Here is a 119,440-nt window from a genome sequence, read left to right as displayed (position 1 = left end):
AACGAAAATGCAATGGCAATCATGATCTCAACTGAAGATGAAGAGAAGACCAACGACTCAATCTCATATAAGGCAAAGTTGTTCAATGTATTTGTTGAAGACGTGTATGATAATCTCAAAAGAAGTTCAGGAATATGTGGGATAATGGTCTCGTTATCCCACTTGATGATAGATAAATAATGGGATCAATGGGCACAACCATAGAAAAAGACATTGATTGTCAATTTTTCGGGGAAGAAAATTATTTGCGGCGAAACTGGTCTAAAATTGATATTATCAATAATATATGACATGGTAGATAGTTTCATTTCCATTCACTTCACAGAGGAGGAAGACTACAATCATTCAATTCTTGTGGAGGATAAGGTTCCATTACTTAAGAGAGCAGGTAAGCAATGGTAACCTGGCTCTAATGCATTGCTGTGACAGGACAAGTGTTTGAAAAATTGAGAAGTGAAATGAGAATTGAGACAGTGGACAACATGAATTAAGGGGGAGGGTTGAATCTAAGTTGATTCTAGTGGTTAATTCATATTGTGATGAGATTGCTCGGTGTGCAAGCAATTAAGAGAAAGTGTAACTAATTGCTTATGTGGCAAGTTAGTTAGTGAATTTGTTAGAATAACTAACTAGAGTCAGTTAGAGTTTGTTTTCTTAGGTTGTTAGAGTTGGTTTGTTGGTTATTAGTTTGTTAGGGCCTAAGAGAATCACCAATTTGATGTGGTGATCTAGTATAAAGTGTTTGGCTCAATTTGTGTGTAATCAACTCTTTTCCCCCTATGTGGATGAGTAAAATTGATCTCTCTTTTCCCTAATAATCATCATCTTCTTCAATCCTTTCAATTACACAAAAGCTTTTCATTCTTTCCATTCAAACTCCATTGTTGCTGCAAGAACAGTAGATCCTGCATTTGTGCTCATAGGCCAGGCCTAGTGACAGTGCAGCGCGCGCGTGTGTTCTTGCCAGCTTAAGCAAGCCTGTGCAGGCCAAAGTGATTTGTGCTAAGTTTCAGCTGCGCCAACAGAAAAATTATCAAAGAGGTGTGGGTCTTGCCCATCATGCATCAAGTGCGCGGGCATTGTAATCTTGCGCCGCATCATATTTGATATGGCTATCATAGTCTCTGTTGGGTCCACTTCTAGAAGCTTCTCAACAATTTTCACGTATGCATTCTCATGTTGCTTCTCGTCTGCAGCAATGGTTCCACATATGCGCGCTAGTACAAAATCACCACTCTTTTTAGCTAACCGAGCCATGTTGCCGTGTGACACAAATGTGGCTCGCTCTTGAAAAGATGTGTATACAAAGCCCATGTATGGGTTGTTTTCAGTACCCACATCCTACACTACGAACAATCATTTAGTTAATTTAAAGCATATACGGAGTACATATGGGTCGTTAAAACTATTTATTTTCACTCATTAAAAAAAAAAACTATTTATTTTTCTCGAGAAGTCAATTTTATTAATAACCTTAATCTCATGATTATTGGTAAACCTTGTCGCCACTTTCTATGATGGAGTGAAATGTAAAATATGTGTTAAATTTACTAAAGTATCATTGATAATATGTAACATTAAATATTTTCGAATTAAACGAATGGTATAATAAGAATTATAACATTAAATAATTCAACATAAATGATATATGGTGACCAAAATTTGAAGTTCTTTTTTTGCGTATAATAGGTGATGGAATGTAATATATTACCTGGCCAGCTCCAATCAAATAATGGATGGTCTTCTCGATTATGTGCATATCAACTCGACCAGAGAGATAGAGATAAGTTTTGAGTAAATCACCATGTCTATTTTCTTCAGCAGTCCAAGAGTGTGACCATATAACCCATGGTGTGAGACTTGAACCACTCTCGTCCCCAACCCCATCCAACTTGTTTATCCATGTTTGGTATGTAGGCAATGCTTCCTCGGTGATCATATCACCGACCAAAACTACGAGGTAATCGTCTGGAAGTTCAACTGTTCGATCCCTTAAGGCCTTCACTTGATTGATGAACTCATCCGACGGAAGTGATGAATCTGGCAACAAGTCATGCGGCTGCCAACATTCCTCCACAGGTTTGGCTAGTGGCAACACATTTTGTGATACCCAACTCTCTAATGACTTGAAAATTTCTTTTTTTTCAGGAGCCATTGAGTGTGTCTTTTGAACTTTTTGTACTGTTTTTGATGGGGTCTTTATACGGCATTGTGGTGGAGTCAACGTGTGTGGTCCTGCTAATTGGGTGCACATTGCCATCAACATTGTTTGATATTATTCCCCTGTTTCTTAGAGACAACATTTGTGGAAACAAGCTACGTTTATATATATACACACAAGTACAACAAATACTACATCAACAAATATGTGCAAGTTGCTTCATAAAAGTGTAACAATATACTAATTAATGTAATTTAATTCAAAGGAAAAAAATTAATGTAAGTGAGATGCTATATTGAGTACTTGATCAAAAAAAAAAATTGAGTACTTAAATAAATTTTTTATCTTTAAAGATATAGCAAATTTTGATTTTGCTCCTTAAAAATAAAAATTGGAGATTTTTTACCTCAATTTTTTTTGTCCATAGCAACTACACATAATTTTGATGTTCTCTTGACATTTTTTTAACATAATATAGACATACTGCTGTTTGATACTCTCTCCGGTCCTTTTTATAAGGAACACTTTGAAAAAATCACACAGACTAATGAAGCACATTTAACATAGTTATTTTCATTTAATACTCTTATAAATTTAAATTTATTCCATGTATATCCTTATTTAATTACTCTTTATTCAACTAACTTACTTATTTTTAAATTCTCTCTCATAATAAATAAGGGCATAAGTGAAATTGAACATTTAAAACATTTGAAAATTGGTCAAAGTTTCTTATAAAAAGGACCAAATTTTTTGCCCTAAGTGTTCCTTATAAAAAGGACCGGAGGGAGTATAATAGATGGATATAACATAAACAGATATTTTCTTTAAAGATCATAATCATACTGATTGTACAAAAATTCTTAAATTGTCCCAAAGCACAAATTTAGACGACATGGTAGCGATGACAATGGGTGCCCATGAGTGCGGGTTTGATACTACCCAAACTCACACCCGTATATTCGGGTGTCACCCAAACCCAAACCCAAACTCAAATGTTGTTCGGGTGGGAAAATGAAACTCACACCTACATCCGCTGGGTTTGGGTTTTTTTCACCCAAACCTGAAACCCGTAACAAGAACACGCACAATTGATTAGCTGCTCAAACCTGACCCGAACTAAATTTTATAAAATGCAAAATGTAGCATATTAAATTATCATTTGTTTTAAATGTATATAAAATGTTTTAATAATGCAGAGTTGTGATATTAATAAAGGATATACACCAAACAAAAAATGCAAAGGCAATCATGATCTCAACTGAAGACAGAAATAAACCAATAGTTATGCATGATGATATCTCATGTCACTATTTTCTATTTTTTTACGTACTCCCTCCGTCCCAATTTGATTGATACAGTTGACTGTTGTGCACTATTTACACATGTTGCTTTGACCTTATTTTTAAACTAATAAACAAAAAAAAAATATTAGCATGTAAGATGTTGTTTGATTCGTCTCGATGAGTATTTTCAAAATATCAAATTTTCATAATTTTTAATATTATATAATAAAAAATATATCAATCGTCAAAGTTATGCATCGGCATGCGTAAAATAGTCAACTATGTCAATCAAATTGGGACAGAAGGAGTAACTATTTTCTAGTTGAAATTATAGAGTCTGTTATTATAGAAATTGTCTCACTTTTTCTGAGTTAATTTCTTCTTCTCTATTGTGAATGATATATGAAGTTCTAGTATACAGAACAATATTGTTATTATAAACTGTCTCCCTCTCTCTTAAAAATTTTATTATCTCACTTTTTTCTTCTCTATTGTAAATGATATTGTAAGGTGATTCTCATTAACATAACATTCAAAGGTGTGCCTCTCATATAGGCAAATACAAGCAAGAATTCAATTGAGCCTGATTGCTTGTACAACAAGTAACAAAGTCAGCCCAATTGACTTAATCCAAAATAAGGTAAATCCTAATAGATATGTGATTTTGGGATTGCAAAGTGTTGGCCAGGTAAGAGAGAGATAAATAGTTACTCTCCCCGGTCCTTATTATAAGAAAAAATTTATATTTTAGATTCATAGAATATTAGATGTATCTGATCTATATTCTGGACCAGATAAATCTAACTTTCTATAAATCTAAAAAGTAAACTTCTTCTTATGACAAGGACCGGAGGAAGTATTTAATAGTACAAACAATTGATAAGACTAACACTCTCACAAGTGTTATTTACGAAATAATTTTGGATCACAACACACATTAAGAGGAGGCCATAAAATTGTCAACAAAAAAAGAGAAGGCCATAAAACTCACAAGGACACCTCTTTATTGAAGATCCAAGTGAATTTATGGCTCATCTTGTTTACTCGCTCATCAACACGTTCTTGCAGTCTCCTTATTCTAGGTGCAAGTCCACACACGAACTCTTGTGCACGTTGTCCCTCGCTTGTCAAACCCTCGAGCTTCTCCAATTTCCATTGTCCAATCAAAAAATCCAAAATATCAGCATAATCCTTGCTTGTGTACACGCCAATACGTTGTGCAACTGCAGAAAAATGGTCGAAGAGGTGTGGGTCTTGCCCATCATGCATCAAGTGTGCGGGCATTCTAATCCCGCGCCGCATCATATTTGCTATGGCCATCATGGCCTCTGTCCGGTCCACTTCTAAAAGCTTCTCTACAATCCTGACATATGCATTCTCGTGGCGCTTCTCATCTGCAGCAATGGTTCCACATATGCGCGCAAGTATCATATCACCACTCTCTTTCGCCAACCGAGCTACGTTGCTGTGTGACACAAATGTGGCTCGCTCTTGAAATGATGTGTACACGAAGCCCATGTATGGGTTGTTTTCGGTACCCAAATCCTACACCACCAACAATCAATAAACTCAATTATATCAATACCATCAAGCTCATGATTATTAGTAAACCACATGAAAAAATATATCATTAAAAAAATTGTGTAAGTATAAAATTTGTGTGCACATGACGTGTGACATTGAGACATATACTACCATGCCGGCTCCAATCAAATAATGAATGGTCTTTTCAATCATTTGCATATCAACTCGACCAGAGAGATATAGATAAGTTTTGAGTAAATCTCCATGTCTATTTTCTTCAGCAGTCCAAGAGCGTGACCATATAGCCCATGGTGTGAGACTTGAACCACTCTCGTCCCCAACTCCATCTAACTTGTTTATCCATGTCTGGTACGTAGGCAATGCTTCTTCCGTGATCATGTCACCCACCAAAACTACGAGGTAATCGTCTGGAAGTTCAGCCGTTCGATCCCTTAAAGCCTTAACTTGATCGGTGAACTCACCTGCGGACAATGATGAATCTGGCAACAAGTCATGTGGCTGCCAACATTTCTCCACAGGTTTGGCTAGTGGCAACACATTTTGTGATACCCAACTCTCTAATGACTTGAAAATTTCTTTTTTTTCAGGAGCCATTGAGTGTGTCTTTTGAACTTTTTGTACTGTTTTTGATGGGGGCTTTATACGGCATTGTGGTGGAGTCAACGTGTGTGGTCCTGCTAATTGGGTGCACATTGCCATCAACATTGTTTGATATTATTCCTCTGTTTCTTAGAGACAACATTTGTGGAAACAAGCGACGTTTATATATATACACACAAGTACAACAAATACTATACCATCAACAAATATGTGCAAGTTGCTTCATAAAAGTGTGTAACAATACTAATTAATGTAATTTAATTCAAAGGAAAAAAATTAATGTAAGTGAGATGCTATATTGAGTACTTGATAAAAAAAAAAATTGAGTACTTAAATAAATTTTTGATCTTTAAAGATATAGCAAATTTTGATTTTACTCCTTAAAAATAAAAATTGGAGATTTTTTACCTCAATTTTTTTTGTCCCTAGCAACTAGACATAATTTTCACATGTTCTCTTGACATTTTTTTAACATAATATGGACATACTTATGTTTGATATAATAGATGGATATAACATAAACACATATTTTCTTTTTCTTGATCAACATAAACACATCTTGAATATAAAATGAATATCACTTTAATATTAACATCAATATAAATTAGTTACTATGGACAAAAAGCAAAACAAAAAATTTATGCGGACGGAAAAAAAAGGAAAAATGTGAAAAAGTTAATATTGAGAAATAAAAGAGCCAAATGTTTTTTATTGTCTTTGTTAAAAAATAATATGAAAGGTTCAATCTAAAGTGGCTAAGCTTTGGAAAAAATATAAAAATGTATAATAAAATGGGTAAATAGGGTTACCCCTGCAAAATAGGAGAATTTTGCATTACCCCTGTAAAATAAAAAGTTGTGATTCCCCCCTCGTAATATTAAGATTCTTTGTTTTACCCCCCTGAATTGATAACATGGATTTGGAATCTTAATTTTGCTGACATGACAACCATACGTGGTTTTTTTTTTACACATGGCTTTTTTTTACTATTTTTATTTATTTAATTTTTATTTTGCCACATATTGAGCTATGTCATTTAAAAAAAATAAAAAATAAAAAACAAAAAAGAGGAAAAACAAACGGCAAGAAACATCAACAATCTTCACCACTCTCATGGGAAGAACAAACAACAACAACAAACTTCATCTTCAATCTTAAATTTTATCTCATCAATTCAATCTCAAACCCATAAATCCAAAACCATAAAAAACTCATAAGTTTCTCAAAACATAAAATCTCACAGTTCATTCTCCACCACCAGCCACCACCATCGTCGTCGTCCATCTCTCTTTCCCACAAATTGCATCTCTCTTCCTTGAGGCATCACTCTCAATTTTGTTGTTTGTTGATTTTTCAAAAAATTAAAATTAAATCAGAATTAATGATGTTTGGAGAACATGTGTTGTTGTTATTTTTCTTGAACTTGTAATTGCTAACCCAACCCATATCCTTCACATCAAAGGAATGAACACGTGTAGAGACCATGAAGGAGGGATGAAGGAGTTGATTATGTTAGGGTTGTTGTTGGTGGTGGTGGTTATGGAGGAGGTGGAGGAAGAGTTTGAATTGGAGGAATTGTGGGGATGATGATTTTTTTTTTTCGATTTAGGGATTTGAGATGAAAGTTGTTTCCTGAGATTTGATATGAAGGTTGTTTTTGAAAAAAAAAATTGTGGGATTTGAGATGAAGATTTTTTTATTTTTTATTTTAAATAACAATGATTTGGAATCATTATAATAATAAAAATAAATAAAAATTCTAAGAAAATCCACATATGCATGCCACATCATAAAAAAAAAGATTCCATGTCTAGTTGGCGAATTAGGGGGGTAATTGAATGAATCTTTATATTACAAGGGGGTAATCACAAAAAAAAAAATTTGCAGGGATAATGCAAAATTCACCCATTTTGCAGGGGGGTAAAACCCTATTTACCCTAATAAAATTGATGAGTTTTCTTTAAAAAAATGCTAGAAGAGAGATTTTTTTTAAGTAACTAAAAGGTATTTTGTTATTACTTATTATAATATGAATATGAATATTTTGTATGCTAATTTACATCAATGACTATTTTTTATGTTATTAATCTTTATTTATTTTTATTAAAGAGTTTCATTTCTAATATATATCCAAATAATCGGAACCGGCCCTGACAAAAACCTCTTACTTTTAATTAGTTATATTTTTATGGATCAAAAGCGTATTTAAACCTAAACTTCATACTTTTTTCATATTTTGTTTTGGATATAATTCATTTTTTTCATTATAAAAATGAATTTATTTGAATTTATTATTTGACAATTTATTTGAATTTTATTAAAAAAACATAACCATGTTTAATTATTTACATTATTTTCCTGAAATTTATTTGATACTATGTTTACACTTTGTTTCGGTGAAAAATACTTATATATATGGTTACAAGTATTTTGTCATTCTATTTTATCACATTCACATAAAAATATACTATAATTTAATTATTCAAAAAATATATATTATGTAATTATCTCCCCTTTCTACCTTTTATCAAATATGTGTGTGTTCAAATAAAATGGTTAACTTTAACCTATAAATTTGATCTAGTAGTGAGGAGTTGAATAAGATACAATAATGTCTTATGTTCGATCATCATCGGCTCGGCTCTCTAATAAAACTCGTGGTTGATATTTTTATAATGAATTGTTTTCAACCTATATATTTATCTTTATTGATTATTCCGTACAATCGTAGCTACCACATGAATGTCTTCACCAATGTTGCTGCATGACTCGTAGCTATTTTGGTTTATTTTTGTTTTTGTTTACAGCTATTTTTGGTTTAAAGCCATATACGCCAAAGACATGGGTATTACTTTAAGTCCTTATATTGTGTTGATCCAAAATATAAAGGAGTTGCACTCTCAAACATATTTTTTTTTTATCAAAAAAGAATAGATATGCAGATTATTTTGCTAAATTTGAAGTCTTTTCAGATGTCGAACTCTTAACTCATGCTTCTCTTCCGAAAAGCGTTCACGATCTTCTTAAGAATGACGCAATGAGGAAAAAAAACTAAATGTCTTTAACATATTCAGTAATTGTACGCATAAGCTGTTAGAATATTGATTGCCAAACTGTTACCATATTGAATTTGGCGGTTGGACCTTGAATGCAATAGACTGAAGTATTCAATACATGCAGTACATCTTTTCTAGCGGACCTGTCTAACCAAATCAAAATTTGGGTAAACCACCAACAACGCTTGTCTTTCTAGATTAACGACCAAAAATACTTCCATCATAGTCTTTTCTTTCGATACGTCTTGTGTTAAGGTGATTACTCTGTTGATAATTTAATATATCTAATTTTTACTTGTTCAAAAAATATATATATCTCGAGGTTTATCTCTGACGTGAATATGTAACAATGTTAAATCTTTTATAGGCCTGAGCATCGGTCGGGTTCGGGCCGAAAATTATCAAATTGATAAAAAGCGCAATCATTTAATTTGGAGTCAATTTCGACCGTCTATATCTTTGGTTTGTTCGGGTGTCGGGTCATTCTTGTGGCGGGCAGAACATGTCGGTTATTATTGGTTAAATTGAAATTTTATTTACATCTAAAACTCCATTATACAAAAATTCCTCATTTTTAAATAGTTCAATACCTTGTACACAATGCAACAATGGATAGAAGAACTAAATGAATAAACAAAAAAGCTAGGATGTATTTACTTTGTTATAAATCTGTAGATCTAAAGACAATAATAAATCAAGAAGAGACGTATAAATTAAAATAGATCTAGAATATATTATATCAAAAGATGGATAAAAACAACAAAGCGAAGAGCATATGAGATTGAAAGAGTGATAGAAGGAAAAAAAATTAATTTGAATCTTAATGGTTGTTCGGTCAATTTAGGTTACAAAGAGATAAAATTTTAGAGACTCGCACCCGTCAGTATGCAACCGTTCATACCTGATTTTTCGCAATTGTTGACCCGAGACTCGATCCGCATCCGACCGAATGCTTCGATGAATTGTCGATTATATCAGTTTCGAGTCGGATTGCGAGTCTATACCGAGTCCTAATCTTTTAGCGAGAGTTTACTGCCCATTTGAATTCTGCAAGACTTGATAGATTAGTATTTGAAGTTTTGCGCAAAGAATATGTAGTGTATGCCAAAAAAAAAAAAATCGGATAAACCAATAGTTAAAAAATGGGTTCACTTTTCACCGATACATATTTTCACAAGTTATATACTTTTCATAATTGATGTGAAATGTATCACATATTGCGATATATTAAAGGAAGATATCCGAAGACATGTTGGGGGTGGGAAAAAATTCTCCCAAAATATAGTTATTTGTGAAGAACTAGAACAATTAACTAGGAACTATTGATTTAGAAGAAAAAATAAACTAGCCACTATATGTATATTTGGTTTTATTTGGAAGAAGTCAAAGTTAATTCTAAATGTATGAAATTGATTTTAACATATTCTACATTGTCGTTCAATGAAGAAGTCATAGGTTTATATGAAAAGAAAATAGAGAACGCATAGCCAGTATAAACTAATTTTACATTGTTGTTCAATGAAAATCAAGTGACAAGTATGTGAAAGCTATTAAAAAAAAAAGGCTACTGAATAGGCTTTTACGTTGATATGATGAGTTTTTTTTATTGAATGTCGGTGTAAAACTAGTTTACACTTATAATACCGCATCATTAATCACTTTACAAGTCATTTTTAATCACTTGTTTATGATAATGATTGTTTAACAATTATTTATTACAATAGAGATAACAATTCATTTTTATGGTAAACTCTTCATTACAACACATTTACATGCACTTTAAGCTGGAATAATCTGGAAGTAGTATTTTAATCAACTAACAAGTTCAATTTATTATTACTAGAAAATATTTTTCTAAAGATGTTGGAGCAACTCATATGCTCTCTTTTTTTGTCACAACAAATTACATTCTCTTCAGGAGTGTATAACCTAATTACTCATATTAGACCAGTAATGACTTATGCTTGTTCAATTACATATAGACAGTTAATAATACAAACACTAACTAACATAACATAACATAATGCCGAGCTTGGTAACGCTTGCTTGTGACCTAAGTTGGGAGCATTAAAGTGTTGGAAAAGTATAATGTGTGCCAAAAACATAACATAACATAATATGTTACTAGTTTTGATGTTAACTTGCTTCATCTTTTTGTAGCAAATATGAGAAGAGAATTTCATTCCACATATCAGGAACACCAGGTAAACACCAATGACTGCAATCAGGTATAGATGGATTGTCGCTCCAAGTCCCTACATGGCCGTCACTCCTATAAGCATCCATCGGTGTCACGTTCAGAACCGTCACAGGAACACTCATATTTTTGACAACTCTATTGATCATATCCGAAACCGGGCTTCGGTCTTTGCCATTTGTTTTCTTCCAAGGCCTTTTAGTCACTTTGCAAGTATTATGGTTATGTCCACTGGCATAAAAAGATAAACATCTTAAGTTTTATCATCAAATTCGATAGCTCAATTTGGTTCATGTTTAGTATGGTTATGTCCACTGGCACAAAAAGATAAACATCTTAAGTCTTATCACCAAATTCGATAGCAATATTTGATTCATGTTTAGTCGTTGTTTCATCTAGAAAGTTACAAAACCAAATGATATGGTTACAACTTAAAACCAACTCTACTCACCTCCAGTGTGATGATTCGAAAGTACGGAAGAAAACTGTCGTCCTGTTTGTGTTAATTTTTTTCTCTACCCAAGATGACCAGGTGAGCAAAGTTGTTTTGAAAGCTGAATTAATTGGCAATCCAAGCTTCACTGAGTTACCAACCTGAAAATACCAGCCCCTGTCTGATAATCAAGTTAGCAATTGGCGGCAAATGGTTGATAATTTTCATAAAAAAATTAATACTAGCCTGCATGAGAATTATATTACATTGTATGTCCACACACATAAGCAAAATTCATAACTGATGATTGATGAATATGCAAAAATAAAAATGAAAAATCACTTCAGTCCGAGTATTATGCAACGGCTTAGCGATTGTCATGTAAATTCACTTCAGATTTATTTTTACACAAGACTGATGTGACAAATACAAGGAAAAACTAACTTACATCGAGGCTTGAGCATGTTATATTGTGTATTGTAAAAGGAAAATTGGCGTAGAGCCGTAGACTATGTCCAAATCGAGAAAGTATCAATTCTCAGCAAAATCTATTTGGGATCATACTAGTGAAAGTAACTAAGCACATTCAGATTTATTTTTATTATCAGAACATTGAAAAGGAGTGTAAGATGAAGCACATTCAAATTTGTGCAACCCATCAGCCCTTTTAACATGACTGACCATGCACATAAGAAAATCTTCAACATAATTCACGAATTTAGTTTCATCTTTAGCCCTCAATCCCGAGAGAACGCAAGGAAATTCAAAAAGAATGATTTCTAAGTTCTAACTGACGGCACAACCCCAAACGTGACAATTAAGGACCTGTTTGGATTGGCTTATTTTAGCTTATCTATTGGTATAAGTTTTGTGACATTGTTTTGGAGAACTTATGAAAACAACTTATGACAATTTTCACAAGTTTACTTCAGCTTATTTCATTAGTTCTCATATACATCTTATGAAAACAGCTTGTAGCATATATAAAAACAATATATCTTTATTTCATCTTATGCTATAAAAATAGCTTATGCAAGCTTATACATAAGAGCTTATCATGATAAGCGCTTATGCTATAAGCTGCAAAATAAGTCGTTTATCCAAACAGGCCCCAAGTCCAAAAGAAACATGTAAACAAAGTATGCTGAGGAGTAAATCAAATTTTAGATTTGTAAAATAAATAAAACAAGATTAGACCATTAAAATGTATATCTAATATCTACATACATAAAAAAAAAATGCATTTCTATTTGTAGAACTAGCTTACTTACATATCGAAAAGCTTACTCCGTGTCCACCAGTGACCTGAATTGAATATAAGAACATCAGAATCAATCCATTCATGGCTAATATCATCAATCTTGTCCAATCTCAGTGTTGTCTTAACCCTTTTCGGCACAAATTTAGGCACCGGACCAGGCTTCACCAAAAAAACAGAACGATAAAAATCAATTCTAACATCAAAAGTACTAAACCTCACACCTAGAAACCTAATCTGTTTGGTAATCTTATTGCCTTTGACTTCATAAACACTCTTCTTATTCTCAACTCCTGTCATTAGCATACATATCAAAGACTCCCATTGAGTCCTACTCAATGAATCACCAACAAAAACAACTCTTTTCCCACGAAGTTGTTCGAGTATTCTACGCGCATCAAACCTTGGAATATCACAATCATTAGGCTTCCATCTCCATTTTGTATAACCTATATCTTTTCGCCCATTCGCAAAACAATTAAAACCTTTTTCTGCGAATGGACATTGAGAAGCATCATATAAAGGGTAACTATAATTATTATAACTATCATCTTGAATCCACCTTCCATCAAACACATTGCATGCATCCCTAGAAACATAGCTCTGAACTTGTAATTGAGAACTATTAGTTTCACCATTAATCTCATCATAACTCTTAATCACTGAATTAGGAGATGAAAATGCATATGAATAAACCAATGAAAGGACTAATGTGAAAGATATCAAAGACCCAGTTGTGAGTAACACATTGAAAGAAACTAAGATCCAAGCATTGCAATTACCCTTCATAATTTTGTGAAGAAAACCAAAAACTCTTGTGAATAAAGTAGTGAACTTTCTGAATGAAATCCAAAAACTGAACAAACCCATTAAGTGCATTAAATGCATAACCAACCAAGTTTCACATAAATCCATTGTGTAAAAGTATGGTGGAACTTGGAAGGAAGCTATAAGCTATATGTTGTCATAATCATAGTTATGGAAATGCAAAATTGGAAGATTAGAGTTTTATGAAGTGAGAGTTTCTTCTTTTAGTTAATGAAAATGAAGCTAAAGATTGAACATTGCACGAGATGGTGGTTGTGATTTGTGAAGAAGGTGGTTGAGTTAGCATGAAAAGGTAAGGTGAGGGTAATGTGGTCATTAGACACACTCAATATTTTATTATTTTTATTTTTACTTTCACTATCAGTTTAATCTGGTTTGTGGGTCAGTTCTTGCATTAAGTGGTTCCGACCCTCTTCCGATCGTAGTTGCGGAGATTGAACGATGGTCTTTCTTGTTCAGCACAATTTGTCAATATTTTATTTTTTGTCTCGGTTAAAGTGCAAGTCTTATTAAAATTCGCACATACAACCGTAAGATCTTATGAAGGTGGCATTACTTTTCGATAAATTGTGTTTTTTTTTATTTATAATGACATGAGAATCGAACTCATGACCTATAGCACATTATTTAAATCTCTCACCACTAAATCAACGTGGTTTACTAGAAAAGAAGACTGGCTTTAAAGTTAAGAGAGAGAGACACGGAGCAGGAGAAGTGGATGGTGCTTAAAATGAGTCGGTGGATTGATGGGTGGTGCTGTTGAGGAAGGGAACCCAATGTTACACGATAACTAAAATTAGTGGGTGGGTGCGTTTGGAATACGATTGGAGTTATACACTACTAGACGTTACAATAACTAAATATTGCGGGTGCGTTTTATTTGCTAAAAAATAGGTGATTGGACATGACAACTTTTGTTATATGCTATTTGATTTGAAACAGGTTATAAAACAAGATTTTGGAGAATGTTAACATGTACATATATGGCACATGTTAAGGTAATAAAAATAAAAATAATGCTTTAGAATTTGTACATTTTAACTTTTCAAGCATTAAATGTCTTGTATCATTAAATGTTAAATTTCTATATTAAGATATCTTATCATGTGCCCTATATGCAGAGCGGACCTGTTCAAGGCATGGTGTGGCTCACCGGCCCAAGCCCATATTTTTTTTTTAAATAAATAAATTATTTTATAAATTATTTCAAATTATTCTTTATACATATTCATACAAATATTATTGTAAATATCAGTTTAGAGTTTATTATTGATAATTGTAAGTCTCTCGTACACATATTAGTTTAAGTATTAATGAAAATATATGTAGTATATTGGGTAAAATTAGCAGTTGAACTATCATATAATGACATAAAAAATATATGTTTAATTAATATTTAATTTTTTCAAGTAAGATAATATAGGTAAAATTGGAATGAAAATTAATAAGTTTTAAGCTAATTGATAAGCTAGTATAATTTTGGATTCTATATTTTTTGGTTCAAGGTAGTATTTTGTGAAGCATCAAACAATAATGATATCCATGAATTTTTTGAATATAAATTTTGTGATTTTTTGGATATGGTTTGTTGGTTTCGTTTTTTGAATAGAAATTCTCTAGTTTGTTTATTTGTTGTTGTTCTTTTTTGGATATAGATGTTCTATTAGTAGTAATCTCATATATTGTTTGTTGTTTAACTAAGCTATCAAAATAATTTTTTTTTCCATCAGTGCCTAAACTTTTTAGCCCCACTAATAATTTATGTCTGGGTCCGCCTCTGCCTATATGCACACGTTAATAAGACCCTAAGATTTTTTTGTCCTTCACTGAACCACGGGACAACTTTTTGTCCACAATACAACTATAAAAAATACGAAAATACTCATTTTATTTTCGAATATAAAAATGTTATTGTCTTATATCTCTCCGGTACAGTTTTGTCATGTCTTGTATTATCTTGTTCTGTATTGTATTGTTCTGTCCAGTCCTTACTGTTTTACAAATCAAACGCACCTAATTTTTTTATTGGTATGTATCTTCCGTTGGTTAATTAACGTCTACTCATCTATGCTTCTTATGATATGCTTCTTATACACTAGTAGACGATACAATAACTACACATAACACATTTATGCTTCTTATTGTTACTAGCGGGCCAGGCAGTTCCGCGCCTGCCTGTGTCTAACTTATATACCCAAAAAAAAGATACGCCTTATGTTATGGTGAGTTTGTTAATAAAAGATTTTTGTTGCTACTAAAAAAAAAGCAAGGGTAATGTTGGTATTATGAAAATTCTACCCCAAAACTCATGTATTCTTTTTATATATTATAGTATAGAATAGCTATAGATGAAAAAACCATAAAAAAAAGAAGAGAGGAAGTTAAGGGCAATTATGGAATAATTAAAAAACCAAAAAGGAAGTTAAGGGCAAAATGGACCCAAAAAAATCCAGCCCAAACTCCCTTATCCCCTTTATATATTGTTATAGATGTACGCATTTTGCTTCTTAGATATTGCTAGTAACTAGTAAGTCAATTATAAATTTGTGGTTTTATCATAACTTAAGTTTTGAACAATTATCCATCCTATACACTTTCCGCCACTGCAACGATGTGGCCTCCTCCACAGCCTAATTACCAGTCGAATAATATTGCTGCATTATTATTGCCCAACTACCTCCTTGTGTCGTGGGTAGAGCTGTCAACATGGGCTAGCCCGAATGGGCCAGCCCGCCAAGCCCGATTTTTTCCCGGGCTCGGGCCTTGAAAATGCTAGCCCGAATTATTTCCGGGTGTTTTAGCCCGGCCCGACAAAGCCCGATTAAAATATGGGCTAGCCGGAATGGGTTGCGGGCGGCCCGCAAGCCCGAAAAAATTAAAATTAAAAATAAAATATAAATATAAATAATTTGTTTCGGATGATTTGAAATTAGTTTATAATATAAATTATAAAATACCGTCCGCTACTTATGTAGCAGGAGTAAAAATAGGGCACGCGAGAAAGTCGTAGGTAGCGGATGAGTAATAATATGACGCGCGAGAAACTCGTAAGTAGCGGATGCGTAAAAATAGGGCACGAGAAACTCGTATGTAGTGGATGAGTAAAAATAGGGCGCGCGAGAAACTCGTACATAGTGGATGAATAAAAATAGGGCGCGCGAGAAACTCGTAGTAGCGGATGAGTAAAAATAGGGCGCGCGAGAAAGTCCTAGGTAGCGGATGAGTAAAAATATGACGTGCGAGAAACTCGTAAGTAGCGGATCCGTAAAAATAGGGCGCGAGAAACTCGTAGGTAGTGGATGAGTAAAAATAGGGCGCGCGAGAAACTCGTAGATAGGGGATGAGTAAAAATACGGCGCGCGCGAATTATATAATATTTATAGCGGATGAGTAAAAAATAGGACGCGCGAGAATTATTAATGTTATTTATATAGTTGAGTTTGAGCACTAAAATAGTTGAGTTTGAGTACTAAAAGTAAAAAAAAAAAATAAAAAAAGATAAACCGGGCCGCCCGAAAGCCCGACTACCCGTACCGGGCCGGGCTCGGGCACTAATTTTGGTAGCCCGTTTTTTATCCGGGTTTTTTAGCCCGGCCCGACGAAGCCCGAAGCCCGAACGGGCCGGCCCAAAATTGGCCGGGCCGCCGGTTTTGACAACTCTTTGTTTCTCACACCTAGAGCTATTAAAAATTGGTTGGGCCGCCGCATTAGCCCGCAATTTTGGATGGGTTAGGCCTCAACAATTGGGCCTTTTTTGCCCTAGCCCATATGGAAATTGGACTGGGCTAGTCCATTGGAAAATTGAAATGGAAGCCATTTGAGAACAAAGAACATAATGTGCTTCCTAAGAGCAAACAGTGCAATGAATCATAAATAGACTCAAAGAATGAAAAATTGGAATCATTTACTTTCCAACTTCCCTTTATAAATTTGTTTTTCATATAATTTGCTGATTGGCCTAAAAGGAAACAAACACTCAATAGTTTTTTTGTGCTCCATTTTTAGACTATAAAATCTTCACATGCATGATGCATCTAATAAGAACCAATTTGACTATAGAATTAGCTATTTCCATATGTCATATATAATTGGCAGAATCAATCATCCCATTTATTTCATCAATAATAGTACAAAATATGATTCATCCTCCAATTGAAGGGGTAGTAGTGTTTGGTAGTCTCCTATTACCCACAAAGGAACTAAACAAATGTAAGGCTCTAGAAGGTTGTGCATATGGTACCATATGACCTGCTCCTCTTACAGTGGCAAAAGTCAACAAATTTCCATACTCAGTTACCCAACCTCCAACCTACATATATACATTAATTTGGAAAAATAGAGTCAATAAAATTGCAAAAATAAAAAATAAAAAATAAAAAATCCATAATCAAATCAATTTTCAATATGTAAAAAATGGTTTATTAAAAAAAAAAAAATTACCTGGCCATTGTGAAACCAAACTCTATATGGGTCGGTGATCTTAAATTTCAGGTCATGAGCTAACTCGCGAATGAGTGTTCGAGTACCTAATAATGGTACAACTGAATCTTGGTCTCCACTATCATAATAATTTAACATAAATATGATTAGCTTATTATAAAAGAATTGTATAAGTTATTAAAAAAAAAAAGTATAAAATAAATTATAGCAAATTAGTTTCATTAGTTAAAATCAATTACCTGTAAATCAATACCGGAATATGGTTTTGAACTATTCGTTTAAGAATTGGAAGCATATCAATGTTAGGATCCGTTTCGCTATAATTTAAAACACTGCAATGAAAGAAAAAAAAATGCATATGAGATATTTGCTCATCAATAATCAACATTAAAAAATGACATGTTTACTATGACTATACTAGTCAATATTTCATATAAGATTGTTTATAAAAATAATGATAAAATAAATTAAGAAAATCAACTAGCTAGCAATATTAATTTTTTAGAGAAAATTAGCAATATATAATAAGATTGCCTATATTTATAAATTCTATAAGAACTATACTCTTGTTTACAAAATTTAACTTCTTTTTTTTCCAATACTAATTATATCAAAGTATGTATTAATATAGTTTATACTTACTTACTGCACATGGACCATGGATATGGAAGTTTGGTACGATTGGCATGGAGAGCCTTTTGAACCTCTGGGGAGTTAAGGTAGAAATCACTTTCATAACCCATACAAACATCTACACTTAAACTAATTTTAGTAGCCTACATTAATGAAATAATTAAATTAATTAATTACTAAAAATATCATAACTAGAATCAATTAATGAGAAGCAAAAGTTACCATTTTTCTCAATAGGATTTCTTGTAGAGCTATGGCCGGATAACAAACATCGAGAATCACATCGTAGTTGTCTACATAGTCGCTCACAATTTTATTAGTCTCGTTTAGGGCTTTGTTGCACGATTTGGATACATTATGAGAACCTGAATCGGTAAAACCATTGAAATTGCAATCGTTCTTAATGGTACGGCCAATTTCATCAGAAATCATTCCGTGTGACCAGAAGTATTCATATGTTGCTTGTGTATCACGACCCATATTCAAAAGTGGATTTCCAATCTAACAAAGCCAAAGGAAAAATAAGATTAATTTAATTAACTTTAGTCACTTCTTAATTACATAATCAATAAGTCATTAAATATAATCGATCAATCCAAACGTGACATAAATACATTAAATTAAAGGAAAATGTTAAACAGTGCCCCCGGGGCACTAGTTAAGGATACAAATATATAAGTTTTATCTCGTAAATTGTGCATTCAATGTTTTAATGATGTGAAAAGTTATTCCCTCTCATCATTAACTTTATCATTTGTTTCCTTTTTTAGTATGCTTAACTAGTGTCCCAGGGGCACTGTTTAGCGAGTTCAGGTATGCTCCATTGCCTTATTCTCCATTGCCTTTCCATTACCTTGCTCAGATCGTGACACATGGATAAAAATCAATCAATGATTCAGATTAGATTGGAATATCAATTCTTTTTTTTTTTTTTGATAAATCAATTATTCTTCTTCCTTGTCACAATAACCCATCTACTTTTCTCTCAGAATTTTTGTCTTCTCCGTCAACTTTCAATCTCTCCGTCGTATCTCCATCTCTCTATCATAGTGTCTCTCACTCACCGTCGCCGACAAGACATCTTCCTTCCTCACCGCCGCACCGCCGCGCCACCGCCGTGTCTCCCTGCCACTTTCCCCCTTTTCAATTTCGGTTAAAGATGGTTTGATTGAAATTGAAGATTATCACTGAAACTGAAGACTGTTTTGGTTGAAATTGAAGATTGTTTGGTTGTAATTAATTTTAGAGTATAATTTTAAGTTGTAATCTTCCCCTTTTGTTTATGTTGAATCTTCCCCTTCATTTTTTATTTTGTTTTATCAAAGCATGACTGCCTTATCGGTCCTCTTCTTATTCTTATTGTTTTGATGTATTGGTAGAACATCTACCTTGTTGCGACAAACTTGTTGTTATAAGGAATAGTGACTAAGAATTTTGTGTTCTGTTATGTTACAAGATTGAGATGATGAGTTGTTTACTGATAAGTACCAGTGATAAAGAAAATATGTACATAATTTTCACATCAAAGTTGTAATCTTTTCTTTCCTTTTTCTTTTTCTTACATTTTAAATCTGGACCATTGATTAGTTTTTATTCACGTGTCACGATCTGAGTAAGGTAATGGAAAGCAATGGAGGATAAGGCAATGGAGCATACCTGAACTCCTGTTTAGCATGACCCTAAATTAAATATGGCATGTGAATGAGATCTTACGGCGAGTCCTTTTATATTGAACTTGAAATTGGTTGAATGAGCATTATAATCAAGAATTGCATTGGCTAACTGAGGAATGTAGTGTCCTGATTAACATTAAAAACATATACTAGTATATAAGAAACAAAAATTGATCGATCATGAGAATAAAAAAATAAAGAGCACGAAAATATGTAGATAAAATATGCAAAAAAAAAAAAAAAATCATTTTTTATGAATTGAATATTTTGTAACGATAAATTATTAAAATTGGACCTGCATAGCTTTCTCCGGTAAGAAACAACTTCCTTGATTTGTATGAAGGAAACTTCTCATACCATTTCAGGAAGAACAAAAGCATATCATTGGCTGCCAAAAACAAATTAAAGAATTATATATGTTGATCCCTAATTATAAAACTAAATAACATAAAAAAAATGAATAGATATTAATAAATACACAAATTTAGTTTAATTGTACCTGTGTTGGTATCACCAGTGTTGTAATCAGAAGTTGTGTTTGAATATGACCAACCAACTCCAGCAGGAGACTCCACAAAGAGGAGATTGGAAGCTATAAAAAGAGTTTACACAGACAAAATGTATATATGTTAGGAATAAATGTACATCCAAATTGTTCTTCGATCTAGTATTAAAACAAAAAATTCAGTAATTTTATCGGTGACCTTTGAATCAAGATTAGACGATGCATATATCAAGTTAATATGGTGCTACATGAATGCAAGATTTTGGTGATGGCAAACAATCCTAAGTCATAGTCATATACATATACCTCTATTCCATGACTTTGAATTTCTTCGTACACCACGTCCATCACCAGTAGGATAAAACGGACCCAGTTCAGTAAAAGCGCCTCCTCCAAGTGAGGAGCATCCCGGACCTAAAAATTAAACCATGTTACTTTTTTTTTTAACCATTAAACCATCATTATAGTACAATTTATTAATAATCCTTGTAAGATGACTTGAATTTGATGTAGGTGTTATAACAAATAAAACAATCTGTACCCAAAAAAAAAAAAACAAAAAATCTCTACATATTAAAAGATTGTTTGTTTTGTATAAGGTACTTCCTCCAATCTTAAACATAAGAGAAAATTAAGTTATTAAAAATTGATGTACCGATTCTAAATTTTAACTAAATAGATCGACTTTCATCGACAAATTTTTTTTTTTTTAATTTAGACATCAGACAGTATGTTTGGTCTACATGTTGTCAACCAAACAAGATTTTCTACCAACAAAGACAATAACACAACCTGAATTGGTGACAACATGGTAATGAAGAGTGTGAATGAAAATTGAGTACATTTCATAATCATCCATAATCAAGATCAAAATGAAATGATATATTACAACAATAATATAAAATTGTTATTACCTCCATTGAGCCAAAGTGTGAGAGGCTTTTTGTGAGGGTCATGTTCAGCCTCAACAAAATAGTAAAAGAGACTCCTCCCATGTTTTACATCAATATCAACATAGCCAGCATATTGCTTGAATTCAACCTTAGGTTGGCCAGGTAGTCTTACAACTAGATCCTCAATTGGGTACCCTTCAACCCCTAACAAGGTCACTACAATCAACAACACCCCAACAAACCAACACTTTTTCATTCTAATAATTCCCATTCTTTCACAAGAAACACACCCTCTATCCAATCCCTGAGAAGTGAGAACTCACCGTATTAAAACCATTAAGTATTAATAGAGCATATAATATATTCTCCCGGTCTTATAGATAAAAAACATTTCACTTTTTAGATTTATTATGGAACTGATGTATCTAGACAATAATATAGTCTAAATACATAAATTTTACAATGAATCTAAAAAGTAAAATGTTTCTTATAGAAATTAATATTACGTCAGTGTAATTTTTTTTTTTTGCATGAACGTCCAATAGAAATTAATTATTCATCCACATCATACGATAAAAATGGGATATAGTTGAGTGATTTGGCAGAATATATATATATGATTGATATTTGACCGTGTAAAAATATTTTATATTGGCGATGTGCGTTCCATTTTCTCTTAATTAATTTATAGTATAATATATATATAATAATAAAAATTAATACTAGCAACCGAATAAGTTAAATAATTAATGGAAAGATATATTCTATATTTAAATGTGAAATCGAAATCGCTTATTTTAGAAAAAAAAATACTCACTTTAGAAAATTCCATTTTCCTTCAGAAAAGGGAACATGTATTTTTTCTTCATAAAACAAATAAACATTATTGATTATGATAAGGTATATTTAAGAGAAAGAAAAAATATAGGCACGTGAATCTTGATTTTTTTTTTTTTTTTTGATACAAAAGGGGCCAAAGCCCAAAAGAAAAGAAACTACAGAGAGATGACTCTAGAGGTAGTTATCCCCATAACATCAGCTAACAACAATGAGCTCAGACTCACAGGACATTCCAACAAAAAAAGGTAAATTCCAACCTCAAAATCTGAATTTAGCAGAGCCCTCAAATGCATGAATGGATGGAATAAGTATGCAAATAAAAAAATAAAAATAAAAATTCGTAAAAAACGTTAAATAAGTTTTTCTCTAAAAAAAAGACTTTTGTTCCTAAAATATTATCAATTTTTTTGTCTTATTAAAATAATATGTACGTTTTCATCCCTAAAAAAAATCTGCATTGTATCGTTTGGCCTTTTTTTTTTTCTTTTTAGAATTAAGAAAATAACAACTTTTAAATTTTTTTTCTTAAAGTAAGATTTACCAAACAACTTTAATTTTAGTTTGAAAGCTATTATTTCTAACTTTATGATTAAAATAGTTTTTACACCTATAAAAGTTAGGTCAAACGGTACTTTAGTCCTACTTTTTTTTTTCAAAAATATTTAACTATCTTTAAATTTTTTAATAATTTGTTTTAAAATATTATAAAAAGTTTATAGGTTTAATACCACTTTTACCCCTACCTTTTGGACGAATTTTGTTTTTCCTGTATTTTTTGTTTTGAATTCCACTCTTGTAATTTGAAGACTCCTTAATTTTAATCGTCTGTAGGACTTGGTGGCATTTTAAGAGGCCCGGAAAAACCAAAATTTGCCCAAATAGTAAGGGACATAAGTGCTATTAACCCTTTATTTTAGTTAATATATTATAAAAAAGACTAAATTGGACAATTGGTCCCTTAAATTATTATTAGTTTTATATTGATCTCTTAACTAATTAACGTTACATATTGTTCCCTTAACGAATTAATGTTACAAATTGATCCCTTAAGTTTAATTATGTTTGTCATATTGGTCCTTAACGTTAGTTTTTCTCAAAAAACATTAACTTTATCTCTAATCTAAGAAAGGTGTCTGAACTCATAATCATATTTCTTAGCATGTCTAACAATATTACTCATAAGTAAATCATTTATGCGTGCATATAGCGAATAACATAAAGTAAAGTTAACATTTTTTTGAGAAAAACTAAAAAATGACAAACAAAATTAAAGTTAAAAGATCAATTTAATTATAACGTTAATTAGTTAAGAGAGCACTATGAAACTAATAAATAAGTTAAAGTACATTCAATTTAACCTTTAAAAAATGGAAAATGCTAAACAGTGCCCCCGGGGCATTGTTTAAGAAACCAAATATAATAATATCACATTGAAGTTTGTGCAATCAACGTCTCGAAAGTGTAAACAGTATTATTTTTAATTTTAAAATTTTCTTTTTTGATTTCCTTAATCAGTGCCCCGGGGGCACCGGTTAGCATGACCCTTAAAAAATTATTGAGTAAGATATTAAAAAAAAAATAGCAAATCATTAGAAACTGCTGACACGTGCAAGGCGTACCACTTGTACAGTCAGATGATACAAAAGACTAAAAATAAGGAATCTTTAAATTAAGGGGTTGAAATTGCAAAAAATAATTTAACAGGAGAAAAAACTGAAAATCGTCTAAATGGTAGGGGACAATAGAGCTATATATTAACCGGAAGTTTAATTACAAAAGTTTAAAAAATAATTAATTGAGATAAATTAAATATGAATTATTAGAAACGATAAAAGTAGCAAAAATTGTGACATGCATGGAAATCTAATTGAGTTTTTTTTTAGAAATCTTTTATAATATTTTAAACATCTCTACAAAATAATTATTCAAAAATATACATTAACTTAACAATAAGAACTAAAATTTCTTGCATAAATTTTGTAAGACGAAAACATGTCACGTTTTTATGAAGATTAAAAACAAAATTTTTTAATTTTTTAAGATTGAAAAACTTATTCAACCCAAAAAAATAAATAAATAATGTAGTTAGTCGTGCTGGGATCGGATTTGGGAGAGTTTGCAATGTAACTTTCCAAAGAAAATAGTATCCTTGTTCAATTTTGAAATTCTCGTGTATTATTAGGTGATCAGCAGAGAAACATGTTTGGATTGGAGTCCGGAAATTTTACAGTGGGTCAGACAACCCTCAAAATCTCAGTTTGACTGTTGAAATTTTTTTCAACTGTATTTATATATTGTCTATAAAAGTATAATTCCAAAAAATCTCATAATATTTAATTTGCAAGAAGAAAAAATCTACTAATAATCTAAGTCAATTAAACTCTTCTAAAATATTTCTGTTTTCAGTTTTTTTTCTTTTTTAAATCTGTAACAAAAATCACATGCAGTACTTTTAAAAGTTATTTATTTTTAAAAAAGTGACTTTTTATTGAAAAAGTTGTAAACCTCTAATTATTACGCCCTCCGTTTCAAATTACTTGACGTTTTAGAAAATTTTATTTTTTTTCAAACTACTTGTCGTTTTGATAACTTAAGGTTATATTTTGTCTATTATACCCTCATGTAAATTACAAATATTTAGAAATATTTATTGAAACCGAAAAAGATTTAATATATATTTCAAAAACTATTTTTTTTACATAACATATTAATTTTTTTTTGGTACATAACTGATAACATATTAAGTTTATTGGAAAGAGAAAGTGTGTGCAAAAAAAAATTTGGTAAATTAAAATAAGGGTATAATAGAAAAATAAGGTGCAAAAATACACTTTCTTAATTTCTTATTTTTTTCTAAAGGGTCAAATAATTTGAAACGGAGTATTATTTTTTTTTTCTTCATCTTTTATAATAATCCAAGCACAACATGGTCACATAACATAACAATGTTAACAAACCAACACTAACGATCATCGCAACATGTAATACCCAAACTGCAACATTCCCCAACAAATATAACTAATTAACTAGTGACATTACTCTTTAATTAATTAATTAATTAATACATTAAAAAAAACAGAAAATTCAAAAACAAATACATAAAAACTAACGACAATGTAATGGATTTGTCCACTGTTGATTTAATTTATAATATATAAAAAGTGTTACATGTGTTTTATTTACGAGAAATTTTTTTACATGTTGTTAGTACATTCCTCGTAAAGTTCTTGTTTATTTTTGTTTTTCTGACAACAAACTTTTGTTTGTTTTTGTTACGTTACGTTGGCAGAATCGCCTAGTCTTCTACCGACGGTTAAGACTAGAAAACTTTGGATTTTTGGTGCTATGTCATTGTCTCTTCTTCTACCTGTTTTAGACAAATAAAATAACTTATATGCTAGATAAAAAATGACAGTATGTAGAGTATTTTTTTGAGGAATTTGGGGGAACTCGCTCCACCACCAAGCCAAATCACAACTCTGATATCACTTGTTGGAGAGTTCGAGCGAGCTTGGAAGAAACAATAGGACCAATAATCTAAGGCTATGTTTGGATTGGTGATATGCAATGGAATGGAATGGAATGCAATGGAATGAATCTATGTTCCATTGTTTGAGTTACTTAAAATATGATGGAATGGAATGGAATAGGATGGAATAGATTCCATCACATTCCATCACTTACTCACAAATTTGTTCCCCTCCAATTTGGGAGGAATAGGATGGAATGATGTATTACTTAATTTTTAATTGATTAAAATACTATCTTATTCCTTCTTTTTATTCTCTTATCGGCAACATCTTCATTTACAAGTCTCACGTGTCTCATGTCTGTTCAAATTAATTTTCAGCAAGTGATTTTTCATTCCATGTTTTTTCTATTTGTTTTTTCTTTCTTCTCTTTTTCTCGCAAAAGTGTTATTCATATTCTAAAGTTAAAAGTTGTGCCTACCCATAGACACACACAACAACAACATATAGCAGATTATAACAATTGCATAAAATCACACACAACAATTGCAGCGATTGAAACAATCTACCTGATAAAACCCAATTATTATAAATAGTTGAGTATTAATTAAAATAAAGTAGAACATGTTGAATTTTACTTCGTTTTATAAAAATAGGGGTAAAATTGGAACCAAAAAATTTCATTCCGCTCCGCTCCATTCTAAAATCCCAAACAATGGAATGAAAACTGTGTTCCATTCCGCTCCATTCCATTATATTTCATTCCGCTCCATTCCATTTCGTACCATCAATCCAAACAGAACCTAAGGGTCCGTTTGGTGCGCAGGGTAAGGCGACAAGATATGATAAAACTATCGTATCCGGTTTAAATTCCTTTGTTTGGTGCACCAAGAGAAAAAGATAAATATAACCTATTACTAACCCTATCTCATTACTCCTCTATTATTTTAATCCTTATTTTATCACAAGCCAATTTGCCACCAATACTGCCTCTCTATTAACTTCATTCCCGTCCAATCTCTGCAACCTTCTCGTCCTCTCCCTACTTCTGTTTTCAATTTTTGTGTATCTACCTTTCAATTCCCCCCTAATTTCTGTACTTGTGTTCCCAAATTGAAAAGGCTAAATTTTGTGATTCTGTTTATAATTGTTGATTGAAAAGGCTAAATTGATGTTGTTTGAAAAATGGGTATCCTGTTTACGTTGATAGTTAAAGTGATTTATACACAAAAAAAAAAATCTAAACCTCCATTAGAATAGTACTGGAGCTGCTTTCAAAATGCAGGTGGATAAGCACGTCATTTACATGGCCTTTTTTTCCATTTCAATTTTAGTATTATCAATTAATTTTTTATTATTTTTTTTCATTAGGCTTAATTAGTAAAATGGTCCCTTAAAGACATTTTTGGTTTCAGATTGGTCCCTTGAAGAAAAAAAGGTTCAAATAGGTCCCTTAAAGAAAAAAAAGTCCGAATAGGTCCCTTAAAGACATCTCCGTTAATCAGTTTGGTCCCTAAAAAGAGGTCTAAATAGGACCAAACTGATTAACGGAGATGTCTTTAAGGGACCTATTCGGACTTTTTTTCTTTAAGGGACCTATTTGGACCTTTTTTTCTTTAAGGGACCAATCTAAAACCAAAAATGTCTTTAAGGGACCATTTTACTAATTAAGTCTTTTCATTACCTATTAGTATATTTTTAATGTGATTTAAAAATATGAAAATTTAATTTTAAAAAATTATATGTATTTATTTCAAAAGGATTTATCATTTAAATATAGTAATTTATATTTTATTATGTTAATATTATGTGTGCACCAAACACATTAAAGCATAAAACAATCCTATCATGTTTACTAGGGGTGTACGTGGGCCGGATTATGTTGGGTTTGACCAAAACCAAAACCCGAACCACATAAGGTACTCCGGATTGAGTTTAGTAAAATAACCAACTGTTATAACATTGGGCCGGGTTGGGTAAACCCACTAATTTTCGGGTTGGGTTCGGGAGTGGGTTACCCGAATTTTTTTTCTATTTTTTTATATTAAAAATATAAATGTCGAATCAACATATTTTTTCATAAAAATAACTCAATCATTGTATTTTATTGTTTTTTTTTTTTGAAAAATAGTGTAATTTTTTTCACTATAAAAAATAATCACATATTTTTTGTGTATACCCACTAATTTACGGGTTGGATAATGCGTTATCCAAATGATTTTTTTTCTTCCCTTTTTTAAATATCAAATGACTAAACGAAGAATCATCATATTTGTTTATGAAAATTATTCAATATTCTTATTTATTTTTAAAAAATAGTGCGATAAGTATCATATTTGTTTATAAAAATTATTCAATCTTTTTATTTTCTTAAAAAATAGTATAACTTATTTTCAATATAAAAATATTTAATGATAAATGGCAAAATCTTTAGTATTTTCATAAAAATATTTCAAAAAACATAGCACTAGTGGGTTAGTGCGTTTTTTGGGTTGGGTCCGGTTTTTAGAGCTGTCAAAGGGGCCGGCCCGGTCCGGCCTGGCCCAACTTGCAGGGGCCCGGTCAAATAAATGGGTTGGCCCAATGCGGCCCGTTAACTTCATGGTCCGACCCGCTTAGCCCAGCCCGATAAGCAAAAGCCTAAATGGCCCGATGGGCAGGGCCACTAATTTTCATAGTATTTTTTTTTTAAAAAAAAAAAAACATATTCTACTAAATTTATGTTATATTTCTCAACTAAATCTTCAAGAAGGTAATTCGTATCCCTATATTTTCTCACATAATCTCCCAAACAACAATATCTTCCTCTTTATCCTCATCAAACAAACAAACAAATCTTTAACAAATAATCTCATTCCAATCCAATAAGTTTTTGTCATATTATTATTATTACTACAAAAAAAAATTCCAAATTTTATATCTTTCATTCATCCATTGTAATTTAAGTAAAAACAAAAATATAGAAAGAATATAAAATAAATACAATAAAAAGATGATAGGCTTAAAATAACAATATTCCAAATTTTATATCCTTCATTGTAATTGCACAAAAAAATTAAAAAAATATAAAAAGATGATTTGCTTAAAAATAGGAATAAAACAGATTATAGATAGGAACAAAACACAAATAATAACAATAAAACAACAAAAATAATATAAAAAAATTATATATGAATTTATGCATAAAAATAGGACCAAAATATAACAATAAAAAGATTATAATTTTTTTTTAATTCTTTAAGGGGTTGGCCAAAAGCCTGTGGGCCGGCCCATGACGGCCCATGAAAAAGTCTGACCCGATAAGGTCCGGCCCGATAAGGCCCGACCCCCTTTTTATGAAGCCCGGCCCGTGTAAAAGGATAGGGTTAATGGGCCGGCCCGATAGCCCTGCCCTTTTTTACAGCTCTACCGGTTTTACTCGAAACCCAAACTTTTTTATGGGTTTTTCACTTTTGAAATTCATATTCACTCACTTGTCCGACCCAACCCAAACATTGTTTATTATCTTATGTGCACCAAACACATGACATGATATGTGCTTATTCTGTCACTATCATATCTTATCCTTATCCAGCTTCTTATCATATATTATCTTTATCCTATCATACGCACCAAATGAGCCGTAAGATTACAAGAGAGACACCGCATCTCAACCAAAATAAAATATTTAACGGTAACACTCGTTAAATGATTAATACACTTTGGTTCTTAAAGTTTAATTTATTGAGTTCCAAAAATAAAAAAGTTTGGGTGGTCTTATAAATTATAAATGTTAGTCTCTTTAGCAACATATTAATTTAAAGTGTCCAAATTAAAACCATAAATACAATGAATACCACTTTAGCATTTTCCTTCAAATAAATAAAAATTATTTTCTTAATAAAACATAATATTATTATTATGATAAGGTATATTTATTGAACATATTTGATTAATGGGAAAGAAAAGGAGTCTAATTTCCTCCTCCACCAACATGTAGCTTTCAAGATCCATTCTTAAAGATTTAAAATGGTACGTTAAAGAAATGATCAAAGATAGTAGTCTGAATACCTTGAACTCCTTCAACCTGTTCACCATTCACATCAAGAATAAATGATCAAAATTCGCATTAGTGATCTGATTTAGCATATAGGCCTTACGTATTTTTAATTTTTTTATATATATTTAAGATCTGAGACTTGGTTATTTTATGTTTATTTTTAGATTTTAAACTTACGTATTTATTTTTTTATAGGCCTTACGTATTTTTATGGTTATTTAGCATATAGGCCCTATTTTATGTTTATTTTATGTTAATTTAAATTAATTTTATCTTTACCCAAAAATAACTCCAAATACCAAAAAGAACTCTTCCATCAAATTTTTTTTAAAAAAATCCAAGACTTTCTCCCTTCCACAACCACACTAGTTTGGGAACAAGTTTCGCATCTTATTTTCAACACACAATCAAACTATTAAGGGATTCCATATGATATGGTTTTTTGTGTTTTTGTATTGCGGAATTTGGTGAGATATAAATTTAGGGAGAAAACTCTCCTCAAATATAGGGTTATATGAAGAATACTAAAGTTCTTATTTTATTCATTATGCTTATGGCTCTATATATAGAGCTACATAAAAACAAATCATATATTTTTAAAACAAAATTAATCCTATAATAAATTCTAAACAAATCTTAAATATTCTAAATAGAAATATAAATCATAAAACCTAATATTATCATATTTTAAATATAAATCTAAATAATATTTAAATCTAAGATCTTCAGAAGATATTTAGGCATATTATTCTCAACACTCCTCCTTGACTGAATATCTTTTGTGCGTATCCAATCTGAGCTTCTTGAAAAATTATTCTTCTTGTTTTGATTCTTCTTCTTATCGCAAGCTTTAGCATCTTTGCGCCTTGTGGACTTCATGGTAGAAACATTGCATTTGTTATGACTTTTAGGTGATTTTTCACAAGCATATTTATTCTCCTCCTTAACTTAAAATTTCTTCAAAATACCTGAATCTTCGCGATCTTCTTTGAATTTAAGTTCTTTTTTCTCTTCAATAATATGATCATTCTTCATTAAATCTAAAACAAATCTTTTGCCTTTAATCTGAGATGTGATCACTTCCTTATTGTTTTGATCCTTAATCACACAACTTTTATGTTCAAATATCACTTTATAATTTTTCTCCAACAACTGAGCAACACTTAAAAGATTCTGATTAATTTCAGGAACATATAAAACATTGGAAATTTGTTTCATACCTGCATGAGTTTTAATTGAAATTGTTCCAATGCCTTCTACTGCAATTTGTTCTCCATTCCCAATTCTGACTTTGGAAATAGAAGTTTTATTGAGCTCTTTGAAAAGATCTCGATCATAAGTCATATGGTTTGTGCAACCACTGTCAATGAGCCATTCTTTTGACGGTTTGTTGGTTGTAAAACCTGAGATCGCAAGTAGTAGTTCATGGTCTTCTTCATATTGTTCATGAGCAATGTTAACATCTCCTTGTTGTTGTTGTGATGTGCATACCTTCATCATATGACCTAATTTACCACATTTTTCACATTTTGCATCAGGCCTCCACCAACAATTCATTGGTGAGTGATTATCCTTTTTGCAATGAGGACATGATTTGTGTTGGTATTTCTTTCCAAAACCTTTTGCTAGACATATACCATCTATAGTTCTTTCTTCCCTCATAAGTCTTCTTTGTTCTTGTGCCTGCAATGCATGTAACACTTCTGGCAGAGTGATTTTACTCAAATCTTTTGTGTTCTCCAAGGCGGCTATAGAGGCTTCATATCTTTCAGGTACCGTTACAAGGAATTTTTCCACAATTCTGGAATCAGAAAATTGAGTGCCTAGTAATCGTACCTTATTAGCAATACCCAATAATTTATCAGCGTATGTCTTGATTGTTTCATCCTCCTTCATTCTTTGCAACTCGAACTCTCTCAATAAATTCATAACTTGCATGCTTCGAATCCTTTCATCTCCTTTATATTCTTCTTTTAGGTAATCCCAAATTTCTTTTGGTGTTTTGAGAGTCATGATTTTAATAAAGACGGTTTGTGAGACACTTGCAAACAAACAGGTCTTTGCCTTTGCCCTCTTGGTTTTTCTTTCTTTATGAGTTTTCATCTGTTCTGCTGTGGGATCTTTTGGTAACGAAGAAACATCGTAATCATCCTCCACAGTTTCCGATAGATCTAGAGCATCTAAGAATGCCTCCATTCCCACCGCCCAAAGATCATAGTCTTCTCCATCAAAGATCGGAGGAGCAACCTTTGAAAAATCCATCTTCACATGTCCTTATGAACGTTGGCTCGGATGCCACTGATATGGTTTTTTGTGTTTTTGTATTGCGGAATTTGGTGAGATATAAATTTAGGGAGAAAACTCTCCTCAAATATAGGGTTATATGAAGAATACTAAAATTCTTGTTTTATTCATTATGCTTATGGCTCTATATATAGAACTACATAAAAACAAATCATATATTTTTAAAACAAAACTAATCCTATAATAAATTCTAAACAAATCTTAAATATTCTAAATAGAAATATAAATCATAAAACCTAATATTATCATATTTTAAATATAAATCTAAATAATATTTAAATCTAAGATCTTCAGAAGATATTTAGGCATATTATTCTCAACACCATATACATTGCATTGAGCTGAATGCAAAGGTAAAACTCTAAAATCTTCCTCATTTTATTTCTTACTCTTTTTTTTTCAAAAATCTTCCTCATTTTATTTCTTACTCTTTTTTTTTCATTCACATCAAAAACATGTATTGGAGAGGTTCGCAAGTTAACTTGCGAGCAAGATAACATATAAACCATACTAATATTGTGTCTGTTATGATTTTTATTTTTGAATTGTTCCAGTCATGGTTGGTTGATGCAAAACTCAAAGAAAGAATCTAAGATTGATGTGAAGCAAAACAAAGAACCTAAGGTTGTGGATCCCAGGGGAAGGGACATAAAAGCATTTGTCATGTTTGAGTGACAAAGAGATGGTGAATATAGCATGTACATCAACAAGAAATGTGAAGAAATCGCAACCTTGAAATGTAGTTGTCTGTTTATATTGAGGTATTATCTGTAACTGCTCGGATTTTAAATAATGAAATTATTTAGAAAAAAACTTAATTTACAAAATAATTAAAATAAAATAGGTTTCTCAACGGACTATAAATAAAAGTTTTAAACTTTTTCGAAAATGAAATAAAGGGGTATATTAAGGGTGTTACATTATCTTTTGAGCGGTATTATGTGGAGTCTTATTATCATAAATGGAGAACACAATCACGATGTGACTCAAATATTTCAAGGTTATAACACGCACATATGTTTAAATCAGAGAAAGTCATAAGTATGCGGAGAGACTTAAATACAAAAAAAAAAAACCATCTACTATCAAACATATTTATAATGCATCGAACACGAAAATAAAATCTACTGCTTTTGATGTAGAACCTTACTCTTGTCATCCTACCAGTTACTCGCGTGCTCTATGCATTTCTCATTTTATCATTCCGCTACTTAAGTAGCGAATGTTATAAACAAGATTTTTTTTATAAATATCATCCTCTACTTACATCCTCTACTTAAGTAGAAGAAGTTATAAAGGTATGGTGTTTTTAAGGTATACCTTAAGTAATGGATGGAGTAAGGTGGCAAAAGTAAATATGTGGTGGGCTTCGCCCATTGTATTCCCTCCAAAAAATAAATTAGTGATAATTTTCATATCTCAAACTTTTATTCTTTCTGAAAAATAAAAACTGGATTAATGGATTTGATTAAAGCATCATCAAGCTTGCAACCATGGCGAATTCCTTCATCACCGCCACTTCTCACCATTTCTAGGTCTAGAAATTCTTTCTATGCCCCTCTTCGCTCTACAATCAAATTCTCTTCTCAATTTTGCACCTTTCCATATACTTCGATAAAGCCCCTTGGTATAATTCTCCATAGCAAGAAGAAAAATTCTGATTCAGAACCCATTGTAGAACCCACCATTGTCCAAGAAGTATCAGCAGATGAAGAAGAAGAAGAAGTTGATGATGATGATGAAGAATTTGAATACGGTAAGTTGAACTGCTATGAGTCTCAGTTTTTTTTTTTTTTTTTTTACTTCTTAAACTTTGAATTGAAGTTGTTGTTTTCACAGAGACAGAAATTGATGAGGAATTCGAAAATGATAGTGACGCTGGCGGCGAGTATTTTGACGAGGAAGAGGGTTATGAGGAGGAGGAAGAGGATAGTGTGCCCTATGTAAGTTTTTTATTTGGACTTGTATTGTAGGGGCTATTTATTATATTTATATAGTTTAGGGATTAAATTGAGAATAGCAATAGTTGAGGGACTAAATTGATGGTTTATTTGTGGAAAAATTCAATTTTGTTGAGGAATGTGAGTTTGGTTGATTTTTGAAGGCAGGTGATGGTGGTGGAGGTGGTGGAATCGCACTCGCCGGAACATGGTGGGATAAGAAAGCATTAGCTATTGCTAAAGAGGTTACTTTGTCTTTTGATGGTGACTTGCAAATTTATGCTTTTAAAACTTTGGTTAATTCCACTATTCGAGTGCGCATTGAGAAGCTTTCCAACAAGTAAGACATCATCACTGCAATAGTGTGAAAATATTGTTTGTTATTATTATGAGTTGGATAGATGATGTTTTGAGAAAATGTTAGTAGTATTTTATTGTACGAAAAATTTATTAAAGACAGATATATTGTTTTAGGGGGGAACCTTGTTGCTTATGCTGTTTTAATCAAATTTGATCAGATTGAGCGGCAAGCAAACATGGGCTACATCGCTCATTTAACTCACCGCATGTGTTGCTATGTCTCTCAGTTTGTGAAATGTTTACATGATATAGACAGTTGAACTCTTTAAATACTCAGCCAGGTTTAGTTTCATTAATTTTATTATTTGATGATCATTAGGAATAAATGAATATCCATTCTGAACGGTTTCGGATGAATCTTTATTATCAAGTGTAAGTTTGAATTTGTATGACTGGATATCGTAGGCAGGATATAATGTGTGTGTGACATGTGGTGAAATATTTATACTAACGAGGAGGAACTAATGTTGTTTAGAGGTTTATCTATCTTTTAGGTAATTTGCTCATGTTCATGTTTAATTTAAGGATTGTTTCCTTCTGTGATGTTAAATAGCAGCTATAGTGCTATTGCATAGCAGAATTTGAACTAATCGCTATTGTTATGCGATTCGCTTTTAGTACAAAATATCGTGAAGTACTGCCTATAGCGGCACTATAGCATTGTTACATAGCGGCATTTGAACAAACCTCTATTTTCCGCGATCCGCAATTGACAACATTGGTTTCCTTCATTCATGTACTCATATACTAAGATAGGGTGTAAGGCTAACTTTCTAACTTTGGAATGGGACCATTTGATCCTAAGGTGGGGTTTTGTTGCAATTTTATATGTAAAGTAGGTGCGTTAGAAAAAAGATGAAGTTTAATTCAGTTTATCAGTATATGGTATTCTAAACCCATGTAAGTTCTGTTGAGCTTATGGAAAGAAACTTAGTAGTCCTCCTGTGGCACCTTCCCTCCTGAAGAATAAAAAGTCCTGAGATTTCTAAAGTTATATCACTGGTTCTGAAATGCTGCGTTGGATTGGTGCCTGATTTATCACAGGTTCTGAGTGCAATACTTTTTTGTGACCCTCAAAAGGAATTTTTTGCCTTATAGATAATATCTTATAGATAAAAACAATAAATGCTTTCATGCGTTGCTCAATGAATGAATTTCAGGCATGTAGCAACAGAGTTACTCATCAAGGATCGATAATCTGCATTGTTTTGTGTTCCTCTAATGCAATTAATTCATTTTTGCATAAATTGCTGCTGAACTGAACTTGCTATTACATACATTTTTTTTTTTACAGTAGCTATTACATACATTGGATGTATGCTTAATTTATGAATTCTGATTTCCATGCACAATAGATCTGGCTCCCCCACCATGGAAGACATTGAAGCCTTTTCTAAAACATACAGAGCAAAATTGGATGAAGCGGAACTTGCCAAATTCGTTCCTGAGAATTTAAATTTGGAGGTACCATTTCAAGTATCTTACTGCATTTTGTCTTATGTTGGAGGTAGAGATATAATCCGTGATTATCACAATGAACAGTATTCGAGAGTGCAAATCCTTGAAGTACTCTTTCGTCCAATTGGTTTCACTTTTGGCTTATCCAAATTCCAAGGAAGCTTTTGATAATGTTTTTAAATTTTAGAGCAAATAAATGAACCATATGATTTCAGGGGTCCAAGGTTATTGATAAAGATATCCCTCTTGATTTTGAAAAACAATGTTGATCGATTGAAATTAGGATTTATATTGTTCAATATTGTTTCTATTAGCTTTTATACCTTAGATATGTACCTTCAGGTCTCTTCTCCAGGTGTTGAAAGAATAGTTCGGATTCCAGATGATCTAGATCGATTCAAGGAGAGAGCTATGTATGTGAAATATGTCATTGATGATGATTCAAATAATCCATCTGCAGAAGGTGATGGTGTCTTCAAGCTTGAATCCTTCGACGTGGAAACAAAATATTGCACCTGGAGTTTAGCAGACGTAAGATTCAACAGAGAGAAAGCAGGGAAAGGAAGACAGTTGAATAAAAAGCAAAGAGAATGGCGTTTAAGTACTCCCTTTCATTCATTACTTTTTGTACGATTGCATTCCGATGCTTAAATAATTTATTTTCCTTGACAGTTAAATCTCCATCTTCATTTATGTATGTGTCTGCATATGTACTTTCAGGTATGGATCTCCATTTTGTTTGTTATTTTGTTAATATATATAACTAATTTTATGGATTTAGAGCTTCGATTGTCAATTGCTTCTGTAGCAGCTGCTATTAGCGGCAGAGCAGTGCTGTTTTTATGCTTTCTTCTATATAATACAACTCGCACATACGATATGCTGCCACTATTATTCGTCATAGACTTACTATTATTTCTTCACCTTTTGTGTTCAACGGATTCTCCGACAAAGATTGATCACAAATAAAGGTGATAGATACATTCATACTTCACAATTATGAAAAACTACTTAAACTAGCCATGAAGGGATTCTTTTTGTGGAGATTGAGTTCAAGCATGAAGATATTCCATTCATGAAATTACTGCATTGATTTATTAAAAGGACAATTTGCAGACATGTTTTGAATTGGGTCTGAGGAGAAAGTTTTCCAAAGAGAAGTTTGGGACAAGAATCATACCCTCCATCCAAAAATTTCAACCTTAGATGGTACATCATTTAACCACAATCATTGTAGAGCCAAAACAATTTCGGTCTCACTAACTGAAGGAATGAATAAGTTGAACACACCGAAAACAAGCCCGCCAATTCCCTGAATCCATTTTCGTCTATCTTATGTCCCCCTGACCAACTGAACATCGACTAGCAACTTTGTTAATGTTTCAGCCTCAACTTCCGCTGTTGCCAGCAACGCATCAATCCACTCCACCTGCCAATGCCACTCTCCATCTTGCCAATAACCCATGTTTGCCATTACACCTTGTCGTAAAATCTCAATTAGTATAGAAATTGTTAACTACAAATAAATAAAACCATGTTAATCTTAAATGTAATTACTCCCTCTAGTCTTATTATAAAAATAAAAAAACTTTTTAGGTTCATTAAACAACTGATGTATTTGATCTATATCATAGACTAAATATATCAGTTATTCAGTGAATATAAAAAACTATTTTTTATTTCTCATTATAGAAACTGAAAGAAGTATCATTATTAGATTTTTAATTTTTTATAAAGGACAATTTACGTGTGTATATGAATTGAAATGAAGCCTTATTCAAAATTTGTGGGTTTGTTATTTATTACTTCTTCCGATTAATTTTATAAGAAATAAATTATTTTTTAGATTCATAAAATAATTTACGTATTTCACCTATAATATAGATTAGATACATCAGTTATTCAATCAACTTAAAAAGTCAATTGTTTTTTATAAAAATATCTGAAGATAGTATCTTATAGAATTTTTTTTTTTTGGGTCAAACAATAGTTGTTTTCTATTACCAAATATACAATATTAATACTTATTTAAATTCCATTAATGTAAACAGTAAATATTAAATGAGATTGATAATTTTCTCTTGCATAAAATGTGTCTCCCCTGATTTAAATGGCTTCTCAATGAATGGATATGAAGTGTGTTTATTGTGAGGGAATTGAAGTTATTAGAATGGAAAAGTGTTGGTTTTTTGGGGTGTTGATTGTGGTAGGCTATGGTTGCTTCCTAAGGGACATTGTTGGGGTAGAAGGGTACCCAATTGAGGATTTGATTATGAAGTTGCCAGGTCAACCTAAGGTTGAATTCAGTCAATATGCAGGTTATGTTGATATTGATGTAAAACATGGGAGGAGTCTCTTCTACTATTTTGTTGAGGCTGACCAATACCCTCACAAAAAGCCCCTCACACTTTGGCTCAATGGAGGTAATAATTGATTTTTTATTATTATTATTATTTTATTATTATTATTATTATTATTATTTATTATTATTATTATTATTATTATTATTATTATTATTATTATTATTATTATTATTATTATTATTATTATTATTATTATTATTATTATTATTATTATTATTATTATTATTATTATTATTATTATTATTATTATTATTATTATTATTATTATTATTATTATTATTATTATTATTATTATTATTATTATTATTATTATTATTATTATTATTATTATTATTATTATTATTATTATTATTATTATTATTATTATTATTATTATTATTTATTATTATTATTATTATTATTATTATTATTATTATTATTATTATTATTATTATTATTATTATTATTATTATTATTATTATTATTATTATTATTATTATTATTATTATTATTATTATTATTATTATTATTATTATTATTATTATTATTATTATTATTATTATTATTATTATTATTATTATTATTATTATTATTATTATTATTATTATTATTATTATTATTATTATTATTATTATTATTATTATTATTATTATTATTATTATTATTATTATTATTATTATTATTATTATTATTATTATTATTATTATTATTATTATTATTATTATTATTATTATTATTATTATTATTATTATTATTATTATTATTATTATTATTATTATTATTATTATTATTATTATTATTATTATTATTATTATTATTATTATTATTATTATTATTATTATTATTATTATTATTATTATTATTATTATTATTATTATTATTATTATTATTATTATTATTATTATTATTATTATTATTATTATTATTATTATTATTATTATTATTATTATTATTATTATTATTATTATTATTATTATTATTATGGGTGCTTATGCATTGGACTCAATTTCTATTAACACTTTTCAATACCTTTGTTGTGGTTTATGACTGGTGGCTGCTAAAGCAAGGGTTTTAGTCCTCCCGCAAATATGTTTTAACCTCTATTATTTCATTTGGTTCCTATTATAAAAAAAAAAAACTTTATATTTTGGATATATTGAATAACTACATCATTTATTCAATATGAATCTAAAATGCGAGTCTTGTTTTTCTTATAATAAGAATTATAATGAGTATATAAGAGTATTATTTATATCGATATATCAGTATCTTATTTATTTTAGTTGATAGACACATCACATTATATATGCAGAATTATATAATTTGAACCCAAAATTATTCACTTATTCACTTCAGAAAGATGAATTTTTAACTTCTAAACCACAAAATATATAAGTGTGTCATTGTCTCAAACCTAAGCATTACAGTAAACTTTAGTCATTTTACGAGCATGTGCATGAGTTTAGAGCTATACCCCTTTTATATTAATGTTAATTTCCACAATTTTATAAAGCAACAACATACATAAAATCACTACAACATTTTTGCTTTTAGACAACCATTCAAAATTGTAGCCTAAACCATGAAAATTGTTGTCTAAAAGTATAGGGGACAGTTTTCACCTGTTTTATAAACGAGCGTTACCTATTATCTAAGGTTACAGTTTTTTCGCGTTTTGGGCACACTTTTTAAAACTGTCGCCTATGTTATCGAGAAAAGGGAACAGTTATTCAGAAAACTTTAGGGAACAGTTATTCTGCGTTGCCAAATTTATTTACTGTCTATAATTGTTGCCTAAAGATTAATCAAAGGGAACAATTTTCAAACGTCCCCATTATGTATTGGCAACATTTTTTAGCCATAAGTTATAGGCAACAATTTTTAAATTTACATTTGTAATATATTAGACAATAATTTTGAAAAGATTTTAACCAAATTTAATATCCAAATCATATATTTCAAATAAAAATGAGGCAAATATATGAACTCCTTCATTCAAATATATGTAGTATTACAAAATTGCATAACAGAGTACCTCCTTTCTATGGGTACTAAAAAGTAGCAACATGAACTATTACTATAAAACACATAAAGTCATGGTTACTTCTCCCATGACTACTTATATACAAATTAAGACAATATCTCAAAACCAATACAACTAAAATTGGACACTTTTGGTGTAAATTGTAAATTTCTTTTCATTGCCCCCACTATCTTGGTTGCATAATCATATGAAGAACCACCTATAACATGCCTTTTGCTACTTTTCAATGTTCTTGATCAATTCCAACATTTCTTTGATCGTAATCCCTTTTGATCGTATTGCTCCAATGCAGAACCTGCTACACCAAATTAATCAAATAGTTGAACAAAAATTGAACTAGAATCTCACTAGTTATGCTAACAACAGACCCTATATACACTAGAATGCATATTGCCATTACAAAATTAGAGTATCACTATCCTCTATAATGTAAATGTACCAAATTACATCTAGCCATTTCATTGAAAATTCAATTTCATATCTGAACTATCTCTTAGGAATATGAGAATAAGTGATGGTTCCTTTTACAAACTCGTTTGCTTCTTTATTTCTCACAACTTAACAAGATATCCAATACACTTCAGAAGTTTTGTCTCAGTATAAATAACCATGCAGCTCAACAACAAGACTACAACAACTCTTAAATATAAACAACAATACCTGGACTTCCTCTAGATGGTAGAGGGCTGTAAAACCAAACACAGTGGTGTCTACATAGTTAATTGAATAATTAAATTAAACAAAAGAAGAGCTAAAATCAAACAATTAGATAGGCTTACATAATTTAAGGTCAGATACACAGGTTAGAAATAACTTAAAAAGTGTAGACAATATGAAATTAGTAGTAGAAAATTGAATTGCAAATAACTCACAATCAGACAAGTTAAGTTTCTAGTCAAAATCACTGTGTTAAGAGTAAATTGCTTCCTGCACCACAATTTTCAATTGCTTAGTAAGGATCGAATTTGTCTGCATATTCTAAGAAAATGAATTTAAATATAAGCACATAATTATAATTATTTGCCACTTAAACATGTGTACCTTTACCTACTTGGAGTTGAGAATTAATGAATGTTAACTTGATTTTGGCAACTATGCCCCTTTCTTGCTAAAAGTAAATGCCAAGTTCTCTAATGTTCACCTACACCAAAGTAGTTTGTTTTAAGGCATGTTTCAGTTAATTCCTTCTTCTCACTTAGTTGTACTGCATTATTCATCTACACCAAATGTTAAGATTTCATACAATTGATTATCAATTTCAATTTCACATTCAATATCAATTTCAATAACAATGAAAGGGGCATAACAAGTAATTTGGCATTTCAATATCAATTTCACATTCAATATTATCCTCATTATTGTGAAGAATGCAACCACTACCTATATTGTACATATCAAAAACTTCACCTCTCAGTTCCATTTATGAAAATAAGTCCCCCCCATCATTGGTTTATATTTCTTAGTGCATTACCAACATCATTGCATCATCATTTTTCATGAGGTTTTAGTCAAGATGAATTGGTTCATTCATACTCCAAGCATGAGTTTTCACTCAACGTGAATTGTTTATCTCATTCATAAAACCATTATCCTCTACATACTAAGTATTAACTAGTAATTAGTATCTACTATTTAGTAATCACTATATTTCACAAAAACCAGCAAACCCAAAATCAAAATCAAGAAAGTATAAACAATTATCAAAAACCTATACACACCAAAAACCAACAAAGTGCCATTCAAATATGACCAAATCTTGTTAGGCATGAAATTGAACAGAATATGAAAAACATGCAAATAATAATCAGAAAAATTAACATCAAACTTCTAACTGAGCCAAGAACAGAGAAATTTAATTTGGGATGAAAGAGAATGTCAGGGTTTTGGCAAAATTTAGGGAAACCCCAATCTAAGTTGAAGTTGATAAAGAGACTCACGATATAACAAGTTGATGTTGTTCAACACTGTGCAAAATACCTGCATAATAGTGAGTTAAGACATTACAGTGCTTCCTCCTGCATAATAGCGGGATGTTCAACCACAATCTCATAACTAAACATCACAAAAAATTCATCCACAGCAACAATAACAAACAAACCCAGAAAAAAAAACAAAGAAAATAAGAATAAACAAACCCAAACTCCTTCGACAAATCCATATCTGCATTCTACTAATTCCTTCTCAGTGTTCAAGCTTAAGCTAAAGCATACCGATCAAAACCCTTATCGTAGCCACCAACTCCGCTAGCTAATCTCTGAAACTATGACGCCACTGAGATAGGGTATCCAAATTGAAGCCATTAATTTTGGTCAAATAAAAAATACGAGAAATACGATAAAGAGGAATGTATCAGAAACCCTATAAATATAGGGATTGAATGGTGTGAGAGAATAGATTGGAAACCCTAAAAATCTAGGGATTGAGCGGTGAGAGAGAATTTATAAAGCTACAGATTGGGGAGGATTTAGGTGGATTTTCGATTGTGTGGTATTTGAAGAGATATCTTTTCTGAAACTTGGAGACGGAGGAGAAGGAAGCCACACGGTGGGGTTTAACTCTCAAACTTGTTTGTGTATGGATGGGATGAGATTAGTCTTTTTTACAGGAAAAAAAAATAAAGTAATATAATTGTTAAATGCTGAATATTAAAAGCAATTGTTGATAAATGTTGCTTTTTGTCAAAAATAATGTAACAAATTAAAACTGTCCCCACAAATATCTATAGGCACAGTTATTAACCATTGCAAAAGAAATATTAGAGTAACAGTCTGAAAGTGTTCCCTCTTCGATTTCAGGGAACAATTATCTAGCGCTGCCTAAAGAGAACTGGCAACAGTCATAACATGTTAGCTAAGCCACTTTTAGGTAACAGTTTATACGAGTTGCATAAAAAAGTGTTGCTAAAGACAACAAATGTTGTAGTGAATACAGTTCACTTCTAATAAATCATTCAAATCATCTTAGAAGAATAGTAAATAAATTGTCCTTTCATTGTACCAAAATAAAAAATAAAAAAATTGTCCTTTCATATAGAGAAATTAAAGTAACCTGCAGGTTAATCTTTCAGGTCCAGGATGTTCCTCAATTGGAGGAGGTGCCTTCACTGAATTGGGTCCGTTTTATTCTACCGGCGATGGACGTGGTTTACAAAGAAATTCAAATTCTTGGAATAAAGGTGTTTACAAGTACATTTTTTTTTATATTGGAGAATAATTCGAGTGGACATTGATTCCTAATATATATATATTTTGTTCACTACTTTCATTAGTTTCTAATCTCCTCTTTGTGGAGTCTCCTATCGGAGTTGGTTGGTCATACTCAAATATAACTTCTGATTATAATAACTATGATGACGCTTCCACAGGTATTTAATTAAATTGTGTGATCAAATTAATTTATGTAGCTTTTATCTATGCAAAAGAAAAAAGTTATATATTTTGTGTGTTATACATGCAATTTGTTTGTTTTTACTAGGCATGAAAATAGTTCATTATTTTGTTTTTGGCAGCCAATGATATGCTCTTGTTCATGTTGAAATGGTACGAGAAATTTCCTTCATACAAATCAAGAAACTTGTTTCTTACTGGAGAAAGTTACGCAGGTTCAACAAAATTATAAATCAAATCTCTATTTTGATAACTAATTAGCAAATATTCTATTTAGCTAACCAAGTTTAGTTGTATATCATAAAATTTCATATATATTCTTTACGTAGGCACACAAAACTTATGCTACGTTTACAAAATAACCAACTCATTTTGTCTATACATTAACTTTTTATTGAAGTATTTTATTTTTTTATTAATTTAGGACATTTCATTCCTCAGTTAGCCAATATTCTTCTTGATTATAATTCTCATTCCACTACTCTCAAATTCAATATAAAAGGAGTCGCGGTAAGATCTTATTCATGTGATATCTTTTATTAAGTTACTCACTTTTTTTTTATAAATTAAGAGCATCTAGATATCAAGGTAGAAAAAGACATCCAACTATGTTGGCACCCCTATCCCTCCCCGTCCTCCACCTATAACTCATATTATTATTAAAAAGAAGGAAAATAAGATAATTACAAGGGGGACTAGACGTTACCCTAAAGAACTTAATGTAGAACAAAGAAGCATACCCAACTAAAGGCAAATGCACTGACCATTAGCACGGAACAGTCCAAGTACCCACTACTCCTTGCAACAAGCAGCAAGTGATGATCGCTTTTTCAAGCTAAACAGTCTGAAATCATGGAATGATACGAATATCGATTTGCCACAGTTAAATTGACCATAAGTAAAGATATCGATTTGCCACGGTTTTGGCGTGGCTAAAATAATCTCCCTCTTCTTTCTATTTTTACTCTCACTATCCAGAATTTCATCTTCAACGACCAACACCACCAAATTTCCATAACCTTCACTCTCCACTCTCAATTTGGCCGTCACTATAAATATGTTACCACGCCTTAAATTGTTGTGGCAAATGTCTAGTTTGGCCGTGGCTACCTTTAGCAACGCCCGCATAAGCCACCCTTAAGGTTTACCTGGCAAAAACATTTAGCTACGGTTAATGCTATGTTTAGCTACGATTTTGACCGTGTCTAAGAGTGGTTTTTTATAGTGTCATAACTATATATGTGTGCCATTTTTGGACTGATCATGTATATTTGAAAACTTATTGATTATTTAATTAAGAATTTTAGAAAGTTAATTAAACTAATCTTACTTTTTCCTTGGCTTTGTTAGATTGGGAACCCACTTCTAAAATTGGATCGTGATACACAAGCAATATATGAATATTTTTGGTCACATGGAATGATTTCAGATGAAATTGGCCTCTCCATTATGAATTGCAATTATGATAACTTAACTAAATCATGCAAAGATGCTATGATTGATGCTCAAGATATTGTGGGTGACTATATAGATAGCTATGATGTGATTCTTGATGTTTGTTATCCATCCATAGCTGAGCAAGAACTAAGATTGAAAAAAATGGTACTTTTTTGTCTCTCTTTGGTGATGATGGTATTTTAAATTTTAGATAATTAATTTTGTGATTTTATTATTGCAGGCTACTAAAATAAGTTTGAGTGTAGATGTTTGTATGGATTCTGAAATACATTTTTACCTCAATCTTCCGGAGGTTCAAAAAGCTCTTCATGCTAACCGTACTAATCTGTCATACCCATGGTCCATGTGCAGCGAGTAAGTATAGATTAATTATAGGCAAAATTACACTACATGTTCTTTATCTTATTTTTTTGTAACACTTTGGTCCTTTATCTTTTTTTTATAACATTTTGGTCCTTTATCTTTTATTTATAACACTTTAGTCCTTTATTTTTTTACTTGTAACATTTTAATCCTTTTTTTTGTAACAGTTTGATCCTTTATTTTTTTTTATTTGTAAAACTTTGGTCATTTATTTTTTATAAATAAATAAGATAAGGATCAAAATGTTACAAAAAAAAAAAGATAAAGGACCAAATTGTTACAAAAAAAAAGATAAAGGACCAAAGTGTTACAAAAAATAAGATAAAGACCTGTAGTGTAATTTTGCCTTAATTATAATACATGAATGAATACATAGATATACTGTAATTAATTATAAAACTCGTGTAAATTAACGATATTATTTGAATAAAGTTTATAAATACCGTAAATTGTCGTCTTACATGTTAATTTTGTAATTTCTTTTTTATAAATTAAAAGTATCTAAATATTAAGGTATGAATAGATATTTTAAAACTTAGAAATTTTGTGAATATATATTTTATTTTTTTGTGAAATTGAGTTAACACCAGTTGAATCTTTTAAAACTTACTTGGAATCTTCATTACTTTTGTCACAATAAACATTTTTCATTAATGATCAAATGTCTAATCTTAACTTTTTCTTTGTTGCAGTGTTTTGGATTACAACAATGCAGATCATGATATTAATATGCTTCCGGTTCTCAAACGTATAGTTCAAAACCATATTCCAGTATGGGTTTATAGGTAATTAGTTCTATAGTGAAAACTCATTCTGGACTTTTGGTGAAAACTTTGAGACCCAATTGGATCCCTAAGCAAAATAAAAATAACTTTTAGTCTGTGAGAATAAAAATTCAAAACAACTTGGTCCCTACAAGAAGTACCATCAGGTATAATTAAGCCCCTAAAAATAACTAAATAGGGATAATTTAGTTCATTGTGGTAATTAAAAAGATACTATTTGGTTATATATTATATAAATGACATATTTTTCAATAAATCATTTATTTATTTATTTTCATCGTTAACATTTGAACAAAGTTATTCTGGCAAATATTATGAAGTTATACATTTTTGTAGTAATAAGCTAATTATAATTATTATTATTATGATAGCGGAGATCAAGATTCAGTTGTGCCATTACTAGGTTCTCGAACACTCATTCGTGAACTAGCTATTGATCTTAAGTTCAATATTACAGATCCATATAGAGTTTGGTTCCACAAAGGCCAGGTGTGTGTATTAATTACTTAAAGCATTTCTAATAAGAGTATTTAAGAGAGTTTCATAGACTAATGATACGGTGTCTTATTTTTTTATCTTTGAAGTTCCATGACGTGACACATAAGGTATCAAAATTGATGATACTGGTACCTTAAATATGGTACCGTATCATCAATTTAATGTTATTATTAGCTTTCATATACGTCAAAATATTACCGTTGACCTTCAATGATCAAATCTTCTTTTTCTTTTTTTTACTATAAGAATGTTTTATTTCTTTGTTGCCTTTCATTTCATAAGTTTTCATTCAATTTCGTTTCTTCAACAACAGTACAGAAAAGATTTTTTTTCTTCTTGTTGTTGGATGTTAATTTGATGATATTTCATATTATTCTATATATTACACAATTTTTTTTGTTTTGTTCTCAAGTCATATTTTATTTGTTTTCTTCACTATTTTTTATTTATTGCCATGTATTTCTCATTATAGTTAATTATTAATTTATTTATCTACGTATTTATTAAATTAAATAATTTTTATTTAGACAAAATAAAAAAATAAATATAGAAGGGACTACTTATTATTAACGTATGATACTCAAAAAATGGTATCACCATTGGAGCAAAATATGTATGAGTTGCATAAATATTACATGGCATTGTAGGAATCACTTGTTAGTAATGTATGATACCCAAAGTGGTATCACCATTGAAGATGCTCTTAGTAGTTTAACCATTTTTTGCATGTTGAAAAATGATTTCAATATAATTTTGCAATTTTATTTACTTGAGTTTTCTAAAAATGTGTAGGTTGGAGGTTGGGTGACTGAATATGGAAATTTGTTGACTTTTGCCACCGTAAGAGGAGCAGGCCATATGGTATCATATGCACAACCTTCTAGAGCATTACATCTATTTAGTTCATTTGTGAGTGGGAGAAAATTGCCAAACACATCTCAACCTTCGATTATTGATGGAATTACATATGGATAAATAAGATTATGAGTTTGACAATTATGTATAACATATGGAAATAAATATTTTATATTAGAATTCACACAAATGATTATATTTCGATTCTCTAAGTAAATTAAAGGGTATGTTTCGAGCACTTTCTAAATTAAAATGTCAACTTCAGAATTTCAAGTAAAAAAAATCATCAAATGCGAGAATTAATAAGTCAAATCAAGAACTTTCATCGAAATTTCTAGCTAACTAAACTTAATATCAACATAGGGAAATTCAGCTACACATACTCATACTCATCGAAATTAGAAAAATTTTACATACCTGAACACTTTTTTCCAAAGTGTGTAGGTAACAAAATAAATTTGAAAAAATTTTACATACCTACACACTTTTTTTCAAAGTGTTCAGGTAAAAAAAAAATTTAGAAAAATTTTATATACCTTAACTCTTTTTTTCAAAGTGTTCCGGTAATCAAAAAAAATTTACATATCAGAACACTTTTTTCCAAAGTGTTCCGGTAACAAATTTTTTTTCACGGTATTCAATAAAAACGCATAAACCGTCAATCTTGATCTTCCTCAATAACATAACAAACGATTTTAGATTTTTGTAAATTCTAACATAGATGATCTATATGATATAAACTTTCAATCAAACGGTGGATTTTATAAAATTTGTATTTGTTGGTGTTTTGATTGGCTACATTTTGCAAAAGCCAACCAGCCAGATGCTGGACTGAGATGCTGTAGCATTATAGTACAGCATCCTGAAGCTCTGTTTTTCGTGCAGAATTTTTATTTCAAATATGAGCCAAGATTTGCTTCAATTATATATTCAGGCACGTGCGTTTAGGCAAGACGAGACTTACTCAGCAAGTTTTATTGAAGTCGGTCAAAGGAAAGTTATTTAAAACAAAAATATAATTATATTATATTTTTGCGTTTTTTTTGTTTGGAACAACAGGAATTATATTTCTGAAAATAATATAGGGTTGGCCGCAATTCTCACAGCTGTACAAGTCTGAAGACCTAACTTGCCCATCAAGACAATTGAAGACTATAAATATGTGAAGCCTCAAGGCTATTGAACTTGCGATTTCTAAACCTTGTATTACAAAAAGCGTGCGTTTTAAGGTTTAGTGTGTGTGTCTTTTGTGAGCCTTTCTTGTATCGTTCTGATGCAAGTTTAGGACTGGGTTTGTGTTGTTTATTGTAAGCTGCTCCTAAGCTTTTAAGCACGGAGTTAGTGTGTGTGATTCACTCATAAGCTTTTAAGCAAGAGTGTGGTCTAGTTTTTAGGAGAGTGTCTCCATCCTGATTATTATAATTGACAGCAACATGGTATGTGTTGTTAGAGGGAATTTGGGACGGGGTCTCATTATCTAAGAGGTTCTTAGATAGGATTGCATTGGTAGTGTCTAGGTGATAAGTCAAGTACCGGGTGTTGGTCGAGGGCTTTGAACTAGAGCTATTATAGTGGATTCATTCCTGGATTGGTATCCCCCAGAGTAGGTGACGTTGCACTGAACTGGGTTAACAATTTCCTGTCTTATTTATTGTTCTGCAATTTATTTATTTATTTACTGTGTTCTGCGACTGTCGTGCTGCAACGTGTGCTATAGCATCTTGTGCAGCATTGTGTTCACTGCGTGCCAGATTTCAATTGGCATCAGAGCAGGCACCCTTTCTGGTTATAGGGTGAGCTCCAGGGAAAATGTCTGGCAACATTGAAAAGGAAGGAGGGCTTGTAAGCAGACCACCGCTTCTAGTTGGTGTCTCCAACTATGATTATTGGAAATCACGCATGATTGCTTTCCTAAAATCTATGGATAGCAAAACTTGGAAGGCTGTTCTAAAAGGATGGGACCCCCCTATGGTCATTGACAAGGATGGAAAGCCAACACTTGAACTAAAAGCTGAGGAGGACTGGTCTAAAGAAGAGGATGAGCTTGCTTTGGGAAACTCAAAAGCATTATATGCATTATACAATGGGGTAGATAAGCACATCTTCAAACTAATCAAGCAATGTGTCTCAGCAAAGGAAGCTTGGAAGATTCTTGAAACTGTTCATGAAGGTACCCCTCAGGTAAAAATGTCTAAATTACAGATTCTTACTACTCAGTTTGAAAATTTACGTATGAAGGAGGAGGAAACAATTCAAGATTTTCATATGACTATTCTAGATTATGATAATCAATTTGATGCTTTGGGGGAGAAAATTCCCGAAGAAAAGTTAGTAAGAAAAATGCTTAGATCACTTCCAAAGAAATTTGATATGAAAGTCACAGCTATAGAAGAAGCCAAAAACATATCTCAGATGAAGCTGGATGAACTGGTTGGATCACTCCAAACTTATGAAAGTGTTGCAAATGGAAGAAGTGAAAAGAAAAATAAGAGCATTGCTTTCTCATCCAAAAATAATGAAGAAGAACTGGAGGATGAAGAAGAATCTAATGAGAGTATCTCTGAGGCCATGGTGTTATTGGGAAAACAATTCAACAAAGTTCTGAAACGAATGGATAAAAGACCCAGATCTAATTTCAAAAACAATGCTCCAGGCACTATGCGCAGCAATGAAAATCAAGGAAAACCAAAAGGTGATGAAAAATCGAACTTAAACAGAAACATTCGATGTCATGAATGTGAAGGATATGGTCACATCAGACCTGAGTGTCCAACATATCAGAAGAGAGCAAAGAAAGGGCTGACTGTCAGTTGGTCTGAGGACGATGACTCAGAAGATGATACAGCATCTGTAACTGCTAAACATATCTCAGTCTTAACAGGTATTGTTACATCTGATACAGAATCTGATGATGGAGAGGTAACCTATGAAGAGCTTGCTGCATCCTACAAGGAACTTTGTCTTAAAAGTGAAGAAATCTGCAGGGTCATTGAGAAACAAAAGGTAACCATCAATGAGTTAAAAGCAGAAAAATCTGAGAATATCTCAAAAATGGAGGAACTTCAAAAGAAGGTAAATTTTCTGTCCTCTGATCTTGAGATCTGCAGGGTTATTGAGAAACAAAAGGTAACCATCAATGAGTTAAAAGCAGAAAAATTTGAGAATATCTCAAAGATGGAGGAACTTCAAAAGAAGGTAAACTATCTATCCTCTGATCTTGAAGAAGCTAAAGAAGTTATTGAAAAATTAAATACTGACATTTGGCGGCTGAGAAAATTCTCTGACATGTTGTATAAAGATGATGAGCATCTTGACAAACTTCATAAAGCTGATGGACAACTAGAGGAAATCTTAGAGAAAAATGTTCGAAAGCCTAGAAATATTGGGCTTAGCTATGAGAATGTCAACAAATTCAAAAATTACAGTTCTGACCTCATGTACATGGAGCCTAAAGAAACTCAAAAGCAAAAGATGCCTTATCAGAAGCCGCAGCATCATCAGCAGCATCCCATGTCAAGAAATAGAAGAAAGCACCATGCTTGGAGATGTCATTACTGTGGTAGAAAAGGGCACATAAGGCCCTACTGCTACAAACTATATGGGTACCCTAACAGACGTCCTCAGCACAAACCTGTTTCCACAACTGCCCCTACTCAACAAGAATGGAAACCTAAAGGTGAAAATGAGAAGAAAAGTGATACAACTCAATCTGAAGAAGAAATTACTGCTCTGATTGCTCACACATCACTTAGAGCTTCATCAAGGGAAGACTGGTACTTCGATAGTGGCTGTTCAAGACACATGACCGGAATAAGTAAATTTCTTGTCGGTATAAAGTCTTATTCAACCAGCTATGTTACCTTTGGTGATGGTGCAAAAGGAGAAATTGTTGGGATAGGGGAGCTCAGAAGTAATAGCTTGCCTAAACTAAACAATGTGCTGTTAGTAAGAGGATTGACTGCAAATTTGATAAGTATTAGTCAACTATGCGACCAAGGAATGAAAGTAAACTTCACCAAATCTGAATGTCTGGTTACAAATGACGAAGGTGAGATTTTGATGAAAGGTGTCAGATCAAAAGACAACTGCTATCTATGGGTTCCCCAAGAAGAAGCAAATCTGTCAACATGCTTAATCACTAAAGAAGATGAAGTAAAAATATGGCACCAAAAGCTTGGTCATCTTAATCTAAGAAGCATGAAGAAAGCAATATCTAAAGAAGCCATCAGAGGACTGCCAAATCTCAAAATTGAAGAAGGTAGTATATGTGGAGATTGTCAGATTGGAAAGCAAACCAAGATGCCACATCCAAAGCTGCAGCATCTTACCACTACCAGAGTTCTTGAACTTCTACACATGGACTTGATGGGTCCTATGCAAACTGAAAGCCTGGGAGGTAAAAGGTACGCATATGTTGTTGTTGATGACTTTTCTAGATACACCTGGATAAATTTTATTAGAAAGAAATCAGAAACCTTTGATGTGTTCAAAGATCTATGTACTCAACTTCAAAGGGAGAAAAACAATGTGGTATTAAGGATCAGAAGTGATCATGGTAAGGAGTTTGAGAACTCCAGTTTCTCTGACTTCTGTGCCTCTGAAGGCATCATACATGAATTCTCATCTCCCATTACACCACAACAAAATGGTGTAGTAGAAAGGAAAAATAGAACTATACAAGAGTCTGCAAGGGTAATGTTACATGCAAAGAAGCTTTCACATGGTTTTTGGGCAGAAGCTATGAATACTGCCTGCTATATTCATAATCGTGTCACCCTGAGATCAGGAACAACAACTACTCTGTACGAATTATGGAAGGAAAGGAAACCTACTGTTAAGCACTTCCATGTGTTTGGTAGTAAATGTTACATCTTATCTGATAGAGAACCAAGAACCAAAATGGATCCTAAAAGTGATGAGGGCATATTCTTGGGATACTCAACAAATAGCAGAGCCTACAGAGTATATAATAATAGAACCAAAACCATGATGGAATCTATAAATGTGGTAATAGATGACACCTCAAGTGAAACTGCTGAAGATGATGCAGAAGATGCTACAGCATCTATAACAGGTGATGTAGATTGTGAAACTACTAATGAATCAAAGAATGATACAGAGGTTACTGCATCTGAACAAATCTCTGCTACTCCAAAGAAAGGACCTTCTACTCGTACTCAAAAGAACCATCCTACAGACCTGATTATTGGCAATCCCAATCAAGGAATTACTACTAGAAGGACACTTGACTTAGTTTCTAATGCTTGTTTTGTGTCTAAATTTGAGCCAAAAAATGTGAAGGAAGCTCTGACTGATGAGTTCTGGATAAATGCTATGCAAGAAGAGCTAAATCAGTTCAAGAGGAATGAAGTTTGGGACTTGGTTCCTAGACCTGAAAATGCAAATGTAATTGGTACCAAATGGGTCTACAAGAACAAGTCTGATGAAAGTGGAACTGTGACCAGAAACAAGGCAAGGCTGGTTGCACAAGGATATTCACAGATTGAAGGGATAGATTTTGATGAGACTTTTGCTCCGGTTGCTCGTCTTGAATCCATTAGATTACTTCTAGGAGTGGCATGCATTCTAAAATTCAAGTTATTCCAAATGGATGTGAAAAGTGCCTTCCTCAATGGGTACTTAAATGAAGAAGTATATGTGGAACAACCAAAGGGGTTTGTTGATCCAAGCTTTCCAAATCATGTTTACAAATTAAAGAAAGCTCTTTATGGATTAAAACAAGCACCTCGAGCATGGTATGAAAGATTGACTGAGTTCCTTATTAGTCAAGGCTACAGGAAAGGAGGAAATGACAAGACTCTATTTGTGAAAGAAGATCAAGGCAAATTTCTAATAGCACAAATCTATGTTGATGACATTGTATTTGGAGGAATGTCTAGTGAGATGGTACAACATTTCGTGCAGCAAATGCAGTCTGAGTTTGAGATGAGTCTTATAGGTGAACTAACCTACTTTCTTGGGCTCCAAGTAAAGCAGATGGAAGATACTATCTTTATTTCTCAAAGTAAGTATGCAAGAAATATAGTGAAAAAGTTTGGAATGGAAAGTGCTGCTCATAAAAGAACACCTGCAGCAACCCATTTAAAGCTTACCAAAGATGAAAAGGGAGTTGATGTAGATCAAAGTCTTTATAGAAGCATGATAGGAAGCTTATTATACCTTACAGCCAGCAGGCCTGATATTACTTTTGCCGTAGGAGTATGTGCTAGGTACCAAGCTGAGCCAAAGATGAGTCATCTTGCTCAAGTGAAAAGAATTTTGAAGTATGTGAATGGTACATGTGATTATGGGATACTGTATACTCATGGTGAGAACTCTATGCTAGTAGGATATTGTGATGCTGATTGGGCAGGTTGTGCAGATGATAGAAAAAGCACCTCAGGAGCTTGTTTCTTTTTGGGCAACAACCTTATATCCTGGTTCAGCAAGAAACAGAATTGTGTATCTTTATCTAGAGTACATAGCTGCTGGTAGCAGCTGCTCCCAACTATTATGGATGAAACAAATGTTGCTGGAGTACAATGTGGTACAAGATGCTATGGCATTGTACTGTGACAATCTTAGTGCCATCAATATTTCAAAGAATCCTATCCAACATAGCAGGACGAAGCATATTGATATTAGGCACCATTTTATTAGAGATCTAGTTGAAGAAGGTATTGTAACTCTTGAGCATATCTCAACAGAAGAACAACTGGCTGATATATTTACTAAGGCTCTAGACGCAGTTCAATTTGAAAAATTGCGAGGCAAACTTGGTATTTGCCTGTTTGAAGAATTGTAGCAGTTACAGCACAAAAGACGTGCAGTTGAAGTGGTTCTCCTCACTTCATTCATTGGTGCACGCAAATTAAGGGAAGTAATCAAAAATTTCCTTAACTTCCCCTTTCACGCGCTACAACCTCATCATCTCCTCCATCACACTATCTATCTTCATTCTCTCTCTTCAACAACCACTCAACTTCTCCTCTCAACCGCCATTATTGAAAACCTTCCTCCAAAAATACAAACCACCATGTCAAGCTCTCAAACTTCATCCCCTTCCAAAAACGACGAAACTGTTCATTCACAAACCACCATATCACCCTCATACGATTCTCTCCCTCAACAAATCACCATCGCTTATCCTCTCACTACCATTTTTCCTGAGGAAACAACAAAGAGAAAGAAGATTTCAGCGAAGAAGCCAACGCCAAAGAAAACTACTTCGCGTGACGCATCTGCTTCAAAAACGGGTAAGAAATCAAAATCTAAATCTACTCTTAAAGCGATTCATACAATGCGTGAATTGTATATGGACAATCCTGCTACTGCAAATGTTGATGTTAATGTTGAAGCATCTGATTCTAGTAAGAAGAATTTAAGCTCGGAATTGGATTTAACTGAAACCCTAGGATTAGAAAAACCTAGGTCTGCTGAGAAATTGGGGGAAACCTCCTTGGAAAACCCTAATGCTGTTGTTGATGAAATTGGCGCTAACTCTAAGGCCAATCTTGTGTCTGAGATGACAGTTGATGAGAATGCAGGTTCTGGGATAGATGCTGCAAATGATGCTACAGCATCTGAAGCACATGTTGATATTAGTGCCTCTGTAGTCCCTGATTCACCAAACTCTCCTGTGGTTCCTGTCAATGAAAAAGGTACTGAAACCACCATTCCTGCTGATGTCACTACTCAGGATAAGGGTAAAACTGCAAGTATGCCTGATACAACAGAGGCAAATGTAATTGATGTTGAAAGCCTCCAATTCAAGAGTACTCCTAGGGCTGGTATAACTAGGAGGCTGAGAAGTAATACAGGAAAGGATATAGCTACTCCTTCTGAAGCCACCAAAACTACAATTGGGCCTAAGAAACGGTGGAGCAAAGTCACTGTACCATCTGAAAGTAAGAAGAAGATTGTGAAGAGAAAAACTGTCTCTTCTAGTGACTCTGATTATGAGGAAGATCAAGATGCTGGAGCATCTCCTGAAGCATCTCCTCTGAGATCTGCCAAGAGAAAGAGAATGGCACCTAATGTTCCATCTGTACCAATTGACAATGTCTCTTTCCATTGTGTTGAATATGTTGACAGGTGGAAGTTTGTAGTCAAAAGAAGAATGGCCATTGAAAGGAACCTAACTGAAGAATTTTTGAAATGTCAAGACATTGTGAATTTGCTAGAGGAAGCAGGACTGCTGAATACTGTCTCTAAGTTGGGAAACTGCTTTGACAAGTTGACCAGAGAGTTCCTGGTAAACATCCCAGCTGACTGTGATAACCCTCTGAGTCCTGATTACTTAAAAGTATATGTGAGAGGCAAATGTGTGGATTTCTCACCAGTTGTCATCAACGAATATCTGGGAAGAAGTACTGCTCCTGCAGCTGAATTAGAGACATCTATGAATGAGATATGCAGGACCATCACTGGTGACAAAGTGAAAGCATGGCCAAGGGCTGGAAAACTATCTGCTGCTAAATTAACCACAAAATATGCTCTGCTAAACAAAATTGGTGCAGCAAACTGGGTACCCACTACACATTCCAACAGTGTAGCTACAGGTTTGGCAAAATTCATATATGCTGTAGGTACAGGTACTGTTTTTGATTATGGCACTCATATTTTTAATGCAACAATTCTCCATGGCTCTTCCACTGCTGTAAAAATGCCAATAGCCTTTCCCACTCTGATCTGTGGCATTATCTTGTCTCAACATCCTGACATTTGCACTAACTCTGATGTGCCTGTCTCTAGACCCTCAGCTTTAACCATGGATTTTAGATTATTGGAAGGAAAACATGCTGCAGACATAGCTGTAGCATCTTTGAAGACACCAGCTGTAGGTATGACCAAGAGACAGATGATTGCTAATCTCAGGGAGGTTAGTAACATGCTAGGTGAGAAGAAGGAGCTGGTAGATGGTGTAATCCAAGCCTTGGAGCTTGAGCAGTCACAGGTAAATGAGGATGGAGTTGGTCCTTCCCATGGTGCTTCTCATGATGATGATCTTGCAGGTGGTGACACTGTAGAAGAGGAAATGGCCTCTGATGAAAGCCCCTCCATATGAGCTGCCTATTTTCTTTTGGCTGTTTTGTTTTTGTCTTTATCTGGATTTTATTTTTGAAGGCTTAGGCCTCTTGGGTTGTAATATGTACTATGTGATCCCCTATCTTCTGACTTCTGTGACTTGGTACTCTATGGATCTTTGCTTTGCTCCTATTCTATAGTACTGACTTTATTTGTCAGAATTTATGGCTAAAAAGGGGGAGTAAAAGTGTTTGTGTGCATGATGTGATGAAAAATGCTATAGCATCCAGTATAGCATGTTTTATGTGATATGCATGTTTTGAGGGGGAGTGAATGTTTATGCATAAATTGAGGGGGAGTAGGTAGAATTTATTTTTCTACTACTTTTAATATGCATGCTTATATAGGAATTTATTTTTCCTATTCTCTGTGGCGTTGCTAAAATTTTAAGGAGTTTATTTCTCCGATCTTGAATCCACTATGTGAGAGTTTATTTCTCTCTATCTGTACTTTGAGGCTAAGATGTGTTATGTTCCGCTGTTGCATGCCTCTGATGCTTACGTGCTAGCTATCTATTCATCTGATGAATTTCTTTACTCTCTTTCCTAGTTGTGTGCGTATGTTGACTCGAAGGAAAGTTTAAATAGCTTAGCATCGTTCTACTTTCTTTCCTAGTTGTGTGCTTATGTTGACTCGAAGGAAAGTTTAGACTGTATCTCTCTATGCACTGGCCTAAGGTTGTTTTAGCCAAAATTTGCCAAAGGGGGAGATTGTTGGTGTTTTGATTGGCTACATTTTGCAAAAGCCAACCAGCCAGATGCTGGACTGAGATGCTGTAGCATTATAGTACAGCATCCTGAAGCTCTGTTTTTCGTGCAGAATTTTTATTTCAAATCTGAGCCAAGATTTGCTTCAATTATATATTCAGGCACGTGCGTTTAGGCAAGACGAGACTTACTCAGCAAGTTTTATTGAAGTCGGTCAAAGGAAAGTTATTTAAAACAAAAATATAATTATATTATATTTTTGCGTTTTTTTTGTTTGGAACAACAGGAATTATATTTCTGAAAATAATATAGGGTTGGCCGCAATTCTCACAGCTGTACAAGTCTGAAGACCTAACTTGCCCATCAAGACAATTGAAGACTATAAATATGTGAAGCCTCAAGGCTATTGAACTTGCGATTTCTAAACCTTGTATTACAAAAAGCGTGCGTTTTAAGGTTTAGTGTGTGTGTCTTTTGTGAGCCTTTCTTGTATCGTTCTGATGCAAGTTTAGGACTGGGTTTGTGTTGTTTATTGTAAGCTGCTCCTAAGCTTTTAAGCACGGAGTTAGTGTGTGTGATTCACTCATAAGCTTTTAAGCAAGAGTGTGGTCTAGTTTTTAGGAGAGTGTCTCCATCCTGATTATTATAATTGACAGCAACATGGTATGTGTTGTTAGAGGGAATTTGGGACGGGGTCTCATTATCTAAGAGGTTCTTAGATAGGATTGCATTGGTAGTGTATAGGTGATAAGTCAAGTACCGGGTGTTGGTCGAGGGCTTTGAACTAGAGCTATTATAGTGGATTCATTCCTGGATTGGTATCCCCCAGAGTAGGTGACGTTGCACTGAACTGGGTTAACAATTTCCTGTCTTATTTATTGTTCTGCAATTTATTTATTTATTTACTGTGTTCTGCGACTGTCGTGCTGCAACGTGTGCTATAGCATCTTGTGCAGCATTGTGTTCACTGTGTGCCAGATTTCAGTATTCATTAAAGCGTTATTGAACGGTGTAACATTATTAAAATGTTACACCGGTGTAATTTGATCCCTCTCATATATATATATATATATATATATATATATATATATATATATATATATATTATGGTAGAAAATTTATTTAGAATAAAATATTTAAAAATTTGTTATATAATATTGTTAAAATATAAGTGAAACGGGTGTGGTTATGGTGCATAAGCTCAAACTTATGCACCATGCATAAACTTGCTTCCTACACCCATCATATTTGCTTCCTACACCAAAAGTCAACCAAAAGTCAGCCCAAGCCTAAAATTAGGCAATCCATTACTCGCGCGCCCCCCATATACTACCCCATTACTTGCGCGCCCCCCATTTGCTTAGCGCCCCCCAGTTTTTTTTTTCTTTTTTTCCTAGATTTCTTGTGACCCCCCCAATTTTTTTTTCCTCCCCTAGATTTCTAGCGCGTCCCCAATTTTTTTCCCTCCTCCAAACTTCTAGCGCACCCCCCCCCCCCCAAATTTCTAGCGCGCCCCCCATTTCCAATTAAATAATAATTTTTGTTCCTTTGAAGTATATATTATAAAAATCCATTTTTAATTAATTTTCGTCATACACCCCCTCGAAGCCCAACATAATAACGAATGGTTCATGTATATATAAAGCATACTTGTCAAACATATAATTTAATTTTAAGTTTTATCAATCATAATCACAATATAAATAAAATCTCATACATTAATTACATATATATATATATATCGATTTTTCTTTACAATAAAAAAATGATCGAATCCAATATCTCATGCATACTATCTCATGCATGGTTTCAGTGTATAACGCTATGAAACCATTTAACTAGACTAATGGTTTCAGTGTCTAACATCTTGAAACCAAATAACAAGACTAATGGTTTCAGTGTATAACGCTATGAAACCATTTAACTAGAATAATGGTTTCAGTGTATAACAGTATGAAACCATTTAACTAGACAAATGGTTTCAGTGTATAACATCTTGAAACCAATTAAAAAGGACTAATGGTTTCAGTGTATAACATCTTGGCACTAATGCTCATATAAAACCATTTAACTATAATAATGGTTTCAGTGTATAACAGTATCAAACCATTTAACTAAACAAATGGTTTCAGTGTATAACATCTTGAAACCAATTAACAAGACTAATGGTTTCAGTGTATAACATCTTGGCACTAATGGTCATATAAAACCATTTAACTATAATAATGGTTTCGGTGTATAACGCCATGAAACCATTTAACTAGACTAATGGTTTCAGTGTATAACGGTATGAAACCATTTTTGCTGTGGAATGGTTTCAAAGAGTTGTTCTCCAAAAACATATTTAACCCTTAATAAAAATTGTGAAATAAATTTAAATTTTTAAGACGATATAAAACCGGAGAGAGTGAGGTATCCCCAACCGTTCCAAATAATTCAAAATACCCAAAATAAAATTTTGTGAAAATTTTATTAATACCTGATATTTATAAAAGCATATTTACCTCATCTAATTAACTAAAAATAGTTTCAGGTCTCAGAAAAATACATAACTGGTCCAAAAATTCCCAGAAAAGTATTTACTATTTTTCTGTAAAAACAATAAAAAAATTTGGAGTCTCCTTGGCACCGCATGCGCCCCCACGTGCCGCAGTGAGAGGGGGCGTGGAAGCGCGTCACTGTTCATCATCTTCCTCACCCATTTTCTGAAGAAACGGGTCGCGCCGACCCGGTTCGCCGACCCGATTCGTTCTCCCTCAATAATCAACGAAACTCGACGTTCTTTATACGGTTTTGATCGTCGTTCGATTTTATGAATGTTTCCGGTATTAGTTTTCGAAATCGGTGATCGAATCGCATATAAAATGTGGCCGAAATTGAGCAATCAAAAATAGAAAGTTCTTCAGTTATGATTATTACACGTGTAAAATCATCTGATGGCTGTGAATGACTTATGCACCATACATAAGAAAAAGCTTATGCATATGGGCAATAGTTAAGCATAGAAGACTCCTATTGTTATTTTTTAATTTTTGTGATTATACAATTATTTTGATTTCACATAGAAGACTATCAAAACCATTAAACCATATTTACGGTTTCAATAATAATCATTATTTAAAACAATTTAACAATAATAATGATTTCAGTGTATAACACATTGAAACCATTTAACCAATATTAAGGATTTCAAAAATCTATTTTACCCTCGTAGTCAATATTAATGGTTTAACAATACTAATGATTATATAAAACCATTTAAAAGTACTAATGGTTTCAGTGTATAACATCTTGAAACCATTTAACATACCAAATAGGATGAGATTCCAAAAATACCAAATAGGATGTCTAGCTTAGCGTTTGATCATTCGGGGATGAGCGGATGTAATTATTATTGTATCAATAATGTCCTTATCTTCAATTAAAAGAAGCTCTACAAAAAAATAAGGACTTATTTTTATTGAAGAAAAATAATGTATAAAGGAGTATAAAAAAAAGTTAAAAATATCAACTTAATAAAGACTTGTGCCTCCTTTTTCCTTGTTCTCCCTTCGACACCCAATTCTAACAATTAAATATTACAAGTACTACTACTAGACAGAACCAAGGCACCATTCTTACATTTCATGTTTACATTATTGGTATTTACACTAGAAACTAAGGTCAAATTCTCTAAACACAAATTCCACCTCAAACACAAGCAATACTGAAAATTTCTTCAGATGATATATCTCTTGTCCCTTAACCAACATATGATATTTATACCATATCCTTCCAAGGAACGTAATAGTTGGATACTGCAGCAGCAAGATAAAACATTGCATGTTGGCAAATACACCTCATTGAAATTCCAATTATTTGCAACATCTGCAAAACAAAAGGCAATTAGCACAAACTAATTAGTCTATAACATACTTATGGTTTCGGCAATAATTATTATTTTTAAACCATTTAACAATAATAATGATTTCAGTCTATAACATCTTGAAACCATTTAAACAATGTTAATGATTTCAAAAATCTATTTTACCCTCATAGTCAATATTAATGGTTTAAAACCATTTAACAATATTAATGGTTTCAATGTATAACATCTTGAAATCATTTAACAATACTAATGGTTTCAGTAAAAAAAGCACACTTTATAATCATTCCAAATACACAATATAATTCTGAAGGTATAAACTCACAGCAACATGAAAGCAATATAATTCCAATTATAAACTCACAGCAACATGAGAGCAAAGAGATCATGTGATATCACCTTAATTCTTGCCGCCTTCGACACCTTCCGTTCACTGTATTGAGGTTTTTTCGTTGCAGCAGTCCTCCTTAGAGGATAACAACAATCCTGATCCTCTTCCTCCAACACAGATTTGTTCATCCTCACTAACAGATTTGTTCATCTTGTTTAATTTTTCTTTCTAACAGGTTTCGTTTCCATTCTTCATCATTCCTAACATCCAATTGAATATGCCTTGGCACAATTCTAGTTTTCTTGTTGTCCATTGCAGCATTTCCAGCCAACTCCAAAACCTAATCCCAAAATAAAAAATCACAAAAATTAAAATCAAAACCCTAGTCAAAATCAAATTAAACCAAATTCAAAATCAAATCCAAATTCAAACGAAATCGCATGTGAATTAGTAATTAGAATTTATTCAAGAACGATGAATTTGATCTAAATTTGGGGAAAAATGAAAACTAATTGAATTACGATTACGACTAGATCTTGACATTGATACAACATGTATATGAAAATGAAGAGAATGAGAGGAATTTAACGGAAATTACCTCAGTGGCGAGATATTCAAGAACAGCGGCGAGGTAAACAATGAGTAATGAATTTGGGGAAATGGATGAGAATATGGTGGACATTCACTTATGTACTGTGTATAAAAACACCCTTATGCATATTAACTTTTGCCAAGTGAAACTATTGTGATATTTTTATAAAATTTTTAAATGAATAAATTTGATTATAATTATCAATGATAAACTATCCATTTTTTTATGTATTCGTCACAAATAATATCCCCATGTATATTTTTTAATAAAAAAAATAGAATTTTGATTAGGAATATTTAGTAAATTTGATATTAATTAACTTTATTGTATTTTTTTATTATATTTTTATTAATAATAGTTAATAGTATATGGTTTATTTTTTATGATATTCTATATTCCTAATTTTAGGCATATAAATCTTATTTATTCTATAATTTTTTTTATTGACTATTTTATTCTTTTTTTAATAGATTATTAAGTTGATCGTTTTAATCTGTTTTGTTACTATTTTTATGAGTATAGATTGTTCTGTTTTGTTCCAATCTATAATTTTTTTTTATTTTTAAGCAAATCATTTTTTTTTGGCATTTATCTTATATTCTTTCTCTCTCTCTCTCTCTATAATTTTTTATCTTATATATATATATATATATATCTATTATTTATATATTTAGGAGTTTCTCTCTCATGGTCTAATTCATATGTGGCACCATTTCCTTGATCCATGTCTTATGTGTCATTCTAATATTTCTCCAATTCCTATGTGGCTAACTATGAAGGCTTTGCAATTTCTCTAATACATGATGATATCATTTTACTTAGAATCTTTGGCTAATTTGGAAATTCAATCATTTTTCAATTATTGTTTATAAATCGAATTTAATGTTCTTCAATTAAATCAGGATATATTCAAATCATTTGATTCATTATATTACATATTAATTCATTAATATGTTATTAGTGTCAATCACGTATTATTATTATTATTTTTGTAGCAAAATTTTTGTGTGAATAGTAATTATGCTCTTTATTGACATTAATTAAGTTTTTTTATTTTGAGAAAATCCTCATCTATTATTTATATATTTAGGAGTTTCTCTCTCATGGTCTTATTCTTATGTGGCACCATTTCTTTGATCCATGTCTTATGTGGCATTCTAATATTTTTCCAATTCCTATGTGGCTAACTTTGAAGGCCTTTGCAATTTCTCTAATACATGATGATATCATTTTACTTAGAATTTTTGGCTAATTTGGAAATTCAATCATTTTTCAATTATTGTTTATAAATCGAATTTAATGCACCTATTAAAAATAATTTTAAAAGGAAATAATTGACTATTTTTGTACCAATTTCGTCAAAAAAAATTATTTTTGTACTAAAGCAATTGTTTTTAAATTTTTGGCTTAAATGCACTTTTGATCCCCCTATTTTCAAAAAAATGAAGTTTTGGTCCCCCTATTTTAAAAACCAACTTTTTAGTCCCCCAATTTTATTTTATTTTGAGTTTTGATCCCCCATTCCATTTTAAGGCTAATTTTGTTGATGTGGCATCGTCACTAATGCATATCAGCGTCCAAGTGGACAAATTTAATATCCATGTCATTATTTGTTTTTAATTCAATAAAACTTATTTTATAAAATAATTTAATTAAACCTAAGAAAGTTCATTAAAATAAAAAATCCAAAAATTCACAACAACTAATTTATTAAACCTAAGAAAAAACAAACAATCACAACATGGACATGATCCTCTTTGATTCATATCAAACAATTGCATATTGAAAGCAAGTTTTGTGTTTCAAGAACCTTCAACTTTCATCATCATCCAACTTTATATAAAACCAATCTAGAATTAAACTTCAAACTTAAAACAATTTTTGGGTTTTCATTCAAACTCATCCAAAGTCATAGATAGTTTAAAGAGTATGAGTAATTTCTATTGAAACACAAAATCATCTCTAATTTCTTTTCGTTTTTTAAAATCCAAAATTTTTTTGAGTTTGAACGGAAACCATAGGATTAGTGAAATCCACAAGGAAGGATTCTCTCCGACGGTGAATAAAATTCTAGTAGTTGAAGGTTTGATAATTAGGGTTTCAAATTTCATATTTTATAAGATTTAACAATTATTATTTCAGTTGAATATATAATTCTAACAATTAAAATATTTTATAAATAAAGTTTTATTGAATTTAAAAATATATAATAATGACATGGATATTAAATTTGTCCACATGAATGTTGCCACATCATTAGTTACAAGGCCACATCAACAAAATTAACCCCAAAATAGGATGGGGGATCAAAACTCAAAAAAAATGAAAATAGGGGGACTAAAAAGTTGGTTTTTAAAATAGGGGGACCAAAACTTCATTTTTTTGAAAATAGGGGGACCAAAAGTGCATTTAAGCCTAAATTTTTTTTTATGAAAGGAAGATTGCCAACTGCATATAATAATTAGGTATAATTGTCAGCTGGATATAATAATTTTTATGGTCTTCAAATTCAATTAAAAAAATATTAAATCTTTATGGTCTCCAAATTATTCTCTCACAAATTTTTTTCTAAATGGTCGTGTATCAAAATACTAAGGTCACACACACACACACACACACACATATATATATATATATATATATATATATATATATATATATATATATATATTGTATTACGGTAAAAAAAAAATTATATATTTTCATAATTTTATAATTATATAGAGTCACATAATATAATTAATATTTTATTATTATTTAAAAAAATTGGAATATGTGTTTTATATTCATGTGCATTAATTTATTTAATTTATTTATAATATAATGAAATATGTCTTATTTACTAATTTACTAATTACTAATTTACTAATATATTTTTAAAATTAAAAATGGAATCAATATATTTGACTTTTAATGAATTTAATTTCATATTAAAGACAAAATTACTCATTTGTCCATTTTTTTTACTATATATATAACATTTGTCTGAACTCTAAAACTCACAATTTTTCAATCTTCATTATCTCTTATTCTTCTCTCTCGATAATCACTATTTTTTCTGTATATTGTCACCTTTTTAAATTTCTTTATTTTTTCTTCTTTGTTCGATATTTCTTATATTTTTAATATATTGTTTGTTTTACCTTTTAGATTATTTTCTTTTGGTCATCTTTTTATTTATTAATCCTATTTATTTTTTGTGACAGGGAAATAATTGAGAGGGAAGACGAAATGCATCACATTCTCACAAAATGGATTGAATTGAGAGCTCGGAGTCTGTTTTAACAACTGTAGTTTTGTTTTTTTAGAAAATCTTGCTTATAGCACTTTATCAATATCAATGATGTCTTGGATACAAGTTGGAATATCAATGATGTATTTACTTGATGAATCTATCAACAAATTAATCAAATGATGTATTTTTCCAATAGTATTAAGTTCATCATTATTGTATATTTTTCTATTGCAATTTTTATTTTATACTTCTTTTTTTTAAAAAAAGGAGATCTTTATTTTTGTGAATCTATTATTTATATGTTTAAGAGTTTTTTCTCAAGGAAACAAATCTACGTGTCACTTTCTTATGAACTTTAATTTTTATTAATCCAATGTGGCATCCTCTCATTCATCATTCTCTTAGGTGGCGTCCTCTCATTTCTTTTACCGGTCAAAATCTCACGTGACAATCACTCAATTCATTTTGCTGATATGTCATTCTTCTATGTTTTTTCCTTTAGTCATTAGTGCTCAATTATAAATATAGAAATTGTTCAATCAGGTTTTATGAACAAATGTCTATATATTAATATTTTGATACAATTGAAATTTTATATATGGAAACTTTTGATTATTGACCAACTCATTTTTGGAATATATATTGATTAAATTAAATAAATGCTGAAATGTATGGAAATTTCAAAAATTAAGGACCAAAAATCTACTATAGTTTCTATATATACGGGTCAATATGTAAGTGTGAGGGTCATTTAGTGTCTCAACGCCCCTTCTCTATTTTCTCTTCTCACCTTCACTACTCTTTTTTTTTTTTTTTGACAGAATCACTACTTTTTTTTTCTATCTATTGCTATTGTTGGTTTTTTTTTTTTAAATAAAAAATCTATTGCTATTGTTGGTTATTTCTTATTTATTTGTTCAATATAATTTTTGAAATAAACAAATAAAAATTATATAAATTTGGACATTTTTTAAAATTTGCACATTAACAAATGAGATATGCTTAAAAAAATTATATAAATTTTTTTTGTGTCAAGCAAATGACAAACAATTCTACTGTTCATTACTTTTAAATAAATAATATTAAAATTAAAATCGGCCCATTTTGCTTCTCAAATGTAAATTTTTTTCACACGGGGACATGAGATAAAATATTCCTGAAGAAAACAAATGTCTAAAGGAGAGAGATGACGATTAAGAACAAGTATATTAACCGTTAGATTAGTTTTTGCATAATTTTTTTTTTTTATGAAAATAATAGAATAAATATATGAACATGTGAGTTTGGAACGGGGAGTGGAATATCACTCTCCATTATGTCATTTCTCCTTAAAATATCCAAAATTTGGATCTTTTATCATATTTAAATAAACTATTACATTAAATATAAAATTAATTTTACAAATAATTAAAAAAATCACAATATTAAAATTTTAATAATCCATATTTTTCATGTGTGAAAAAAAATGATCTATATTTTTCATAGAACATTAACCCGGGCGATAGCACGGGTAAGTTATACTAGTATATATATATATAGAAAGTGAAATTACAATGAAGGATATAAAACTTGCAACGTGATTAAAAATAATAAGGATAAATTAGTAACTTTGGTGATAATCGATTTTAATATATTAATAATAGAAGACATTATTATAGACCAAAATTCAATTAAATACTTTTCACCTATGGAAAGATATCTTTGCCAATAAACTTATATTAAAAATAAAATAAAAAATATCAATCGTCAGTTGGTTCAGTGGTGATTAACGCTGAACTTAGTTGAAAAGACCACAATTTAATCACCGCAACTACGATCGGGAGGGGGCGAACCACTTGATGCCATATATCTGACCCAAACTAGATTAAATTGTGGTGTAAAAAAAAATAAAAAAAAAAAATAAAAAAATGCACAAAGAAGCAAACAAGTCTTCTTGTCAAATCGAAAAAAGGAAAAACAAAAAGAAAATAAGCAAACAAGTCTAAAACGGTGCGTTTAATAGTTCATCGTTCTCGCTGGTGGTGGATCTGAATTCTGAATTACGAACTCTGAACCCTTCATCTTTGTTACACTCTCCACTCCACGATTCGAACCCGCACCAATTGAATTTCCTCACCGATTCAATTCCTACATACAACATGGTTCTCACATCATCGGCGCGCGATTACATCAACCGCATCTTACAGGATATCTCCGGCATGAAAGTTCTCATCCTTGATTCTCAAACGGTACATAACAATTTTTCTTAATCATCTTTCACAATGCTATCAAATCTCATCAATATTTCACCAAATCGTTTTTTCGTCATTTTTGATCATTTTTTTTGCTGAGTTTTGAACAATGAAGTGTCACTTATGGTAGTTCGAATTACTCATTTAGGTTTCAAATGATTAGGGAAAATGTTATGGTGCTGCTTAATTTTGATAGTTATAATGGTTTGATTGTTGAGTTTATAATGTTGATATGTGATTGTAAAAGATGCCAAAGAATTTTGGTTTGATTGATTAGTACTCTCGTCCCATGTTAGATGACCTATTTGGTTATTTCATAGTACCGTTTAAGAAAAGTGTATAATTAAACAGAGAATGTGATTTCCCATAAAAAGTATTGATGACTTACTTGAGAATCGTGAGAGTATTAATGATCAGAGAGTATAGTTGTGTAGCATAGATCAGTTCGTAGGGACATTGCATGTAATATGCATAGACCGGGGTTTGAACCACTAGGTTAGTTGACAAAAAAAAGGGGTATAATTGCATTGAAAGTTGAGTAGGTCGAGTATTTTGTGACAAATTTTTATTCTATTTGTATTTGGGACGGAGGGAGTATTTTGTTTTACTTCATCAAAACCATCAATCAACCTGCCATTGTAACTTGGTGGTACCTGGATTATTTATCTTTTGGTTGTTTATAAGGAAATGCATTTTCCCTGGCAAATTTATGCAGGTTAGTATTGTGAGTGTTGTGTACTCACAATCAGAGCTTCTTCAAAAAGAGGTGTTTTTGGTAGAGTTGGTGGATTCAATTTCCAAGTCAAGCGAACCAATGTCACATCTCAAGGCCATTTACTTCCTTCGACCTACAGCAGAGAATATCCAGTATATGCGCCGTCAGCTGGCTAGTCCTAGATTCGGAGAGTATCACCTATGTAGGTTCTTTAATTTCGTTGCTTGACATTTAGATATAGTACTATCCTTTGTTATGAATGAAATTTGTAATTTGTCAAAGTTAATAGTGATTTTCTCCCATTGATTTGAAGACACTTTTTGAATCCATTCTAAAATTACAGTTTTCTCCAACATAATGAAGGACCATCATATTCACTTACTTGCTGATTCAGATGAACAGGAAGTTGTCCAGCAAGTTCAGGTAACTTCTTATGGGGCGCATATTCTCTAATTTTGAAGTTTGTAGTCTATATGGACTTAGGAACTTTGATATAACCATTGTATAACATTCGAACTGCGCATAAGTTTTGTGATAGTAGATGTTTCTTTAACCCTTATATATATGTCTCCATGTCTCATGATTTTGTCATTTAAGGTTATGTATACATTTTAAGAAAACTATTAATTACATTCGTTTCCAAGGTAAAATAATCTCCTTTGACTACATTGTCCTTATTGTAGTAGGAGTTTGGTGGAATGAGGTATTAATATAGTGTAGTTGAGATGCAAACAAATAAGGGTATTATAGGAAAAATGTAATTGATGCTTTCTCGATATTCTAAAGTGACTGATAATTTGAGACAAACAAGTATCCAAACAGAACGTTTAATACGTGACAAAGAGGTCATATTAAATTTTAGTCTTCATTCGTTAATCAATATTATTTTTTCCTTAATTAACTATTTAATCGGACCAAATTTTTTATTTATTTTTTTAATTTCTTAAGTCAGTGCTTCAATTTTTTAAATTAAACGTTAAATATAATATGATACTTGTAAGTAATCATTAAAATGTTAAATATTTTGTATTTTACTTATTTTTCTTACCACTAAAATATATTTTTCACCAATTAAATAATTGTTTTAAAATGTTTGTATTTTTTAGTTTTTTCATTTTACAAATGCACCATACCTTGGGAATTGGGATGGGTACTTGGTGGTTTATTTAAAAATTGATTAGAAAAATACAAATCAGTTTACAGTATCAAAATAATATTATAAATTCTCATGAAACAAGTTCCAGATAGACGGTATCTTCTAATTGTAACTTTTTGTATTTACTGTCCTGTTATTTATCTGATAAATGACTTTTACACTGTCGAGGTTGAAGCTTTGAACTCCCCACCCTTTGTGTTGCAATCTAAATTGCTGAGTTTTTTGTTGCAAAGTTTAATTCTGATACAGTTGTTGTCCTGATCATCCAGGAGTTTTATGCAGATTACGTTGCTATTGATCCTTATCATTTCACTTTCCACATGCCTTCAAATTACATATATATGCTTCCAGCTGTTGTAGATCCTTCAGCAGTGCAGCATTTCAGTGATCGGGTTGTTGAAGGTCTTGCCGCTGTTTTTTTGACATTAAAACGGAGACCAGTAATTAGATATCAAAGAACATCTGACATTGCAAAAAGAATAGCACAGGAAGCATCTGTGAGTTCAAGCCACCTTGTCTAACCTGTATTTTATGGTTTATTTTAAATAATTGATATTGCATTTTAGCAACTTGGTCGATGGTTTCTATGAGTTTAATACATCAGGCTTATCTCTGCGTATATGCATTGCTTCTTTGCACATGAATCCAATCTATTTGTTATTGGGCTGGCGGAAATTTGTGCACCACAACATGCCATGTTATATCATTAATGATTGTACTGGCATACTTGGTGAAACTAATTTACTTTATTGAACTTGAAACAGAAACTGATGTACCAAGAGGAAAGTGGTCTTTTTGATTTTAGGCGAATGGAAGTTTCTCCGTTGTTGTTGGTGATTGATAGGAGGGATGATCCTGTAACCCCATTGCTAAATCAATGGACCTATCAGGTATCAGTGATATTAACACAAGTTTAGTTTTTAACAACAAGCTTACAGCTGAGTGATCTGATAAATTTTTTATGCATATAGGTAATGCTCATTTGTGGTGTTATATTGTACAGGCTATGGTTCATGAATTGATAGGAATCCAAGACAACAAAGTGGATGTCAAATCCATTGGTAAATTTCCAAAGGATCAGGAGGTTGGATACATTTCTTGCATTGGGTAATATGTCAGAAGCATATTGCAGCCTTGATTTTGTGCTCATTGAAAAGTATTTTTTTTACTAATTCTTGTCGCAGGAGGTTGTGCTGTCATCAGAACAAGATTCCTTTTTCAAAGCTAACATGTACGATAATTTCGGAGATATTGGTATGAATATCAAGCGTCTGGTTGATGAATTTCAGCAAGTGGCACAGAGTAATCAGAACATCCAAACAGTAGGTTTGTACTTTTTATTCTCTCACATTTCAGAGTACTAAAATCCCTTTAGTTGTTACAGTTATGAACATAAAAACTTATTTATACATGGTAGCATAATCTTGCTATTAACACTCGCTGATTTCATGATTTAACTGTTGGCAGAGGACATGGCCAAATTTGTTGACAACTACCCTGAGTACAGGAAAATGCACGGGAATGTGACAAAACATGTGACTTTGGTAACAGAAATGAGCAAGATAGTTGAAGCGCGGAAACTTATGTTAGTTTCACAAACAGAACAGGAGTTGGCTTGCAATGGAGGGCAAGGAGCTGCTTTTGAGGTATATATTAATCGTTTAGTCTTAATTAGTTAATTATTTGAAATTCTCCTTTGCTTGTTCTAAATTTCAAAAGTTTTTTATGACCATCAAATAAACTAAAAAACATACTAGTTATTAGTATCAATGTTAATAATGTCACTTGGAGTGTGTATATTGCATACTGTTTCATTTCTGAAGTAGTAGAAAATTATATGATTATATTTATATCTAATTATTACCCTACCAGTAAAAAACATTTGGAAAAACTGAAAAAACGGGAGAGTCCTTTCAAGCTGTGCAATGTTTCTTGTAACTTATTTTTTGTATGCTCTGCACATGGTACTTGCTATTATAGCAGCATTTCTTGGGATGGTTCTGGGAAAATAGAAAACTAATCTATAGTAATTTTTTCATCTCAGTGCTGATATTAGTTCAAAAGGATATGTGACCTTTATTGTAGTTATGATGTTCTCTGTTTTCATAAACTTTATATTATTCTTTACTACTTTCATGAATTACTATACGAGTTATTGTAGCTTCTCTGTTCTCACTTGGTCCTTTCTTTTTTAATGTGGGACTTTTTACTGACTTGAAATTCCAACAGTATATTAATTAAGGACAATGAACCACAACAAAGATAAGAGTAAACAAATCCTTGAATAATATGTAAAGTTAACATATGATCGAGTGATAAGTGATAACTTCTGTCTCTATGTACTCTTTTGCAGGCAGTGACAAATCTACTAAACGATGAAAGCATATCAGATATGGACCGACTACGTTTGGTCATGCTATATGCTTTGCGATATGAGAAGGACAGTCCTGTTCAATTAATGCAGCTTTTCAACAAACTGGCTTCCAGATCTGCCAAATACAAACCCGGGGTAAACTAATTTAAACTGCTGTCCTTCTTAAATTCATATATTTTTATGCTTGAATGTCTGAATATCCCTTAATCCTTAACGGATGTTATCCAATTTTAAACCTTAGATAAATAGTAGTGGTGGTGAAATTATGTTGCGTTGTGTTGTTCAACAAGATTGATTAACTTAAGGACAGCATTTAGATGGATGATTTTGCTGCTTTTGATATGACTACATGAGAAAGTTTCTGATATTGATATCTTCATTGTGGCACAACAGCTTGTCCAGTTTCTTTTGAAGCAGGCTGGTGTTGACAAGAGAACTGGTGATCTTTATGGAAATCGAGATCTAATGAACATTGCCCGTAACATGGCTCGTGGACTGAAGGTCTGCATTAAATTATAAGTTAAATATGTTTTTTTATCCTTATAATATTGGTAAAATTTGATTTGATCTGTATACAAATTTTATTCATTTGCTCTCCCTATATTTAAGAAAAATAGTACGTTTTTAGTCCCTTGCTGGCCTCTTACTTGGGATTAAAAGTGCACAATTTTTGTATTTTTAGGGACTAAAAAGGTATAACAACTGTATAGGGACTGGAATCAACATTCTCAAACTTTACAGGGACCAAAACCATTTTCAGTCCTTGAATTATTATGACTACTAACTACAGTATCTTGCTTGACGATGCGAGTCATGAATCTCAAAATACTTGTTTTGATTTTTGCTGCAGGGTGTTGAGAACGTTTACACCCAGCACCAGCCGCTTCTGTTCCAAATCATGGAAAGCATCGTCAAAGGGCGGTTGAAAGATGTGGACTACCCATTTTTTGGGAATCACTTTCAACAAGGAAGGTTTGTTTCTATTGAATATAAACTTTTCCTTGTAATTTTATTTGTGGACTAGGTCTTGTGGTTTTATAAACCAGTGGTTTATATTCAAATTTGTGATGCCATTACATTGTTGCCTGTTTCTCTATGTCCATTATTATCATAGAACCATGGAATAATCTGAGCTGTGAAATTGATGATTGTATGAATACCAGGCCCCAAGACGTAATTATCTTCATTGTTGGTGGGACAACATATGAGGAGTCACGGTCTGTTGCTCTACAAAATGCCAGCAATACAGGCGTTCGGTTTATACTTGGTGGATCTTCTGTTCTTAATTCTAAAAGGTAAGATTAACTCGAAGATAATTTGGATTGGAATAGAATAGTGAAAATGTTAATTTTCCCATTCTAATTGTAGTTTCAATTTGGCATGCTAACAACAATGATATTTATTTTTTGAAATTGATAGTCCCAGTCCCAGGCTATTGACAGCAAAATTTGAAGTAGTCATCGTTTGGGCTTACTAGAGGCTTTTTCTGATTTTATTACTAATTCCAAAAATGTCACATCATTTGCCCTATGTTTCATGTTTCCAAATATTTATACAAGAAATGATAAAATGATTTTGTTGTTTTCACCATTTCTTTTACAAACTTCGAAAACAGTAAACAAGTGAAAACTATGCGATGTTTTTAAAATTACTAGCAAAATCATCATAAAATAAAAAACACAACAGTTTTTTCAAACCAAAAATATTCTTAGTTATTTTGAATGTTGTTTGAAGTTATTTCTTGTCATTGGTTTGGGTGATAAAATTCATTCGGCAGGCAGGTCTTCAATGCACCTTGCAGATTGATAGCTTTTGTTATACTTGGTTGATTATTGATTGGTCCAGGGTAGATTAGTTAACTACAAAAACATTTACACAACTTGCTATGCACAGGTAGCATTCTGGATTCTTAGAACAGAGGTTTACTATTTGAATTTGCAGGTTTTTCAAGGACTTGGAAGAAGCTCAAAGGGTAGCTCGTTCTAGCACCTCTGTTTGAAGTACATCCTGGCATATTTTGCATCTTGAGGACCATATAGATATAGTTTTACAGCTTCATGCTGGGAATTTTAGTTTTGGGCCTATGTATATGTATACAGAAAAAGTTGCTAAAGGAGCTTGATGTTGGGATATACACTCAATAGTCAATCCATTGTTGATCTAGGAGACAATCACCAACCATCGATCAATTTAGGTGATTTTTAGCTCCTTGCTGTTGAGTGCGATTCAAGATTGAAGCATGAGAATTTCAAGAGCAAACCACCCATGACTCGCCCCTCTCTTTTGTTTGCGGGAAAAAAAGCCCACATGAATCATATAGGTACAATGAGACGAACCTTTTGATTTGCTTAATTTTCCATCGTCGTTTGGCTGATCTAGTATTAGGTCTTATTGACATTTACTGATGAAAGAACAATTTTGTATAAAATGCCCCATTCTTTTGTATACTAGAAGTCATTCCCATTTGTAGATTCAATGCTTCATAATTTTCAAGTTCAGATTATGAGTCTGAAATTTGATTGATGTCATTTTATGTAATGCACACGTTGATGGCATTTTGTGTCTGTTAGAGAGAATGTCTTGTAAAGATGAAAACTATTAATTGCAATATTGTTTTGTTAGCGATCATATTTCATGCTGTCTTAATTGAAGAAATTTTAGTGTTATGTACAACACTTTTAATATTTTTTTTTTTTGAAGTAATTTAGTGGCCCGATCACAACATATATAATATATAATGCGACATATTTATCAATTGAGCTATAACAGAGATTTAATAAAAAAAAAAATATTATTGTTGACATTAATCAGAATTGAAAAGAAAAATGCGAAGTTACGGTACATTCAATTCAGAAAGCAATGTTATATAGTGACCGGTACCAAACAATATCTACACAAAAACCAAACGGTATACCATTCCTCTCTGACTATTTGGTAGAGAGCAGAGACTTTCAATCCAAATTTTTGAATTATTAGAAAATTAAAGAAAAATAAAAATTTAAAGTGTTAAATACTTCCTCTCTTTCAAATTATAAGAAAAATAAAATGAAAACTATACCTATTAGAAAAAAATAAAAATATCATACTTTGAAGTATTTTAGGTACCAAAGTTCTAATGTCAGTTATGTTAGGTGAAATCTACCCTATTCCTTTATAATTTGAAGAAATCAATGAAAACTAACCACATAAATAGATTTGTATGCGGTATCCACAACTAACTTCTAACTAATTTTTATTTAATACCCTAAAATTATGATGGTAGTATAGGAAAAACATTGTTGATATCTCTAATTCTTGTTATCTCTAATACCACATGCACTGATGCACCCGACATGTGACATTCATACTTTACCAACACCAATACCAAATTTTCAATTACGTTGAGGTCATAATGGACGACTCTGATTCCATCTGTTGAGCACAACATCCACGTGTCTTTATCCTATCATTTTCTCCCTCTTTTTCATTTTTCTCGAAAATAATAAAAATATAAACAAAATTAATTCGAGATTTGGGTTTTCCAACTGCCGAAGCAAAATTCTGTTTCGCTTCGCTCTATTCTTTCTTTATTACATATTTTCCACTCGTTCCTTGCGTTCTATTCTCCCGGAAAATATCAATCTCGATTTTCTCGGGAAAAGCACAACACGCCGTATACAGGTTTGATTTTCATCCCAAATTTTCCTCCAATGCTTTCTCCGTCTCATTGCCACCGTTCTATTCTTCCTATTCCACCGATTCTCGTTTCGGCTCATGCCGTTTTTTCTTGCATATTCTCGAGGTCTAGGGTTTTAGCCTTTTCCCCGTTTTCACATAATTTCTAATACGCATTTTTTTTTTAATTTCCGAATGAACCGATATTGAAATTCGATTATTGTTTCTTGAATTGTCGGCGAAGAGTATTTTGTTCATCAAATGTGAAAAAGGGATAAATACATCTATGTGATAGTTATTGAATTTTATTTGAGTTTACCTAGATTTGCTGAAGTATGTTCTTGATTACCTCTTCATTATTTATGTGATTAACTGAATTGAAATTATGTTAGATTGAACTCATTATTAGAGAAATTGAAAATGGGATAGAGTAGTTCTTTGTAGTTATGAAACTTTATTGCTAGTGAGAAGTAGAGTTATTGTTTTTAGATTCTTTATTCGATGATGTTTGTCTTCTTGTACCTTTAGGAGTTGTGAATAGTAAATACCAATCTTGCTAAGACCGTCGTTTAGTCTATCCGTTTCTTTTGGACTTTGGTGGTTTCGAAATCCAGTTGCACTTTTTCTTCTTCGAATGTCTTGTGGCTAAAAAGAAAATGAATAGTTAAGCAGGACTGTATTTTTGCTTCGTTAGCGTAGTAGCAATATTGCAATGAAATATGCTATGATAATTAATATGATCATCTTGGATTCGGAGATAATTTATATAATAGTATGACGAAGTCTTGTACTGAATAATTTATGAATGGAAAGAGTTCGTTATTTTGTTTCTTCCGGACTTTCATTCTTTATGATCAAATGGAATGAAAGTCGCTTGATGATTAGGTGTCCCAATTTGTTGTTTAGATCAGCTTTCCATATGAGATTGTTGCTATTATCCTCTCTTGGTGTACCTACTTGTGCGCTGTGATCACATCTGTAGGTAAAGCTAATTGGTACAATGGAAATCAGCAAATAGTTAGGAGAATATATGGTACCGTAGTTAATAAATAGTTGTATGGAAGTTTTTGAACTATTTTGTGACAGAAATGCTATACATTATAAAAAATGGCACACCAGCTCTTACTTCTCTTTTGATTGGCCTTTTTCTATATCCCTATTCCCTATCCCCTATCAAACTTTGGGACTCTGTATTGTTTAAGTTATTGAAATCTGGACATGTAGAGGTCGAATGATGCTTTAAATTTTGGATTTTCTGGTGCAAATGACAATATTGGAGCTTTGGGAGTTTTTGATATTTTATGTCTTTAAGGTTTAGTATTGCTAAATCTTCTATTATCTTGGACATGCTTACTAGCTGAACCACCTGTAATTGCTTCAAAAACTGAATGAAGATAATTTTTTTTTTTGACAAAGAATGAATATATTTTTAATAACACTATTTCTATAGGTAATTCAATTTTCAATGCATGATAGATGTCCTATCTCAATTCAGGTTTTCTACATACATCAAAAGGAAACATCTTTGGCTGCTGTTGATGGACTGTTAGTTCTGTGTGTTGCGTGTTAAATTTGACGATACATTGAAAGGGAAATTTTCTTGTGTTATTCACTTTACCTTAAAGGGTGCTGGTTTCCACGTCCCATACAGAAAAGACACAAAGAAGGAAAATCAAACAATATAGAAGGTTTTGTGGGGGTGGAAACACTTCAAACTGTCTGGAATATAGCAAAGGATAGAGTTGATCAAATCAAGGGAAGACTATTCATTACAACCAATTCTAATTTTTCGGCGAATGGGTTTGATGGATATTTTGTGTGCTTCCATATTTCTTTTTACGGTTGTTGAGTCCACTAGCAGACCCGGCAGTATGTGGCCCAACAACGTAGGTGTGGAGTCTACAGGAACTGTTAGCTGGACAGTCTTCAGTGCAAGTATATTTGTGCTTGTTGCCCTTGTTCTCTCCATGTACCTAATATTCGAGCATTTAGCTGCCTATAATCAGCCCGAGGTTGATACATGTGTTCCTTTACTTTTGACTTTTGAGTCTTACTTAATTTTCCCCCTGCACCAATAGATTTACTATTTATGTAATGCATACCTTTGCTCAGTGCTTATTATAGTTGTACCCTTTAATTGATTTGACAATATATTTCTTGCCTGTATAACCCTTTCCTTTCATTTCATGATACTTTCTACTTTTAATGAGCAGAAGTTAATACTTCCTATATTTTTTTTTATCAGGAGCAGAAATTTTTGATTGGCCTCATTTTAATGGTTCCTGTCTATGCATTGGAATCGGTAAGAGATGCCAAGTAAATGGCCAAATACTCTGTTCTCTTTATATATCATAAAGCATCATTTACTTGGGTTTATTAATTCTAAAGAACTCTTACGTCAGTGTCTTCCACAGTCAGATTAAAATGCTCCTCTTTTTACATGCATATTTATGTTATGATAGTTGGTGTTTTGAGGATTTTCGATCTTTTAATACCTTATTGATGCACTGCCTCCTTTTTTATTTATAAATTATAATACACTCACAGATTTTAATCTTGTTTAACTTACATCAAGAAAATCTTGGGTCATATTTTCCTGAAAGGACCATCAGTAATGACTTGTAACAAACATTAGTATTATTGTGCCTTCTTTGTGTATATAATATAGTTTTAATAGTATATTGTTATGTTCTGATGTTTATATGATGCAGTTTTTGTCACTATTGGATTCCAGTGCGGCATTTAACTGTGAAATTATCCGGGACTGCTATGAGGCTTTTGCATTATATTGCTTTGAGAGATACCTGATAGCTTGCTTGGGTATGTCAAATGGATTGCGCATCTTTATAATTTCACTAGTTGTAGTTAGTATTCATGTATATGTTCTTCCCACATGTGAAAAGTGTAAGGATTAAGATATTTTAAGATATTATCCTTCCAGTCAAGTCTAATTCAAAATCTATTAATCTGTGAGGCTTGAATGTGCAATGTTATTGCACATGGCTAAAAGATTTCACACATCTTCTCAAATTCTATGTTGTGCTGGATTGGTCATGCTCTTTGTACAAATTTGTTTATGGTTGCTTTCAGGTGGTGAGGACAAAACAATTCAATTTATGGAAAGTACGAGCGTAACAGACTCCAGCACTCCTCTCCTGAAAGAAGCCTATGCATATGGAGTTGTAGAACATCCATTTCCTTTAAATTGCTTCTTAAGAGATTGGTATCTTGGCCCTGACTTCTATCAATCTGTGAAAATTGGCATCGTACAATATGTATGTTGGATTTTGATATATTGTGCTTTTGTTCCACTGCTCTCTCTTTTCGGTTAAGTGGAATCCTTGTCTTTCTTATTGTTGACTAAAAGTAAACCCTACATTCCAGATGATACTGAAAATGATCTGTGCACTGCTGGCAATGATCCTCGAGTCTTTTGGGGTTTATGGAGAGGGGAAGTTTGAATGGAGATATGGGTAAGATTCTATTGGCTTATGCTTTTGATTATCTGCATGTGTATAATGAATACCGTTAATATGTTCTTAATTCTTAACAACAGAAGTCATTCTTGATCTCGGATCAAATTTTACTTGTTATTTGGAATATTAACAGAAGTCAGTACATATATTATATTATTATTATTATTATTATTATTATTATTATTATTAATTATTATTATTATTATTATTATTATTATTATTATTATTATTATTATTATTATTATTATTATTATTTCTACTTTTCTATTTCCAAATCTGTATTTGTTATAACTCAACTCTCAATGCTGCCTGATTCTCTTTTGCGCTTGCAGGTATCCCTACTTGGCAAGTATTCTTAATTTTAGTCAGACTTGGGCCCTGTATTGCCTTGTACAATTCTATTCTGTCATTAAAGATAAACTGGAGCCAATCAAACCATTAGCCAAATTTTTAACATTTAAATCAATAGTCTTTCTAACATGGTGGCAAGGAGTGGCTGTAGCATTTCTTTTTTCTATGGGAGCATTTAAAGGGTCACTGGCTCAAGAGTTGAAAACACGTATACAAGACTATATCATCTGCATAGAGGTTTGTTTTTTGTGTTTGCATATTGTACTTTTTATTGATATGTATGCAGGTCAATAGTTCAACCCACATTTGATTAAACAGTTGAATTTACACAATAAACTGAGTTATGCATCAAAAGTATTTGATGATTTTACTTGTCATTTATTAATAATGCATTATTAAGTAGCGGTGATATATGGATTCTGAGTTATGCATTATTAAGTACATGAGACGATCATTCTCCACTCTATTTTCTTGAACATTTTAAAAAGATCAATGCTGGCTTTGCTTTAGAACGGGGACTCACTTTGGTTTTAAGTTCAGCCAGTCATCTGTTTTATGTTTAGTATCTTGTGTTGGTTTTTTCTCCTCTGGTAAATGTTGTGAGTCACTTAATGCTATTTAAACTGGAATTTGTGTCATCAATATGGAAAAAGCTTTCAATCAATTATAAAGTTCTAGGTCGGCATGTTTTAAATGATTCCCCCATCTTAACATTGTTTACAGATGGGTGTTGCTGCCGTTGTGCACCTTTATGTCTTCCCAGCAGTACCTTACAAAAGAGGGGAGAGGTGTGTCCGCAATGCATCAGTGATGGCTGACTATGCATCGTTAGGGACACCTCCTGATCCATCAGAGGTTCGTGACTGTGAGCGCTCAACTAGAATGCGGCTGAGCCGCAATGGTGAGAAAGATAAGAAGCCTATGAAGTTTCCACATAATGTTCGTGATGTGGTTCTTGGAAGTGGTGAAATTGTGAGATATGGCACTCAGCTTCAAACCGTTTAATTATTTTCCCGTATTTATGTCAAACTCATCTGTTTTATTTTTGCTGTCTTTCTGTTTCAGATTGTCGATGACATGAAATTTACAGTTTCACATGTGGTAGAACCTGTTGAAAGGGGCATTTCAAAAATAAACAAAACCTTCCATCAGATATCAGAAAATGTAAAACGCCATGATGAAGAGCGGAAGAAAAGCACCAAGGATGATAGCCACCTTGTTCCCCTGCATTCATGGAGAACAGAATTTTCTGATGTTCACGACAAACTTGTGGAAGGAAGTGTCAGTGATAGTGGGGTGTCCAGCGGAAAGAGACATACTCAATCCAAGGCGTCAGCCTCCAGGATGAGAAGATAGTAAAATTCTATCAGTTCAACAATCTTTAGTTTTGCACATAGATAAAAATTCTAATAGATTTTGGCGTAGGGTGGAAAACTCGAAATAGCATGTAGGGGGCTTACAATCTGGCGAGCCTTAAAAGACGTGTACATATAATGGAAAATATAGTCATGTATACAGGGCTGATAAAATTCCCACGGTTATGTCAAGGGTGAGACTAATATTGAATAGATTGAGAAGAAAACATGACATTTTTTCAGTCCAAGCAAAAAGTATCAACCCTGTTATTCTGTTAAGAGTGTGCATCTCCTTTACTCCCTTTGTTCAACTTGATTTTGAGAGAAAAAGATTGCAAAAATGAACAAAACCTAATCAATAATTTTTGGTTGGTTTGGACAAAACCTAATCAACTATTTTTGCAAAAATGAACAAAACCTCTTAGAAATCTAAAAAAAAACTCACCATACAGTATGCTAAAACAGAGTCTCAACTAATAAAGTTCAAGCTTACATCAACTTGAACAAGAAAATATGTAAAAATATGTTTATCTTCATAGTCAACAAATTACATAAAAGAAATTGAAAGAAATTTTGGAAGGACTGCTGAAATGAAATATGTTAAAATGGTAGAAAATAACTGAGCTTGGAGATTAGTTATTTCAATTTTCAATCTAAGACAAGGAAGACTTCGAGTTCAAAAATCACTACAAAGTGATTTATGTTTACCTTAATTTAAGAGTATTAGCGGGATTCGAACTCGACTACTCTTATTGGTTAATTAAAATTGAAATAAATCTAATTTCAGAAAAAAAATTATATGCATCTCACTAATGAATGTAGGTCCAGCATAAATTTTATGGGTAACATGAATTTCAACGTGTTGAAAGTGTGATGTATTATTGACATTTTTGTAGGAATGACAATGGGTAGGGTATGGGTAGGGTACTATAGTACCCATTCTCATACCCGCAATTTGAAAAAAATAGCCGTACCCATCTTCATACCCGCGTGGGTAACAACCTTTGTACTCGTCCCCATAACAGGTCCCCATACCTATACATGTTACCCGCAATTTTATTAAAAATAAATCGACCAATTATAAAATATTATATCGTTTTAATATAATTAATTTTTTTAAAGATTTTAACTTTGACTCATGAAAATTATAAACAAAAATTTTACTAAACTCATTTTAAAGTTCATTTCCTTGTTAACATATTCACATTGTGTTTGTATTATATTATAAATAAACTTTTTTATTAAAAATGTGTAATAGTTTAATAGTGTTGTATTTTTTTAAAATTGATATACACATGTAATTATATAATAATATATATAAAATAAATAAATATATATTATGCGGGTATGAGACGGGGTGGGTACTAAGGTACCCATACTCGCACCCATACCCGTTCATTTTTGCGGGTAATTACCCATACCCGTGCCCATACCCAAAATGCGGGTTTTTACCCTACCTGTTATGGGTATATTTTACGGGTACCCACTAGATATGGGTCCAATTGTCATCTCTATATTTCTATACTATCAATTAAGTTGTTGTCCTTAAATTATGTACTTGAGAAAGGTTTTTTTTTTTTTTTTTACTAAATGCACAAACTAATTCTATAGTGCATGAGTGAGATATGTATTGTATCATGCATAAATTAACTTGAATCAATAAATCATACTATTAAATAAAATGGGATTATTTCTGAATCTTTCATGATTTACATATAGTTGAAGTAAATAAATAAAAAAAATCTTTGCAACAAATCACAATCAGTCTGAAATGATATTTTCACCACAAAAAATAAAGTTTGAAATGATATATGCAGCTTCTATTGTATTTGTACAGGAGAATAGAGGTCAACTTTGAATTTTTTAAATTTATTTATTTATTTATTTACACCTCTTCCATCTTTTCTTGCAAAAGAGGAATCTTCTTGTCCAAAGAATCTGAGCTTTCATCATAGTTTTTCTCATCTTCATCTCCTTTGAATTCTCCATACAATATTGTATAATAACCCATTCCAATTACACTTGCTCCTATCACACTACACAAGGATGATAATTAAAAGCATCATATATAAGTAATCCAAATTAAAGATAATACTATGGGAAAGATAAAGGGGAACTAATCCAATCCAAGTATTACCTTCCATAATGAAGGCTGTTAGGAAAAAAGCAAACTCCAAAAGTGGTGGCAAAAGCAATACCAAAGGGCTTGAACTGTGGCACATAAAGTGGACCCTTCATTCTACTCAACCAAACTTGAACATTCGGACGAATCACACCCCCAAATATCGCCTAAAATATTACATATTTATCATCAGTATATAGTTTTGTAACCGTTTCATTAAAAATTTATATTATATAGAACATCTAAAAAAAATTAAATCTAAAATCATTTGATATATATGCGTTTATACGTACCGTTAAAACAATGAGAATGAGCTCCATGTTATGCTTTAGCTTCCAAGCATTTACATCACTCTCAAATATGCATGAGACTATTGCACTAAGTATCATACCAAGCAAGGTGTAATAAGAAACCATCTTCATTGGTTCTGGATATTGCTTAACAGTTTCTTTCTAATATAACAAAACAAAACAAATTTAATTGAATCACCTCAAAGATTCAAAAGAAAAATTGAAAAAAAAAAGTGTTTTAAAAAGAAAATTAGTACCTGAATAAAGTTGGCAATTGAAACTGAAAAAGAAGCAGCAGCAAGTAAAATGCCACCAAAAACCCAAAATTCAGGTGTTGAGGAAAAGATAAAAAGTTGCTTAGTGTGTTTAAGGTGATGAGAAGAAGGTCTTATAAGTGGTCCTTTGAAAAATTCAGCTATTATTGCTCCAAATATTGATACCATTATACCAATCATTTGTACTTGGATACTAGAGTTTTTCAAATTCAACTCTACTTTCCTAAAAAAAAAAATCAATTAAATTGATCCATAAGTTATATATTAATGTAACAAAATGAAGAAAATATATAACAAAAAAATTACTAAGTTTTGAAGAGGGAACCTGTGAATGATGTTAAGGAGAAAATTAAAAGTTGGGATCAAGTGGCTCATGGCACATACAAGTATTGGAGAACTATAACTTAGACCCAAAAATAAAAGTGTTTGAGTCATTGTTATTCTGCAAAATCCATCAATCACAATAAAAAAGTTAATAGGCTTTAAATTTTGATAATCAATTATGTTCAAAGAGTCTTAGTAATTTAGATTTATAAAATTTTGGTTGTCTTCTTTAGGGATCATAACATCACATTTCAAACATCAGTAACTATTCGGTTAACATCATACGGTCTAAATTCAATCTCAGTATTTTAAATTATTTCATTTTTTCAGACCGACTGCTTTTGATTGAACAACTACCAAATGTCCTGACTACTTGAATGTAGAATCTCTGACCGTAGAGAATCTCAAGTCCATCTTTGACATGTTCTTAAATAGACTATTATGTCACCTTTTGATTCATGTAACAAATTATTGAGACAGAGAGAATATTTACCCAGTAAAACCAAGTAGCAAGAATCTCATAAACAAAGAGAAAGTAAAAAGTGGCTTCTCCTTTCTGTGAAAAGAAGATTAAGACTAAAATTAATCATCCATGCAAACAATTTCATGCATGTAGCTATAAACAAAAACACACACACAAACACATGAATAAAAAAATAGAAAGAGTTGTTCTACCTGTTTAGGTTTTGGTGGTTTAATAAAAAGGAAGAAGGAAACAAAATTATAGTAGCCAAAGCATTAGTATAAACAATGAACACAAATGGACTCATTCCATTGGTTATTGAAGTTTTTGCAAATATAGTTAGTGCTATTGTGCACCCTTCCATAATCACCATAATTATAAATGGAACCAATTCTGAAGTACTAATCTTAGTCTCCATTTAATATAATTTTTCTAAATATATATATTTTCTATTACAAACTTCTAATATATGTAATATTCCTTGTAATAAATATATGGACAGAAATTTAATTTGAGAATATAAACATATGCTATATATATAGCTATATATGTTGTGTATGTGTATGTGTGTGTGCTCCTCAACTGTTGGAGCTTGAATAAGAGCCACAAAACACAACTAGAATCTCTCTTTGTATTGAAGTGAAATTGAAAAGCATGTTTGTGATCTAAATATAAAGAAGCAAAATATGAAGAAATGAGGGCCCTGCATGTGATGTGAGTAACCTTTCATAGAATTGTGAAGCTACTTTGTAGGAGAAGTTGCAACTCGAGTGTCCCTAGATAATTTATTTATTAAACAATTGATCAAAACATGACATCATGAAATTTTAAATCATTTTACTCTTTTTGTTTTTTATTCATTAACTCTTTGGCACAGGGGAAAAAGTCTCAATAACTCAGAGTTCGGCTGCAAAATAAGTAAAGTCGGTAAAAATTGTTTCTAGTAGATATTAAATTCGGATTTTCCTGAATGATTCGTTCTAAGAGGAGCTCATTAAACACTTGAATCTAATGTCTTGGTTTAATTTTTTGTTTTTTTAGATCTTATGCACATGTTCTCTATTTATTTGTTGGTTATTCTTTGGGTTATTATATGTATATATAGTGTGGTTAAGTTACCATAGAATAAGAAATGAATCATCAAGGACCAATAACTTTAAGCATTTTAGTATGTTTGTGAATGGTTTAGTGGTACACATTGTTTGTGCCCCCACCATTATTTGATTTTTTTGGCGTTACTAATTTAATTATTACCTACCCATTTGCGTGTAGGGGTGAGCATGAACCCGAGACCCGACTCAAAACCGATATAACCGACAACATATTGAAGCATTCGGTCGGGTGCAGGTCGGGTCTCGGGTCAACAAATTGCGAAAAATCGGGCATGAACGGTTGCATACGGGCGGGTGCGGGTCTCTAAAATTCAATCTCTCCATAACCGAAACCGACCGAACAACCATTAGATGCAAATTAATTTTTTTACTTCTCTCCCTCTCAATCTCATATACTCTTCTCTTTGTTATTTTTATCCATCTTTGATATAAGATAAAAATGTTATATTTTACAAAGCTTATAATTAATAATATGGTGATGAAGAAGGTGTGAAAAATATTCTAATATATATATTCTAGATCTATTTTAATTTCTACGTCTCTTCTACTTGATATTTTATTGTGTTTAGATCTACATATTGAAAGAAAGTAACTGCATCTAACCCTCTTTGTTTTTTAATTTACTTCGTCTATCTTTTGTTGCATTGTGACGAGGTATTAAACTATTCGAAAATTAGGAATTTTTGGAGAATGGATGAGTTTTAGATGTAAACAAAGTTTCGATATAACCCGTAATAACCGACCCGTTCAACCCGCCACCCGTATGACCCGAACCCGAACAAACCGAAGATATAGACGGTCGGAATTGGGTCCAAATTAAATGGTTGCGGTTTTTATCGATTTAGTGATTTTCGGTCCGAACCCGACCGAAACCGACCGATGCTCAGGCCTATTTGCGTGTAATTAAGAAAGACTAGATTGGAATCTTAAGAAAATTAGTGTTTTTTAGTGGAATCTTTTTCATTTTTGTTTTGAATCTTCTTAGTTGTCAAAATGGTGATGGATCAAACTCAACTTGGTTGATTTTTTTTATACCCCCCAATATTCCAATTTTGCCCTTGCAGAAAAATTCGGTTCGCAGAAACCGAATTTTTTCTAGTGCAAATTCAGAGTAAATTTTGGTTTTTAGAAACCGAAATTTGTTTTCAAGGCAAAAAAAAACTTCGGTTTCTACGAACCGAAGTTTTTTCAAGGGCAAAATTGGAAATTCAGGGGGATAAAAGATTCATGGGGGTGGGGAGAGAAAACATCTGAAATTTGAATTGGTGGGCCTATTGGTTAAGCAAGCCTAATGTGTGATTAGGCAGACACAGAGTCAATAGATTAGGGAAAGTAAACTAACAAATTAAGCCCATAACATTTGTTGTTTTTGTTCCTTCACAATTTGAAAGGTTTTTCAGACAGAGGAAGACTAAAATTTATTTTCTTTAATCCAAGATTGACAAAAACAAAACAGAAATTTTCAGTTTAGAGTATTGGACTGCCTCACAATTTCTTTTTAAACATTTATATCCACAATGTGCTAGCACTAAAGTGTTGATATTCTTTTTAATATTTTAGAAAGTGGTCAAAGTAGTATATTATTGAGTTAATTAGGGAAATTGATAATTCAAAAAAGAAAAGTTACACAGCGACCAGTAAGAAGAATCATCATGTAAAAAGTAAATAAGAACCAAATTTAAAGCATGCAATTCTATAATAGTGGATCCAAATGTAAAAATAACACATTTTCTTTTAAAAAATACATTACAACTTCCATATATTTGTCCATGCTATTGGGAAAAACTCAAGGTCTTCCATAAAATAGAGAGATAATGTGTAACATTTTTACATGAATTTATAGATAGTGACACCTTATTTTACAAGTCAGTTTTATACGAAAACGTAATACGATGCCAACCATCATTATATCCACGTATGAATGAAGAGTAAAACCGATTTGTAAAATGAGTATGATGATCAATACTCTTCATTTTACAAATCGGTTTTGTAATGATGAGTTGTAACTATATAAAAAAACATAATACATTCTAATTTTTTATGAATATACTACAATGATATTAATGATGTTTTAAGATTAGTAGAATACACACTTGGGACTTTTTTCTTGAGATAAACAAATCATTTACATAATCTTAAAATTAGTATTTGACTTATAATAATCATGATGATTACTATATAATTGACATTTTATAGGTGGAAAAAGACTTATCTTTGCATCCTCAATGCAAGTCAGAACTCATTCTTCAATGACTAGCTAGAAAACAATTTTAAAACAAGAAATTGGCAAGTTTCTTTGGCATGAAATAGAAAAGTGGGGATAATCTAAAATATAATTTGTGGATATGTCAAAGCAAAATAACTCAAAATTCTAAAGTTAGTGTTTTAGCATAATTTTGATACAACATTATCCCCCTTTATCCAGATAATTGCAAGTTGGAACCATCACAATCTACACACCTAAGCAAGCACTCCTTCAATATCAAATGTTCAATGTCATGGCCAAATAAGGAGTTTACTTTCTTATATCATCATAATAATAAAGTTCATTCATACTTGGTCAAAAAGATAGGAGCTACATTTTGATCATCAAATTGTCCTCTTACAAATACCAACACAGTCAATAGGTACCTTGTTAGTTGTTAAGCAAGATTGCGGTTGCGATCTTTAATATTGCAGAAAATGGTGATCAAATACAACTCATGGAATCTATATCACGGTTGTGTTGCAATCGCGTAGACATAAAAACTTTATTGTGGCTCAAATGGTAGCTGCAAACCTTTTTAAAAACTCTGATTATAACCACATGTAATATTTTTTCATGGAAATCCTCAACTGAGGATAGGATTCAAGTGTTATCACAATTAAGAAGAAAGAAAATCCAATTCTTCTTTCTAGGCAGTGAAAAAAGGTCCATTCCCATGTTTGCAGTGCATGTCTTATTCCTTCGAAGAATCTCAAAGCTACAAACCAAACCGAAATCGTTCACTGTATTGGAGAACTTTCATTTTATTTAGTGCTGTTATCTTCCTCTGCAAACCATTGGATAGAAAATTGTAATCAAACAGTGTTTGTACATATCTTACATAGTATATTACAACAGTAGTTTTTTCTGCAAAGATTTCATAAACAAAAAACAGGTTTACAACTCACAAGGTTGACATCTTTATCTTCCTAGTGAAGTCTAACATCTTCAAACTAGTATATATATATAGGTGATCACTGATCACCAATCTTCGAAGTTTTTCTGACAAATAACAACAATCGAAGACTTTTATCACTAGATAGGGTTGGATGGTGGGCTATATGAATCAACTGACACTATTATGTTCTATTATAAATCATGTTCAAAAAACTATTTAAATACAAATAATCCTTGATGATTTGACTGGTAGCTTTCATCGGGAAACTATCCATGCGCCATTGAAAGAGAAAAACTATATACTTCTCAGAGTCAAAGTTATCTCCCTTACTCCGAGCAAAACAATTGAAACTGACTAATTTTCTGGAAGAATGAATCGGAGCATCCTTTTAAGTGAACAAAAAACCTTCATATCTCTTCACTGATGTTTTCCTTCAAAAGGGGGGTCTGGTTGCCGCTTGATTCCAAGTTTCTGGCTTCAATATCTTTGGATTTCCCCCACAATACAGAATAAAATCCAATAACAATCACAGTAGCACCAATCAAACTGCATCGAAATTTGAAAGAAAACATTAAAATTTGTGTTTAGATAAATAAACTCAACGGTAACACCAAACACAGTCGAAAGGAGAGGCACACAACTCACCTTCCAAGATAGAATGCATCGCCAAGGAAGACAACGCCTATAACCACCGATATGACAATTCCTATGGGCTTGAACATGGAAACAAAAACAGGTCCGGTCTGGTGCAAACACCAAGTAGTAATACCAACTTGAACTGCTGAACCAAAGATTCCCTAGAAATGTTTACAAGTGAATTTTCAGATTTAAAGACAGATAATCCATAATTACTAATACTATCTGTAACTTGTACTTCAATCCAAAAAATACATTTTGATTACCGAGTATAAAACTGACAGCAACCTTAGCTTGGGTTCCAAGCTCCAAGCACTGATATCTCTTTCCACAGCCAAACAGGTCACAGCAGATAGAATGGCCACAAAAAAACAGTAAAAGAATACAACAATCAACCCTGCTGGATATTTCTTAAGAATAGAAGCCTGAAAGATAGCCAATTATAATGAACTTAACACAAAGTAACGGTGCCATGCAATGCAAGTAGAAATTGAAGATCATGAAATCTCTACGGTTGCTTGTTAATTTTACCTGTACTATAAGAAATGCTGCAGCAACCACACAATCAGCTGAAAGAAATAATCCTCCGAGTATCCAACTAAAATCTTGTGAGAAAAGTGGTTGCTGAGATGAGTTTGTAGGTGACGGTCCCTTCAGAATTGCAGCACCCTTGTATAAAGTTGCAATAAAAGCACCAGCAATAGATACTATTGTTCCCAATGATTTAGCTAAGCTGCTAGAGCTTTTCCAATCTAATTGTTCCATTCTGAAACCACAGAGTGAGATGAGTTTAGACAGATCTAATGCAGTGAAAAACTGATTGAGAGCTCTAACATGAACTTAAAAATGGTGACATTATTTTTTCAGTTTAGTTCTCTTCAAAATGAAACAAGATAATTTAACTCAGTTTCATTGCAAAACTGGATAACTTGAAAATCCAAGCAAATGACGGAGATTTGTCGACGTTGTATGCCAGTTTACCCTTGCAAATTACATGAGTTTTCTGTGTATCCATCACTCAGAGACAAACCTCAAGGATAAAGACTTATGATAACCACTTATGACAGTGTTCATAAGCTATTTTCAACTTATTTTCATAAGTTCCCTAAGATAGCTTATTGGAAACAGCTTATAGCTTACACGAAAATCATTTACTTTATTTCATATTTTTCTATAGAAATAACTTATACATAAGCATTTATGCTATAAGCTGCAAATAATCTGTTTAGCCAAACATAAGGTTCCATAAGCTTAAACTTTATATAGACATAAAATGATTAATTACATGAAAATGATTTACTTTATATAGTTAGAATATAAACCTAAAAAGAACAGCAAGGATGAAGGTAAAACCAGGAATAAGATTAAGCATAGCTGTAGCAAGTGTTGATGAGCTGTAATTAATCCCAGCATATCCAAAAACCTGCGCCAAATAACTGAAAATAAACATAAGTTATATTAGCATATATAAGCATAACAATAATAATAATAATAATAATAATAATAATAATAATAATAATAATAATAATAATAATAATAATAATAATAATAATAATAATAATAATAATAATAATAATAATAATAATAATAATAATAATAATAATAATAATAATAATAATAATAATAATAATAATAATAATAATAATAATAATAATAATAATAATAATAATAATAATAATAATAATAATAATAATAATAATAATAATAATAATAATAATAATAATAATAATAATAATAATAATAATAATAATAATAATAATAATAATAATAATAATAATAATAATAATAATAATAATAATAATAATAATAATAATAATAATAATAATAATAATAATAATAATAATAATAATAATAATAATAATAATAATAATAATAATAATAATAATAATAATAATAATAATAATAATAATAATAATAATAATAATAATAATAATAATAATAATAATAATAATAATAATAATAATAATAATAATAATAATAATAATAATAATAATAATAATAATAATAATAATAATAATAATAATAATAATAATAATAATAATAATAATAATAATAATAATAATAATAATAATAATAATAATAATAATAATAATAATAATAATAATAATAATAATAATAATAATAATAATAATAATAATAATAATAATAATAATAATAATAATAATAATAATAATAATAATAATAATAATAATAATAATAATAAATAAACAAATTGTGAAAAAAAGAAAAAAGAAAAAAGAATGAACTTGCCCGAGTAATCCAAGTATGAAGAAACCAGAAAGATTTGAAAAAGTGAGTGGAGGACGTTGAAATCTATGGATGAAGAATGAAGAAGGAAGAAGAACAAGAGCAGCGATTGAATTTGAATAGAAAATGAATATGAAACTTGTCATTCCTTGTGACATAACTTGTTTGCTTAATATGATTAAAGCAACTTGAACAATCTCTGCAATTATCATCCCTATAAATGGAACGGTTACTTTCCCCATTTTTACACTATCCTCTGCTTCTGCCTCTGCTTCTGCTTCAGTTTTTCTTCACTCTCAAAGTGTTTTTTATTTGTTTCAAATCGAAATAGAAATTGTCTTCTTCATTCGGTCAACGATTTAGTGTTGCAAAGTTGCAATGTATGATGATTGCCAAAAGCCAAAAAGAAACAAAAGAAAATGAATAAGAAAGTGTCCAATTAGTGTATCTGGCAGCCAATTCGGTGTTTATTCATATGGTGTGGGTTAAATTACTTTGAAATCCCCTAAAAATTATTCTTGTGTTGTAATATCTTCACTAAAACGGTAATTAATCTCTCTTTGTAACTCCAAATTTAGTGAGTTTTGATTCTGTGGAAAGATAACTCGATTACGGTCATTTCGATATCCGTTTGGTGAATTATTGATCCAAATTGAGTTGTGTGCGAAGTTTTGAAGTTGTGACTCAAAAGCAGAATTTTAGGGGGGGCAAAACCCAAAAAATTATAAAACAGGGGGTAAAAGTCCGCGTTTTTAAACAGGAGGGTAAAATTCCGATTTAATCAAAACAGGGGGGTAAAACTGCATTTAAGCCATTATTCTAATATAAGTAGCCGTTAAAAAAAAACCATTATTATTTTTAAAAAAATTCAAAAATTATTATTTAAAAAAAAAATTCAAAAATTTCAGGGGAATTGGGTTCCTAGCTAATTCCTAAAAGGCTAAAACTCACTAGTCACATATCATTACTTACAAATGATGTTTACTTTCTTTGGAGATATAAGTCAACTTCTTACCAATTGAACCATTGCCTATTGATTTTATTCGGCCATTATAAATATTATAGATTAACAATTGAACCATCACATTTGGCTCTTGGAATTACTATACGAGGTTCACACCATTTTTTTTCCTTAACACAAAAATCTAACATCTATATGATGTTATTATATATGTAAAAAAAACCCTACTATATGATAGTTTGATTGTAGATAAAGATGTTTTGGTTGCTGACATATTGTTTAGTCAGGTTGAAGGGGGTGAATTTTGGTGGACTAATGAAACTTGAAAACATTTACTGTAGGTTGTTTGTGTGTTTTGAAGCATTTGGAATCATGTGTTAAGTTAGTCACTTAGTTGGGTGTTAGTTATGTCATTCTAAATAGTGTTGTGGACCTTATTCAATCTTTCTGTGGTCTTTATTTGAATATACTAATATAGTAGAGTGTACTACTGCATGTTATTTTTTTTGTTCTTTGCATTTTGATTTGCTGTACTATTGCATCATTTTCGGCCGACACCCAAATTCTAAGGACAGTAAGGAACTACGGTGGCCAATGTTGGCTAGGCAGTCAGCACTTCAGTATGTTTGCCTCACAGAAGACATGTTCAATACATGAATTTTGATCTCATCTACTTAGGCAAACAAATTCTGCTATTATTACAACACAAGAATACAAGTTTAGCAGTTATAAGGATTCTAACAAAAAATTATGTGTAACATGAATTTCTTAATCAAGATACACCTTGTTCTATCAAATAAAAGTTTGCTTACATGAAACAAATATATGTATAGTATCAACACTTCTATAGTACTACAATCATGCCACCCTACTATATGTCTTGAGTGATGTTTTCCTTCAAAAGGGGGGTCTGGTTGCCGCTTGATTCCAAGCTTGTGGCTTCAATATCTTTGGATTTACCCCACAATACAGAATAAAACCCAATAACAATAGCAGTAGCACCAATCAAACTGCATTGAAAGAAAACATTAAAATTTGTGTTTAGATAAATAAACTCAACGGTAACACTAACACCAAACACAATCGAAAGGAGAGGCACACAACCAACCTTCCAAGATAGAATGCATCACTGAGGAAGACAACGCCTATAACCACCGATATGACAATTCCTATGGGCTTGAACATGGAAACAAAAACAGGTCCTGTCTGGCGCAAACACCAAGCAGTAACACCAACGTGAACTACAGAACCAAAGATTCCCTGGAAATGTGAAGTTTCAGACTTAAAGACAAAGATAATGCATAGCTACTTCAATCCAAAAATACATTTTGATTACCGAGTATAAAACTGATAGCAACCTTAGCTTGGGTTCCAAGCTCCAAGCACCGATGTCTCTTTCCATAATCAAACAGGTGACACCAGAGAGAATGGCAACAAAGAAACAATAAAAGAATACAAAAATCAACTCTGCTGGATATTTCTTAAGAACAGTAGCCTGAAAGATAGCCAATTATGATGAACTTAACACAAAGTAATGGTGCCATGTAATGCAAGTAGAAATTGAAGATCATGAAATCTGTACTATTGTTAATTGCACCTGTATTATAGTAAATGGTGAAGCCATCACACAATCAGCGGCAAGAAATAATCCTCCGAGTATCCAATTAAAATCTTGTGAGGAAAGTGGCTGCTGAGATAAGTTTGCAGGCGACAGTACCTTCAGAATTGCAGCACCCTTGTATAAAATTGCAATTAAAGCACCAGCAATTGATACTATTGTTCCCAATGATTTAGCTAAGCTGCTAGAGCTTCTCCAATCTAATTGTTCCATTCTGAAACCACAAAGTGAGATGAGTTTAGATAGTTCTACAGCAGTGAAAAAACTGATTGAGAGAACAAATATGTCATCTTCTTCTCTAAAATGAACTAATTAAAGTGCATATTTTGTGATGGTATTATATTTAATAAAGACACACAAACTTATCTCACTTGAAATAGCATTTGAAAATTAAACTATAAGCTAGTAAAATAAGCTATAAGCTCTCTTTGAAAAACGTGTACCAAACATGTCTTTTTTGGTCATATGAGCTTATAAGCTATAAGTTCAAAATCCAACCTTACTAAACAAAGCCTTAATAGTTTCTCTTATAGTTTTTCTAGGTCTTGGTCTGACTCTAGTGATTTGATCACCCTCCATCTGATCCACTCTCTAATTCAACCATCCCGCTTGAAGCCATATATATATAGTTTTATACTATGAATGAACCCAACCCAACATGACAGTAATAGCATGACAATGCCTTAAATGCAAAACAGAAGAAAATGAAACCATTATTGAATAAAGTGTTAGTTAGGATATAAACCTAAAAAGAACAGCAAGAATGAAGGTAAAACCAGGAACAAGATTACGCATAGCTGTAGCAAGTGTTGATGAGCTATAATAAATCCCAACATATCCACAAACCTGAGCCAAATAACTGAAAATAAACATAATAACAATTCTTGTGATATTAGCATATATGCATAAATTGTTAAAAAAGAAGAAGATGAAAAAAATTGGGTATAAAAATTAAGTAGTATCTAGCAATAATTTGTGTTTATTGATTATGTGGTATGTGTGGGACCAGGATCCCATGCAGTCAAAGACCGGTGCAGTCATTATATTGGAGTCATTGAATTAAACTTTGATCAAATATATATAAATACATTAATAAAATTCAACGGCTCAAATTAACCTGCACTCAAATAGTGACCGTATGTGTGTGAATCACATCACTTCAAATGTCCCTACATGATGGGTGTTAACATTGATAAAACTTGACAACATTTATTTGTAGATTGTTGCTTTTATGAGAGTATTTGGATTTTTGTGTTAAGTAGTTGAGATTTAGTTGTGCCATTTCTATTAGTGTAAGTTTTGTGTCAAGTTTTTTATTGTTGACCTGTGTTTTCACTATATTTTTTTTTGTTTTCACCGCCAGTTTAATTTTGTTCGGGGATCAGTTCTGGCATCAAGTGGTTTCAGCCCCCTTCCGATTGCAGTTGTGAGGATCGAACCGTGATCCTCCCTATCAAGTTAAGCGTCAATCACCACTAAACCAACTAACGATTGGTAAAATCTATTGATGTTCGGAAAAAAATACAAATTTGACCTGTGTTTTTACTATATGAATGTAGGATATGTTCAATCTTTCTGTGGAATTTTGTATAAGTTACGTGTGTTGTTGTTGACTTGTGTTTGAAAAACCAGAGATCTATGTTTTTTTAACAAAATTAACTCTCAAATAACCAACCAATCGTTAGTTGGTCTAGTGTTGATTGGTGCCGGATTTGATAAGAAGGATCACAGTTCAATTCCACGCAACTATGATTGGGAGAAAGCTGAAATCAATTGATGCGAGAACTGACCCCCAAACCAGATTAAACTGGTGGTGCAAGCAAAAAAACACTCAAATAAATCTTGAGTTTATGAATATTTCAAAAAGTGTCTTAAATTTCATTCATATTAGTCATTTTGAATGTAGGTTAGGAACGAAATTGATAGTAAATAAATTATTAAAATAGGAACTTAATTGATAATAAATGAAAAAAATACAAAAACGAACTTGACAGATTAATAAAGTTATAGGCCTTTTGAGATATTTGTAAAGTCAAAGAACTATTTGATATTTGAGGGTGTGTTACAAATTCAAGTGCCAAATTGATAATTTACTCGATTAAAATAGTTCAATGTAAAGGAACTACAGTAGCTTGGTAGTCAGCACTTCAATACATGTAACAAAAAACAAAAGACATGTTAAATTCCTGCTATTGTAATATAATATCCTGATTCCTGACCAAGCTTATGCAAAGATTGAACTTAACTATTAGTAGTTATTACAACACAAGAATACAAGTTTGGCAGTTATAAAGATTCTTTTTGCCTTTTTTTTTTTGTATGATAACTTACATTTATGCACTCCATGTAAAGCTCCAATTTGGACGGCAATGACAAGACAAACCACATACTTTGGAATATCATCCCTATTCAAATTTAGCACATAATAACTAACAACAAAAATTATGTGTAACATCAATTTCATAATCAAAATATACCTTGTTTTATCAAATAATAGTTTGCTTACATGAACCAAATATATGCATAGTATCAAACACTTCTAGAGTACAACAATCATGCCACCAACAAAAGAGTTAGAGAAGAATCATGTGACATATATGCATACAGTTTCCGAAGCTGGTCGTCTTCTCCCTTCATCGAGTCGCTGGAACGCCATAGCACTTGATTTCAGCCTTACTCCTAAGTCTTCTGCTTCCTATGAATCCCTCCCTTCCCAATATCCAAAATCTGTTGACTGCAATCTTGTCATCACCGATAAGAAACACTTCCATATTTTTATTTTTGTTACAGTAGCAATAATTTTTGCTATCATAGCAGTAGCTTTGCTGGTGCACTTTTTACCTCTGAAGCACAACCATCAAGACTCTTCAATCAATCTCAAGTTGGCAATAAATCAAGCACTAACATTTTATGATGCCCAAAAATGTACTACTTCTTTTCTATGTATCAATGTCACTTCGGATTAAAGACGTGTCTGGTGTCTAACACATGTCAGTGTCCGACAACACAACTTATACACTGGCACGACACATGTGGTTACATTCAATCAATTTCATTTTCTAGAATTATCATTGGTGTCGTGTTCGGTGTCTGTGTTAGTGCTTCATAACTTTTCTGTGTTGCAAACACTGTGTCAGTGTCGTGTTTGATGTACTCCCTCCGTCCCAAAATATAAAGCAAAAATGAGTCAAAGAAACTTAATGTATTTGGTTAAAGATTTGGACCAAATACATTTACTTTTGTTCACCAACTTTTGCTTATATTTTGGGACGGAGGGAGTATGTGTCTGTGTCAGTAATTGAACAAGGTGATTTTAATTTTATTTTTTACTATGTTGCAGCTGGGAATTATCCAAAGAACAGTCCAGTGAAATATAGGGGAGACTCAGGATTAAAAGATGGCAATTCAGAAAAGACTAATCTTATTGGTGGATATTATGATTCAGGCAACAACATTAAGTTTACATTCACCACAGCTTATACTATGACCTTGTTGAGTTGGTCTGCAATGGAATATCAAACTAAATATGCTGATATTGATGAGCTGGATCATGTCAAGGATATCATCAGATGGGGTACTGACTATTTGCTTAAGGCATTTATTCCTCCAAATGGATCCAACCTTACACTGTATTCCCAGGCAAGATATAAATTTTTGTATCATCTTCGATATCTGTTTGGATTGACTTATTTGAGCTATCTACTTATATAAGCACTTGTGAGACTTTATGGAAACATCTTATGACATGTCTATAAGTTGTTTTTAGCTTATTTACATGATCTCTTTAAGATAGCTTCTAAAAATAATTTTACATAAGAACTTATATGATAAGCATTTGAGCTCTAAGCGCTTAATTAAGTTGTTTATCTAAACAGGTTTAAGAATCAGATACTAAAAGTTAAAGTTATGAATAGAAATTGTTACTTGTTTTATCAATTTCAATAGGTTGGAAGTACCATTAGTACTAATAATCAACAAAATGATATAAGTTGCTGGCAAAGACCTGAAGACATGAGTTATGCGAGACCGGTTTCAGTTTGTGATGGATCTGCAACAGATTTAGCTGCTGAAATTGTGGCAGCATTATCCGCCTCATCAATGGTGTTCAAAGAAGACAAAGATTACTCAGGAAAACTAGTTCAAGCAGCAGAAAACATATACGAGGCAGTTACGAATGAAGATCCTAAAAAGCAAGGAACCTACACCAGTGTTGATGCATGTGGAAATCAAGCGAGAATGCTTTATAACTCATCTAGTTACAAAGACGAGTTGGCTTGGGGAGCAACTTGGTTATTTCTTGCTACTAAAGAAACTCAATATCTTGCAAATGCAACTGAATTTTTTTTATCTGCAAAGAATGATGAAACAAATTTAGACAAAAAGGTCTTTTATTGGAATAACAAGCTCAATGCTGTTGCGGTAACTTTAATCTGATACTCGAGCTGATTTTTTAGACGGATTTGAGAAAAAAGGGATCTTAGTTTAATGTTTTGTAATGAAAATATTTGCAGGTTTTGCTTGCTGGTATTCGATATTTTCAAGATCCTGGCTTTCCATATGAGGATGTTTTGAAACTATCGTCAAATTCTACTCACTCCCTCATGTGTTCGTACCTTTTCAAAAAATATATGAGCAGAACACCGGGTAAATATTTAATTCTATGATAAATTTAAACTTACATTATGGTTTATCTAAGTATATGATTCATGTTAAACATAATTGTAGGAGGATTGATTATCCCAAAACCTGAGAATGGGCCATTACTTCAGTATGCAGCAACAGCGTCTTTTCTCAGTAAATTGTATAGTGATTACATTGATCATCTCAAAATATCCGGAGCAAGCTGCGAAACCGATGAATTCTCAATCAAAATGCTTCGTGATTTCGCTAGCTCTCAGGTAAATTCCTAGTCTCCTGAGTCCTGACCGTTTTGTATATAACCTATACGAATTGGAAATAGTCTAAATTTTGCTTTCTTGTGTTTCAGGTTAACTACATCGTAGGACAAAATCCTATGAAAATGAGCTATTTAGTGGGCTATGGTGACAAGTTCCCAGTCCATGTTCATCACAGAAGTGCATCTATCCCTTGGGATAAACGGACCTACAATTGCGACGATGGTAAGACATGGCTAAACTCGAAAAATCCGAATCCACATGTTCTTTTGGGAGCCATGGTGGGAGGACCAGACACAAATGATAATTTCATTGATCAAAGGAGCAATCAAAGGTTCACTGAGCCAACTATAGCAAGCAATGCCGGTTTAGTTGCAGCATTGGTTGCACTTCAAGATCTTCCTAATAATTCTGATGGCTTGAAAAACTCATTGTGGGAATGGACTTGATCAATGATCAATCATCGGATTCGGATGGATTTAATTTTTAGTCGTGCTCACATCATTGAATTAGATCATCTATTTAGATAAAGTCAAAATCAACTGGATGCAAACCTGTAACTAAGAACTGCGTCGATACAAATTTTACTGTACAAGTAGTTTACATGAAAACAGTGAGGGAGGAAAATTAAACTATACAGTATACACTAAGCAAAGTTCTACATCATCTTTTCTATCTTAGCTTCAATTTGACTTAAGCCTGTCCAATTTATACACTTTCTGCAAAATAAATTAATATTCATCATGTAAGTATATGACAAGATATCCAATGAGCATGACCAATTGATGTTATGTAATAAAGAGTATGAAATCAAGCTTACTAGAATACAATGGACATCCTCAAGAAAAGGCACAAGCAAAGAAACCAAAATCTGCATTTTCTCCGTTACGGTGTCACAGTTTTCATCTTTTTCACTGAGTAGATCCATGAATGTTTTAGTATCAGGCACTAGTTTTATAGCCACCTGCAGTACTAATTCTGTTAGTTCATCTTAAAACAGAAACCCTTGTTCAAAAGAGTAAAGTTACGAAAAACGCAAACAATGAACACATGCTGTTAGGCCAATTGTGCCTACATATTCGACTGCGGAGCAGCTGCAGTTCCTTTCTATTATTTTAAGCTTAGGGTTTATGATGTGCAACTTATATTTAAATACTACTGTCCAGATTATAATATTACCCTTAAACCTTAACTCGAGCGAACTGTCCACTTATCAGTAACTATGAGCCATATGTAACATTTCAATATCACAAATTCAATTTTCGTCTAATTGAAAATTAGAAGAAAAGGAAAAGTGATTATTACTCTGAAAGCAGCTGATGAAATCCATCCATGCCATGGTTTTAAAGTTGCTTCATACGACTCTTGAACCGCTTGTTCCATATTCTTTATCGGATCTTTTACTAGTAGTGCTTGAAACAATGCTGATGTGAAATCCAAGGATCTACAGAGTGGCACATCGGTAAGTGAAAATTACAAAATAAATAAATAAATAAATTATTCAAATGGAAATTATACAAACACAATTTCCAAAATTTGTTTTTTCTTGAAAAATTTATGAGCTGATATATGTTCACCTAGTGAGCCAAACAAAGGATTTACTGCCACTAATCCTCTTCTTTGCATTGCCTTTGCTAGTTTCTGATTTCAATATCTCAACCAAATTTGAATTGGTTAAGGGATTTGATTCATGCATAGCTTCCAATCTCTGCAACGAAACACAACTCAATGGCACATCGATAATAATTGCAAGTGGATTGTTTAACCAATGTGTAACTAAATCTTAACTATAAATACAGATTAAAGGTGTGCTCAATGTCACCGACACATGAAATCACATTCAGTTATATCATTTTCTCAAATTATTACTTGTGTCGATGTGTCTGTGTGAGTGATTGATGGCTATTTTGGTTACCTTAATATTCTGGTGAATGTCTTGTCTCAAAACAGCCATTGTAGGTCCTACCTTATCTGCAATAAAAACAATCAATCAATCAAACATAATTACAATTTGTTTGGTTTTATATACATCACTATCATCATGTTTTAACTAACCAAGAAATTGTAGAATCATGTAACATAGAGATAGAAAAGGCTTGGTTGGGATATGTGCAACTGCAGCTTCATGATTTACATCAGCTGGTTTGACTATAACAAGAACAGAAAGCTCTTCAATGGCTGAATTTATCTCTGATCTTTTCTCAGTATCTCTACTCCTCTTCATTTCACTTATGCTATATGCTCTCTTTCTTCAACTTCTCTAACACAAATACAAACATAACTCATAAAACTCAACAAAGCTTATTTATAAGTAAAAATAGCGTTGACTTTCCTACTATATAGTACAGTTGATTGTTTCAAATATTATGGACACAAAGAGAGAGAAATGAGGATAGAAATTCATAAGGAAATAACATGCCAATTATTAAATGTTCATCACACATGCTAACTTAACTCCTTTCTATATATTTTAATAAATTATTAAACTTTGGTAGTAGTAATATTATTGTGCTAATAATTTTTGTATGATAGGGACAATATATTTGACCTTGTAGTTATCATCAATCTTCATCTCACATCACCTATCAGGCTAATCCTAATATTTGTTTATTAATGAAATGAAACATTATCATAATCATAATAGATCATATTCATGTATGTCCCATGCCTGAACTTGACAGGCCCAAACAATCTAACCTTCTAGTTCTATCTCGAACTACCATTAACTAATTTTAATAGTTACTCTACTTTGTGTGTTGAGATTTCAATGACGATGACTTGTCATATCGTTCCAAAATGGAAATAATACTAGTTCTATCTCGAACTACCATTAACTAATTTTAATAGTTACTCTACTTTGTGCGATGTTCGTTTGATTTCCCGTCTTGTTGCAGTGTTAGGTTAGTTCTGATTGTCAAATTAACTTTGATCAACTACTGATTCAACCAATGGCTAGGTCGTCAACAATGCAGATCAGGAGGCACGAGTATTCCGATTATTTTAATTTTGTTACATTATTTGTAGACGCGAGTATTTCGACTAATGATGGATATTATGAGTTTATTCGCAAATTCATCATTTTTTTTGTTTTCGTGACATTGAATTGGTATTGTGTTTATATGAATGCATATTTGCAACTATCTTCCACGGTCTTGAGAAGGCATGGAGTCATGGTTATCGGCATGTCGAATGCGAATCTTATTGTCAATCAACATTAAAACTGATTACGAAAGGTGTCCTCCAACTTCCCCTTATGCACCTTTTATCGATCTTATCAAGAGGTTTATTGATTATCCTTGGCTTTTGTCTTTTCATCATTGATTGAAGGAAGATATAATTTGTGCAGATTGATAATTAGCAAAATACGAAGCAAGTTTGGATGCTAACTCGATCTTTTAGAGTCATTCCCATCTCCTCTTTCAGCTTTTGCAGACTCCATGCAAATTACCCCGTCCCATTTTAAATGACATATTTTGACCAAATGCACTATTCATTTATCTTATTTTGACCCTATTTTTCGAATAATATATAAATGTAAATATTAGCATATAAAATCTTGTTTGATTTGTTTTGATGAATATTCTCAAAATATTAAGTTTTTATAATTTTTATTAATAGAAAATCAAAAATATTAATGATCAAAATTGTACATACGTGTCATGATTAACTAGATCATTTATTTTGTAACGGAGGAAGTACCTTTCTTAGTGTTGAGATTGCAAACTGTATTGACAGTTGCAAAACAGTTGTACAAGTTGGTTTTGGCAGTTATGCCAACTGTATTAGTTTGTTAGGATCTGTTGCTTGCACCTTAAGTTTAGCATAGTTTGTTAGTTTACATTGCCTATAAATTGGCACTCAATGTTGTAACCAAAACAGTTGATTAGGTTGAATGAATGCAATAGAGCTTTTGATCTAACAAGTGGTATCATCGAGCCACAGAGAGAGAGCACTGCATTCATCATCATCCAGGGAAGGGAAACAGTGTGTGTGTGTGTGAAATCAACTCGTTTTACAATCTTTTTCTTCTGGGGAGGGAAACACGTGTATGTAGAAAGATTGTGTGTGTTGCATTCAGTTTCATCTTGTAGTTTCTTGAAGTTCTTGCAAAAAAAAAAAAAAAAAAACTTCAATGGCAGAAAACAAAGAATTTGGTTTTCCTATACCAAAATACGATGGTCACTATGATCATTGGTCCATGTTGATGCAGAATCTCTTGGAATCAAAGGAGTTTTGGGAAATCGTTGAAACTGGTGTGCCAGTTCTTGCAGCAGGTGCCACTGCAGAAGAACAAAGAATTGCTAAAGAAGCAAAATTGAAAGATCTCAAAGCCAAGAACTACTTGTTTCAATCGATTGATAGAACAATCATTGAAACAATTCTTGACAAATCCTCCTCTAAGGCTATCTGGGATTCCATGAAGCAGAAATTTGAAGGATCCACAAAAGTCAAGAGGGCTCAATTGCAAGCTTTGAGGGGTGAATTTGAAATCTTGCGTATGAAAGAAGATGAATCAGTGAATGATTACTTTGGGAGGACTCTCTCAATTGTAAACAAGATGAAGATTCAAGGTGAGGTCATGGAACAAAGAACTGTGGTTGAGAAAATTCTTAGGTCCATGACTAGCAAGTTCAACTATGTTGTCTGTGCCATTGAAGAAGCCAGCAATGTGGAGACATTGACAATTGATGAATTGCAAGGTTCTTTAATTGTGCATGAACAAAAGATGAAACCTGCCAAAGAAGAGGATCAAGCTTTGAAGGTTAACTATGCAGACAGAAATTCTGGAAGAGGTAGAGGAAGAGGTGCTAAGACAAGTCAAGGCAGAGGTAAAAGAATCAATAAAGAAAGTATAGAATGTTATAAATGTCATAAGCTTGGTCACTTCCAATATGAATGTCAATCTGGGGAGGGTGGATATGCAAATTATGCTGAATTTGATGACAGTGAAGAGGTCTTGTTAATGGCCCATGATGAAGATTCATCAAATTCAAATTCCAAATTGTGGTTTATTGACTCTGGATGCAGTAATCACATGAGTGGTGTGAAAGCATGGTTTCATGATCTTGATGACAGTTTTAGAGAAACTGTGAGGCTAGGAGACAATTCAAAGATGAATGTTATGGGAAGAGGGAATGTCAAACTGCAGTTAAATGACATAGTTCAAGTCATCACTGGTGTGTATTACATACCAAAATTGAAGAACAATTTGTTGAGTCTAGGTCAATTACAAGAGAAGAATCTTGCTTTTGTGATCAGAGACAATTGGTGTAAAGTTTATCACCAAGACAAAGGAATGATTATGAGTTCACAGATGGCTTCAAACAAACTCTTTCCCATAATTGCTGAAGCAAAACTAGCATGTCTTCAAGCCAAGAGTGATGATGTAAGTCAGATATGGCACTGTAGATATGGACATCTAAATATCAAAGGAATTCAACACCTGCAGCAGAAGAATATGGTGATTGGATTACCAAGGATAGAAGATTCCAAACATGTGTGTGCTGATTGTCTGAAAGGAAAACAACATAGAGAAAGCATTCCTAAGTCAAGTAATTGGAAAGCTTCAAAGAGGTTAGAATTGATTCACTCTGACATTTGTGGACCTATAACTCCAGCCTCCAACAGTAACAAGAGATATGTGCTCACTTTTATTGATGATTTCAGCAGGAAAACTTGGGCTTACTATCTGGTCGACAAGTCTAGTGCATTTGAACACTTTAAAAGGTTCAAATGTATGGTAGAAAAGGAGTCTGGTGAGATCATATGTTGTTTAAGAACTGATAGGGGTGGAGAATTCAATTCTGATGAATTCAAGGAATTCTGTGAATTAAATGGAATCAAAAGACAACTTACAGCAGCTTATACTCCTCAACAAAATGGCATAGCAGAAAGGAAGAATAGGACTATAATGGAGATGGTTAGGTGTATGTTGGCAGGCAAAAATGTTCCTAAAGAATTCTGGCCAGAAGCTGTCAATTGGTCAATTCATTTGATTAATAGAAGCCCTACTGCAGCAGTTGAAAACATGACACCAGAAGAGGTATGGAGTTCTATCAAACCCTCAGTAAAATACTTCAAAATATTTGGATGTATTGCATATGTTCATGTGCCTGAGGCTCAGAGAAAGAAGCTGGATGACAAGAGTATAAAATGTGTATTCTTTGGCATGAGTGAAGAGTCTAAAGCTTACAGACTATACAATCCCACTACCAAGAAGATAATCATCAGCAGAGATGTTAAATTTGATGAAAAAGCAAAATGGAAATGGGATAGTACACAAACCTCACAAAGACTTGTTGAAATTAGTGATGAAGAAGCAGAGAATGTCAATGCAGGAATTGAAAATGCTGCAAACAGTGATGCTGCAGACACTGATGAAGATGTGCACAGTCAAGTTAGCACTCCTCCAAATTCACCAGATACCCACTCTCCAGTCATAGATCACATTGGAACTTCTACTTCAAACTTGAATAATCAAGGGAGAAATAGAAGATCACCACCATGGCATGCTGATTATGATACTACTATGACAGAAGAAGAAACTGGAGAAGAAGACTCTATGAATTTGATGACTGTTACTCCTTGTCTGAGCAATGATCCTGCTACTTATGAAGAGGCTGTGAAGAGTTCAACATGGAAAGCTGCTATGGACAAAGAAATTGAAGCAATTGAAAGAAATGGTACTTGGAAACTTACTGATCTTCCCAGAAGTGCTAAAGTAATTGGTGTCAAGTGGATCTACAAGACTAAACTCAATGAGAGAGGAGAAATAGAAAAGTACAAGGCAAGATTAGTAGCAAAAGGATATGCACAGAGATATGGTACTGATTACAAAGAAGTATTTGCACCAGTAGCTAGGTGGGATACAATTAGAAGCTTATTGGCCATTGCTGCTTCAAGAGGCTGGGATGTATTTCAACTAGATGTGAAGAGTGCATTTCTTCATGGTGAGTTGAAAGAAACTGTGTATGTTGAACAACCAGCAGGATATGTGAAAGCAGGGAGGGAAAAGCAAGTTTACAAACTTCACAAAGCTCTATATGGATTGAAACAGGCACCTAGGGCTTGGTATTCAAAAATTGAAGCTTACTTCATCAAGGAAGGATTTGTAAAGAGTTCTCATGAACACACTCTCTTTGTGAAGGAACATGGTAATGTCTGGTTGATTATAAGTCTATATGTGGATGATCTTATTTTCACAGGAAATGATAACAATGCACTCAGTCAATTCAAAGAGTCCATGATGACTACATTTGATATGACTGACTTGGGCAAAATGAGACATTTTCTAGGCATTGAAGTAATACAAGATGATCAAGGAATATTCATAGGTCAGCAGAGATATGCTAAAGAGATTTTAGAAAAGTTCAACATGGACAAAAGCAATGCTGTGTGCAGTCCTGTTGTAACTGGAACTAAACTCTCTAAGCATGATGAAGGAGAAGAGGTGAATCCTACTCAGTTCAAGCAGATAGTAGGAAGTTTGATGTACTTGACTGCTACTAGGCCAGACATTATGTTTGCAGTCAACTTGATTGCAAGATTCATGGAACATCCTGTGGAGTCTCACATGGTGGTTGCCAAAAGAATTTTGAGATACATCAGAGGCACACTTGAATTGGGAATCAGATACAAAAAGGAAAAGCAAGAAGCTAAATTGCTTGCTTACACTGACAGTGACTATGGTGGTGACACTGAAGATAGGAAAAGCACCTCTGGATATGTGTTCAAAATAGGTTCTGGTGCTGTGTCTTGGTCCTCTAAGAAACAGCCAGTGGTGACTCTCTCCACCACTGAAGCTGAGTTCATTGCAGCTGCACATTGTGTGTGCCAAGGAATCTGGTTACAAAGGATACTAGTGAACATGGGATTTGAATTGAAGAAATGCTTGACTGTGCATTGTGACAACAGCTCAACTATCAAATTGAGCAAGAATCCTGTGTTACATGGTAGGAGTAAGCACATAGACATAAGGTTTCATTTCTTAAGAAATCTATGTTGTGATGGTAAAGTTGAACTAGTACATTGTGCTTCTCAAGATCAAGTTGCAGACATAATGACCAAAGCGTTGAAGTTGGAAGCATTTGAAAAACTCAGAAGCATGCTTGGAGTGCAGATGAATCCTCTCTCTCAAAGTTGAATCATAGTTTTGTTGTAAACTTAGTTGGTTAGAACAACTAGTTTAAGGGAGGGAATGTTGAGATTGCAAACTGTATTGACAGTTGCAAAACAGTTGTACAAGTTGGTTTTGGCAGTTATGCCAACTGTATTAGTTTGTTAGGATCTGTTGCTTGCACCTTAAGTTTAGCATAGTTTGTTAGTTTACATTGCCTATAAATTGGCACTCAATGTTGTAACCAAAATAGTTGATTAGGTTGAATGAATGCAATAGAGCTTTTGATCTAACACTTAGGGTGTAGTTTGTCTCTTATTTTATTTTTTGGTTGATAATTTGCCTCTTATTCTTTTCTATCTTGTTTAGTTTTTCTTATGCATAAAAAAATATATAATATACTCTCCCAATTTAAATAAATAAATATTGTTATTTAAAACTTGGAAAGAAAAATAAAAATAAAAATAAAACAAAGAATATAATATGTATCAAAGTTTTTTTCTTTACTTCAGTATATATGTCAGAAGAACCAAAAATGGTTATGGATGTTTGCCATCATACTCATACATAGACATAAAAATTTCAAACAACATAGACATATAACACAACTTGCTGAAGTGTTGATATCAACAATTCATATAAGGAATACAAATCTTCATCTTCAATAGAAAATACACGATGTGTTGTATATACTACATATTTAAGTGTGAACGTGCTAGATTCATTTGGAAGAATCTTAATTGTACTACTATATATAATTCATCTCAGAGCAGGTTTTTCCTTTCTTTTGTGAATTGAACGGTCATGGATATTACCGCAGTCCTAACTGCTTTGAGGGCACAAATAGGCATGTTATCAAATTGTAGAGTTCAAATATTCGAGATTATCCTTGTTCTAAAATGATCAATTTATTAGTTATAAAATGTTTCTAAAAGAGAATTTTTTTTACCGTGAATAAATTTTTTGACGCTTTATAGCTAATTATTATACTATAGTTTTATCAAATGGAGAGACGTGTAATAGAAATTGTCTTGTTTATCAAACTTTTTTTATATTAGTGAAAATCGATGACAATTTTTTTTATATTTTTTCTTTTATTAGGGCTATTTTTAATAATTGCACAGGATCTCCAAAAAGTTGGAGACGCCCCTGCTACAAACCTAGTGCCTCATTTTGTTTTTTGTCTAGTTTAGTTTTACTTATGCATCAAAAAATATACTTTCTCCGGTCCTTTTTATGAGAAACAATTCACCTTTTAGATTTATTGAATAATTAATATATCTGGTCTATAATATGGACTAAATACATAATTTCTTTAACGATTCTAAAAAGTCAACTATTTCTTACAAAAAATATCAGAAAAAGTATAATATACTTTCTCAATTTGAATAAATGAATATTATTATTATTTAAAACTTGAAAAGAAAATAAAAATATAACAAAGAATATACTTTAGTCTTTTTAGCTTTTTAGTTTTGTCCTAAAATTTTAGTCCTTTTAAGAAACCAATGCACATTTAGTGATACTTTAACATTTGTACTCTTACTTAAGTTAAAACATTAATTAAATATATTTTTTTTCTTAATAAAGTAAGGGTAAAAATGACTTTACTTATAATTTTTTTATATTTCTTAATCTCCGTGCAAAACTCCAAAAGACTAAAGTTTTGAGACGGGAGTAACATGTATATATCAAAGTTTTTTTCTTTCCGACATTAATATATACTTAAGTGGTTATGGATGTTTGCCATCATACATGACATCAAAATTCCAAACAACATAGACAAAACACAACTTGCTGAAGTGTTGATATCAACGATTCATATAAGGAATACTAATCTTCATCTTCAATAGAAAATACATTATTTGTTTATACTTTATATAGTACATATTTAAGTGTGAACCGTGCTAGATTCTTTTGGAAGAATCTTAATTTTACTAGTATATGTTTTATTTATTCACACTCGACACCGTTAACTAGAAGTCGGCACTAGTTTCAATTTAGATGTTAAATAAAAGATAACGTTATTATTAAAATTATATAGAATTTTTCTAATAACACCCCAAAATTATCTGGTTACACCCAAATTAATTTAACCACTTATCATAATACCAAAATTACCCTTGTTCATATAATTTTTTCCAAAACTGTTTTTCAATCTCCACCTCTCTCCCACACAAACATTCATGGATTGGAGATGTAACCAAGCTTTATGAAAGATTAAACATTGAATCACAAGTTGTTTCATACATAGTTGGATTTCTGCGGTTTTAGTTAGATCCTACGTTTTCATTTTGTCTACCATGACTATGCAAATTTAATTTATGTATGACAATGTAAATTCAATTCACGTATAACCCAAAGTGAAGATGGTTCTATTTATACCAACAAAGGTACAAGCCTGCATATTTTAGAAGAAATATAAGATTTGCAAATTAAGCAGTAATAAAACAATTTTGAATTTTGTAGGTAACGATAATTCGTGATTTGTCTAAATTGGATTTCCATGAGATTCATTCATTTGAAGAAAAGGGTTATGATTGTTAATTTGATTTTTAGGCATTTTAAATTTGTTTCAAGTACCCGTTGGCTAATTTTATGATATATATTTGAACGAGATCAACATGATTTGTAGACACTAGACAAATGTAGAAGAAAGGAGATTAAAATGTGAAGTCTGTGGAAGAGAATGGGAGAAGAAGAATACGTGACAGGGATTTATCAGAAAAAATAGGTTGTTTTGAAAATTAAATTTATAAAAGGGGTATTTGGGTCATTTTGAGGTGTAACTGGATCATTAAGGGGTGTTAATAGCAAAAATCAATTATATAATCAAAGATCGAGAGTATATGTGATAAAAAATTTAAAAAGAAAACTATAGCACAAATAAACAAGACCGAGAGTATAGTTTTTTTTTTTTTGAAGTGGCACGTAACACTAAATTTTACGCACATAATTATGAGATTTTAAATTTGAATTTATATAAAAATGTTTACTTGAACAATATCAATATTTTTCAGATGAGCTGTTTCAAAAAAAAATAATATAATTGTTAGATGAACTAAATCTTATAAACTCTAACTATTGTGTTACACACGGCAAAACAAATATTCTTAGTCATTTTTTGGATTAGCATTTGTTTGATTTTGCATAACAACACAGTTTGCTGTAATAATTAATCACAACCATTGATTTCAAATTAAATGATTCAAATTATATATAATAAAATTAAGTAAAAACTATCTCACGTGAGAATAAGTTAGCAAGTCCTTTCTTCAAAAAAAAAAAAAAAAGTTAGCAAGTCTACTATCACTTGTATTTTACTAAAAATCCCATTAGTTACTTTACTATTTTGAGCAAGTATTAACTAAAGGTTACTTTTCTACATTTAATTCTTTTTTGAAAAACCAAAAAAAAAAAAAATCACAGTAGTTGGTCTCATATTATGTAACATTACTCGATGTTGGCTATGCAATTAACCATTCATGTTGAGCACGGTAAAGCCATCAAATAATTAATCACTTTGAGCAACACTCATAAAGGATAATATTACTGCATGTATGTTGGGAATAATGCCGAAATATCTTTTTTGGAAGATTTTATATTTAAATATAGTTTAGATTTATATTTGAAATAAAATAATATTAGGGTTTATGATTTATATTTCTGTTAGAATATCTAAGATTTGTTTAGAATTTATTATAGGATTAGGTTCTTTTTTTTAAAATATATGATTTGTTTTTATGTAGCTCTATATATAGAGCCATAAGCATGATGAATAAAAGAAGAACTTTAGTATTATTCATATAACCCTATATTTGAGGAGAGTTTTCTCCCTAAATTTATATCTCACCAAATTCCGCAATACAAAAACACAAAAAACCATATCAGTGGCATCAGAGCGCCGTCGTTCACAAGGACCCGTAAAGATGGAAGAAGGAGAAGATGAAGATGAAGAGGATGAAGAAGAAGACGAAAAAATCAACAAAAACCCATAACCAAAAATCATAACCACAACTACATCTTTATCTGTTACATGAAATATGCACATGTAACAACCCATAACCAAAAACCAAAATCAAAACCAAAATCAATACATGAAAAGTATGATACCTACACATGTATTAATAACCCATAACCCATAACCAATACATGAAAAGTAGGATACATACACATGTATTACAAAACCCAAAATCAATACATGAAAAATATGCTCATGTACCATATGAAGATGTAGACAACAACAACAACAACAACAACAAAAACAAAAATCAACATAAATCTCTGGCTGGATACAACACAAAGATATTCAGTCGGGGAGGAGTGTTAAACAAAAACAGCAACAAAGAATGTGGATGAACAACAACAACAAAAATCAACATGAATCTCAGGCTGGATACAACACAAAGATATTCAGTTAGGGAGGAGTGTTAAACAAAAACAGCAACAAAGAATGTGGATGAACAACAACAACAAAAATCAACATGAATCTTACGCTGGATACAACAAAAAGATATTCAGTCAAGGAGGAGTGTTGGGAATAATGTTTAAATATCTTTTTTGGAAGATTTTATATTTAAATATAGTTTAGATTTATATTTGAAATAAAATAATATTAGGGTTTATGATTTATATTTCTGTTAGAATATCTAAGATTTGTTTAGAATTTATTATAGGATTAGTTTCTTTTTTTTAAAATATATGATTTGTTTTTATGTAGCTCTATATATAGAGCCATAAGCATGATGAATAAAAGAAGAACTTTAGTATTCTTCATATAACCCTATATTTGAGGAGAGTTTTCTCCCTAAATTTATATCTCACCAAATTCCGCAATACAAAAACACAAAAAACCATATCAGTATTTGCCTAAATATATGTAGAGTAGAGACCTTGCAAAGGTGCTTTAGACTTTGTGTAGCTTTATAAGTTATAACAATGGTGGGAAAGAAATTAATTATGTTTAATCATATAGTTGAAAAACAGAATCAAGCACCAAAACGCGTCGGTGTTCACTGTTTTGAGGTGGTCTGCTAGCTGAGACTTATATGCCGATTGCTGCCGTGTGTATTGGCTCTGCGTCGTCTGGAATGTAGGGTGTCTTCGAGCTGGGACTTGTCTGCCTAGGTTATCATTCTACTGTTGTCTCATCAGCGTTTAGCCTGAAGAAGCTGTTTTTTGGATTCTGATGGGCCGGTCATTTTTTATTCGAGATCGGGAGTTAGAGTCGATCTAGTGGCAACTTTTGTGGCTGGATTGGTGTCTTTTGGTGGTCTGAATCTAAGGGGTGTCTTGCTGATTTTGGGATTAGGAGGTGGACCTCTTTTAGGTGGTGTTTGCTTTGGTGTTATATTTTGGCGTTCCGCTTATATACGGCGCCTTGTTATGTAGCTACTTTTATACCAGTCTCTGTTCGTCTTGTGCAGAGACTTGGTTAATAATATATTTGCCGTTCAAAAAAAAAAAAAGAATCAAGCACCAAAACTACTATCGAGTATATAATTAGATGGTAGTGTTTTTAATACAAAAATTCAAGTTACAATAATACCTTTTGAGACATTTACTATAAAATTAAGGAAATATGTTCTAATATTTTGCTTTAAAAATTGAATAAAAGACAATTTACAAATATATCATTTTGTTCAAAGTGGTTTGTATAAATAGATTTGGGTTTTGTTAATAAAAAAAAAATAGATTTGGGTTTTTGGTAAATGTATAGTTGGCTTGCTTACAAATTTGTAAATTATATTTAAATCTAAAATCTCCAATCATATACTAATCCTAAGAATTCTTAACAAAAATCCTACCAATTCGAAAATAAAAAATATAAATTTTAAATCATAATATTATCTTATTTCAAATATAAATATAAATTATATTTAAATGTAAAATCTTCAAAAAATAATTGGGCATATTATTCTCAATATAATAAGTATCTACCGCTTGTATATCACATATTGTTGGTATAAGTTGACTTTGCAAAATTAAGTTTTATTTAAAGTGAGTCAAACGTAAAGAATACATATTCACATAAAATGAGTTGAATAATATATTTAAGGCTGTAGTAAAAAAAAAAAAAAAAAACTAAAAATCAAGTTTTAATGCAAAGCTTAAATTTAAATGTAAATCAATTCTAAAGGCAAATTCAATTGTACTACAAGATACTAGGTTTGATCTAAAGAGTTTAGATAGAATGCATGTATAAGTTTGAGTTTAATCCTCTACTCCATTGTAAACCAAAAATTTCAACTCTACCACATAAGACTCAAAATAATAAAATCAATATATGCTTCTAAAATCCCTCCCAAAATTATAACTCATTAGTACTACTAACATTATTTGTTCATCACACCCCAAATGTTCATCACTCTTCATATATTTCTTTGATGTTATATGTGACGTTTTGATGTTAATATGTTACCACTCTTCATATGTGCTTATTGTTTCAATTAGTAGGAAACATGACATAAGTAGGAGCTTGATTGTATGATGTGACTAGAACTGGATACCAAATAACTTGTGGATATAATCTGAAATAAAAAACAAAACTATTTGTTAGTGCTACGTACAAAACTCCTATTCATAGAGTCCAATGTAGAGTTGGACTCATTTGAATGTGATATGAAATAACAAAAAAAAAAAAAATAGGAAAGAAGAATTAAAAACAAAATTTTAATAATAATAATTGCAAAAATATTATAAATGAAGATAAAGAAAAATTAAGGTTTGTCCATGAAAGTTTAGCTCAATTAGTAAGAACACCGCATTATATATATGTAGGAAGCGGAGTTCGAAGTCAGAACACTTCACTTATTTAATTTTTAGCCACCAAACTACTTAAAAAAATAAATTTTAATTTAAAGTTTATCCCTAAACTTTTCACGTTACCTTTCAAATGACCAATACGGGTTGTAATGAAATATTTGAGCATTGTTCCTTCTCTCCTGATCAATAATCTGAAAAGAACAAACAAAAATTTAAGTCAGATTTTTCTTCCTTAGGGATGATTTAATTTAGAGAAAAAATCATGTAAACTGTATACTAAACATAAATCACAAGTACTTGATCTCTCACAACTGCGGCCGGGGAGGAGTTGAAACCATTAGATGTCGAGATTGACCCCAAACCAGATTTTGGGAAGGAGCTGGAACCACCAGATGTCGGAATTGAACTCGAACCAGATTTGGCTGTCCAGTGCGTCGGATTCTAGTGGTGAAAAAAAATAAGTTATACTTGGAAAAAAATAAGTTTCAATATGACCAAAATAAAATTTATAAATTTGGAGAACCGTGTTCAAAATTTAAGATATTATTAGGACTACTTAAAATATGTTATTAGTTCAAAACTATAAATCATGGTGAATTTCATTCTGGACTTTGGTTTAGCAAAAATAAAAAAGACAATATTATAAGTGATGATGATTTAAGAATTACAAACAATAAATAAAAAATTACCTGATAACTAAAATATGATTCTGGATGAAAATAATTATATTGCTTTTCTTTCTTTTCTTTGGTAGAAGAATTAGTGTCATTCTTAGATGTGTTAGGTTTCCAACTCCATGGAGTAAGAAAGGAGTTGTCTTTTTCAAGAAAATATGTGAACCTTGTTACATCAAATGTTGTTTCTTTATTAGCTTTATCATCATTAAATTCTCTAATGACAACCATATCTATGAATTCAGAGTGTTATTACAAAATTATTTGTGTTTTTTGCAAAGACGAAAGAGTCAATGCTATGCTTTATTACATTGAGTGGAACTAAGGATTTATAATATGTATTTATAATAGTGATATGTTATGAAGATTTCTTTTTACGGAAGTTATAAAAAAAAATAAATATGATTTTTATATAAATCTATTGTTTTGCCGTCTCAAAAAACAAAACATACGATATTTATTTAGTTTTGGTTACTTATGATTTGATATTTGGCTTTATAGATTCCGTATTTATTTATTGGTAAAATAAAAAGTAAAAAAATCCGTTGGCACTTAAATATATGATATCTAAGAAAAGGTTATATAATATCTAATAAATTAAATTGGTAAAAGAAATATGATAACTAAAAGTATTTTCAAAAAGTACTCGTGAGCTTAACTCAGTTGGTAGGGACATCGACATTTTATATGCAGAGTCGGGGTTCGAACCTCGGACACTTCACTTATCCATCTTTAAAGGTGGAATTTCAAGCCATTGGACCATCTAACCAAAATATATATATATATTTTGAAAAATATTAATATGCTTTTTTTATGAAAAAAAAAAGTGTAGGTTTTTTTTCGCATGAGAGTTAAAAATAAACTGTATTAACCCTCTTTTTTTAGTGGAAGGAAGAGTTCGGACACATAAATAAAAGCCGGTCAAAAATAAAAAAAAAATAATAACATAAATTTTGATACAATTATAATGTATATAATACCTGATTAGACTATGTACAATGATTTCATAATTCTAACTTTTTACACTTCACTTTTCAAACTCTTAAATATGCAAAAGGTTATGTAGATTAGGATTACGTAAGTTTTGGTCTCTGTACTTCTAAAAACTTTTAAATTGACCTTATATTTTCATTTTATTTTTAAAAAAGTCATTGGGTACATTTTTTGATGATGTGTCACATTTTTGTACACGTGGCATTGATGACTCACATAATTTTATATGGATGGACAAAAATGCCCTTATTACCTATAGCTTGGGACAAAATTACCAATTTGCATCCAATATCACGAATCAGGGTAAATAGGTAATTTTGTGTCTAACCTATAAGTCATAAGGGTATTTTTGTCCATCCACATAAAATTATGTGAGTCATCAATGTCACGTATGCAAAAATGTGACATATCATAAAAAACAAATGGACCCAAATATCTTTTTAAAAGTAAAATGAAAGTACATGGTCAATTTTAAAGTTTTTTGAAATGCAGAAACCAAAACTCAATTGACCCCAAACTACAGGGACCTTTTCAATATTTAAGTCTTTCACATATATAGTAATAATTACACATTCACGTGCCCAAAAAAAAAAACTAATACTCTCTCTAGTCATTTACATAAGAAACATTTTTAAAATTTTATGTTTTATTCCAAAATTAATACCGAACGTTTTTAAAATTTTATGTTTTAAAGGAAAACTCAGTTTTTAAAGAGAGAAAGAATTATACGGAAAACTCAATGTTAGGACTCGGGAACACATTTCTTTTCATAAAAAAATATATTTCCTCCTAATTTATAATTTTCAACAGGATTACCGTCACAATAATTTTTTATAGATATTCAAATCTCAATTAATTGTTATATTAATAAAGCACCTACTATTCTATTTTTAAAATTAATAAAATATCTCTATAGAAAGTACCACTAATTTTTTTTTAAGGAAAATGTACCACTAATTGATTTACTACATTTGGTGTCATTACATTTGGTGTGTCATTGTTCAATTAAAACACTACAGAATTTTGAAATATTAATGTATAATAAAATTAAATGAATATATTAAATATACTACATAATTTTTTGGCTAAATTGCATTTTTGGCCCCCTAAGTTTTACAAAGTTGCAATTTTAGCCCCCTAATTTTCAAAACAACACTTATGGCCCCCAATGTTAATTTTGACCAAGTCAACGCTAATGTGGCAAGTCACTTATTTATGTAACTCAACTGCCACGTCAGCTTCTTTTGCCACCTAATAATTTAAAAAAAATTAAAAGTGAAATTCTGGTATCACTAGAATGATGTTGCCTAAGATGTCCCAACAACTACTTTGTGAATAATGTTGTTTTCTATTGTTGGCACATCTAATATCACATATAAAAACTGACAGAGAATAAATAAATGACACAAGTAATTGTTAACCCAGTTCAGCCAACTGCCTACTTTGGGGGATACCAATCCAGGAAGGAAATCCACTAATAGCTCTAGTTACTAAGACCTCCAGCAAACCCTAGGATTTACGCCTTAAACTAAGACCTCCAGCAAACCCTTGGTTTACGCCTTATAACCTCGACACTACTCATGCAACTTCTGCCTAGGAACTCCTAGACATGAGATCCCATCTCACTTCCACTCACACAACACAACCTGTGTTGTTTAAACAATGTTAGGAATGATGTGGCGACAACTTGCCAAGACAACACTTCACTTTTGCTTAAAAGCTTCAAGTGAATCACACACGGTAAACTCCGTACTTCAAAGCTTAGGAGTCACCTTAAAATAATAAACTTACTTCTTAACTCGTGTTATAGAATCCACAAGCAAGAATTACAATCAAACAATAAAAGACTCAACAAAGACTCAATATGTGTAACTAATACTTTTCAATTGAGATACCTAGTCTTGAGCTTGGTCTTTGTATATATAATGATTAGGCACGCTCCTCTTTCTTCACAAATGCTCAGACGCTCCTTGAGAATCATAAAGGGTGATCTGATACTTTTTCAATCTTCATTAAGGATATATCAAGACTTTCCAAAAGTGTTTAAAGGACTTTATATGATAGGATAAGTCATCCAGCTATTTCATTAAGTTTGTCTTATCCTTAAAACTCCTGATCAGATCAAATCTCCATTAAGCGTGCTCTTTAAGTGGATTTCCATAAATAGCAGATGCTCTCATAAATGCGCGAGATTTCCTTGAATAAATATGATGTTGTAACATGTTTTCCAACATCTTGTTAGTATATTTGTTTTAGCAAAATTAAGCCAATTCAAATATCCAACAATCTCCCCCTTTGGCAATTTTTGGCTAAAACAATTACAGGCCATTACCCTTGAGAGATTAAAAAGCGCAATCCTTCAAATCACCATGGTCACACAAAAGAAGGAATAATGTTAGAGCATCATTTAAACAAAATTTCACATAGGTGAAAAATGTATGCATCAGAGGCAGCAGCAGCGGAGTTATCATCAAAAAGCCTCGAGCAAAATAAAACGTGGTTTTAGAGCAAATGATTAATCATATCATATGTCATATGTCATCAAAGGTGTTGTGACATATGGGAGCACATCTTCTAGCACCTGTTCGTCCAATCAGGGCAGCATCCATTCAGTAGCAAACTCCCCCTGACTTCATCAGCTTGTGCATCATCTCAGGGTAAAATTTTTACTCCCCCTGAATACTTGCTTACTGCTACTTAAAACATGTCATAACAAAAGACACAACAACATGTAGCAGAAACAAACAAACCAAAATACTACTCCCCCTTTTTAGCCACAAAATGTGCCAAAACAGGAAAGTTAAGTATCTAAAGTGCAGAATTAAACAAAATACAGACCATGCACTCAGAAGGTGCTAAAATCCAGGGCACAAACAACCCACAAACCAAATAACAAAGTGCAGTAAAAAACAGTAAACAGATTACAAAATCATTCATCATCACTGCTATCAGAGGCTTCATCCTCATCTGTAGCAGTATCATAACCTTCTTCCTCATCTGCATTGTTTTGTTCACCTGCAGCAGCCACATTTGCACTAGCTTTCACAGGTACCTCATCAGCTTCCAATCCTTCAATCATCTGCAAGAACACTTTCTTCCTTTCCTCAAGCTCAGCCTGCTGTTTATCTATTTCCTGACATTGAACCTTTAAACCAGCAATAATCTCCTTTTTGGTCATAACACCAGCTCCAGCAGCAGATGTCCCAACATGATCAGTAACATTGTGATTACCAAAAAGCTTATGATGAAAAGTAAAACCAGATTCTCTCTTCTTTGGTGTGTCAGTCACAACCTTGATGTCTGGATATTGGGCCAAGATAATTCCACATAGCAAAGATGGAAATGCTATTGGCATCTTCACAGCAGTTGATCTAATATGCTTGATGGTTTGATCAAAAATAAAGGTCCCATAGTCATAGTCAAACTTGGTTCCTATAGCATATATAAATCTACCCAGGTTTGTAGCAACATTGGTTGCATGCTTGGTTGGCACCCAATTTGTTGACCCTATCCTATTGAGGATGGCATATTTGACATTCAATTTACTAGTGGGTATCAGCTTCTTTGTGGGCCAGACCTTAACCTTACCAGCAGTTATTTCAGCACTCACAACATCATTAGCAACCTCTAATTCAGCCTTAGGTTCTACAGATCTTCCTAAGTAATTATTGATCACTACAGGAGAAAAATTGATACATTTACCTCTGACAAAAACTTTGTGGTAGTCCTTGCTCAGTGGGTTATCACATTCTTCAGGGATGTTCACAAGAAACTCTTTCACCAGCAGCTCATAGCAGGGACTGAAGTCACAAACTGTCTTCATCAGACCAGCTTCCTTGATGTAGTCAAAGATGTCTTGACATTTGAGAGCATCTTTGGTCAGTTCCCTTTCAACAGCCAATCTCCTTTGATAGATATAGTCTCATCTCAGTGCAAAGGCAGCACGATGGAAAGAGATGTTATCACATGGGGCTTCTTCAACACCTTGAGGAGCCTTCTTTGCAATAGACTTCTTAGGGTTGGGAGA

General features: G+C 31.9%; 14 protein-coding genes and 2 long non-coding RNA genes across 24 annotated transcripts; 6 read left to right on the top strand and 10 right to left on the bottom strand.

The window, feature by feature from the left end:
- Positions 1-1,002: 1,002 nt before the first annotated feature.
- Positions 1,003-2,266, bottom strand: LOC123905147 (stearoyl-[acyl-carrier-protein] 9-desaturase 6, chloroplastic-like). Its single transcript, XM_045954781.1, has 2 exons — positions 1,712-2,266; positions 1,003-1,341 (listed from the first exon to the last, which is right to left on the bottom strand). Exons 1-2 carry the CDS (start codon positions 2,264-2,266, stop codon positions 1,003-1,005), a joined length of 894 nt encoding a protein of 297 aa, XP_045810737.1.
- Positions 2,267-3,937: 1,671 nt separating this feature from the next.
- On the bottom strand, positions 3,938-5,732 carry LOC123909337 (stearoyl-[acyl-carrier-protein] 9-desaturase 6, chloroplastic-like). The gene is made up of 2 exons (XM_045960168.1): positions 5,143-5,732; positions 3,938-4,992 (listed from the first exon to the last, which is right to left on the bottom strand). Exons 1-2 carry the CDS (start codon positions 5,695-5,697, stop codon positions 4,435-4,437), a joined length of 1,113 nt encoding a protein of 370 aa, XP_045816124.1. The 5' UTR covers positions 5,698-5,732; the 3' UTR covers positions 3,938-4,434.
- A 4,886-nt stretch (positions 5,733-10,618) lies between these two features.
- LOC123909336 (protein trichome berefringence-like 7) lies at positions 10,619-13,625 on the bottom strand. The gene is made up of 3 exons (XM_045960167.1): positions 12,550-13,625; positions 11,297-11,455; positions 10,619-11,076 (listed from the first exon to the last, which is right to left on the bottom strand). Exons 1-3 carry the CDS (start codon positions 13,449-13,451, stop codon positions 10,785-10,787), a joined length of 1,353 nt encoding a protein of 450 aa, XP_045816123.1. The 5' UTR covers positions 13,452-13,625; the 3' UTR covers positions 10,619-10,784.
- Positions 13,626-17,505: 3,880 nt separating this feature from the next.
- On the bottom strand, positions 17,506-21,794 carry LOC123909335 (serine carboxypeptidase-like 42). Its single transcript, XM_045960166.1, has 10 exons — positions 21,530-21,794; positions 20,922-21,029; positions 20,610-20,702; positions 20,406-20,498; positions 20,151-20,236; positions 18,660-18,938; positions 18,447-18,580; positions 18,044-18,136; positions 17,805-17,922; positions 17,506-17,673 (listed from the first exon to the last, which is right to left on the bottom strand). Exons 1-10 carry the CDS (start codon positions 21,777-21,779, stop codon positions 17,506-17,508), a joined length of 1,422 nt encoding a protein of 473 aa, XP_045816122.1. The 5' UTR covers positions 21,780-21,794.
- An 11,787-nt stretch (positions 21,795-33,581) lies between these two features.
- On the top strand, positions 33,582-36,699 carry LOC123909334. Its single transcript, XM_045960165.1, has 5 exons — positions 33,582-33,917; positions 34,001-34,104; positions 34,266-34,441; positions 35,817-35,925; positions 36,262-36,699. Exons 1-5 carry the CDS (start codon positions 33,620-33,622, stop codon positions 36,568-36,570), a joined length of 996 nt encoding a protein of 331 aa, XP_045816121.1. The 5' UTR covers positions 33,582-33,619; the 3' UTR covers positions 36,571-36,699.
- A 1,198-nt stretch (positions 36,700-37,897) lies between these two features.
- On the top strand, positions 37,898-47,900 carry LOC123909332 (serine carboxypeptidase-like 42). Its single transcript, XM_045960164.1, has 10 exons — positions 37,898-38,342; positions 43,373-43,480; positions 43,574-43,669; positions 43,814-43,906; positions 44,116-44,201; positions 45,042-45,293; positions 45,370-45,503; positions 46,205-46,297; positions 46,669-46,786; positions 47,588-47,900. Exons 1-10 carry the CDS (start codon positions 38,045-38,047, stop codon positions 47,768-47,770), a joined length of 1,461 nt encoding a protein of 486 aa, XP_045816120.1. The 5' UTR covers positions 37,898-38,044; the 3' UTR covers positions 47,771-47,900.
- On the bottom strand, positions 40,231-43,226 carry LOC123909333. 3 transcript variants are annotated; one of them, XR_006809866.1, is made up of 3 exons: positions 42,243-43,226; positions 41,178-41,446; positions 40,231-41,015 (listed from the first exon to the last, which is right to left on the bottom strand). It is a non-coding gene; the product is annotated as an uncharacterized LOC123909333 (long non-coding RNA). The 3 variants fall into 3 exon arrangements; XR_006809865.1 differs by having other exon boundaries at positions 40,231-41,522; XR_006809864.1 differs by having other exon boundaries at positions 40,231-41,446.
- A 6,786-nt stretch (positions 47,901-54,686) lies between the features above and the next one.
- On the top strand, positions 54,687-56,717 carry LOC123905146. The gene has a single exon (XM_045954780.1). The coding sequence runs from the start codon at positions 54,687-54,689 to the stop codon at positions 56,715-56,717; it is 2,031 nt and encodes a 676-aa protein (XP_045810736.1).
- A 4,215-nt stretch (positions 56,718-60,932) lies between these two features.
- LOC123909331 lies at positions 60,933-62,313 on the bottom strand. The gene is made up of 3 exons (XR_006809863.1): positions 62,239-62,313; positions 61,709-61,980; positions 60,933-61,311 (listed from the first exon to the last, which is right to left on the bottom strand). It is a non-coding gene; the product is annotated as an uncharacterized LOC123909331 (long non-coding RNA).
- Positions 62,314-67,388: 5,075 nt separating this feature from the next.
- Positions 67,389-74,573, top strand: LOC123909330 (vacuolar protein sorting-associated protein 45 homolog). The gene is made up of 13 exons (XM_045960162.1): positions 67,389-67,695; positions 68,414-68,615; positions 68,757-68,836; positions 69,839-70,066; positions 70,334-70,459; positions 70,573-70,653; positions 70,754-70,895; positions 71,037-71,215; positions 71,923-72,078; positions 72,337-72,444; positions 72,794-72,915; positions 73,107-73,238; positions 73,885-74,573. Exons 1-13 carry the CDS (start codon positions 67,606-67,608, stop codon positions 73,940-73,942), a joined length of 1,704 nt encoding a protein of 567 aa, XP_045816118.1. The 5' UTR covers positions 67,389-67,605; the 3' UTR covers positions 73,943-74,573.
- Positions 74,574-75,450: 877 nt separating this feature from the next.
- Positions 75,451-81,058, top strand: LOC123909328 (protein LAZ1 homolog 1). 5 transcript variants are annotated; one of them, XM_045960157.1, is made up of 9 exons: positions 75,451-75,603; positions 77,093-77,609; positions 77,843-77,899; positions 78,309-78,417; positions 78,688-78,872; positions 78,982-79,070; positions 79,406-79,661; positions 80,148-80,396; positions 80,490-81,058. In XM_045960157.1, the coding sequence occupies exons 2-9, from the start codon at positions 77,394-77,396 to the stop codon at positions 80,778-80,780; spliced, it is 1,452 nt and encodes a 483-aa protein (XP_045816113.1). In that variant the 5' UTR covers positions 75,451-75,603; positions 77,093-77,393; the 3' UTR covers positions 80,781-81,058. The 5 variants fall into 5 exon arrangements, with proteins under 5 accessions (XP_045816113.1, XP_045816115.1, XP_045816116.1 ...); XM_045960159.1 differs by having other exon boundaries at positions 77,843-77,913; positions 78,332-78,417; XM_045960158.1 differs by having other exon boundaries at positions 75,454-75,603; positions 77,048-77,609.
- Positions 81,059-82,523: 1,465 nt separating this feature from the next.
- On the bottom strand, positions 82,524-84,911 carry LOC123909327 (WAT1-related protein At1g70260-like). Its single transcript, XM_045960156.1, has 7 exons — positions 84,466-84,911; positions 84,284-84,346; positions 83,792-83,908; positions 83,449-83,689; positions 83,195-83,353; positions 82,917-83,068; positions 82,524-82,815 (listed from the first exon to the last, which is right to left on the bottom strand). The coding sequence occupies exons 1-7, from the start codon at positions 84,669-84,671 to the stop codon at positions 82,665-82,667; spliced, it is 1,089 nt and encodes a 362-aa protein (XP_045816112.1). The 5' UTR covers positions 84,672-84,911; the 3' UTR covers positions 82,524-82,664.
- A 3,449-nt stretch (positions 84,912-88,360) lies between these two features.
- On the bottom strand, positions 88,361-91,866 carry LOC123909326 (WAT1-related protein At3g28050-like). Its single transcript, XM_045960154.1, has 6 exons — positions 91,395-91,866; positions 90,467-90,580; positions 89,676-89,910; positions 89,411-89,569; positions 89,154-89,305; positions 88,361-89,054 (listed from the first exon to the last, which is right to left on the bottom strand). The coding sequence occupies exons 1-6, from the start codon at positions 91,631-91,633 to the stop codon at positions 88,916-88,918; spliced, it is 1,038 nt and encodes a 345-aa protein (XP_045816110.1). The 5' UTR covers positions 91,634-91,866; the 3' UTR covers positions 88,361-88,915.
- A 1,069-nt stretch (positions 91,867-92,935) lies between these two features.
- On the bottom strand, positions 92,936-94,910 carry LOC123909325 (WAT1-related protein At3g28050-like). Of its 3 annotated transcripts, none has more exons than XM_045960151.1 (5): positions 94,716-94,910; positions 93,950-94,184; positions 93,689-93,847; positions 93,461-93,612; positions 92,936-93,362 (listed from the first exon to the last, which is right to left on the bottom strand). In XM_045960151.1, exons 1-5 carry the CDS (start codon positions 94,841-94,843, stop codon positions 93,224-93,226), a joined length of 813 nt encoding a protein of 270 aa, XP_045816107.1. In that variant the 5' UTR covers positions 94,844-94,910; the 3' UTR covers positions 92,936-93,223. The 3 variants fall into 3 exon arrangements, with proteins under 3 accessions (XP_045816107.1, XP_045816108.1, XP_045816109.1); XM_045960152.1 differs by having other exon boundaries at positions 93,950-94,170; positions 94,716-94,824; XM_045960153.1 differs by having other exon boundaries at positions 93,950-94,218; positions 94,716-94,797.
- A 745-nt stretch (positions 94,911-95,655) lies between these two features.
- On the top strand, positions 95,656-99,314 carry LOC123909323 (endoglucanase 25-like). Its single transcript, XM_045960148.1, has 6 exons — positions 95,656-96,895; positions 97,311-97,609; positions 97,916-98,389; positions 98,482-98,614; positions 98,696-98,868; positions 98,958-99,314. Exons 1-6 carry the CDS (start codon positions 96,526-96,528, stop codon positions 99,312-99,314), a joined length of 1,806 nt encoding a protein of 601 aa, XP_045816104.1. The 5' UTR covers positions 95,656-96,525.
- A 94-nt stretch (positions 99,315-99,408) lies between these two features.
- On the bottom strand, positions 99,409-101,307 carry LOC123909324 (glycolipid transfer protein 3-like). The gene is made up of 6 exons (XM_045960149.1): positions 100,921-101,307; positions 100,781-100,836; positions 100,443-100,573; positions 100,171-100,309; positions 99,686-99,829; positions 99,409-99,584 (listed from the first exon to the last, which is right to left on the bottom strand). Exons 1-6 carry the CDS (start codon positions 101,087-101,089, stop codon positions 99,549-99,551), a joined length of 675 nt encoding a protein of 224 aa, XP_045816105.1. The 5' UTR covers positions 101,090-101,307; the 3' UTR covers positions 99,409-99,548.
- Positions 101,308-119,440: the final 18,133 nt, after the last annotated feature.

Source organism: Trifolium pratense, linkage group LG2 (assembly GCF_020283565.1).
Source record: "Trifolium pratense cultivar HEN17-A07 linkage group LG2, ARS_RC_1.1, whole genome shotgun sequence".
NCBI classification, from domain to species: Eukaryota; Viridiplantae; Streptophyta; class Magnoliopsida; order Fabales; family Fabaceae; genus Trifolium; species Trifolium pratense.
The sequence above is the reverse complement of the archived record's forward strand: the minus strand, read 5'-3'. Positions and strand labels throughout refer to the sequence as shown.

Excerpts from the sequence above, each read along its gene's own strand:
- LOC123905147 (XM_045954781.1), bottom strand. The coding sequence starts at position 2,266 with ATGTTGATGGCAATGTGCACCCAATTAGCAGGACCACACACGTTGACT. Across the intron at positions 1,342-1,711 it reads ATTTGATTGGAGCTGGCCAG|GATGTGGGTACTGAAAACAA; the intron begins GTAATATATTAC and ends TTCGTAGTGTAG.
- LOC123909337 (XM_045960168.1), bottom strand. The coding sequence starts at position 5,697 with ATGTTGATGGCAATGTGCACCCAATTAGCAGGACCACACACGTTGACT. Across the intron at positions 4,993-5,142 it reads ATTTGATTGGAGCCGGCATG|GATTTGGGTACCGAAAACAA; the intron begins GTAGTATATGTC and ends TTGGTGGTGTAG.
- LOC123909336 (XM_045960167.1), bottom strand. The coding sequence starts at position 13,451 with ATGGATTTATGTGAAACTTGGTTGGTTATGCATTTAATGCACTTAATG. Across the intron at positions 11,456-12,549 it reads CGGAGTAAGCTTTTCGATAT|GGGCTGGTATTTTCAGGTTG; the intron begins GTAAGTAAGCTA and ends ATTATCAGACAG. Across the intron at positions 11,077-11,296 it reads TTCGAATCATCACACTGGAG|TGGACATAACCATAATACTT; the intron begins GTGAGTAGAGTT and ends TTTTTATGCCAG.
- LOC123909335 (XM_045960166.1), bottom strand. The coding sequence starts at position 21,779 with ATGGGAATTATTAGAATGAAAAAGTGTTGGTTTGTTGGGGTGTTGTTG. Across the intron at positions 21,030-21,529 it reads CACACTTTGGCTCAATGGAG|GTCCGGGATGCTCCTCACTT; the intron begins GTAATAACAATT and ends TTTAATTTTTAG. Across the intron at positions 18,581-18,659 it reads AAATCCTATTGAGAAAAATG|GCTACTAAAATTAGTTTAAG; the intron begins GTAACTTTTGCT and ends TCATTAATGTAG.
- LOC123909334 (XM_045960165.1), top strand. The coding sequence starts at position 33,620 with ATGGATTTGATTAAAGCATCATCAAGCTTGCAACCATGGCGAATTCCT. Across the intron at positions 34,105-34,265 it reads AAGAGGATAGTGTGCCCTAT|GCAGGTGATGGTGGTGGAGG; the intron begins GTAAGTTTTTTA and ends TGATTTTTGAAG. Across the intron at positions 35,926-36,261 it reads CTGAGAATTTAAATTTGGAG|GTCTCTTCTCCAGGTGTTGA; the intron begins GTACCATTTCAA and ends ATGTACCTTCAG.
- LOC123909332 (XM_045960164.1), top strand. The coding sequence starts at position 38,045 with ATGGATATGAAGTGTGTTTATTGTGAGGGAATTGAAGTTATTAGAATG. Across the intron at positions 43,670-43,813 it reads CTATGATGACGCTTCCACAG|CCAATGATATGCTCTTGTTC; the intron begins GTATTTAATTAA and ends TGTTTTTGGCAG. Across the intron at positions 45,504-46,204 it reads CCATGGTCCATGTGCAGCGA|TGTTTTGGATTACAACAATG; the intron begins GTAAGTATAGAT and ends TCTTTGTTGCAG.
- LOC123905146 (XM_045954780.1), top strand. The coding sequence starts at position 54,687 with ATGTCAAGCTCTCAAACTTCATCCCCTTCCAAAAACGACGAAACTGTT.
- LOC123909330 (XM_045960162.1), top strand. The coding sequence starts at position 67,606 with ATGGTTCTCACATCATCGGCGCGCGATTACATCAACCGCATCTTACAG. Across the intron at positions 70,654-70,753 it reads AATTTCCAAAGGATCAGGAG|GAGGTTGTGCTGTCATCAGA; the intron begins GTTGGATACATT and ends TTCTTGTCGCAG. Across the intron at positions 71,216-71,922 it reads GGCAAGGAGCTGCTTTTGAG|GCAGTGACAAATCTACTAAA; the intron begins GTATATATTAAT and ends ACTCTTTTGCAG.
- LOC123909328 (XM_045960157.1), top strand. The coding sequence starts at position 77,394 with ATGGGTTTGATGGATATTTTGTGTGCTTCCATATTTCTTTTTACGGTT. Across the intron at positions 77,610-77,842 it reads CTGCCTATAATCAGCCCGAG|GAGCAGAAATTTTTGATTGG; the intron begins GTTGATACATGT and ends TTTTTTTATCAG. Across the intron at positions 77,900-78,308 it reads CTGTCTATGCATTGGAATCG|TTTTTGTCACTATTGGATTC; the intron begins GTAAGAGATGCC and ends TATATGATGCAG.
- LOC123909327 (XM_045960156.1), bottom strand. The coding sequence starts at position 84,671 with ATGGAGACTAAGATTAGTACTTCAGAATTGGTTCCATTTATAATTATG. Across the intron at positions 84,347-84,465 it reads AACCACCAAAACCTAAACAG|AAAGGAGAAGCCACTTTTTA; the intron begins GTAGAACAACTC and ends TTCTTTTCACAG. Across the intron at positions 83,909-84,283 it reads TTGCTACTTGGTTTTACTGG|AATAACAATGACTCAAACAC; the intron begins GTAAATATTCTC and ends TGGATTTTGCAG.
- LOC123909326 (XM_045960154.1), bottom strand. The coding sequence starts at position 91,633 with ATGGGGAAAGTAACCGTTCCATTTATAGGGATGATAATTGCAGAGATT. Across the intron at positions 89,911-90,466 it reads ATCCTTGCTGTTCTTTTTAG|AATGGAACAATTAGATTGGA; the intron begins GTTTATATTCTA and ends CTGTGGTTTCAG. Across the intron at positions 89,055-89,153 it reads GATGCATTCTATCTTGGAAG|TTTGATTGGTGCTACTGTGA; the intron begins GTGAGTTGTGTG and ends ATTTCGATGCAG.
- LOC123909325 (XM_045960151.1), bottom strand. The coding sequence starts at position 94,843 with ATGTTTATTTTCAGTTATTTGGCTCAGGTTTGTGGATATGTTGGGATT. Across the intron at positions 93,848-93,949 it reads CACCATTTACTATAATACAG|GCTACTGTTCTTAAGAAATA; the intron begins GTGCAATTAACA and ends GCTATCTTTCAG. Across the intron at positions 93,363-93,460 it reads GATGCATTCTATCTTGGAAG|TTTGATTGGTGCTACTGCTA; the intron begins GTTGGTTGTGTG and ends CTTTCAATGCAG.
- LOC123909323 (XM_045960148.1), top strand. The coding sequence starts at position 96,526 with ATGCCACCAACAAAAGAGTTAGAGAAGAATCATGTGACATATATGCAT. Across the intron at positions 96,896-97,310 it reads ATTTTATGATGCCCAAAAAT|CTGGGAATTATCCAAAGAAC; the intron begins GTACTACTTCTT and ends ACTATGTTGCAG. Across the intron at positions 98,615-98,695 it reads ATATATGAGCAGAACACCGG|GAGGATTGATTATCCCAAAA; the intron begins GTAAATATTTAA and ends ACATAATTGTAG.
- LOC123909324 (XM_045960149.1), bottom strand. The coding sequence starts at position 101,089 with ATGAAGAGGAGTAGAGATACTGAGAAAAGATCAGAGATAAATTCAGCC. Across the intron at positions 100,837-100,920 it reads CATGATTCTACAATTTCTTG|ATAAGGTAGGACCTACAATG; the intron begins GTTAGTTAAAAC and ends TTTTTATTGCAG. Across the intron at positions 100,310-100,442 it reads TCCTTTGTTTGGCTCACTAG|ATCCTTGGATTTCACATCAG; the intron begins GTGAACATATAT and ends GCCACTCTGTAG.